The sequence below is a fragment of the Cyclopterus lumpus genome, chromosome 17 (assembly GCF_009769545.1).
Source record: "Cyclopterus lumpus isolate fCycLum1 chromosome 17, fCycLum1.pri, whole genome shotgun sequence".
In the NCBI taxonomy this organism is placed as follows: domain Eukaryota; kingdom Metazoa; phylum Chordata; class Actinopteri; order Perciformes; family Cyclopteridae; genus Cyclopterus; species Cyclopterus lumpus.
In genome coordinates, this window is record NC_046982.1 from 2,212,173 (window position 1) to 2,356,351 (window position 144,179).

General features: G+C 42.8%; 2 protein-coding genes across 3 annotated transcripts in view; one reads left to right on the top strand and one right to left on the bottom strand.

Moving 5' to 3' along the window:
- The first annotated feature begins 16,533 nt into the window (after positions 1–16,533).
- LOC117746271 (sickle tail protein homolog) lies at positions 16,534–112,937 on the top strand. Its single transcript, XM_034555309.1, has 25 exons — positions 16,534–16,795; positions 39,768–40,102; positions 45,868–45,993; positions 57,448–57,646; positions 58,864–59,062; positions 60,364–60,457; positions 72,345–72,630; positions 73,602–73,875; positions 74,879–75,196; positions 77,743–77,847; positions 78,419–78,453; positions 78,540–78,712; positions 80,799–80,974; positions 91,662–91,798; positions 93,774–93,921; positions 94,011–94,311; positions 94,439–94,543; positions 95,496–95,721; positions 98,476–98,577; positions 99,102–99,333; positions 99,441–99,525; positions 102,240–102,431; positions 107,436–109,358; positions 110,112–110,240; positions 112,149–112,937. Exons 1-25 carry the CDS (start codon positions 16,534–16,536, stop codon positions 112,935–112,937), a joined length of 6,951 nt encoding a protein of 2,316 aa, XP_034411200.1.
- A 12,659-nt stretch (positions 112,938–125,596) lies between these two features.
- Positions 125,597–144,179, bottom strand: part of paxip1 (PAX interacting (with transcription-activation domain) protein 1) — a 20,413-nt gene continuing 1,830 nt past the window's right edge. For both annotated transcript variants that reach the window (XM_034555717.1, XM_034555716.1), the window contains exons 4-23: positions 143,934–143,997; positions 143,500–143,610; positions 143,312–143,387; positions 141,511–142,032; positions 134,832–134,944; positions 133,740–134,616; positions 133,069–133,163; positions 132,746–132,841; positions 132,140–132,277; positions 131,471–131,592; positions 130,979–131,163; positions 130,848–130,891; positions 129,568–129,635; positions 129,358–129,460; positions 128,922–129,090; positions 128,465–128,565; positions 128,105–128,239; positions 127,147–127,222; positions 126,743–126,803; positions 125,597–125,897 (exon numbers count right to left, since the gene is read on the bottom strand). In XM_034555717.1, the coding sequence (XP_034411608.1) occupies positions 125,882–125,897; positions 126,743–126,803; positions 127,147–127,222; positions 128,105–128,239; positions 128,465–128,565; positions 128,922–129,090; positions 129,358–129,460; positions 129,568–129,635; positions 130,848–130,891; positions 130,979–131,163; positions 131,471–131,592; positions 132,140–132,277; positions 132,746–132,841; positions 133,069–133,163; positions 133,740–134,616; positions 134,832–134,944; positions 141,511–142,032; positions 143,312–143,387; positions 143,500–143,610; positions 143,934–143,997 (3,172 nt within the window). In that variant the 3' untranslated portion in view covers positions 125,597–125,881. The remainder of the gene's footprint in view (positions 125,898–126,742; positions 126,804–127,146; positions 127,223–128,104; positions 128,240–128,464; positions 128,566–128,921; positions 129,091–129,357; positions 129,461–129,567; positions 129,636–130,847; positions 130,892–130,978; positions 131,164–131,470; positions 131,593–132,139; positions 132,278–132,745; positions 132,842–133,068; positions 133,164–133,739; positions 134,617–134,831; positions 134,945–141,510; positions 142,033–143,311; positions 143,388–143,499; positions 143,611–143,933; positions 143,998–144,179) is intronic.

Consider the following 144,179-nt stretch of genomic DNA (forward strand, 5'->3'; position numbering starts at 1 on the left):
CGTAACCGGACCGTCACGCCCGGAGGAGTCTCAATCTGGTACATGATCAGGTCCCAGGTAGCCAGCGGACTCGGCCGTGTTGTGGCTGAGTGTCGGCTGACTCGGCTGTGTTCCGGCCCAATCTGGGCCGAATCTGGCATTACAGAAACGGGTCTATTCTGGCTGACACATGGCAGCCAGGTTTATCGGCAACCAGCACTAAAACGGCTCTGGCCCGTTGATGGCTGCTGAATCTGGGCTAAATCTGGCATTACAGAAACGGGCCTATTCTGGCTGGGACATGGCAGCCGGGTTTATCGGCAACGAGCACTAAAACTGGCTCTGGCCCGTTGATGGCGGACCAATCTGGCATTATAGAAACGGCTATAGAATCTGGCTGAGAAATGGCAGCCGGTTTTATCGGCAACCAGCATTTGCTACTGAGGGACATCAAGCTGGAGCAGACGGGGGTGGAGCCCCTCACCAACCATCCACAGTATGTGTGGAGACGGGTGTGAGTCAGACCTGTCCTGCAGCACAGGGGCCCCAAAAGGAACTGTTCTGGCACCATTCCTCTTCAACATATAAACCTGGGACTTCATAGGACACAACTCTGCTAACTGCCACATACAAAAGTTCTCTGACGACAGAGCGGACTGTATCTGCTGAGGAGACATGGTCTCCAGGAGTGCTCACTGCACTCCTAAAGACCTTCTTTGACTCAGCCATCTTCTAGGGAGTGGTCTGCTGGAGAAGCAGCATCTCAACAGCTGACAGGAAGAGACTGTGCTGGGGTGTCAACTGGATATGGTGGAGGTGGTAGGAGACAGGAGGGTGATAGCTAAGCTATCATCCCTGAGGGACAACACCTCCCATCCCATGCAGGATACTCTGGCAGCTCTGCACAGCTCCTTCAGGAGAGGTACCGCAAGTCCTTCCTTTCTGCTGCTGTCAGGCTGCACAATCATGCTGAGCTCCCAAAGACCATAAAACACTTCAATCCCTTTAACATTTCAACCTGTGCTATATGGAGCAGATGAAGACAATACACAACACCCAATACTGATATCGAAATAAGGCAGGCTGCAAAAGTGCTTTATAACCAGAAAATAGCAGTTCTCTCGGTGCAGTTGTGGTCTGTCGGATTGCTTAAGGACAAGCTCTGTTTTGCGGAACATAGATGATTTTTGAATTTGTTATATCCTTCAAATAATTTTTGTTATTAAAGTTGATCTTAAACTTTTATTCGAATTCGGCTATTTTGTGATCGGTCTTTCTTCAAAGGGACAAGAATCCCTCGACGGATTTGAGACGCAACAGACATCATCAGCGCAGATCAGCTGTGCAGGATAGTGGAGCATGTCTTCAACTTGAGCTTGAGGCTGCGTAAAGTACCACAATTATGGAAGACATCTTGCGTGGTACCAGACCTCGCGGCCCAAGGACTTCAACAGCTTCAGGCCGGACTTTAACATCCCACCTAATGAAGTCTATGTAGAGGTTGGTCCTTGTACATCTCCGCCCCCTGGTGAGCTCATCTCTGGACCCACTGCGTTGCTCACCTGGAAAAGGCTGGAAGCACTGTGAGAGTCATGTTTGTAGACTTCTCCAGTTCCTTCAACACCATCCATCCTTTGCTACTGAGGAACGTCAAGCTGGAGCAGACAGGGGTGGACCCCCTCACCAACCCTATACAGTATGTGTGGAGACGGGGGTGAGTCAGACCTGGTGGCAGCACAGGGACCCCACAAGGAACCGTTCTGGCACCATTCCGCTTTACCATATAAACCTGGGACTTCAAACACAAAAGTGCTCTGCCTCATTTCCGCCGATGACAACAGGGAATACAGAGAACTGAACCACTTCATAGGATGTGCCAGCGGAACCGCTGCCAGATCAACTCTGGTAAAACCAAAGAGCTGGTGGTGGACTTCCTCCAGGGTAAACGCTCTCCTCCGGAACCAATCCAATGAATGCATTGAGATTGTAAAATATTATAAATACCTGGGTGTTCACAACAATAAACTGGACTGGTCTGACCACACACATGCACTCTATAAAAAGGGACACAGCAGACTCTTTCTGCTGAGGAGACTGAGGTCTTCAGGAGTGCAGGGAGCACTTCTTTGACTCTGTGGTAGCATCAGCCATCTTATATGGAGAGGTCTGCTGGAGCAGCAGCATCTCAACAGCTGACAGGAAGAGACTGAACAAACTGGTAAAGAAGGCCATGTGCTGGGGTGTCGCTGGATACGGTGGGAGACAGGAGGATGATGGCTAAGCTATCATCCCTGATGGACAACCCCTCCCACCCCATGCAGGACACCCTGGCAGCGCAGGGTGTCCTGCACAGTTCCTTCATCACTGTCTGCTTAACCCCCGGTGTGTGAAGGAGAGGAACCACAAGTCCTCCCTTCCTGCTGCTATCAGACTGCACAACCAGCTGAGCTCCCAGTAGACCACAACACACTTCAATCACTTTAAACATTTCAACCTGTGTAATATAAATACACTGTACACTTATGTAGCCTATTTGTTCTGTATATATTCAGTTATTGTAGACATAGTTTTTATTACTGTTTTTAAATTGTTTATTATTTATAATACAACCATTTTTTGACATCCATACTGTGGCTTGTCTTCGTTTTGGGGTAAAATAATGGGAATGTGAGAGCAGACACGTGTTGTGTTGCAACCTCGTGGGGGAACGAACGGCACACACATTCCTTTGATAGTTGTATTACATAATACATATTACATTACATATATGTAATAACATTAAGATATCCCTCAAAGTTGTCTCGCTCATATAAACCTACACAATAAAAAAAAGTATTTTAAACTGGCGGTGTAAAAGTTTTAAATACTAGGGGGCTTGTATAAAAGGACCAGACCTTGTTCGCGCACTTTCTTTTCTTTCTCCACGGACCTCTGTCTTTGTGGTAAGTACCAGCATTACTACATTGTTCAAATATGGTGGGAGATGTATACTTAACACATTTAGAAGCTCAATTTGTCCACCTGACCCGTGTTTATTCAACTGTTGACCACACTTGTAGCAAGTTAGCAAACCTCGGCCTGAGAATATACTATGCATAGTACCCAATGAATGCTAGTTCTAATTATACTAAGGTTCAGATCCTTTCGAGTTGAAACCAGCTAGTAGAGTGAGTTCCACATAAAATAAATTTTATTTAGCGGCTCGATTCATCCAAGAGGACAGGTGTTCTAGCTAGCATGCTGAGTGAGGGGAGGTCAGCACTAGAAGGCCTGTACCAGCACGTTTTCAAGCTAACAACCTCCCCTGACTTTAGTTAGGTTAGCTAGAAAACCTGTCCTGAGGACCCGAATAATGCTGTTATCTGATCAGTCATTTGAGCACAGACACATGCAACAACGTATCTATAACGGTGTTAAAAGCAGGCCCGCAAAGGCGAGCATGGTTGGAGTAACTTTAACGTTAATTTAATGGAAATGTGGCGAAATTGCATTGCAATGTTTTAGCTCCTGAAATCAAAATGTATTTATACGATTTAGCAGACGTTTTTTTCGCCTTGTGTACGGCATAGATTAAAGTAGAGTATTTTGCCGTGAATTTTGTAATTCATTATAAAGTATTTTTTTAATGATAGATTGGGCCCAGATTCAGCCATTAGCCGGACAGAACCCACTGCTGGTTGCCGATAAACCCGGCTGCCATGGCCCAGAATAGACCCGTTACATCTGGGACGGATATGGCAAAAATGAAATGGGCCAAAGCTGGCTCACATCTGGCGCATCTAACCGGAAGATAGCGGAGTCAGTCGACACTCAGCCACAATACTGCGGAGTCCGCTAGCTACCACAAACTAAAGGCTTAATTTGTTTTCTTTACTAATAATAGATAGTAATATATGAGCTCTCTTTTCACTTTATAGTCCTAAAATAATCTATTGAAATATGGAGGCATTATTGATGCATGCATGTTCCACCTTAATGGCTTGTAAATAAAAATTGTATGTATATATAAAAATGCAGTACTTTTATACAAGAGCTCAGAGACTTATTGTGAATTGTATAAATTGTAATATCAATGTCACATGAAAATACAACATTTAGATATTACATTTTTGTCATTTCTGTCTTTCCAGACTACAGTTTTGCTGCCATCAATATGGACCAGTGTGTAAGTAACCCCATTTGTGTTTTGGCTGTTTGTCAATCAATTCTGTTCTTTTTTGTTTCATGTTGTTGACAGCCTTGAACAAGATGTGTCTCGTTTCCTGTTTTGAAAGAAGATGCTTTTATTTTGAAGGCGGTTCGTGGAGTTACACAGGAAGTTGCATTGTGCACGGATTTAAGGTTACGTTTACTGCAAATATGTCCGATTTAAACACAAAACAAAGACTAAATTAAAGGTTTTAGCACTCCCCCGTCAAGGTTAGTTTCTTTGTAATGAATGTAATAACTGTGTATGTTTCAAGGACATTAGCTTAACTGTAAGGACTTGCGTGTATGCTATATTAATGCTAACGAAGGGTAAGCTAATACATAACGTGTTGTGTCTTTGTACACGGCTAGTTAATTTTGGGAACTATTAATAAAAACTAAAATCACAGTCAAATGCAAGACCATCTGTCGGAGGGGTATGCTACACGGTGACTACCTTCAATTCCAGGTCTTCTTTGGTTTGAATTATTTTTGTATTTGCACTTGTTCACAATGACTGAGCGGTGACATTAAGTCCTCTAATCTATGTAGAAAGTCAGGATCCACTATCATTAAATGTCTGGAAACACACGTTTTTTGTTTGTTTTTGTTTTAAAACAAAGGAAACCTGTAGTCACCCATGTTAGATAAACACTAAATTCATATAGAGCTTCTTGTTATTCATTATATTCCTTACACAAGTTCCTTTGTTCAACAGAACCACACAAATATGGTACTCCGACAGTGAAAGCGACATGGAGCAGCCCTGAAAACTCTAAAGGAAAGAAAAGACGCCCAACTGCACTGCCCGCTGCCCCAAACATTATTGCTCCACCTTCCCCTGTCCACACCTTCAAGTCTAGACGATTCAGAACTGCTCCACAGCATTGAGTATTGTAGTAAGTGTCACCAACATACCAGTTTTCAACATGTCGGAGCTCTAAATCGGGTATTTAGATATCAAACTTGTACAAGGTTCTTCATAGTTAACATGTAATTATATTCACATGGCAGACACACACTATGCGCTGAATGTATTACATTATACGTTTCCTTAACTCCTTTTGATCCTTTTATGGTCTATTTTGATGTAAAGCAAACAGTATAGCACTTTCATGGAATTGACTTGACTAGTTTTTTATGAACATGGCCAGTGATCGTTGTATCTTTTCCTTTTAAAGAATCAGTCCGTCGCATCACTGTAACTGCACAGAGCGCTTCATGAAGCCATGGCTCCAGCTGGCATCTGACCGAGAAGAGAACGGCCAATCGACCCCTGAACCACAGTCTTAGTAGGTGTGCTTTCAATACTCAACACATTTTCATTCCAATGTGTCAATCACCAGTCAGTGCTACTTCAAACAATGACTACGTTCCCCTATAGTGTCTGTTTTGGATGTGTTAGGGGCTCATTACATGCATACGTGTCTTATACAGAAAAAGAAATGTCCACCTCGACAGGGAGGTAAGGTTTCGGCAACAAAACCACTTATTTTACTGTTGGTTTAGGAAAAGAGATCTGAGTCTGTGACTTACTACACTAACGACTGACTTGACTAACAACTTGCACGGTGTACCGATACTAAAAAGGTACCGCGGTACCAGTACGTTCAAAACGATACAGTTTTGCATATTTTTAGTATCGATACTTTATTAAAATAGCATGCGATCAGAGCACACTCACTGCTCCGCTCTTTTAATGCTGCCCAGCGCTTTGGCTGCAAGGGGGTGGGACTGCACTGCGCTCACACACTAACAGGCAGCGCTCCGCTGGGGAGACAACATGGCGTCAAGTGCCGGAGCTTTTGAGATTTTTTTGTAAAAAAAAGATGCCAGAAGCGAAATCTGAAAACGCACACTCTCTGCTGGTTAGTCAAGGGCTTCTTTTTTTCAGGAAATCCCACTGACACACAGAGACCCGTCTGCACAACTTGTTTCAAAGCTCAGACCAAGGGACACGTCAAACATGGCAAAGCACCTTTCAGACAGACACCCTGAACTTTTCAAAGAGTTCAAAGAACGACGGGTAATCAAATGTGACTATAAACATGATGCACACCTTAAGCTCACCCACATACAGCCTAACACTGTAGCCTTAGTCTAGTTTAACGACCAGTCTATATGATCATGAGGTCACAATGCACACGTATACTAAATGAAACACAATTGATGCAAAATGAACTCTACAATTGCTCATACTTATGGAAGGAACTATGTAGTCATCTGGTTAGATGAAAGGCCTACATAGCCGTGTATAATCAACGCTATGATGGCACCATGTAGTTTCCATTATTATCTTGCTGGTGGCTAATACTAATGTTAATGCCAAGTGTTGAAAAAGCTGGGCAGGAACAAGCTGGTAAAAAGGGAACCATACAGATGTTTTATTCATTACTATTATAGATAAATATACCAGTATCGTATTTGTGGTATCGTATCGAATTCTGGTATCGTATCCTAAGTATCGGGTATGGTGATATTTATGGCAGGTATCGTATCGAAGTTAGAATTTGGTATCGTGACAACCCTACTAACAACTTAGTTACGCATGTTTACAGCACTGGTGTGGTTTGATCCATTCATCATTCTGGCTTGTGTGGACTATCTCACACTTTACACTACATCAGCAGTATTGTGCGTCACATACAGTGTGTCGCACAGGAGTTGACGGTGTCAGACATTATATACAGACACGATATTCGATACATAAGGAGTGAGAACGGTTTGCAATGCTATCGATAGATTTACCATTTATCTTTTGTTTATTGTGAGATCTCACAACTCTTTCTTGTCTCCGTTTCTACCAGGCTGCAACCTCCGGATTTTAAAAGTGAAGCCATGATGCTGGAGGGACAGGTCGCGACCACGGTGTGGTCTTGTTTGGCAGTTGTTTGAGTTTCAATTTAATTGACCCTTTTAACAGTGTGCTTTAATTCATACAAATTCACTGCAACATTTTGGTCTACATGTCTTATTTGATCTTATTAATATATAATTATATATTATTATTATGTATCATTTATTATCTTATTTGATCTTATTTGGCATTTATTGGACTGTTTTTGTTTGCGAAAACGTCCAAAATGCATAATATTCATTTTAATAACTGTTGCAAATAATTAAAATTACATTTGAATATGAGGTGTACCTTTCTTTATTTGGTTAATGGTTTTCACTTTTCTTGAAATACATTTATCACTATTCACATAATTCTTATTATTACCAAACAATGTGAGCTTCATGATTAATTGAGTCAGTAAAATAAGTATTTTGTGTCATGATGAGGAATATATTCAACCCGATTCTGGAGCGCCATTCATCCAGCCTCAGCCGAGTCACAAACCGACCCGGACCAACGCGTTTCTTCTTGTGTGCCGGGTTCGGGCCAGTGTATTCGGCCCGATTCTGGGGCGTCATTCATGCCGAGTCGCAAACCGGACCCGGGCCAACGCGTTTCTTCCGGCGCGCCAGGTTTGTACCGATGCTGGCCCAGGTTATATTTGATTGCGGCCCAGTGACGGCAATGCCGGACGCCGGAATCGGGCCAGTGTATTCGGCCCGATTCTGGGGCGTCATTCATGCCGAGTCTCAGCCGACTGAGTCGCAAACTGGAACCGGGCCAACACGTTTTATCCAGCGGGCCGGGTTTGTGCCGTTGCTGGCCCAGGTTATATTTGATTGCGGCCCAGTTTCGGCAGTGCCGGACACCGGAATCGGGCCAGTGTACTCGGCCTGATTCTGGGGCGTCATTCATGCCGAGTCTCAGCAGAGTCGCAAACCGGACCCGGGCCGACGCTTTTCTGGGCCAGGTCATTTTGGCTACCTGGGGTGTGTGCATCCTGGCAGGAGAGAGAACACGTCAGCAAACTGCTCCTGTAACTGGGCAATGTCTGTTCTCTGGGTCCCGGAGAGATGGTCTTCACAAAGGAGCGAGGCCGGATTAGTGGATTTTGGGACCTCAGGCCCCAGCTCCTCTCTCTCAGATACTGCGGTCACCAGAGAAACATACTCCGCCTCCCTCCACGCTTTCAGAAGGTTGAGGTGGTAGAGCTGTGTAGCTCTGCCCCTGTCAGAATGCACCACCTCATAGTCAACATCCCCCACTCGCCGTGTGACCACAAAGGGCCCTTGCCACTTGGCGAGGAGTTTAGAGTTGGAAGAAGGAAGCAATACAAGTTCCTTCTCGCCCGGTGCGAATTGTCTCAGCCTTGTGCCTCTTTTGTACAGCCGTTACACGTCCAGGACGTACTGGATCTCGTTTTTGCTGGTGCTCGGCCCCTCCTCCCAGTTTTCCTTAATCAGGTCGAGTACCCCACGCGGAGTCCTGCCGAACAAAAGTTCAAAGGGAAAAAATCCTGTGGAGGACTGGGGGACCTCCCACACTGCAAACAGAGAGTCAAGCAATTTATCCCAATTACGTTCATCTTAATTAATAAATTTACGGATCATGGACTTCAAAGTCTTATTCAGATGCTCCACCAGACCGTCTGTCTGTGGGTGGTACACACTGGTCCAAATAGACTTAATGCCCAGTAACCCGTAAAGTTCTCTCAGTGTTCTTGACATAAACTGGGTGCCCTGGTCAGTCAGAATATCTTTCGGGATTCCGACTCGGGAAATGACCTGAAACAGCGCCTGCGCGACACTTTTTGCAGAAATGTTGCGCAACGGCACTGCCTCCGGATATCGTGTTGCGTAATCCAACAGGGCTAACACAAAGCGATATCCGCGTGCACTCCGGTGAAATGGCCCGATGAGGTCCATGGCGATTCGCTCGAATGGAACCTCCATTAATGGCAGAGGATGCAAAGGCGCCCTCGGAATGGCCGGGTGGTTTACTAATTGACACTCCAGGCAGGAGGCACACCAACGGCGCACATCTGCCCGGATGCCCGGCCAATAAAAACGTGTCGTTATCCGGTCTAGTGTTTTATCGTATCCCATGTGACCAGCCATCGGGTTATAGTGAGCCGCCGGGAAATGATTTTCCCGGCGGCTCTTCGGCACCAGCAACTGGGTGCTTTCCTGCCCTGTCGGAGCGTCACGGCTCACTCTGTACAGTCTGTCCCTAATTTTACACCCAACCTGGAAAACATTACAGCAAATTCCATTTGTTATACTGTACCAGCGACCATATGCAGAATTTCTATCTGAATTTACAGAGTTACTGTCACGCCCAGGCAGAACACAGGACACAGATGCAGGGTTTTCCAGGTATAGTAGTCTTTATTGATAAGACTGACTCTCCAAGGCAGATAAATAAATATAAGCTATCAAACTTATCTAGAACACACTTACTTCCAATAAATAAATAGGAAGAAGCATGGCTATAAAAGATTATCAAAACAAAAGATCACTCCACTCTTGGAGGAAAACAAAAATACTTTTAACGTTATCCAACCAAAAGGGAAGGACTCTTTCATACATTGTCATATTCATGTAATGTGTTTATGTAACTTTGTAAATGCTGTTCATTCTGTACACATGACATCTATTGCATCTGTCCATCCGGGGAGAGGGATCCTCCTCTGTTGCTCTCCTGAAGGTTTCTTCCCTTTTTTCCCTGTGAAAGGTTATTTTTGGGGAGTTTTTCCTGATCCGATGTGAGGTCCTGGGACAGGGATGTCGTATGTGTACAGATTGTAAAGCCCTCTGAGGCAAATTTGTAATTTGTGATACTGGACTATACAAAATAAACTGAATTGAAAAATAAACTGAGGCAACGTCACATAATAATAATAATAATACATTTGTTTTATAAGGCACCTTTCAAGGCACTCAAGGTCGCCGTACAACATATTTAAAAATCGGACACAATTTAAAAAGCAGCACAGTTAAAAGCAGAACAGTCTGCAGCAGAGCAACCCAGAGGGGAACACGTCAGGCATAGGCCTGCCTGAAAAGGTGGGTTTTGAATAAAATGATAGAGTCAATGTTTCTGATGTCAGGGGGGAGGGAGTTCCAGAGGCGAGGGGCAGAGCGGCTGAAGGCTCTTGACCCCATGGTCAAGACGAGCTGGGGGGACAGTCAGGTTGATGGAGGAGGCAGACCTGAGAGACCGGGTGGGGATGTTAATTTGGAGGAGGTGAGACAGATATGGAGGGGCGAGGTTGTGGATGGCCTTGAATGCATGGAGAAGGATCTTAAAGTCAATGCGGTGTTTGATGGGGAGCCAGTGGAGTTGTCGTAGAACAGGGGTGATGTGAGAGATGGAAGGGGTCTTGGTGATGATGCGGGCAGCAGCGTTCTGGACCAGTTGGAGTTTATGGAGGAGTTTGTGGGGGAGACCAAAGAGGAGGGAATTACAATAATCCAAGCGGGAGGTGACAAGAGAGTGGACCAGGATTGCGGCGCTGTTGGGTGTGAGTGAAGGGCGGAGGCGGTTGATATTTCGGAGGTGGAAGTAGGCAGACCGGATGGTGGTGTTGATGTGAGTGTGGAATGACAGTGTGCTGTCGAGGACGACACCCAGACTCTTAGCCTGAGGGGAGGGGGAGACCGAGGAGTTGTCTATTGTGAGGGCGAAACTGGGATGCTTGGTGAGAGTGGACTTGGAGCCGATGAGGACAACCTCGGTTTTATTGCTGTTCAATTTGAGGAAGTTTGAGGTGAACCAGTTTTTTATTTCCTGTAAACAGGCACAGAGGGAGGGGGGCGGGGAAGTGGAAGAGGGTTTGGAAGAAACATAGAGCTGGGTGTCGTCCGCGTAACAGTGGAATTGAATATTATGTTTGCGGAAAATGAGTCCAAGTGGGAGGAGGTAGATAATAAACAGGATAGGACCAAGGACAGATCCCTGGGGAACACCGGAGGAGAGGAGGGAGGGATGTGATGTGAATGATTTTAACTGAATGAACTGAGTACGGCCAGAGAGATATGAGTGAAACCATGAAAGGGGTGTATCTGAAATTCCAATGGAGGCTAGACGGTCGAGGAGGATGGTGTGGGAGATGGTGTCGAAGGCGGCGCTCAGATCGAGGAGGATGAGGATTGATAGTAGTCCAGAGTCAGCTGCCATGAGGAGGTCATTTGAGATCTTGATGAGGGCGGTTTCTGTGCTGTGACGGGGGCGAAAACCGGACTGAAACTGTTCATAGAGATTGTTGTTTGAGAGGTGAGCCTGAATCTGAGATGCCACTGTTTTTTCTAAGATTTTAGAGAGAAATGGTAGGTTGGAAATGGGACGGAGGTTATTGAAAATGTTGGGGTCTAAACCAGGTTTCTTGAGTATTGGAGTAACAGCAGCGGATTTGAGAGGTGATGGGACAGAACCAGAGGTGAGGGAGGAATGGATGATGGCCGTTATCAGGGGTAGCAGAGAGGGGAGGGAGGCTATAACCAGGGAGGATGGGAGGGGGTCGAGTTGGCAGGTGGATGGCTTGGAAGTCTGGATGAGTTTTGATAAAACGATGGCAGAGGGGAGTTGGAAGCAGGAGAGAGGTACAGAGACGGGGGGGGGGAACAAAAGTAGAAGGACAGCTGGACGTATGAGGGGTCAGTTGCTGATGGATGGTAGTTATTTTAGTGTTAAAAAATGACATTAGGGAGTTACAGTTTTCCGTGGAGTAGAAGTGAGGGGGAAGGGAATCTGGGGGGCGGAATGAATTGTTGACCACAGAGAAAAGGGTCCTGGTGTTCCCAGCACCAGCAGTGATTTTGTCAGTAAATAATTGTGATTTGGCTGAGGAGAGGGCATCTTTGTAGAGGAGGATGTGGGCATGGTGCATCTGTTTATGGATCGTGAGTCCGGTTTTGGTGAAAAGCCTCTCCAACTGACGACCCTTGGCTTTCAACTGGCGTAGCTGAGGGGAGAACCAGGGGGCAGAGTGGGGGAATGAGACAGTCCTGGTTTTGAGGGGAGCAAGTGAGTTCAGCAGAGTACGGAGACTATCATTGTAAGGATTAACCAGATGATCCAGGGTGTGTGGGGGGGTGATGATGGGGAAACTGTCAATGCCTGTTGTGAGGTCAGCCAGATTAATGTTTGTGATGTTGCGGAAGGATATGACACGTAACTGTTTGTATTTGGATAATGTTAAACTTAAATTAAATAAAATGAGCATGTGGTCTGAGATAGGGAGATCGACAGCAGAGCAGTTGAGGAGAGTGACACCAGAGCAAATGACCAAGTCCAAAATGTGACCTTTAGAGTGGGTGGGGAAGTGAATATATTGAAGGAGACCAAAACTGTCCAAGCAAAAAGTGAAGTCCTTAGTGAGTGGATGATTAGTGTTGTCCATGTGAATATTCAGATCGCCCAACAGAATGATGTTGGGAGACAGTGAGCAGATGTGTGTGAGAAGTGTGGTGAATTCATTGATGAAGTCCTTGTTTGGTTTGGGTGGGCGGTAAATGTTGAGTAAAACGGTTGGAGTAGGACCATTCAGCTGTAGAGCCACAGATTCGAATGTCTGGGATACTGGCAAAGATAATGACGAGACCTTCCAAGTCTCGCGGTGAAGTATCGCGAGACCTCCTCCTCTTCCGATGAGACGGGGGTGTGCGGTGTAAACAAACCCAGGTGGAACAGACTCGTTCAGATGAGAGAAGTCGTCAGGGGTTTGCCACGTCTCAGTCAGGCAGAGAAAGTCCAACTTGTGGTCGAGGAGGAGGTCTTGTAGTAGCTGTCCCTTGCCTGAGAGGGAACGGATGTTAAATAGTCCAAACTTGACGTCGGAGTGTTGGTTGGTGAAGCTAACGTTAGCCGACCTGGCTAGGCTGGCTAACTTGGTGTGGTCCACCTTCCTGTGGGTTGGTTTTTTCTGACGGCGGGTGGAGGACCAGATGGAGTTGATGGCAGTGGAGTCATCGATGCGGTGGTATCGCCCCGATCCGCGGTGAATGTACCTCCGGCGGTGGCGAGCGATGTCCGGGAAGTTGTATAATACAGGCGGAGGAGCAGAACGGAGGAATCTAAATTGGAGGAGCTCCGCGCTCAGGTAGTGGATCAGGGGTGATACTGGGAGTATTAGGAGGGACAGGACAGTCCACAGGAGCACAACGCTCACAGCAAGCTTGTAGCTCCACATGATCCACGGCCACGGGCAGATGTTCGCCGAGCAGCGTAGCTGTCAGCGTTCGGGTAGGCAGGACAACAAACTCGCTTTAAGCACAGTTCCTATTAAACTAAACAGGATGACAGTAAGTAGGTGGTCTGCTGCAAACTGTGCAGAAAATCGTCGAAAAAACTTTAAAACAATAAAACAACCGGAGAGCAGCGGAGCAGCGGCAGCTAGATGCGCCAGCGTTCACTCACACCAGGAGACAATCAGCAATCAGTCACACCAGGAGATGTAAACAAAAACACTCCTTAAAAACTGGAGGCACTATGAATGATTATCAAAACCAACATCACTCCTTACGGAGGAAACAAAAGAACACGATGACTTGGTATTCAAGGCTTAGTGACTATGGCAGGGCTAGAGTGAACGCACGGACACAAGGGCAGAATCGAACACACTGGCACAGGACAAGGGAAGACGCCGACTATAAGTACCCATGAGGGAAGTGGAGAAACAGGTGGGCACAGTCAGGAATCAGGGAATACAATCAGACAGGTGACACATGAGCAAGGGTAAGTGACCTGAAACGAGAGGAGAGTTACTGTTTCAAAATAAAACAGGAAATGACAAGACTAAAAGAACAAACAAAATAAAACAAACCCAACAACTTCACCGCGGTGCGACAGTTTCTATCAAGTTTGGTCCTTAAAACTGATAAAGTTATTGTAGGAGATTTTAATATTTATGTAGATGTTGAATCATGCTTAGTTTGGAGAGAGTCTTAAAACATATAAGAAGGCCCTCCGTAATGCCAGAGCAGCGTATTACTCATCAGTAAAATTTGTGGGGCGACTATGGGTCAGTGGTTATCATGCCCGTCTTTCAATCAAGAGGTTGGCAGTTCAATCCCCGCCCTAGTCGATGTGTCCTTGAGCAAGACACTTAACCCTGCATTGCTCCCCGTAGCTGTGTATAATGTAAAGTGTCTTTGAGTCTAGAAAAGCACTATATAAATTAAATGGATTATTATTATTATTATTATTAATAGAGAAAAATAGGAACAACCCCAGGTTTCTCTTTAGCTCTGTAGCCAGGCTGACAGATAGTCACAGCTCTGTGGAGCCGTGTATTCCTATAGACCTCAGTAGTAATGTCTTCATGAATTTCTTTAATGAAAAGATTTTAACTATTAGAGGCAAGATTGATGATCTCTTGCCCTCAACCACTGCCGACCTGTCATCAAGAGAGGAGTGGCCTTGGAAACGGCTCTATGCCCTGGTATCTATTTGGATGGCTTTTCTCCCATCAACCTTGACCAATTGTCCTCAACGGTTTCTACTTCTAAACTGTCTACCTGTCTCTTGGACCCCATCCCAACGAGGCTGCTTAAAGACGTGTTGCCTTTAATTGGCACCTCTCTGTTGGATATTATTAATGTCTCTTTGCTAACAGGCAATGTATCACATTCGGTTAGTATGGAAAGAAAGTCTTCAAACAGATAAGAAGGCCCTCTGTAATGGCGGAGCAGCCTAATACTCATCAATAATAGAGAAAAAGAAGAACAACTCCAGGTTTCTATTCAGGTTTCTACTAGATATTATCAATGTGTCTTTACTAACAGGCTATGTACCACATTCCTTCAAAGTAGCTTTAATTAAACCTCTCCTGAAGAAGCCCACTCCTAATCCAGAGGTGTTGGCTAACTACAGACCAATCTCTAACCTTCCCTTCCTCTCTCAGATCCTTGAGAAAGTAGTCGCAAATCAGTTGTGCGACTTTCTACATCATCATAGTTTATTTGAGGAGTTTCAGTCAGGATATAGAAAACACCACAGCACAGAGACAGCACAGGTGAAAATTACAAATGACCTTCTACTCAGATAAAAGGACTCATCTCTGTACTTAATCATGGCGTTCCACAAGGTTCTGTGCTTGGACCACTTTTATTTACCTTATATTTGGTTCCTTTGGGCAACATTATCAGGAAACACTCCATAAACCTTCATTGTTATGCAGATGATACTCAATTATATCTATCGATCAAACCAGAGGAGACCAACCAGCCCGCTAAAATTAAAGACATAAAAACATGGATGACCTGCAACTTCCTGATGTTAAACTCAGACAAAACTGAAGTTATTTTACTCGGCCCTGAACACCTCAGAGATCAATTATCTGGTGATGCGGTTGCTGTAGATAGCATTGCTCTGGCATCCAACACCACTGTAAAGAATCTCGGCGTTATCTTTGACCGAGACTTGTCCTTTAACTCCAACGAGAAGCAAATCTCAAGGTCTGCACTTTTTCATTTACGTAACATTTAAAAAATCAGGCACATCAAAAAGATGCAGAAAAACTGGTTCACGCATTTGTTACTTTGAGACTAGATTACTGCAATTCGTTATTATCAGGCTGCTCTAATAAGTCTCTTAATTCCCTCCAGTTAATCGAGAATGCTGCAGCTCTTGTACTCACAAAAACTAAGAAAAGAGATCACATTACTCCTGTGTGAGCTGCTCTGCACTGGCTACCTGTAAAATCAAGAATCACATTTAAAATCATTCTCCTCAACTACAAAGCCTGTTTTAGGATACACTGAGCACCTATCTCCTACTTCTCTTTTTGCTTATGGATGAATTTACATCTCTCCATTGCACCTTACTAACTCTGCTTCCTCCCCGGACTCATTGTGACTTCACGTCTCATAGGGTCCATTGGACCTGGAGGTGTCTGATGCCTGGTGAGCCGGCCTCCCGCGTTGGCCCTGCTGATGCCCCGCCCCCTCCTCTCTACCTCCTTCTGTTTCATGGACAGGAGTTCCATTCATACATTGTCATATTCATGTAATGTGTTTATGTAACTTTGTAAATGCTGTTCATTCTGTACACATGACATCTATTGCTTCTGTCCATCCGGGGAGAGGGATCCTCCTCTGTTGCTCTCCTCAAGGTTTTGCTCTCCTAAAGTGTTCTTCCCTTTTTTCCCCCTGAAAGTTTTTCCTGATCCAATGTGAGGTCATGGCACAGGGATGTTGTATGTGAACAGATTGTAAAGCCCTCTGAGGCAAATTTGTGATTTGGGGCATTTCAAAATAAACTGAATTGAATTGAATGTTCCAAAAACCAAAAGAAAAAAGACATTTGGGTGACAAAACCTGGCAGACGGATAATACAGCCCTCTTTACATGAGAGGAAGAAAAGAGAGACAGAAGAGAAGCAGAGGGACAGAAAGGAGAGCAGTAGGAGGAGAAAGATCAAGGAGAAGCACACAGCAGAAAAGGAAGAAGAAAAGAGGGACTTGCGAACGAGGGACCCAAACAAACCCTGGAGTATCTAACCTGGCATTGCTCAGCCCAGCAGGGAAGATGTCCAAGTCCTCCTCACGTCTGGGTCGACCTGGATCAGCGGGTTCTAAGAGCCTCAGCTTGAGAAAGGAGCCCCAGGGTAATCGCTCATGCATGCTCCGGATTGGAGAGAGACTGATGAGGGCAGGCAGTGAGGGGAACCTGGTCCAGAGACCTATACCAGCCCAGAGCCAGAGCCAGGCTTCCTCAACTGGATTAGGGCAAGAATCTCCAGCCCTGGAGGACAAACTTGCTGAGCATATAGGAAATAACTCCAGCAAAGGTAAGTTTCCTCTCTCCAGTTCTTTAGATAAACAGGAAATCTCACATAATGCTGTATGTTAGATTATCCTAAGCAGTGCACCATAATGTCACTGAACATCATACAGTAAGGAAGGACTTTTGTGGCTTTTACTGTACTCTATATTCATATGTTCTATCTGATCTGTTGTAAGTGACATAGTGCATGTTTAATATCTGTATTCCTTCTGAACGCTTCAGAGCTTCCTATAGTGTTTGAGTGACTTTTTAGTTCACAAGAAGAAGACCTGTCCCTAAAAGTGTTGGGTCATATAAAGAAAACCAAGTTATTCTATATCTATATCTGTAAGACAATACTGTCAGTAACATACACATTTGTAAAGCTACTATTTAAATGAGCTCACCAGAGATACTATTGGATTGTATTTAGGTGTGGGCTACCTGCCAGTGATAGTGGATTTAAAAGCCAATTGCCACCGATTTATTGCCACTTATAGTTATTTTTGCAAAGTGGGATATATTGTTGCTGTGAGAAATTGTGATATCTGACTTGGAATTCAAACAGAGAGGCTGACGTGAATGGTTAACCCACTGGGTTGCTCATAGCTGCACTGGGGCGTCTGTGGCTCAGAGGTAGAGCGGGTCTACTAATCGGAAGATCAGCCGTTTCTTGCAGATTCTGATGAGCAGGTGGCACCATGACTGTGTGTGAATGGTGAATGTTAATTTGTAGGATAAAGCCCTTAGAGTGATTGGTAGACTAGAAAGTATTTTTCTTCATTTTTCATTTATTCACCATGAACATATATGATATGAACCCTGCGTGATTATATTTACACATTTTTTATTCATGCTTTCTGTCTCATAGTATTTTTATTCAGGCATATTTTTGACATACAAATACTTAAATTAGTCTACCTTAAACTGCAGTTAGAAAAGCAGGGAGGGATGTATTGTGTGACCTCAATGTCTAAAGTGCTGCTGCTGCCAGGCTGGATTAGTTGCTGTCATGCTGGCAGAGTTCATGCATGAACTGTGATCTATCTCCGTGTCAGTGTGTCCGTCCAGCAGTGGAATCTTTCTTGCCATTCAGTGCTACTTTCACTTTCTCTGGTCAATTCAGAACCTTTGATATGTGCGTTTACATGAAGCCCCATCACATTACCGGAATGTATATAGGCTTCATACAATATGACGTACATGTGCTCACATGTAGAGTCTGACTGTGACTGTCGTGTATACTGTATGACAATGGACAAGTAAAATAAATGTCATCTCAGGATAATTTTGTCACAGTGCCTCCATTACAGAGTCTGTATTACACAGAGCACTAGGTTTATGAGGTTAGAAGTTTGAAATACTTCCTGCTCAGTACAGAGTCGTCACAACTCCAAAACTTTGATTGACATGCTACCCTAACTTCTCTAAAGAAGATATTGGAGGAGATAGTGAGGAAGTAGTGTCTTAAAACCACCTCTGACCAAAAGTACATAGTTCACAAAGAGTAGAGCTTCAGGAAGAAGTTACAGGTTACCAAACCGTAAGTTGAACGGGTCAAATGTTTCTTAGTTCCACTATCAATCAAACTGAACATTAAAAGATATAGGATGTTTGTGCGTATATGTGTATGTCTGTTATTAACGTTATGGCTTGCAGGACATCATGCAATACTCTCGGGTGTGTGCTGTGGTCTGTGAATTACTGAATGTTAATGTTAAAGTGCTATGTTGTTTATGTGTAGAGGCTGTGTGCTGATCCATTACCTGCGTTCTCTTGAATGCATAAAGAAGAGATTGAAGGCTTATCTTCACAATTATCTATTAACCCAATTTATGGGATCCTTAAAGTGTAACTCCAACTCCATTTGAAAAATGCTTACAAGTGGGCAAGGATCTGAGAGGGGGGAGGGGAAGTGCTATTCTATCTATTCTATTTTTAGATACATTTCATGACATAGATAAGTCCAAACCGGTCAACTCTATGTCAGCATTGCCATGCAAGGTTCAGGGCGGAGGAGCCGTTTTCTTCCCATGAAATGTTTTAATTTTCAAAAGCCGACATACATACAATGTGCAAAAAAATGTATTGAAAACATGTATTTATGGTGTATAAAAACACATAATCACATAAAGTACTAAATGTACAGAGCTTTGTTAATACAATATCTGGTGGTCTGCACAACGTACCCACATTGTTTCTTCTCATATGCTCTAACAAAAGGAACCCTGTGAGATATACAGTACAGCTCAAGCTTTACCTCGTTGGTGTAAGAAGATAATCCTGCTCTCCTGGATGCAGTCAGCTAATATAGCTTTTTACAGACACGTGCCTCCATGAGTCAGAAGAGCCTACAGCAATGTGTGTGTGTGTGTGTGTTTGCACAAATAGACAATTATTATATTTTTGAAGACATTTCTGTAACACGTTATAATGAGGCTACATGTCTAAGTCATATGTTGATGCATTACAATACATACAAATTACAATGAATTCATGTTTGAAATAATGCAGCACATATCATGAGGGTCAATGCAGAGTGACTATTTTAGATGATGGTGACATGCTGAATTCAGAGTAAGTACATAAACACTACAACTGTGCACCCTTAAATAAGGTCATGGTGTGATATAAATAAACTAATGATTATTTATTTGATTTATTAAATGTTACATTTTGAGCTGTTTCAGTAGAATAGTTCTTTTTCTAACCATTATTTATTCACAAACACAAAGATTTAGGACAACTGCTTAATTTTTTACTGAAGAATTGATTTGTATAGTATTTTTCCTGCATCGGGATAAGTCTTAAATTACCAGTTCATTATATATGTGTAAAATCAAATTGTATTGTGTGTAAAACCAGAGTATGCCAGCTTACCATGGGAGCATGTTGCACACACATCTGTTCCCTCTCTTTATTCATTAACTGAATCAACAGTTATTTAAAAAAACAAAACTTCAACTTAGGTAAGGTAAGTATGTTTATTGTCATTGTAAACACATACAACAAAATTAAGTTGGCGACTCATTACAGCAGTAACAGGTAAAAACATGTATAAAAACATTAAGACACGACATCCTAATTCAAAACAAGTAATTTAAAAATAAATAAGACATAAAACAGGCATCAATGGCTTAAAAGTGAAAAAGTGTTGTGTTATTGGCTATTTTTGTGCCCCCGCAGCACTGTCCGGTGTGAGCTGGGTGGGGTGGTGGGTGATGGAGGAAACCGCTCTAGGAAAAAAGCTGTTCCTCAGCCTGTTAGTCCGGGTTTTAATAGTCCTGAATCTTCTTCCTGATGGCAGTGGAACAAACAGAGTGCCCCAGGTGTGTAATGTATTTGTAGATGTTTCTGGCTTTCTTCTGGAGGCGGCCCGCATACACGGTGTCCAGGTCAGGGAAGGTAACTCCCACAATCCTCTATGCGGTTCTAACCACCCGGGCCAGGTCCCGCCTGTTCTCTGCTGTGCAGCTGGAGTACTACACAGTAAAGCACTGGCAGATGATGCTTTCTATCATATTTCTGTAGAAGTTAACCAGAAGTTCAGGGGGCAGGCCAGCTTGTTTTAGCTTCCTCAGGAAGAAGACCCTCTGCTGGGCTTTCTTCACCAGGTGCGATGTGTTCAGGGCCCAAGTGAGGTCCCAGGAATGTGATGCTGTCCACACTCTCCACCTCCTCCCCACTTATGAGTGGAGAGGGTGTGGTCTTCCTGGATCTCCTGAAGTCCACTATGACTTCCTTGGTCTTGGTGATGTTAAGGACCAGGTTGTTGTCCGAGCACCACTCAGCCAGATGTCGGACCTCCCGTCTGTAGTGTTTCTCATCATTGTTGGAGATGAGTCCCACCACAGTGGTGTCGTAACTTAATTTTCGTCCTGACATAGATACATGTAAATACAGAAAATTTGACCTCTGCATTTAGCCAGGAGGAAGAGCTAGGGACGAAATAATGGGGTACAAGCAACAACTATATATTCAGGCCAATAATGATATTTAAACCTCCCCTGTGTATTTGAATAGATGTCCAAGAGGAGTCATACAAAATAACCTCATACAGGTTAACATCACTACTGCAACAGTGCAATAAAACAGGATAATTAAATGTGGACTCCTAAATATTAGATCTCTGTCGTCTAAAGCTGTATTAGTAAATGATTTAATATCAGACAATCACATTGATTTATTGTGTCTTACTGAAACCTGGCTGAGCCATGAAGAATATGTCAGCCTAAATGAATCAACTCCTCCAAGTCATATTAATACTCACATTCCTCGAGGCACCGGCCGAGGAGGTGGAGTAGCAGCCATCTTTGACTCAAGCCTATTAATGAATCCTAAACCTAAACTAAACTACAACTCATTTGAAAGCCTTGTTCTTAGTCTTTCACATCCAACCTGTAAAACATTACAGCCAATTCTATTTGTTATACTGTACCGGCCACCAGGTCCATATTCTGAATTTATATCTGAATTTTCAGAGTTTTTATCAAGTTTAGTCCTTAAAACTGATAAGGTTATTATTGTAGGAGATTTTAATATTCATGTGGATATTGATAATGATTGCCTTAGTGCTGCAATTATCTCATTGTTGCACTCGATAGGCTTCTGTCAGAGTACAGAAACCCACTCACTGCTTTGGCCACACACTCGACCTTGTTCTTGCATATGGCATTGACATTGAGCATTTGAAGGTCTTCCCACAGAACCCTCTTCTGTCAGACCATTACCTCATAACCTTTGAGTTTATACTCCCGGAGTATACACCGTTAGTCAAAAGTTTCTACACCTGATGTCTAACTGACAGTGCTGTAGCTACATTTAAAGAAGCGATTCCTTCTGCATTTGATTTAATACCACGTCTCAATGTGACGGAGGACTCCTGTGCTAACTTTAGTCCGTCCCAGATTGATCATATTGTCGATAGTGCTACAGGCTCACTGAGAATGACACTAGACTCGATAGCCCCACTGCAGAAAAAGACAGTGAGGCAAAGGAGGTTTGCTCCCTGGTATAACCCTCAGACCCAAAAACTAAAGCAAACTTCAAGAAAGCTTGAAAGTATATGGCGTTCCACCAATCTGGAAGAATCACGCTTAGTTTGGCTAGATAGCCTTAAAACATAAAAAAAGGCTCTCCGTAATGCCAGAGCAGCCTATTAGTCATCAGTAATAGAGAAAAATAAGAACAACCCCAGGGTTCTCTTTAGCACTGTAGCCAGGCTGACAGAGAGTCACAGCTCTGTGGAGCCGTGTATTCCAATAGACCTCAGTAGTAATGTCTTCATGAATTTCTTTAATGAAAATATTTTAACTATTAGAGGCAAGATTGATGATCTCTTGCCCTCAACCACTGCCGACCTGTCATCAAGAGAGGAGTGGCCTTGGAAACGGCTGTATGCCCTGGTGTATATTTGGATGGCTTTTCTCCCATTAACCTAGACCAATTGTCCTCAACGGTTTCTATTTCTAAACCGTCTACCTATCTCTTGGACCCCATCCCAACGAGGCTGCTTAAAGACGTGTTGCCTTTAATTGGCACCTCTCTGTTGGATATTGTTAATGTGTCTTTGCTAACAGGCCATGTACCACATTCCTTCAAAGTAGCTGTAATTAAACCTCTCCTGAAAAAGCCCACTCTTAATCCAGAGGTGTTGGCTAACTACAGACCGACCTCTAACCTTCCCTTCCTCTCTAAGATCCTTGAGAAAGTAGTCGCAAATCAGTTGTGTGACTTTCTACATCAGAATAGTTTATTTGAGGAGTTTCAGTCAGGATTTAGAAAACACCACAGCACAGAGACAGCACTGGTGAAAATTACAAATGACCTCCTAATTGCATCAGATAAAGGACTCATCTCGTATGTGTAAGGTATTATTAGACCTTAGTGCTGCGTTCGACACCATTGATCATGACATCCTATTACGGAGACTGGATAAGTCGATTGGCATTTTAGGTACCACACTAAGTTGGTTTAAATCCTATTTATCAGATCGATCTCAATTTGTATTTGTAAACAATGAATCATCATCCTCCTGTCTCCCATCACCTCCACTGTATCCAGCGACACCCCAGCACACTGCTGGCCTTCTTTACTTTTTGTTCAGTCTCTTCCTGTCAGCTGTTGAGATGCTGCTGCTCCAGCAGACCACTCCATAGAAGATGGCTGATGCTACCACAGAGTCAAAGAAGTGCTCCCTGCACTCCTGAAGACCTCAGTCTCCTCAGCATAAATAGTCTGCTGTGTACCTTTTTATAGAGTGCATGAGTGTGGTCAGACCAGTCCAGTTTATTGTTGTGAACACCCAGGTATTTATAATATTTTACAATCTCAATGCATTCACTGGATTGGTTCCGGAGGAGAGCGTTTACCCTGGAGGAAGTCCACCACCAGCTCTTTGGTTTTACCAGAGTTGATCTGGCAGCGGTTCCGCTGGCACCATCCTATGAAGTGGTTCAGTTCTCTGTATTCCCTGTTGTCATCGGCGGAAATGAGGCAGAGAACTTTTGTGTTTGAAGTCCCAGGTTTATATGGTAAAGAGGAATGGTGCCAGAACGGTTACTTGTGGGGTCCCTGTGCTGCCACCAGGTCTGACTCACCCCCGTCTCCACACATACTGTATACGGTTGGTGAGGGGGTCCACCCCTGTCTGCTCCAGCTTGACGTCCCTCAATAGCAAAGGCTGGATGGTGTTGAAGGAACTGGAGAAGTCTACAAACATGACTCTCACAGTGCTTCCAGCCTTTTCCAGGTGAGCAACACAGTGGGTCCAGAGATGAGCTCACCAGGGGGCGGAGATGTACAAGGACCAACCTCTACACAGACTTCATTAGGTGGGATGTTAAAGTCCGGCCTGAAGCTGTTGAAGTCCTTGGGCTGCGAGGTCTGGTACCACGCAAGATGTCTTCCATAATTGTGGTACTTTACGCAGCCTCAAGCTCAAGTTGAAGACATGCTCCACTATCCTGCACAGCTGATCTGCGCTGATGATGTCTGTTGCGTCTCAAATAAGTCGAGGGATTCTTGTCCCTTTGAAGAAAGACCGATCACAAAATAGCCGAATTCGAATAAAACTTTAATAACAAAAATTATTTGAAGGATATAACAAATTCAAAAATCATCTATGTTCCGTGAAACAGAGCTTGTCCTTAAGCAATCCGACAGACCACAACTGCGCCGAGAGAACTGCTATTTTCTGTAACTCCCCGAGTTATAAAGCACTTTTGCAGCCTGCCTTATTTCGATACATCAGTATTGGGTGTTGTGTATTGTCTTCATCTGCTCCATATCGTTATAGCACAGGTTGAAATGTTAAAGGGATTAAAGTGTTTTATGGTCTTTGGGAGCTCAGCATGATTATGCAGCCTGACAGCAGCAGAAAGGAAGGACTTGCGGTACCTCTCCTGAAGGAGCTGTGCAGAGCTGCCAGAGTATCCTGCATGGGGTGGGAGGTGTTGTCCCTCAGGGATGATAGCTTAGCCATCATCCTCCTGTCTCCTACCACCTCCACCATATCCAGTTGACACCCCAGCACAGTCTCTTCCTGTCAGCTGTTGAGATGCTGCTGCTCCAGCAGACCACTCCCTAGAAGATGGCTGAGTCAAAGAAGGTCTTTAAGAGTGCAGGGAGCACTCCTCGAGACCATGTCTCCTCAGCAGATACAGTCCGCTCTGTCCCTTTTTGTAAAGTGCATGAGTGTGATCGGTCCAGTCCAGTTTATTGGTAAAGTGAACACAGGTGAGACATCTCACAATCTCAATGTCCATTCCCTGGATGTTCACTGGTTCCGGAGGAGAACGTTTACCCCGGCGGAAATCCATCAACTGCTCTTTGGTTTTACCAGAGTTGATCTGGAGGTGGTTCCGCTGGCACCATCCTATGAAGTCCTGGTTCAGTTCTGTGTATTCCCTGTCGTCATCGGCGGAAATGAGGCAGATGATTGCAGAGTCGTCAGAGAACTTTTGTATGAAGAGGAATGGTGCCAGAACAGTTCCTTGTGGGGCTCCGGTGCTGCAGGACACCAGGTCTGACTCACACCCGTCTCCACACATGCTATAGGCTTATAGGCTGCTGGGGGATGTTTTAGGATACACTGAGCACCTATCTCATCTTCTCTCTCTCCTTATGGATGAATTTACATCTCTCCATTGCACCTTATTAACTCTGCTTCCTCCCCGGAGTCGTTGTGACTTCACGTCTCATAGGGTCCATTGGACCTGGAGGTGTCTGATGCCTGGTGAGCCGGCCTCCCGCGTTGGCCCTGCTGATGCCCCGCCCCCCCTCCTCTCTACCTCCTTCTGTTTCATGGATTGGAGTTCCATTCATACATTGTCATATTCATGTAATGTGTTTATGTAACTTTGTAAATGCTGTTCATTCTGTACACATGACATCTATTGCTTCTGTCCATCCGGGGAGAGGGATCCTCCTCTGTTGCTCTCCTGAAGGTTTCTTCCCTTTTTTTTCCCTGTCAAAGGTTATTTTTGGGGAGTTTTTCCTGATTCGATGTGAGGTCCTGGGACAGGGATGTCGTATGTGTACAGATTGTAAAGCCCTCTGAGGCAAATTTGTAATTTGTGATATTGGGCTATACAAAATAAACTGAATTGAATTGAATTGAATACTGTGGACGGTTGGTGAGGGGCTCCACCCCCCCCGTCTGTAATGCCAGATTCGGCCCAGATTGGGCCGCCATCAACGTGCCAGAGCCTGTTTCAGTGCTGGTTGCCGTTAAACCCGGCTGCCATGTGTCAGCCAGAATAGGCCCGTTTCTGTAATATCTACATCTGGGCCAGATATGGCAAAAATGAACTGGGCCAAAGTTGGCTCACATTTGGCCGCGTCTAGCCGGAACACAGCCGAGTCAGCCGACACTCAGCCACAACACGGCCGAGTCCTCTGGCTACCTGGGTACAGTTGGGTCACAAGTGACAAATCAACTACATTCACTATTGTAGGTCCCGGAGCTTTAGCTGGTAGGGATGGAGGAGGCAGATGGTTAGTTCAGAGCAGAAGCCTTCAACAGGGGGCTCGCAACCGGAGGTACTGCAAGGGGCTGTGACATTTTTGGTTAAGACAATTAAAAAAAAAAAATCCAGATCTTTTTCCACAAATTTAAATGTCTTTCAATATACATTAACATGAATCAAACATATTGTAGCGGATGGATAAATCGAGGCAGAAGATGTTATCTTTCAGTTAGAAATGCACACATTCAGCGACACAGGAGCTATCTGGAGCTGGGCACCAGTTTACTTAGTGTGAGACAAGCCTGGACATGTCCCTTTAGGCCTGCTGCACATAAAGAAGAGCACCCCCATAAAAATCTCAATCTGAATAGCTTGTATGCAGGATTATCATGACAGACAATGTTGATATTGGCATTGGTATCAGTTAACAAGGTATATTTATAAATGGCAGTGGCACCCTACTTCCTGCACCTTGCACATATTTAAAATAAAAACATTAATATATATTAAGAAATGTGTATATATGGCACTAGACCCAGTTTAATATAAAACACTTTTTTATATTTATTTTCATAACTTATTTTATTGCAATTAAATCACAGCAAAATGGTGTATTTTGGGTTCATACAGATATAGTAAACCATCCAACAGTGAATACAACTAGCTGTATTCTATGATGTTATGAACCCAGACACAACAGGGTGTAGTTTCCTGGGACTTCCACAACATGTACAAAGCCGAAATAGTCGTTATTTCTACCATGTTTGATGGCAGAAATATATGGCTAAGTTGAGAAATTATGCATATCTCTGCCTAATTCTCCCATATATTTTAGTTGAAATCTGGTGCCTTGTACGGTAAGAATATATAAATATATCAAATGATTTTTTGTTCAATTCAATTGTTTAAGCCCAAAATCACAAATTTTCCTCAGAAGGATTTTACCATCTGTACACTACATCCTCTGTCCCGGGACCCCTTACATCAGGACAAGAAAAAAAGGGAGAAAAAAGGAAGACACTTTTGGGAGAGCAACAGAGGAGGATCCCTCCATCAGGATGGACAGACGTGCCATAGTGTCAGGGTCTTGGGTTTTTATTTAATATGTTTCTTGTTGTATTTAGAAGGTCCCTGCCTCTTTTGTGTCTTGAGTTTGCTTTTGTATGTTTTCCCGCCTTCATGATTGTCTGCCCTGCCCCTGATTGAATCCTCCTGTGTCCACTCACCTGCACATCTCCAGTGTATTTAAACCCTGTGTGTCTCCTGTTTCAGTGTTAGTTTGTCTGCTGAAATGAATTGTATGGTCCCTGTTTTGCCCTTTGTCCTGCCCTGCACTACTTCCCTGGATATATCCCATATGCCCTTTTTTCCTAATTCACTGGATCCTGTTTTGTGTTTTGCCTGTTCTGTTTTTCCTTGGATTATTATAAATGTCCTAAAGGAAGCATATATATGGTGAATAAAATTGGTCCACGCACAGAACCTTGTGGAATTCTGTGACTAACATTGGTGGTCATTGAGGTTTCATACTACAGTTTACATCTCACAAACTGAGATCGCTCTGATAAATTAGACTTAAACCAGCAGTGAGATTCAGCTCACTGCAGTGCAATGGACAATTGTTAAGGTCATTTTTAGTGCTTTTACTTTAGTTTTTCCCCCAAATAATCTTTTTCAGAAACTATAGGCAATGTTAACTGGAAACTTGTTCGCTTGTGTTGCCTATACAAATGGATACCATAGCTATGACATTGCTTAGTAAAAATAGAATTATGTCAAATTAACCCACATTGAAAAAAGTATTTATCCATTCAGGACATTAAACGGGCAATGAGTTCATCTTGCACTATCCCATATTACAATAAAATAATAAGTGTGCAGGTAGTTTATAGCCCAAACATCTTTGGGGTCAAACACTCGCAATACACTGCAGTTCTAGAGTTCCCCTCTAGCACCAACCCCCTCCATTTTAGCTGCCTGAGGATGGAGATCATTGCTATGAGTGTACATCCATTAGAATGACAGCCCAATTCAGTGATGAAGGCCAAAAAGGTTTCTTGCCAAGTCATATACTATCTGTGTTCCAGTCAGCCTGTACTCCTGTCTTCTGGGAAAAAGAGACCTCATTATTTTCATCCAGCGCATGCCACTGTTGGGCAGTGAGGGGGAGGGTGGGAGGACATGAAAGTAATGACAACTTGTCAGTGTTGTAGCAATGACTTATTTGCTGATAGAAGTCGATGTAAAGGTTACTTAAAAGATAGTCACATAACTGAAAATTGTAATAGTTTCCTTCCAACCTTTGACTCCTCGGAGATCAATGTGTTACTTCCTTTTGTAGTTATTTATACATACATTTAAATTCTCTGAAGACAAAATCCAAAACAAGTTTGTGCACCCTATCATCAAACATCCTCAAAAGCAAAAGTTTTTATTCCTGTTCTGAATAACCACACTCGAAAACAGTCTTAGAGAGGAGGGTTTGTTCAAAGGGAGTTGTGGATAGATTGCAGTAACCAGCAAACCCATCAGAATTAAACATGTTGCACAACTCTCCAGTACACTACGCTTTATTCACCAAATGTTTTCGATTATCTTGCCTTCATCAGGGTGGTGCCTGATGCCGTTTCCACAAAACAAGTCATTCTGTCATTTAAGATAAATGACCAAGTATACAAAACTTACTCGAGTAACATTTACGAATAACCTTAACTAATGACAAAGTCCAACTATGTTTGAACGCAACACATCCATCGATGAACTATACTTCCACAAATCCTATTCATGAAGAACAAATATAATCCAATCGAATCTACAGAAATGGCTTCAAATCAAATTCCCCATTTACCCTCTTTGGATTAAAGTGCTCCGTTTAGAAATCCAGAATCCCTCCCTCTTGAGGAGCAATTTCTCCAAATTGTTCCCTTTCTTTGGCAAACTTTGGAATTAAGAACAACATTATTAATTCCCATATCATGGTCAATTTTTCCCAAAAATGTGCTGTGATTTTATGCTGTACACAACATGAGCATGCGAACAGTTAATGTGAAAGTAGTTGGTTTCCTGGCTCCTCAGCCCTCTACTAACACCTCACTGTGGCTGCTCCTGACTATTCCAGTACTCCCTGACATATTTATCAAATGGCCATCTTGTTTTGTAGACTCAGATTTGATTAACAAAATGATAACAATAAGGGTCAATGTCAAGCTCTCTGACAAACACATTGCATTCCCGGTGACTACTTCAATATAGAATTCAACTTCCATTTCACCAGTAAATTGTTTTAAATATGAAGCTGTGCGGTAGGAAATGTTTGGTTTGCTTAGTAGTTACTGAATACAGCATTTTTCTTGCTACAGACTACAGTTTGTAATTCTAAAAATTAATAAATATTGCAATACTTTCATCAGTGTGATTAATCACAATTATGTTCCCTCATTTCGGCAATAGTGACTAAACAGACACTTATTTAAAAAAAGTATTATTAGAGAGATTACTTCATCCTTGTATGGCGTTGAGTTCTAATGGTGTGACTGTGTGAAGATAATTTTGTCCCCACAACATGAGGAACACAAGTTCACAGACACATACAGTATGTGTGTTAGATTTCCCCTGGTTGGTGCTTACAGTTTTTCTGTCCTGTCATACATTCCTGAGCTGGGAGTTGGAGTCCATCAGAATTGGCCTGTCTTGTCCCTGTGGATTACAGCCTCTGCTGATTAGTTACATTCCCTCTCGTATCATCACATTCTGCCCTTTGACAATGAAGTGAAGCTAATCTCTCCGTGCTCGCTACTTCAAACGCTGGAGGGAAGAGGAAGGCAGAAAGGGGAGAGAAAAAGGCAAACAGTTGGATGGCCAATAAATTGTACCATGTGCTTTTACAAACTTGTCATGCAGAACCCAATGGGATTAGGAGGAAAAAGAAAAACTGACCTGCTTTCAGTGGGTCCAACACAACCTTGAATATGATAGTATTGCAAAAAGGCCAAATTCAATAAACGGTCACAGAATGTATTTTAAATTAGCAAAAATAATTTGAAATTGAACATTAACATTGTTCTCTCTGCCGAAAGAGAAAGAAAATAATTATTTACCACGTGTTGGAAAAGGCACAAAAAAATGTGGCATGTGATTGGATTGGATCTGTCCATTAAACCCCTGTTTCGTTCTTTGCTTGACTGATGTTATTGCAGGCTAACCTTCTCATGAGGCACGATTGTTGTATTAAACCAACAGGGGCCTATCCATCCCGACGAGGCTGCTTAAAGACGTTTTGCCTTTAATTGGCACCTCTCTGTTGTATATTGTCAATGTGTATTTGCTAACAGGCCATGTACCACATTCCTTCAAAGTAGCTGTAATTAAACCTCTACTAAAGAAACCCACTTTTAATCCAGAGGTGTTGGCTAACTACAGACTGATCTCTAACCTTCCCTTCCTCTCTAGTTGCAAATCAGCTGTGTGACTTTCTGCATCATAATAGTTTATTTGAGGAGTTTAAGTCAGGATTTAGAAAACACCACAGCACAGAGACAGCACTGGTGAAAATTACAAATTACCTCCTAATTGCATCAGATAAAGGACTCATCTCGTATGTGTAAGGTATTATTAGACCTTAGTGCTGCGTTCGACACCATTGACCTTGACATCCTATTACAGAGACTGGATCTGTTGATTGGTAATGCAGGTACCGCACTAAGTTGGAGACATAAAAACATGGATGACCTGCAACTTCCTGATGTTAAACTCAGACAAAACTGAAGTTATTTTACTCGGCCCTGAACACCTCAGAGATCAATTATCTGTTGATGTGGTTTCTGTAGATGGCATTGCCCTGGCAGCCAACACCAACATAAAGAATCTCAACGTTATCTTTGATTGGGACTTGTCCTTTAATTCCCACGTGAAGCAAATCTCAAGGACTGCATTTTTTCATCTACATAACATTTAAAAAATCAGGCACATCTTTAGCTCTCCAGTTGATCCAGAATGATGCAGCTTGTGGACTCTCAGAACACATTACTCCTGTATTAGCTGTTCTGCACTGGCTCCCTGTAAAATCAAGAATCACATTTAAAATTCTTCTCCTCGCCTACAAAGCCTTGATTGGTGATGGACAATCATATCTTAAGGAACTTGTAGTACCATATTGCCCCACTAGAGAGCTGTGCTCACTAAATGCGGGGCTACTTGTGGTTCCTAGAGTCCTAAAAAGTAGGATGGGAGCCAGAGCCTTCAGTTATCAAGCTCTTTTTAGGAACCAGCTTCCACTTTCAGTATGGGGGGCCAACACAGTCACCACATTTAAGAGTAGACCTAAGACTTTCCTCTTTAATAGCGCTTATAGTTAGTGCTGAATCAGGTTTGCCCTGGTCCATCCCTTAGATATGCTGCTATAGGCTTATACATTTTAGAATACACTGAGCTCCTCTCCCCTCACTCTCCAGGCCTCATTGGTCCGGCCTCTTTTGCAATGCCTCCTGCCTGTTGGGCCGGCCTCCTACCTCCTGCCATAGCCCTGCTGATGCCCCCCCTCTCCTCTCTTCCTTCCTTTTCATGGATTGTGGAGTTTTGGATCGTGGTCCATGCCTACTAATTATCGTTGTGTGTGTACAGATTGTAAAGCCCTCTGAGGTAAATTTGTAATATCTGATTTTAGGCTATACAAAATAAACTGAATTGAATTGAAAACTACCTGTGTCGGCTCAATCACATCTGAAGCTGCCGGGAGCAGGACACTGATTGAGCCAGATTTCTGCTAAAAAACACCCCTATTTCTATTAGCATATGGCACCACTTTACTGTCGTTAAACTACAGACCTAAAAAATAAATGTAGTACTTTAAAAAATATTAACAGATGATTGTTTACCAATATTCATTGCTAAATTATTACATAGTAAATTTCCCATCTGATTTGCTGCTCAACTCAGAAGAAACAGAGGACTGAATACTTTCCTCAGAGGTTTGAAATAGTCAGTGATTCTAAGAAGAACTGCAGGCTACATGTGTGATGTTCAGCAAGCAGAAATGATATTTCTCATGGCTGTCTTGTTTCTGTCCAGCAGTCGCTGCCAGGCTCTGTGTCCTTGTCCACACACACACACACACACACACACACACACACGAGGCAATAACAGCATTTTCACATGGAAACCAGTAGTAGCACACCCCAGCCGTTCTCCTTTCCTCTTTTTTCATGTTTTATTTCAAGCTCTTTTTCATAATCAATCAATGCAAATATCAGTGATATAAAGATGTTGCCATGGTCTTGCTACATATTGGCTCATAAAGCCCATGTGTCTCCCATAAAAAGGGAGACCCACTGTCAAGTTTGTTTTTAACCATGTGCAGTTTCCCCACTTGACAGATTGATCCATCTACCTGCAGATTTTAACTGGAGTCCACTCAAACTACTTTTTCCTTTTATTTTGGTAGGTTCAGCCTATCAAGCAATTTTAGTCATTACGTTCATTCAAGCAAGCTCCATTTCAGCAAGCTCCATTTATTCAAGGTGAAAAACCTTTAAATAGAAATACAGACAAAACCCACATTTCAATATACAAGCAAAAGCACTCCTTTCCATTTAAGAGATCAAGCACCAGTGCCATTCTGTCTAAACATATTCTATATTCACCACATACTGTTAAATCCCAGCTGTGCTCCACCATCATGTGAATAGAAAACACTAGAAACAGTCACCGGACAATCAACGATAGAGAAACCGATACCTGTACAACAATGATATTTATCAACCACCAATGGACTATCGCCACACGTGAATCCAGGCTACGGATCCTCGTGACGTAGCTAACGCTCGCACTAACCAAGCTGGTGGTGGCAGTGATCTTCAACACACAGTACATCAGTTCTTATTAAATTTGCCACTCTTACCGGCTACTTCTCCCATAGAGGCATTCTTTGTCCCTACAGGCTATGGGAGTATCAGTCAGTGATATCCAGCTCTGTTCAGTTTGAGAGTAGATTGACTCCTAATCACGCAGATCACAACCACCTGAGGGAATGTGTTTGTGACTATGGATTGCTTGTTGTTCTTTGCCACAGCTGGAGGATCCACCAAGAGCATTTAAGCTACACACTGACACGTGGGTGAATATGAGGCAACATAGAATGGGCCCAATGACTACAATCCAGTTATATAAGAATAGTATACCATGTAAGTGAGCAATGGACTGTACTTTTATTGGTGGAATGGAATTGTGCAGGAAAAAGGTGAAACAGATAAGGGTTCAGGTCAGTGGCAGCTGGTAGAATATGTTTTTGGTAGGGCCATCCAATCAATTTTAGCAAACATCCCCGTATGATTCAATGCAAAAAATAAATAAAAAATCAAACACGCATTTCTACTTTGTAGTTAAATATTTAACATTTATTCCAACACTGACATAATAAGAACATCTCATTCATATAATTCAGTATATATATATATATATATATATATGTCATATATAATATAATATAATATAAATCACATATATAAAATAGAACATGTTTATATATTAAGATGCCCCTATGAACCTTGTTAAGTGTGCCTGTTTTTATCCACCTCCTCATGGGTTTCTTCACCTCAATCCTGTGTCCGTGGTCTAGCTGGTAGTGACGTTCACTTTGCCCAATATGGCTGCTTGAGGAGCTATCCATGTGTGTCCTGGTGTTCTCATGTTTTCTTAATTCTTCCAACAAGTGCTTCATGTCCCTTACTCCCGTAACTGTCCATGCTGGATCTGTCCCCGTTGATTTTACCGGGCGGGTCTTCTTGGTCGGGTCTGCTCGCGCTCTCGCTGGCCGTCATGTAAAAAAAAAAAGGCGCCTGATGAGATCGCGCCTGACTTTGGCCAAAAGCTTAACCTATTTTAGGACGTGGATTGGCTAAATTGTGTATCACTCATTTATATCTTTAATCAGTAATTGGCTAAACTGCTTCTTAGACCCGTCTCTTTTGGGCCAGAGCGATTCGGCCCCAGCACAGCTGAGACATGCAGACAGGAAGAGAGGAAGTGTAGGAAAAGCATATATTTTGCGCAGATATCGTATTTTAAAAATACTACTGGGTATATTCCATATCTCCAAAACACGAATATTGACAATTTGTATAATTTAAAAATATAATTAATATAATAATTATTTTTTTAAGTGCCACTAAAGTGCTACTATGGCGCTACCTTCCCTATTCAAGGTATAGTCGAAAAAGATGTGTTTGTAGTTTGCAACGGAAGATGTAGAGACTTTCTGCTGTCCTGATGTCAATGGGGAGCTCATTCCACCATTGAGGAGCCAGGACAGCAAACAGTCGTGACTTTATTGAGTGTTTAGCTCGTAGTGACGGAGCTACATGCCGATTGGCAGAAGCCGAGCGTGTCCATGCAGCTCACCATAGAGGACAGAGGGGGGAGGCAGCAGAGGTGTTTGGCAGTAGTGGTTTATAGAGGAGACAGATGAGAGCTATGAACTTGTGGTTGGGGAAGCAGTTTATATTTTTGGATGGTATGGTGGACTGTTCACAGAATGTAATATATGCAGTTATGCACATTCCAGTCCATCGACTGGAATGTGCATAACTGCACACTGGATGCACTGGATGCATACAGTGCTACAGGCAGTAGCGCTGTATGCATCCATGCATTAGCATAAAGTAGGTCCAGAGTTGTATTGTTCCTTGTGGGGCAGTTAACATACTGGTGAAAAGTTGGAGGTGCTCTATCCAGTGTGGTGTGGTTAAAGTCTCCAGTAAATGTAAAAAAATTCACCAGGCTGCTGAATCTGCAGTTTCGACACAGTGGAGTGGATGGAGGAACGTACACAGCGACAACAATGGCGGAGAAGAACTCCCTCGGTAAATAGTACAACCACACAGCTAGAAGTTCATTATTCGGGCTACAGAAACTTTCTTTCACACAAACATGGCCGGGATTGCACCACTTCTTGTTCCCATATATTGCAATCCCAACACCTTTCTTCTTACCGCTCCGTACAACGTCTCTGTCTGTGGCTCACCGTTACAAGGAGGGGAAATGTAACAAAAGTAAGGATCCATTGTCTGAACTTTAACTTTGTTAAAAAGCCATTTTCCATCCAATCACTGAGTGACCATGTCCTCATTACAGACAGCACAGCCCTAAGACAACTTCAAATGTCAGGGTGAGAGAGAGATATTTTTCGGTCTTTCAGTTTAGGTTTTTCCATGTTTTTTAGTTCAAGGAACAATTTATGAAATAGTTTCAGTATTGATGGAGATCGCTGCAGACAATTGTGCGGTGTCAATGTAACGTTACACATACTATGTCAGTGCTTGATTGTGCCACGGACAGGATCAGATTGTTATCACAAGAATCAAACAATATTATAGAAATAACCATACAGAGAAACAAAACCTTTTCTTTTACTTTTCGCTTCATCTGGTCCCTCAATAATGTTGTCAGACACTTATCGTAACAACCTGAGCACTTTTAGTGAACGTACATTGACAGAGTAATTACTTAGAGCGATTACTTTGCAGCCAATTCTGAGGCAGGAGATATCTTGATTTTTCGGTCCTAGTATAGGTCAGGCTCCAGAATACTGGAAAATACATGCCTCATAAATCAACTGGATAGCATAACACAGACTTTCTGTTATAAACTTACAAACCAATCTCTAGCAGTCATATACAGATGTTCTTATTTAGTTGAATGTCATGTTACTGAAACTGTAAAAAAACAAAAAATAGCTCATCTTGTTTTATATGCAGCTATTCTATTCAAAGAATATGCCATCATTTCCGAAAACAAAGTTTGAATTCACGATCACCCAATTTAGATATTGTCACGGATCGAAGACCAGGGACCCAAGCACAATGGACAAAACAGAGTAAGCAAATAATAATCCTTTACTGGAGTAACGGCAAGAACAGAACAGACAGAAACAGGGACACAGACTATGGAACGCTGGAGAACTTGGTCTCAAAACACAAGACCATCTGGCAGAGGACAAGTGCAAGTGAGGGAACCTAAGTAGTGAGTGACTAACGAGGGAATGGGCTGCAGGTGAGATGGGCGTGAGAACCAGGTGAAGGGAATGAAGGATGATCAGCTGTGAATGACCGGGTCTGAAATGACAAGAGAGTTAATAGACAAACAGATCTAATGAAAACAACTATTAACAGAAAGAAGGTGTGGAGCTGAACTGTTACAGATATGCATGAATGCCAGAAGGAAGATCAAATAGTACAAATATCCTTCCTTCTCTCCTATGGATGAGATTGTGAACTTTTGTGACAATCATTAAATAAGTACAAAAATATAAAAAAGCACAGGGATGTCAATTTACGTTTTCTCTGGTATATTTATCACATAGGTCTTTCTGTATAACTATTGAAAACATTTGTCCATTGAACTGATTTACTAGTTTTAGTGGTATTTCTAGTTCATAGCTGCACCCAGCTTCATTCAGCTGTTGCTAAAAAAGGAGATTAGGAAGCTCATCAACTAATCCAAACTAACAATAGTAAACTAAAATAAAACAGCCATGGAGCTAGAGAATAATTATTTTACTTATGCTTATCTTCAAATAAAAGCAGTTGGCATCTAGTCTGAGTTTAAATTCATAACTAAAGAAAGAGACATGGATAGTCACTTTTGTAGGGTTTCTGCACCACTGATGTGTCACCTCTGCTGTGAATGTATTTCATAGATGTGGATGTGTGCGTGTTTGAGCCTCCAGGTAAAACCATGTAAAATGCCATATAGCTCTGTAAACAGCATCAGTCACAGCAGTGACCTGAAGTTAGGGCTCGATCGTTGGCATTTAGACTGAACTCATTAGTTTGTCCATTTTAGGCTCTACAGCACCATCAGCCATTTCTGTTGATTTGTGAGACAGTGGTATGAAGGTTGTCTGTGTAGTTAAAATGGAATACAGTGCTTATAACTAAAAAAAACAATGTGGTGGAAATAAACCATTTTAATTTCCGTTAGAGAAACAAACGTGATGTGAAAACTTTTAAATGTCTTTAAGTATTTATTGAACAGACACTTGGAATACTTCAGCTGAATGGATGGTTCAGAGGTCTAACCACGAGAAAATGTTTAATGGAGTCTTTATTCAATTCAATTCATTTTATTTTGTATAGCCCAAAATCACTGTAACAGAACGCACCACCTCATATTCAACATCCCCCACTCGCCGTGTGACCACAAAGGGCTCTTGCCATTTGGCAAGAAGTTTAGAGCTGGAAGAAGGAAGCAATCCAAGTACCTTCTCTCCCGGTGTGAATTGCCCCAGCCTGGCCCCTCTATTGTACAGCCGTTGTTGAGGCTCCTAGGCCTGGAGCAAATTCTCACGTGACATCATACCCAGTGTGTGGAGCTGTGCCTGCAGGTCCAGGAAGTATTGGAAATCACTTTAACTGGTGCTCGGCCCCGCCTCACAGTTTTCTTTAATGAGGTCGAGCACCCCCCGCGGAGTCCTGTCGAACAACTGTTCAAAGGGAGAAAATCCCGTGGAGGCCTGGGGAACCTCCCACACTGCAAACAACAGAGAATCAAACCATTTATCCAAATTACGTTCATCTTCATTAATATATTTACAGATCATGGACTTTAAAATCTTACTCAGATGCTCAACACACCGTCGGTCTGTGGGTGGTACACACTGGTCCGAATAGATTTAATGCCCAGTAACCCATAACGTTCTCTCAGTGTTCTTGACATGAACTGGGTGCCCTGGCCAGTCAGCCTGATCCTCCTCCCCGTCTGCAGTATCGGACAACCTTGCGTCATACTTATGGGGCATCTTCTGGTTTTGTTTGTTTCTTGTAATGTGTTTCTTGTCTGTTGTTCTCTGTGTACTGTGTCTGTTGTTGTCTGTATGCATTTTTGGTGGCAAATGAGTTTCCCCACTGGGGATTAATAAAGTTTTCTAATCTAATCTAATTTAATCCCCATGCACACACCTAATTTTTACCCACAATGCCTCCACCAATGCTCCGGGCCGAACTAGGCTGTGGTGGATCATAGACTGTGTACAGCCAGAAAAGCCAGCAACCCGGATCACCTGGCCCACTTCCATCAGCGGACACTCCCTCCGGACGTGTCCGGGCTGCCCGCACCTTCAACACTCCTGCCTGGATGTTTGAGGGACCCCCTGTGAGTTGGGAAGGGTGCCGGCGTTTGTTGTGGTCGGAGTATTGCTGTGGTCGGAGTATTGGGGAACAGAGGGAGGGGCGCCAGGAGCTGCGATAGGAACCTCCTCCGTCCACATCGGATCAGGAAAAAATACCAAAAAACCTTTACAGGGAAAAAATGGAAGAAACCTTCAGGAGAGCAACAGAGGAGGATCCCACTCCCCGAATGGACAGAAGCAATAGATGTCATGTGTACAGATGAACAGCGTTACAGAGTTACAACACATTCAATGAATATGACAGAAATGATTCATATACTGTAATCAGAGTAATAGGCATGATGAAAAAAAAAGCTATCAAAAAATGACATCATATATAGTCAAAAAATGATGACAATAAAAGCAGCAATCCGATTGGCAATGCTAATTGCAATGCAACTAATAATAATAATGAAAATAGCAGGAGGTGTCGGGCAGGACCATGGTCCAGATAAAACCACAATCCATGTCAACGTGTGAGGAGAGAAAGAAGAAGAATGAATTCATACAAAAGGAAATAGAGAAGAGTGGGCATCAGAAGGGCATCAGCAGGGTCCTGCCGCGAGGACACTGGCTCCAGACACAGCCACGGTCCATGGAAACCTGAGAGGCGAGAAAGCACAAAGACTCCGGGGAAGAAGTAGAGTTAGTAATGTACATTAATGGGACATGAATTCATTCAGAAGGCAATAGAGAAAAGGAGAGAGCTCAGTGTATCCTAAGATATCCCCCAGCAGCCTAGGCCTATAGCAGCATATCTAGGGGCTGGACCAGGGCAAACCTGATTCAGCCCTAACTATAAGTGCTGTTAAAGAGGAAAGTCTTAAGTCTATTCTTAAATGATGTGACTGTGTCTGCCCCCGGACTGAAAGTGGAAGCTGGTTCCATAAAAGAGGAACTTGATAACTGAAAGCTCTGGCTCCCATTCTACTTTTTAAGAGGAACCAAAAGTAGCCACGCATTTAGTGGGGTAATATGGTACTACAAGCTCCTTAAGATATGATGTTGAATCACCAATTAAGGCCAATTAATGTGAGAAGGATTTTAAATGTGATTCTTGATTTTACAGGGAGCCAGTACAGAGAAGCTGCTACAGAAGTAATATGATCTCTTGTGTTGTAATTCTGACCCCAAATTAAATCTTTTACCATGAAAATAAGTTTTTGATTTATCAAATGGTCTGAAAATAATGGGGGTTGTTGGATACTATACTATTTCGATGATTATAATACATTTGAAAAAATTTGATTGAATTTACATTGAATTATGGGTGATTTATTTAATTTAATAACGCCTATTGTCCTCTGGAGTCTAAAAGACCATGCAGCACGAAGTGGTGCAATGGGGCAAATTGTCACTCCATACTGTTTTCCAAAACATCTTTGATCTTGGATGTTTGATGTGTGGGGTCAAGCATTGGTTATGACAACAACAACAACAATTCCTATTGCTGCAGCAAGAATCGTTGAGCCTGGCTGCTTCGCATAGCCACACCAAACTAGAACATTGTAGTTAAATCAACATAATGCCATTTAATTTCTCAGTTGACTCAAAGGAAATCTTCAAGTTGAGTTAACTTGCATTTTCAAGGCAGCAGGTGAACTTTCATTTGCAAGTTTAACTGACTTAAAATGTTTTACAGTGTTTTACAGTGTTTTACAATGTTTTACAATGTTTTACAATGTTTTACAGTGTACATGTTGTACACATACATGTTGTAGCTATATATTTCATCCTGTTTTTTCTGTCCCCTTTATCCCTGTATTTTCTTCTGTCCTGTCCAACATTTTCTTTTTTTTTATCAATTCCTTTTTCTCTGTCCTCCTTTGTACTCTCCTATCACCATTTTCTCTCTCCATTCCACTCAGATCTAGGAAACAACCCATCCAGAGTTTCGTCTTCATTTTCTTCTACTGCTGTGGACAGCAGCACTGAGCGTCCGCTGCAGAAGAAACCGCACACAGACAGCAGCCTGCTCAGTAACCCAGACTTTGCCTGTGGTTCAGCTCCACGCTCTCCCAGCACCTTACCTCGGAGCTACATCACTGCTGCTCGTGCCAGCATCAGGGACAGCCAGCTCGATAGCCTGAGGATGCAGCACTTTGTGGAGAGGAAGAAGGAGGTGTTCCTGGACCAACTGAGGCAGAAGTATCCTCACAATGCTGCCATTATCTTGGGACAACAGAACTGCATGAGAGAACAGGTGAGATTAATTAAATTAAATTCAGTTAATTTTGTACAGCCCAGAATAACACATTACAAATTAGCCTCAGAGGGCTTTACAATCTGCACACATACGACATCCCTGTCCCAGGACCTCACATCGGATCAGAAAAAATGGAATAAACCTTCAGGGGAGCAACAGAGAAGGATCTCTCCCCCCGGATGGACTGAAGCAACAGATGTCATGTGTACAGATGAACAGCATTACAGAGTTACAACACATTCAATAATTATGACAGAAATTATGAATAATGAGTAGTAGGCATGGACCACGATCTCCTGCTTTCCTTCTTCTGTTCTAGGTCTAGAGGAATACACGGCTCCACAGAGCAGTGACTCTCAATCAGCCTGGCTACAGTGCTAAAGAGAAACCTGGAGTCGTTCTTGTTTTTCTCTATTACTGATGAGTAATAGGCTGCTCTGGCATTACGGAGGGCCTTCTTATATGTTTTAAGACTATCTCGCCAAACTATTCAATTCAATTCAGTTTATTTTGTATAGCCCAATATCACAAATTACGAATTTGCCTCGGAGGGCTTTACAGTCTGTACACATACGACATCCCTGTCCCATATATGTCATGTGTACATAATGAACAGCATTACAGAGTTACATAAACACATTTAAATGAATATGACAATGTATGGAAGCTGGTTCCATAAAAGAGGAGCTTGATAACTGAAGGCTCTGGCTCCCATCCTAATTTTGAAGACTCTAGGAACCACGAGTAGCCCCGCATTTAGTGAGCGCAGCTCTCTAGTGGGGCAATATGGTACTACAAATTCCTTAAGATATGACGGTGCATCACCAATCAAGGCTTTGTAGTTGAGGAGAAGAATTTTAAATGTGATTTTTGATTTTAAAGGGAGCCAGTGCAGAGCAGCTAATACAGAAGTAATGTGATCATTAGGGTCCGAGCGACTGACAAAGTCAGTCCGAGAGGACCCTATTGAAATTGCTTTGTCTACATTGGGAGCATTTCTGGGGCACGTAGATATTTTTAAAACTAACCATATTTGGCACGCTTGTCAGGCTTGGTGAAAATAGCCATCTGATCAAGGAGTCAAATTTTTGCAATTCATAGTTGCTCTCCCCTCCAATTTTAACCAGCGACTCCCCTCCCAGAATGTCCGATTCACTTGAAATTTTTCACACATGTCCATATCCACCTGCTCTACAAAAAAGCCTCTCAGACCCCTAAGGTCCGCCTACTTAGATTTTCCGCCATTTTGAATTTTGTGAAAAAAACACCTAATTGACTTTCTTAACTACATGCTTGGTCCAAATCAACAAAACCTGATATCAATCAAATCATTGAAGCCAGATGACGTAGAATATGTCAGCCGTTTTTGTATATCTCATTGTGGTAAGGATCTATGGTCCAATGAACATCTTAGGGGCGTGTCTTGTTTTTCAATGCTCATAGCTTCAACACTATTGAGACTAATTACTCAAAAACTTTTTTTCCTATGTGCACATGGCATGCCTTAACTTGCAAAAATAATCTTTTTGCAAGTTAAGTTGTGTAAGATTTGAAGACTAGGGGGCGCTACAATAATTCGCTGAAGTTGCCCATTTTTAGCGTTTTTAACTCGTTTTTGGCACTTTTCGCCGTTATACATTTAACGTTATCTCCCACAAAAATGATCAGATCGACTTCAATCTTCTTTCCAGGATGATCAGAAGGCCTTGAGCATGATTATTCTGCAAAAAAACGTTGTTTTCACCCACTCTCACCAAATTCCACTTTCTGTTTTTTGTTATGCGAGACTGTTGCTGTAACTAAACCAATCGTTCCAAAAATAATCATGCATGATGCCAGTCAAGCCCTGAACACATTTCCAAGAGGAAACATTTGAAATTGTCATTGGAACACCTACTAAAAAAATAAAATGACAAGTTTTAGACACTAATATTTTCTAGCTATATGAGTTCCGATCAAATTTTTTTAGCAAACCGGTGGCGCAGTGAGATAAAACACATGACTTGAGTGTGAGAGTTGTTTTTTCAAATCCAGGCCAGGGCAAATTTTTTCATAACTTTTTTTTTTTACCTTTAATTTACACGTGGTCTAGACACGTGATGCATGTATCTGTTCACATTCTCAAAGCGCCCCTACTGGCCAAAACAAATAAACCTAAAAATGCATCAGATTCACATGAAAATTACACAACATGGTCTACACTTCACGTAGAGACACATGATGCATGTATATGTTCACATTCTCAAAGCGCCCCCTACTGGCCAAAACAAATGAGCCTAAAATGCATCAGATTCACATGTAATTTACACAATGTGGTCTACACTTCACATAGAGACGTTGTGCATGTATTTGTTCACATTCTCAAAGTGCCACCTAGTGGCTCAACTGGACTTGCTCTAATCTGCCCCAAACTTGTTGTGCTTGTTACAAGTCACGGCCTGAGGATATCGACAAGCTTAATTTCACTCATATTTGAAGCACCACCCACTGGCTCAACTGGACTTGCTCTAATCTGCCCCAAACTTGTTGTGCTTGTTACAAGTCACGGCCTGAGGATATCGACAAGCTTATTTTCACTCATATTTGAAGCGCCACCTACTGGCTCAATTGGACTTGCTCTAATCTGCCCCAAACTTGTCGTGCTTGTTACAAGTCCCGGCCTGAGGATATTGACAAGACTAATTTCAGTCGTAGTCAGAGCGCCACCTGCTGGCCTAACTAGACTTGCTCGAATCTGCCCCAAACTCGTCGTGCTTGTTACAAGTCACGGCCTGAGGATATCGACAAGTCTAATTTCAGTCGTAGTCAGAGCGCCACCTGCTGGCTCAACTAGACTTGCTCGAATCTGCCCCAAACTCGTCGTGCTTGTTACAAGTCGCGGCCTGAGGATATTGACAAGTCTAATTTCAGTCAGTCAGAGCGCCACCTACTGGCTCAACTGGACTTGCTCGAATCTGCCCAAAACTTGTCGTGCTTGTTACAAGTCGCGGCCTGAGGATATCGGCGAGCTTATTTTCACTCGCAGTCGACGTGACAAACGGTAAAACGTACAACGTTCTCGTCGGCCGAGCGGTTCGGCGTCCCGCCGGCGCCCCCGACTGACGCGGGTGACCGAGGACCCATTCATTGCTGCTCGCAGCTTTAATTTTTCTTAGTTTTTGTGAGTACACGAACTGCAGCATTCTGGATTAACTGGAGGGACTTAAGAGATTTATTAGAGCAGCCTGATAATAATGAATTGCAATAATCTAGTCTAGAAGTAACAAACGGGTGAACCAGCTTTCTGCATCTTTTTGAGACAAGATGTGCCTGATTTTTTAAATGTTACGTAGATGAAAAAATGCAGTTCTTGAGATTTGCTTCACGTGGGAGTTAAAGGACGAGTCCTGATCAAAGATAACGCCAAGATTCTTTACAGTGGTGTTGGATGCCAGGGCAATGCCATCTACAGAAACCACATCACCAGAGAATTGATCTCCGAGGTGGTCAGGGAGGAGTAAATTAACTTCAGTTTTACATCAGGAAGTTGCAGGTCATCCATGTTTTTATGTCTTTAAGACATGCTTGAATTTTAGCGAGCTGGTCGGTCTCCTCTGGTTTGATCGATAGATATAATTGAGTATCATCTGCATAACAATGAAAGTTTATGGAGTGTTTCCTGATAATGTTGCCCAAAGGAAGCATATATAAGGTAAATAAAATTGGTCCAAGCACAGAACCTTGTGGAACTCCATGATTAACGCTGGTGGTCATTGAGGTTTCATCGTTTACAAATACCATGTCATGATGGTGTCGAACAAAGCACTAAGGTCTAGCAAAAAAGTACACAGATGAGTCTTTTATCTGATGCAATTAGGAGGTCATTTGTAATTTTCACCAGTGCTGTTTCTGTGCTGTGGTGTTTTCTAAATCCTGACTGAAACTCCTCAAATAAACTATTATGATGTAGAAAGTCACACAACTGATTTGCGACTACTTTCTCAATGATCTTAGAGAGGAAGGGAAGGTTAGAGATTGGTCTGTAGTTAGCCAACACCTCTGGATTAAGAGTGGGCTTCTTTAGGAGAGGTTTAATTACAGCTACTTTGAAGTAATGTGGTACTTGGCCTGTTAGCAAAGACGCATTAACAATATCCAACAGAGAGGTGCCAATTAAAGGCAAAACGTCTAAGCGTGATTCTTCAAAATTGGTGGAACGCCATATGCTTTCAAGCTTTCATGATGTTTGCTTTAGTTTACGGGGAGCAAACCTCCTTTGCCTCACCATCTTCTTCTTCAGAGGGGCTATCGAGTCTAGTGTCATTCTCAATAGACTGTATTTATTCAATTCAATTCAATTTAGTTTATTTTGTATAGCCCAATATCACAAATTACAAATTTGCGTCAGAGGGCTTTACAATCTGTACACATACAATCTGTACATTTATGTATTTCATACCTGTCTTATTCTATTTGAGCTTGTTTTTTTATATTCTCTTGGTTCTTAACTGACTGACATATTTGCATGTCCATTTACAACGTGTTTCTTTTGCACTTTGTCTTTTGATGTTAAACACTTTGAATTGCCTTCTTGTTGTGCAATATAAATAAACTTGTCTTGCCTTACCTTACCTAAACTTATAAAACACTTCTGAAGGTATAAAATATCAAGCACAACATTTACATATCTCAGGAGGTAGAGCGGTCGTCCACTAATCAGAAGCTGCAATCCGAATGTTAAAGTACCCTTGGGAAAGATATTGCTGTAAGTGTGCGTGCAAATGTTTATCACTCCCAATGAGGAAGTTGCATCAGCCTGGCTTGTGTTGTAAAGCAATTTGAATGGTGGCTAAGACTAGAAAAATGTTATATAAATGCATTATGTTTACTACTTCAATAGGTTCGGTTCTTTAAAAGACACTAAAAATAAATCAAACACAATAATACTCATTCAGTGCCAATGTACATGTCATCACTGCTATGAATGATTACAATTTCCCCTTTCTGGCAATAAATGTGGGGTAAAAAATGTACACAATGATTTGGCACAGTTAGGGGTGCAAGAGGGGCACTCGAATATCAAGCTTGATATTCTGTATACTGATAGAGAGTGGCTCCATTTACTATTTGTTGCTGGAGTGCTGAATAAATGTTGTCGTGGTATATTATGAAGGGAAGGAAGGGCCTCCAAAACATATCAGGGAGCCTCTGTTCTCTTATGTCCCAGTCATGTGCAGATGTGCTCTGATGACTGTAAGGGGATTTCAGTACTCTAAATGGGGCTATTAAACTATTGCCTACCATACATAGAGACAAAACCACACGCTAGATTACCTTAACTACTGTCATGTAACTGTGGTAAGACAGCTTGTATGTAAGGCATAGCTTGCTTAATTCCAATTCCTTGCTTTTTGTGTGTGTGTGTGTGTGTGTGTGTTTATGTGTGTGTGTGTGTGTCTGTGTATGCATGTGTATGTGTGTGTGTGTGTGTATATGTATATGTGTGTATGTGTGTATCTGTAGGTGTCTGTGTGTGTGTATGTGTGTGTGTATATGTAGGTGTGTGTATGTGTGTCTGTAAGTGTGTGTGTAAGTGTAGGTGAATGTGTGTGTGTGTCTGTGTGTGTGTGTGTGTATGTTTACTTGTGTCTGTAGGTGTGTGTGTCTGTGTTGAGGTGCTGCTGTCAACTGCAGTGAGGAAAGGGGGGCGGACCGGAGCTGTCCTTCCTCACTCTAATAAGACTGCTGTCTGAGGGACTGTTCTGCGAGTCCGACTGGTAAAGCCAGCCTTATGTACTGAGGTGGAGCTCTGTTGTGACAGAGAGAGGTGGGGTTTAGTGCACCTGACTCTGAGCAGAAAGTCCGCCAGAGTAGAAGAATCAACAAGACCGGCAGCCTCTGCCTCGAAGGTAAGCCCGATTGAACCTCTTTGAATAGAACTTCTTACTGAAGCAGCTTGACATGAAAGACGTTTTAGAAAGTAACCACACACTAACCGGCAGCGTCCTCCTTGTTCTGCTTCACTGGAGGTGAAAGCCGGACTCTGCACGCCGAGCCGGACTAACGAGCTGCTGTGTACATGCGTCGTGCTGCGGGTTGTTTGCTGTGTGCTCAAAACCTGCAATCTTCTTTTGCTATGATTAGTGATAATGGTCCACAGCTTCCAAAGTGAATGAAGCAGCACCTAACTCAACGCAGCTCCGTTCGGAGTTCTTCCAACACAGCAAACACGAGTGTCTGAATCAAATGCCGACTTGTGGAATTGCTTTCTATCCGTTTCCCGGCAGTCTTTTTATCACCGGAGTTAGCACCATTGTTGCGTGGTGATGAACTGTAAACCAAGCAGAGATCCAAGCAAAAGAACACAGTAACACAAATCGCTTTACGTTCCGCAAATTCTGCTTACCTTTTGAAGATTGGATAAAGAAAATGCATTTGTATTAAATGTTATGCTGTTATTTGCATGTATTTATCCCCATTAGTAATATAAAAGTGAGATGTATAGTCCTGGAAAATGAGGAAAACTCAAATGGCACAGATGGTGCCCAATGGGCCCAAATGCCCATTTTGGAGACCTCGCTGGAGACTGTTTTTACTAACACGGCTCTAATTGTGTTCTGCTTCACTTTTTCAAAGTAGAACTTTGCAGAGACACTGTTCATATATTGTGCTAGGATTTTGAAGAAGTTTAAACCTCTGAGCTGCATCATTCAAAAGAGATAATCATAATAATGAGTGCTTTTTACAAGGTGAACCTGTAACTTTTTTAATTTGTGCTGTCTGCCATCTTCATTTAATCTTAACCAGTAACATATAGGCTGATATTTACACATCTGAAGTATTCTCACAAGTGTTTCCTTTTATTATAACACCAACATTATTGAAATAGCCCTTGTGGTAGAGGGGATACACCCTTTTTTAGTTTGAGTATGTTATTTTGTGCAGAGGCCAAACAAATATGTTGGTGTTTAAAAGGTTAACTACTTTTGAAATTTTTGAGAATACATTATGATGAGTCATAATAATTACAGTGTGGCCAAGTCATGACTATCTGTAATAGCAGTCTGACTAACATAATAGTTCTTCAGATACAGCCTGTTTTTATCTTATGTTCATGCTTGGTTGTATTTATGTGGCTCATATGATATAATATGATTTGAAATCAATATAGAAACAATTATCATATCATTATCGAAACATTGACAAAGTGTGTTCAAATATTTACTGAAATATTGACAATTGCATGAAACCCTCTTCATTCATGATCATCAAATTGATTGAAATAGTTATATTGTGTTGCATTTTCAAACAATGCTGATGAAGTTCGATTCCCAGGTCAGAGAGAAACCAGTGAGCAGTCTGTCGATCTGTGTTTGTATGGCTTACTATTTGGTGCACTAAACCAAATAAGAGTTAGTGGTAAGATACAGGTGTCCTACCTTTTTATAGAAAATTTCTGGAAACAGCTGATGTCATCATCATGATGTCAAGCAGCTTTGCTTTCATGCTGAGGCTCCAGAGCTAACATCTTAGCTCACCAAATATTAGCCTACACATAAAATAGCTAAATCAGAACATTATGGTCATTTGTTAAATCTGACCTGTCAAAAGTAAGCATTAGTAGCTTCCTTTAGAACACTAGTTGTTGGTTTGGCTTTGAGGTTTGTTGGAATGGAAAATAAGTTATTATCCTTGATGGTCATCTTAACATGTACTTATACTGCTGAAGTGTAGTGACAAGACACATTCTTCTACCTCTGGTCTGTGACTCTAGTGGCACATGACGGCACTAAAAACCATCATCAGTCCTTCTGTTAAATTCAGCATGGGGACAAAGTAATCTGGCTCGTCAACAACCCTAAGGTCTGTAATTAGTGGCCCTCATACCTACCTTTAAGGTAGGGAACACGTTGTGTGTGTGAGTTCCATGTCTTTAGGTTTGAGAGCCTCAGGCAGTCCACATTTATTTCCCTTGATGCTGTCATCATGTAGCTTGTTACTTGTAATGTGATGGAGCCAGACTGATTCATTTTAAACACAGAGTAGCTGCTTGAGTGATGACCTGCTTGCTGTGTGACCTTTCATGACATCCACCTCCACTATAGAAGCTCCTCCCTCATCACAGAGCTTCATGACAGCATTAATCCTATGAAGTCATTTGCAGGATGTGTGTGTAGCACATATGTGTACATTGTAAAACAGATAAGTAAGGCCTGAAGGAGCTTCTAACCCTAAGAGCCCTTCATTAGCTGTGTCATTCACACTCATCCTATGCAGCTTTCAAATCCTCACTGTTTATTCTCTAAAGGTAAGGTTATATGAGGTACTTATCCGACTGGTGAGCTCTGAGTCTTGACTGTTCTCTGGAGTCCTGGTTGTAATGGTGATCTCTGACTGTTATTACTTCTCTGGAGTCCTGGTTGTAATGCTGAGGTCTGAGACTTGATACTTCTCTGAATTCCCGGTTGTACTGCTGAGCTCTAAATACAACCAGGACTCCAGATCAATCTCTGGAGTCCTGGTTGTAATGGTGATCTCTGACTGTTATTACTTCACTGGAGTTCTGGATGTAATGGTGAGCTCTAATTATTGATTCTTCTCTTGAGTTCTGGTTGTACTGGTGATCTCTGAGTCTTGATACTTCTCTGGAGTCCTGGTTGTAATAGTGAGCTCTGACTCTTGATACTTCTCTGGAATCCTGATTATACTGGTGAGCTCTGAGTCTTTTCTAATTCATCCAGGTAGATCGCTCAACATGTTCTGACACGTCTGTTTGTTGACTAAAGGATGGCTGGCCTTTGTGTTGACTTTGTGAAAATTGATCTTATTGCTCTAAATCCTTAATAGTTGGCACTGTACATAGTTCTGACAGTTAAGGTGCTGCCTTTACTACTGTGGCTGAAAGAGCAAGGTATATTCCTGCAAATAGACTTTAAAATATATGTAAAAAGCATAATTAGAAGAATTGACCCATTGCCTTACAAAATAAAGAAGATTCAGATTATATTGTACATTAGAGATGTCCAGAGCCAATCCTAAAGATCTACATCATAATATTTTGCTGTGTGAAGTTTATTCCAATGAAGCTGCTTGGAACATACATGACAATTTGTACGTGTGACATGTGCATGCTGATCCCACAGGAAGTTACAAAAAACTTCACTCTCATAGACAACTTTTCATCTTTCTTTTGAAATCAGAATATGAGTTTTTTAATTATAGCTAACAGACCACCTGCTGCACCAATACAGTGGCTGCAGAGTGTGGATCATTGCAATGACATAACGCATGATAAGCATTCATATTTTACAATTGTGTATGCAATTTATATTACCATAACGAGGAGGTCGCCTCCCTGCCAGGGAGTAAGGCTCAACTTCCACCTCCGGAAGAACTTCTCACACATCCCGAGTGATGAGAGAGTTCTGACCCTCACCTATGGTCACAAACTCTGGGTCGTGAATAAAAGAACGAGTCTCGGATACAAGCGGCCACAATTTGTTTCCTCCGTAGGGTTTCGTAGTTGAGGCGCTACTCCTTCGTGTCGAAAGGAGTCAGCTGAGGTGGTTCCGGTATCTAATCAGGATGCCTCCTGGCCGCCTCCCACTGGAGGTTTTTCCGGGCACAACCCACCGGTGGGAGACCCCAGGGAAGACCCAGAACACACTGGAGGGATTATTTCTTCCAGCTGGCCTTAGAATGGAAAATGTTGTGGGTGAGGGGGAAGCCTGGGTCGGCCTGCTGGGCCTCCTGCCACAGCGACCCGACGCCAGATAAGCGGCTGATAATGGATGGATGGGTGGAACAGTCAAGCAACATTACAGTGGTGTAATGTTGCTTGGGATCTTGGCCAAATAAACGTGATGGAGACATCTATATGTTATATACAAGATAGCATGTGTATTACACAACATAGCGTTACAAATTATGACTTGATAAATTACCAAACACCAGCTAAGACATTCTTATCCAATGTACTTCATTTACCGTTGCCCCATTTTAGCGAGTTGAGCGTGAACTCACCATGTCAGACAACACAACCTTCAGTAGCTGTTTACCTATGTGCTGCCGGGAGACTCACTGTGAGCGGCACAATGCCAATTAACTACTACATACTAACTGTCTGATTCAGTTCCTTGTTACAAAATTAACTTATTTTGACAGATAATAATCTTGTCTTCTCTGTCTTATTCAATCACCGTCACCTTGTGTCTGTGCTGCAGTGTCGACGTAAAACTATCATGTGTGCGGCAGGCGACCCACAAGTGCATCTCTAGGATCTACCGGTCAGCACAGTATAGTCAAAGTTTCTACTTGCTATACTGTGGCTCAGTGGTAAGTAAGGTCGTCCTTGGGCAAGACACTTAACCCCCAAATTGCTCCCGTAGCTGTGCCTACATTGTGTGAAGGTATATAAATGTTAGTTACTGCTGATGTGCAGGTGGAACCTTAGCTCCTCCCATCAGTGTATAAATGCCTGTTTGGTATTGAGATGTGTGTGTATATACATCTCATGATGTCATGTAGTGTTAAAGCACTTTGAGTTAAAGCAGTAAACTCTTTTTCTCAGTTGAAGATTCCACAGCTAGCTGCAGCGACATGTTTCTCAGCACAGAAAGAATAGATATTTGTGTTTGACCAAAGAGCTACCTGGCTCATCTCTCATCACCAGAGATTGCATAACAGATCTTAGATTCAATTCAATTCAGTTTATTTTGTATAGCCCAAAATCACAAATTACAAATTTTCTTCAGAGGGCTTTACAATCTGTACACATACGACATCCCTGACCCAGGACCTCACATCGGATCAGGAAAAATTCCCAAAAAAAGGGAAAAAAAACTTTCACAGGGAAACATTTAAGAAAACTTCAGGAGAGCAACAGAGGAGGATCCCTCTCCCCGGATAGACAGAATCAATATATCTGAATGAACAGAATGAACAGTGTTACAGAGTTACAACACATTCAATGAATATGACAGAAATTATGAATACTGAGTAGTAGGCATGGACCACGATCCAGATTTCCACAATCCATGTAAACAGAAGGAGGTAGAGAGGAGGGGCATCAGCAGGGCCATGGCAGGAGGCGGGCCACGGAGGCAGGAGGCCGGCCCATTAGGCAGGAGGCATCGCGAAAGAGGCGGGGCCACTGAGGCATGATTGATTCTTCTGAAGCAAGCAACAAATGAAGCACTTGGTCTTTTCACAATTTTAACAGGAAACATGCCATAAACTTTCATTGTTATGCAGATGACACTTAATTATATCTATTGATCAAACCAGAAGAGATGAACCAGCTAGCTAAAATGAAAGCATGTCTTAAAGACAAACAGGGATAACCTGCAACTTCCTGATGTTAAACTCAGACAAAACTAAAGTTAGAGATTAATTATCTGGTAATGTGGTTTCTGTAGATGGCATTGCCCTGGCATTCAACACCACCGTAAAGAATCTCGGAGTTATCTTTGATCGGGACTTGTCCTTTAACTCCCACATGAAGCAAATCAAGGACTGCATTTTTTCATCTACGTAATATTTAAAAAATCAGGCACATCTTGTCTCAAAAAGATGTAGAAAAACTGGTTCACGCGTTTGTTACGTCTAGACTAGATTACTGCAATTCCTTATTATCAGGCTGCTCTAATAAGTCTCTTAAATCCCTCCAGTTAATCCAGAATGCTGCAGCTCGTGTACTCACAACAACTATGAACAGAGATTGCATTATACTGAGCTCCTATATCCTCTTCTCTCTCTCTCTATGGAGGAATTTACATCTCTCCATTGCTCATAACTATACTTCCTCCCCGGAGTCTTTGTGACTTCACTTCAAGAGTAGAGTAGCCAACCTGGAGTCAGGAGTTGCTACGATCAGTCCTGTCACCGGTGGCAGTCCACATGTAGATCAAGATTGAGGGAGTTCCTGGATAGCTGACTACCCTTGCTACAAAAATGTAGATTCTAGTCACTGAATATACCGTGCTGGTGTATTGATATTGCACCTTTTGAAAGAAGAACCAGAAATCTCTGAATAGCATATAAGCAGTAATGGACGGATGGAAAAGAATATTATGTAATGCCGTTAAGGATGATTGATTCTTCTTGGCAAGCAACAAATGAAGCACTTGGTCTTTACACAAGTGCAAAAAACACCACTCCATTATGTGTTTAGTGTGGTATAAAAGATGACTGGAGACAGTGAAACAATGCAGGATTAACAATGACGCCGAGTGCAATGTACAGTAACTACTGTTAGCAAACGGATGTTAGATTCGATGAGATAGATTTGTCCCAGAGGGATATTGTCTTCTAAGCCAGTATATCAAAACATGCAGATATACACACAATAATCCATAACAACATATATATTGTGTTGCTATATTCACATAGCAACACACAGATATACAGACCTGATATAAACAGCACACATGGTCTTCATCTATGCCAGGGGTGTCAAACTCAAACACACAGTGGGCCGAAATAAAGAAATTGATACGATAAGTCGTATCAATTTGCTTATGTTGCTTATGGCTCTATCTGCAGTTTTTCCAGAGTAATTTCAAGTGAAAACATTTTCTACAGACAAACAACAGCCAAAAATAATTTACTTAAAAGAAAAATCAAATGTCCTGTAGTAGCAAGAGAAAAAAAATGCAAAAATGAAATTACATTAAAAACTGAAAATGCGTCAAAGCGCCGTTTGCTGCTCTATGATGCTCACTGGTCTGAGCCAGACACTTGGTGTCTCATCTTCGATACAAGTTCATCAATGTCTGGGGTCAGGCTCTGAGCTGAGAAAATCTTCAGGATTGAGTGAAGGTGCTCATCAGTAAGATGAGTCCTGTGTGAAGTTTTGTTTATCTTCATCAAAGAGAACAGTCGTTCACACAAGTATGTGCTGCCAAACATAGAGAGCGTTTGAGCAGCCTGGGAGCGCAGCTGGGGCATTGTGTCGGGGATGAAAAGTGGAAACTCTGCAGCGCCCACAGACTCATATTTTGCCTTCAGTGTGTCACTACATTGGAGCTCAATCAGCTCCATTTGGACGTTTGTTGGTGCATTTTCCACGTCAGCTGCAAATGGATTACTGAGCAGTTCAAACCTGCTTTTTTGGGCTTCTAAATCGGCAAATCGCCGTGTGAAGTCAGTAAGCATGCCAAGTTTTTCAGCAAATGGTGTAGTTGGGAAGGCAGCGACCTGCTCTTTCATTGTTTGGCAGTGCGGAAAATGGCTCAAGTTTTCCTGCAGCATCTGCGTCTCCCACAGGCGCAGCTTGGTTTTAAAAGCCCTCACTGTAGCGTACATGTCAGTGATGACACGGCTCCGCCCCTGAAGCTGCAGGTTAAGCGCATTCAGGTGGCTTGTGATGTCACACAGAAACGCCACTTCACACAGAAACATTTTATTTGGGAGCTCTGTTGTGCGCTTTGCTTTCCATGAACTCACAGATCTCCTCACGCATCTGGAAAAATCTTTCCAGCACCTTTCCCTGGCTTAGCCATCACACCTCTGTGTGGTAGGGCAAGTCCCGCGATTGACGTGCCGACACACGGACAGTGCATTGTGGGATTTGTAGTATTATGGTGGTGCGTGCGATATACCGGCGGGCCAGCTCTAATAGATTTTATCATGCGGGCCAAAGATAATTCATTCACTGGGCGGTTGTGGCCCGCGGGCCTTGAGTTTGACTCATGTGATCTATGCTATCTATATATTCCAGCAGGTAGGGTAACTGAGCAGTGAAAAGCAGTGGTGCTGTTCCTATGTGAAGTACATAAAATACACAAATAACATTTCACAAACAGGTGTTTCATAATGTACTTTTTTACAGAACGGCACATTTAGCAAATTGCATGTGTCATGGTTTCTCTCTTTAAAACGGAAGTATTTCCAAACATTTGAATCGTAGGAATTAGTGTAGCTCTTTTGTGTTCTGGGCCGAGAAAAATAACTTTAGTTTTGTCTGAGTTTAACAACAGGAAGTTGCAGATCATCCAAGTTTGTATGTCTTTAAGACATACTTGAAGTTTAGCGAGCTGCTTGGTTTCTTCTGGCTTGATAGATATTAGTATAATCTGCATAACAATGAAAGTTTATGGAGTGTTTCCTCATAATATTGCCCAAAGGAAGAATATACTGTATAAGGTAAATAAAATTGGTCCAAGCACAGAACCTTGTGTAACTCCGTGATTAATGTCGGTGTTCATCGAGGCTTCAGCGTTTAGAAATACAAATTGAGATCAATCTGATGAATAGGATTTAAACCAGTTTAGTGCAGTACCTTTAATGCCAATTGACTGATGTAGTCTCTGTAATAGGATGTCATGGTCAATGGTATCGCAATAAGGTCTAACAAAACAAGTACAGAGATGAGTCTTTTATCTGATGCAATTAGAAGGTAATTAGTGATTTTCACCAGTGCTGTCTCTGTGCTGTGGTCCTGACGGAAACTCCTCAAATAAACTATTCTGATGTAGAAAGTCACACAACTGATTTGCGACTACTTTCTCAACGATCTTAGAGAGGAAGGGAAGGTTAGAGATCGGTCTGTAGTTAGCCAACACCTCTGGATCAAAAGTGGGCTTCTTCAGGAGAGGTTTAATTACAGTTTTTTTAAGGAATGTGGTACATGGCCTGTTAGCAAAGACACATTGATAATATCCAACAGAGAGGTGCCAATTAAAGGCGAAATGTCTTTAAGCAGCCTGGTCCAAGAGACAGGTAGAAAGTTTAGAAGTAGAAATCGTTGAAGACAATTGGTCAAAGCCATCCAAATATACATCATAGTATACAGCATGGTAATTTTGCCTGGAATATTTAGAATCTTTTCATTGAAGAAGTTCATGAAGTCATTACTACTGAGGTCTATAGGAATACACGGCTCCAAAGAGCTGTGAATCTGTCAGCCTGGCTACAGTGCTAAAGAAAAACCTGGGGTTGTTCTTATTTTTCTCTATTACTGATGTGTAATCGGCTGCTCTGGCATTACGGAGGGCCTTCTTATATGTTTGAAAACTATATCGCCAAACTAAGTGTGATTCTTCCAAATTGGTGGAACGCCATATGCTTTCAAGCTTTCGTGAAGTTTGCTTTAGTTTGCGGGTCTGAGGGTTATACCAGGGAGCAAACCTCCTTTACCGCACCGTCTTCTTCTATTGAGTCTAGTGTCATTCTCAGTGAGCCTGTAGCACTGTCGACAAGATAATCAATCTGGGACGGACTAAAGTTAGCACAGAAGTCCTCCGTCACATTGAGACGTGGTATTGAATCAAATGCAGAAGGAATCGCTTCTTTAAATGTAGCTACAGCACTGTCAGTTAGACATCTGGTGTAGAAACTTTTGACTAACGGTGTACACTCCGGGAGTATAAACTCAAAAGTTATGAGTATTAAGATAATCAATCTGGGACGGACTAAAGTTAGCACAGAAGTCCTCCGTCACATTGAGACGTGGTATTGAATCAAATGCAGAAGGAATCACTTCTTTAAATTTAGCTACAGCACTGTCAGTTAGACATCTGGTGTAGAAACTTTTGACTAACGGTGTACACTCCGGGAGTATAAACTCAAAAGTTATGAGGTAATGGTCTGACAGAAGAGGGTTCTGTGGGAAGACCTCCAAATGCTCAATGTCAATACCACATGCAAGAACAAGGTTGAGGGTGTGGCCAAAGCAGTGAGTGGGTTTCTGTACTCACTGACCGAAGCCAATCGAGTCCAACAATGAGTCCAACAATGCAGGGAAAGGGAAGGACTAAACTTGATAGAAATTCTGAATATGGACCTGGTGGCCGGTACAGTATAAAAAATAAAATTGTCTGTAATGTTTTCCAGGTTGGATGTGAAAGACTAAGAACAAGGCTTTCAAATGAGTTGTAGTCCAATTTAGGTTTAGGATTTATCAATAGGCTTAAGTCAAAGATGGCTGCTACTCCACCTCTTAAGCCGGTGCCTAGAGGAATGTGAGTATTAATATGACTTGGAGGAATTGATTCATTTAGGCTGACATATTCTTCATCACTCAGCCAGGTTTCCGTAAGACAAAATAAATCAACGTGATTGTCTAATATTAAATCATTTACAAATACAGCTTCACATGACAGATATCTAACATTTAGGAGTCCTCATTTAATTCTCCTGTTTTGTTGCACTGCTGAAATAGTGGTGTTAACCTTTATGAGGTTATTTTGTATGACTCCTCTTCTGGTTACTTTTGATTACAAGTCCAGTCTATTTTTACCATTCACCACATAGAAACAAACCTTTTTACCAATCATAAATCTCTTAAGATGTTAATGAAACACTCTGCTTCAATCCACAATTGTTGGTGTTTAGCCTTTCATAAACAACATTTCCACTGCAGAAAATGTGTCACTTCTTGCCAAATGCACTCGCTCCATGCACTTTAGGTTGTTTAAATAGAACACTTAGAGTCGAGCGGTTGAGACTCTGACTTTTGAAATTTAGAAGGAACATGTCCTACCTTTGGTATAATATTGTTGCAAAAATGTACTCTTACTTTATTGTTCATAAACAGATAACCGCTGTGGCTGATCTGCTTTCTTTCATGAGACAAATTTATAACCCTCATTTTAACACATCAATTTGCTTTCTGCAATGTCAAAATATAAGCCTTGTTTTGAAACCAAGCAAGTACAGCACCAGCTCCTTCCAGCTGACAGGGCAGCTGCTTAGCCAAAGTGCCATTATTTAGACCCAACATCCCAGTTAACTGCTACTGAAGTGGATCTGCAAAGAGGATGTGAGTATGCTCTTTCACAGACATAAGTTCAGGATGGCTCCAGTCCCAGACGTTGTGTCCCCCTCCTGCCTCAAAGTCTGTCACTGGAGCTGTGCAAAGTCCCCTCCTTCTTCAGGCACTCCATGATCATCCCGGTCCCAAAGAAATCCTCCATCACAGGATCAAATGACGACAGGCCCGTCACCCTGAGTAGTTGTAGTGTATTTATCAGTAGTTTTGACTAACTGAATTGCAAGTGTAAGCCACTGTAGTGTAGTGAACTACCCTGAGGTGAAGAGAAGAAAATGAACCTGTGTCAGAGTATGTCACCATAGAGACATACAGACAATGTGGACAAGCACTGTGGATAGAGTGCTGGTCGTGACTAATACATAGAAATAAAAATGAAATCCATGAAGCTTTCCTGTGATGCCTAACAGCAGTGGAATAAGCTTCTGTGAAAATGGTTGTCTCCTTGTAACAATAACATTTTGACCTTTAAAAAAAATCATCATTCAAGCTCACTGTTCTGTCCATGCCATTATTCTCCCTGCAGGACTAGAAACCAATATAATCCTAGTGTTATTCAGTCTGCTCTTTTCTTCTTTTTCATTTCATCCAGGTGAGGAGTCCCAGCTCCACTGAAAGCCCCTTCTGTGCAGGTGTGTTGGACTTGGTGGAGCAGCAGGACCCTCTGGCTTCAGAGACCATGTCTGATGGAGAGATACTGCCCTCCACAGTACCCTTTACAAGGGGCAGTAGAGCAAGATCAAGTCTACCTGTGGGCTGGTCAAGTGGCCAGACCAGAGCGAGGCCACCTGGTAGGTACACACCCACACACAGGCAACGCCCCCTGGGACCTGTAGTTCCGCTCACGTCGTCTCTCCCGTATCCGATTATCCAGCCCGATCGTGAGTTTTATCAGCTCCTCTAACGAACCAGGCTTATTGGAGCTTGCCAGTTCGTCCTTCACAGCTTCAGATAGTCCGTGAAGAAACACGCCCCCTCAGTAAAGAAATGCTGTAGAGTTCAGTAAAGAAACGTAGTAGAATTCTGTTAAGAAATGCAGTAGAATTCTGTAAAGAAACGCAGTACAATACATGCAGTAGAGTTCAGTAATTGCAAGTGATGGCTTTGGTTTAATTGCTACACACACAGCTTTCATATTCAGATACATGAGTGGAAAAAAAAAAACTGTCCCGTCAAAGTTTAGTTTTGAAAAGCATCCACATATTTACATGGTTATTTAATCTGTTGTAGGCAGTGATAGCCCACTGTGATCAAACCTGTGGTTGCTGTCAGAATCTTAAAGAACGGATGAAAAGTTGACAAACCGTCAATAAATAACATCTTTGTAAAACTTAGAATGCAATGGCCCTGCTGATGGCCCTCCTCTCTACCGCCTTCTGTTTCATGGATTTTGGAAATCTGGATCGTGGTCCACGCCTACTACTCATTATTCATAGTTTATGTCATATTCATTGAATGTGTTGTAACTCTGTAACGCTGTTCATTCTGTACACATGACATCTATTTCTTCTGTCCATCCGGGGAGAGGGATCCTCCTCTTTTGCTCCCCTGATGGTTTCTTACCTTTTTTCCCTGTGAAAGTTTTTGTTTTTGTTTTTCCTGATTCGATGTGAGATCCTGGGACAGGGATGTCGTATGTGTACAGATTGTAAAGCCCTCTGAGGCAAATTTGTAATTTCTGATTTTTTTAATTGAATTGGATGTACTCTATGAGTATATAAAAATGGAACATTATTCAATGTTCCATTTTTATATACTCATAGAGTTATTGGCTCAACTCTGTGATAACATTTAAGGCTTTAGGTAAATGTTCTCTATGTCCTTCTTTTCAACTCAATCAAAGTCACTAGCTGCATTATGGTGCATTCAGTTGCTCCATAACAGAGGATATGATGCCACAGATAGAACTCAGATGTGTCAGTACAATCACACTGCACAGTCCTGGGAGAGACTAAAGCCCTGTGTGTGTGTGTGTGGGTGTGTGTGTGTGTGTGTGTGTGTTTTTCAGGTGTGTTGTACCTGCAGTATGGGGAGGAGACAAAACAGGTCAGAATGCCGACTGAGATCAGGAGTCAGGACGCTCTGGAGGCTCTGTTGGTCACCGCCTTCCCTCACCAGCTCACCATGAAGATGCTGCAGTCTCCCAACATGGCCATCTACATCAAAGATAACAACTGCAACGCCTACTACGACCTGGAGGACATCAGGTGAGGCTATGAAGCAGTAACTGACAGTTAAACTGACATACTGAAGTACACCAACATGGGAATCTCCTACATTACTGTAAAACAGAACAGGGTGAACCTAAAAGTATGTCTGAACAGTGCCCATCAAAATTTCTTCCCACAAATAGATGAGATTGAAAAGTAAAAGAAACAAAGATCCTCTGAGCAACAGTTGAATGAGAAGAGAAGAAATCAGCAGTCATTAGTCAAAGAAACTGGAAGCTTCGATTTGAACTGGAAAAGCTTCCTGTTTTAGTGTCAAGAGTTTCACAATAAAAGCAGCCTAGTACACGCTGGAATGAACTCTTCTTCATTAGAAATAGAAGGTGAGTCTAGGGTTAGCACTGTTGAAATATCAGCTGAACAAATCTCAGGTTAAACCTCTTCAGTCAGACCTTTGAACAGCAGTGCACACAAACATTTCATTTCCTAAAGCTAAAAGCTCACTTCTTTCTGTAGTCCTGGGTGCGGGCTACTAGTGATGGGCAGGTTACTGAGATTAAAGCAGTAGTAAACCAAAACCTTACACTTTGTGGATTTGTTCTGCAGCTAGGCATTGAAGAATTTCACCTCGCTGTACTGTGTATTATTGTTACAATACACTTGATTTGATGACAAAGTGCATCACAAGTAGCCCATCATTCACCCATTCAGACACACACTTACACACCGATGGCAGCCACTCATGGCCTAAACATTGGGAGCAATTTGGTCTCTTGTGTGTCCACGTTGTCCTTGTCTGTCTCTCTCTCTCTCTCTCTCTCTCTCTCTCTCTCTCTCTCTCTCTCTCTCTCTCTCTCTCTCTCTCTCTCTCTCTCTCTCTCTCTCTCTCTCTGTGTTTCTATCTCCGAGCTATGTGAGCATTGTCTCTTGTTGGTGGAGGAGTGTGTCCTCTGTCTAGGTCTCCATGGTGGAGGTGCTGTGGCTCGACATCTTTTTGGATCCATTCTCTTCATATACGTTTACAAACTAACTAGATTTACTAAACTGTAATTGGACTATGTTGTCAGATCTGTACTAACAACATCTACTGCATGTCTGTCCTCTTCTGTTGTTACTCCTGACAGAGTGACCAATCTGCCTCTTCATAGAGATCACATCTGATCCCTTCCACCACTCGCTGATTTTAACATGCTCAAACTGGAACTGAATCTAAATCTTAATAATCTTTTAGCACACATGTGCATGGTGATTCTACATACAGCACCATTTTCCAGCCATTTATTCTCTTTGTGGGATGTCACACATTAAACTGACACTGTGTGTGTTCTGTTTGCTTCTAGAAACATCACATCCCACTCCTATGTGAAGGTTTATCATAGAGACCCAGGACTTGAGTTCAACCGCCATGCCAGGCCGGCCAACACAAAGGGCAGGGTGAGTCAGCCAAACTCTCTTGTCTGCAGCCGTCACATTGTGCTTTCTATCCTGCAGTGTTGATACGGTGACCACATGTTCTCAACTTTGTATTTTAAATTACAGATAAGACTTTGATGAGACTTTGAGAAATGTTGTGAGATGTCTAAGCATCATATTAGTTTCTCATTAATTTATCATAGTTTTATTGTTATCTAAATAACTAACAAGTCAGAAGTAGCCCAAAAAAGGAGAAAAGGCAGGGACCTGCATCTCACCTAGTCCCCTAACCTAACAAGGTTCCTGGAGCTCCCTGTGCTACATCACCAGTGTTCTGATTGAATGAGGTCTGAATGATGCTGGTGTGAACTCAGCCGCAGAAGCCCACTGCTAGCTGGGTGAAACCATCTCTTGGGACCTTCAGCCCCCTCCTTGAAAAGGGTTGATGCTGGAACATCAATGACTTCCTTCTTTGCCAATTGTTCTCAGAGGTCCAGGTCTTCTTCACAGAGTATTCAAGCTCAGTATGAGCAGAGCTGATGCGGACATGTTCAAAAGCTGATAGACTATCATCTACAAACATACATGTGTCTTTGATTTGGTGACTGAAGCATAGAGGTCTCATGAGTACATGTGTAAACCTGCCTCCTGAAGTGTCTCTCAGGTTTGTCTGATGAAGAATGAACATCTTTAGACTGGTCTTTTGCTCGTCCCTTGGACCTCCTGGGATAGATCAGTGCTCCTCAAGGGATTTAGTCCCATAGCTCTATAGCTCTGTTGTCCTCTTTGCTCAGGTCTGCAAAGTGCAGATACTCACAGATAAAATGGACAATATATGCACTACTTTAGGGAATGCTTTTCTCTCACTTATTATTATGATATAGAAAAAGGCTAGTGCACGTTGAATTCACTTCTATTCTTTGTCAGATTGTCTTTCTGAGTCTTGTTCTTGTCCTTTCTTTCACTCTTTAAGGTGTGAAATATTCCATGAACGGAGGAATATGTCTGCCATTTATATTCCTGGTTTAAAACCAGTAGCTCAGGTTCTAGTGATCTGCTGCTTCATTTCCCAGCTCCTTCTCTCAACATCTCAAAGTTTGCATTTCTTTAAGAGAACACAACTATAACAATACGCAGATGCTGCAAATAAGTTCTGTGTGTAGAACATGACAGGAAATAGAAGAAGACAATGCATGAATAAGTATCCAGTTAATGTTAAATAGACCACTAATGGATCAACATGCATTAGATGGTGTTCCATTCCATCACAGAGTACTGTAAATGGACCTGTACTTGTATAGCTAATTTTCTAGCACTTTAACTCTACATTACATCATTCACCCATTCACACCCTGATGGGAGAGGTGGGGGCATCAGCAGGGCCATGGCAGGAGGCCGGCCCACAAGGCAGAAGGCATCAGACACAGCCAGGTCCAATGGAACCTATGAGACGTGAAGCCACAAAGACTCCGGGGAGGAAGCAGAGTTAGTAAGGTGCAATGGAGAGATGTAAATTCATTCATAAGGAGAGAGAGAAGAGGAGATAGGAGCTCAGTGTATCCTAAAACGTCCCCCAGCAGCCTATAAGCCTATAGCAGGCTGGGGGACTATCTAGGGGCTGGACCAGGGCAAACCTGATTCAGCCCTAACTATAAGCACTATTAAAGAGGAAAGTCTTAAGTCTACTCTGAAATGAGGTGATTGTGTCTGCCTCCCGGACTGAAAGTGGAAGGTGGTTCCATAAAAGAGGAGCTTGATAACTGAAGGCTCTGACTCCCATCCTACTTTTTAGGACTCTAGGAACCAGAAGTAGTCCCGCATTTGGTGAGCGTAGCTCTCTAGTGGGGCAATATGGTACTACAAGGGTACTACAAGCTCCTTAAGATATGATGGTGCATCACCAATCATGGCTTTGTAGGTGAGGAGAATAATTTTAAATGTGATTCTTGATTCTACAGGGAGCCAGTGAAGAGCAGCTAATACAGGAGTAATGTGATTTCTTTTCTTAGTTTTTGTGAGTACACGAGCTGCAGCATTCTGGATTAACTGGAGGGACTAAAGAGACTTATTAGAGAAGCCTGATATAAGGAATTGCAGTAATCTAGTCTCGAAGTAACAACGTTTTTCTGCACCTTTTTGAGATGTGCCAGATTTTTTGAAATGTTACATAGATGAAAAAATGCAGTCCGTGAGATTTGCTTCACGTGGGAGTTAAAGGACACGTATTACACCCAGACCTTCTGGGTAGCTCTGTGTTCACTGTCTGCTCCGTTGTGTTGTCTGTCACTCACCTTGTCTCTTGTTCCAGGCGCCTCCCTCCTCGTGTGCCGCCCTCCTGTGTGATTGCAAGTCTCGCCCTCATTGTTTCCACCTGTGTCTCGTTCCCCTGTGTATTTAGTCTGTGTCAACTCCCTGTCCTGTGTCGGTTTGTCTTTTGATGTCGTTGAGTGGTGTCACAAGTAAAGCTTGCCCTTTTGAAACTACCTTGTGTCTGCTTATTGGGTCCTGCCTCCGTGGTACCAGTTCCTGATAGTACAAACCGACCAAGATGGACTCAGCAGGCCAGGATTCTGTCCGTCAGGCTCTTGCCTCTCAAGGCGCTCTCGTGGGCCATCATGACCAACTGCTCAAGGATATGATGGAGGCCCTCAGGTCCCTCTCTACCAACGTGGACCAGCTCGGACAGCAGCTCCATCAGGTTTCCTTACACCCGGAAGTCCCAGAGGTCCCGGCTCCTTCTCTGCTTCCTGCCCAGGCCGACGCTGGCTCCCGGGAGCCACACGTCCCTTCCCCGGAGCGTTACGCTGGAGATCTGGGAACGTGCAGGTCGTTTCTTATGCAGTGCTCCTTAGTTTTTCGACCAGCAACCCTCTAGGTATGTGACTGATAGAGCTAAGATTGCCTTTGTTATGGGCTCACTCACTGGGAGAGAATTAGCATGGGCCAGAGGGGCCACCGTATTGCCGTTTGTCCAGTAAAGGGATTTTTCTCAAGGCACTGATTTGGGAGTTGGAGCAATACTTTCCCAAAGGTCCGCGGGGGATAACAAGCTGCACCCCTGTGCTTTTCTTACCCGGAGACTTTTCTCTGCGGAGAGTAATTATGACATTGGAGACTGGGACCTTCTCGCCGTCAAGATAGCCCAGGTCCGCGGGGGATAACAAGCTGCACCCCTGTGCTTTCCTTACCCGGAGACTTTTCTCTGCGGAGAGTAATTATGACATTGGAGACTGGGACCTTCTTGCCGTCAAGATAGCCCTGGAGGAGTGGTGGCACTGGATGGAGGGGGCGGAGCACCCATTCCTGGTCTGGACGGATCATAAAAATCTTGAGTATCTGCGGACAGCCAAAAGACTGAACCCTCGTCAAGCCAGGTGGGCGCTATTCTTTAATAGGTTTAACTTTTCTTTTTCTTATCGCCCAGGCTCTAAGAATGTGAAACCCGACTCTCGGCTATTTGACCCTGTTGCCTCCCCCAACCCTTCCTCATGCATTCTGCCCCCTTCCTGCCTGGTTGGGGCCGTATTGTGGGACATTGAGGAGAGGGTGAGACAAGCTGCCGCAAGTGTTTCTGCCCCTGATGGTTGCCCCCCCAGTAGGATGTTTGTTCCCTCTCCGATCTCAGGTCATCCAGTGGGGCCACTCTTGAGTTTCCTGCCACCCCGGCGTTCGGAGGACGATGTTCGTCATTAAGCAGCGGTTCTGGTGGCCCGCAATGGAGAGGGAGGTTGGGGAGTATGTATCAGTCTGCCAGGTGTAAGGTTCCCCGACTTTCTCCACCTGGCCTCCTAAGGCCGCTACCAGTTCCACATCGCCCCTGGTCGGACATTTCTCTAGACTTTGTCACTGGGTTTCCCCTGTCCGAGGGTAACACCACCATTCTCACAGTGGTGGACCGATTCTCAAAGACGGCGAAAGCTGTCCTTTTTCATGTTTTCCGTCTCCATGGGTTCCCTGCAGATGTGGTGTCGGACCGGGGTCCCCAGTTCATTTCCAAGTTCTGGAAGGAGTTCTGCAGTCTCCTAGGGGCCACGGTCAGTCTGTCTTCTGGTTACCATCCACAGTCCAATGGTCAGACAGAGCGACTAAACCAGGAGCTGGAGATGGGCCTTCGCTGTCTGGTGTCCCAGAACCCCACTTCCTGGTGCAGACACTTCATTTGGGTTGAGTATGCGCACAACACTCTTCCCTCCTCTACTGGCCTCTCCCCTTTCTAGTGCACCTATGGCTACCAGCCACCCCTGTTTCCTGCTCTGGAGAAGGAGTCTAGAGTACCCTCTGCTCTGGCCATGGTCCGCCGTTGCCGCCGCACCTGGGACCGAGCACGCCAGACCCTACTCAAGAACTCTGCCCGTTACAGGAATATGGCAGATCAACGGCGGTCCCAGGCCCCTGACTATCGGGTCGGCGAGAAGGTGTGGCTATCTACATGGGACCTTCCCCTTCATGTGGAGTCCCGTAAGCTGGTTTGTGGGACCCTTCCCAATTTCAAGAGTGATTAACCCTGTGGCCATGAGACTCAAACTCCCTAGACCCATGAGGGTCCACCCCACTTCAAAGGAGAGCCCTTTGGTTCCGGCCACCAGACCGCCACCACCACCCCAACTCATTGATGGCGGTCCGACCTATGCTGTCAAGCGTCTCTTGGTGGTTCGGCACCGCGGTCGGCAGTACCTCCTGTGTGATTGCAAGTCCTGCCCTCATTGTTTCCACCTGTGTCTCATTCCCCTGTGTATTTAGTCTGTGTCAACTCCCTGTCCTGTGTCGGTTTGTCTTTTGATGTCGTTGAGTGTCGTCACAAGTAAAGCTTGCCCTTTTGAAACTGCCTCGCCTTGTGTCTGCTAATTGGGTCCTGCCTCCGTGGTACCAGTTCCTGATAACACGTCCCGATCCAAGATACCGCCGAGATTCTTTACAGTGGTGTTGGATGCCAGGGCAATGCCATCCACAGAAACCACATCACCAGATAATTGATCTGAGTTGTTCAGTGCCCAGTAAAATAACTTCAGTTTTGTCTGAGTTTAACATCAGGAAGTTGCAGGTCATCCATGTGTTTGTCTTGAAGACATGCTTGAAGTTTAGCGAGCTGGTTGGTCTCTTCTGGTTTGATTGATAGATATAATTGAGTATCATCTGCATAACAATGAAAGTTTATGGAGTGTTTCCTCATAATGTTGCATATATATATATATATATATATATATATATATATATATATATATATATATATATATATGGTAAATCAAATTGTCAAAGCACAGAACCTTGTGGAACTCTTTGATTAACGTTGGTGGTCATCGAGCCTTCATCGTTTACAAAGACAAATTGACATTGATCTGATGAAAAGGATTTAAACTAACTTATTGAGGTACCTGAAATGCCAATTGACTGATCCAGTGTCTGTACTAGGATGTCATTATTAATGGTGTCAAATGCAGCACTAAGGTCTAACAAAACAAGTGCAGAGATGAGTCCTTTATTTGATGCAATTAGGAGGTCGGGTAGAGAGACAAAATGAGCTCCAGCTAAGGATTCTCCTTGCCGACCAGTCGATGTGTGGGTTGTGCAACTTCAACCAGGGATGGCCCAGGACTAGCGGGGAGTTAGGGGAAGAAATTATGTTGAGCCGAATAATCTCACTATGGTTACCAGACAGGACAAGGGGACAAACGGCTTGCCATCTAAGGCAGTAGCTGTGAGGGTGGACTGTAATCGTTCTAAGGGAAAACCAGTCTGGAGGGCCACATCTCTGTCTAAGAAACTATCCTCAGCTCCAGAGTCGACCAGGGCAAGGAGGGGAAAAGAGAGTTGTTAATTACAAACAGTGGTTTTGATCAGCAACCTACGTGGGAATGACTGGCTCAGGGAACAGGGTTGGCTCGCCCACTGATATTGGTGAGCTCTGTCTTTTGGGCAGACTGGACAGAGAGCAAAAAAGTGACCGTGCTGGCCACAGTAAAGGCACTCATCCTGCGCAGCCGTTCATCAGGAGAAAGATGAGCTCGGCCCAACTGCATGGACTCTTTCCTGGGAGGAGCAGAGGTGGTCCGGGTGGTCGAAAACCCCCTTAATCCTGCAAATGAAGTCTTCATAGGAAAGGGTAGTTACTGCCAGATTAGAATTTACAGAGTCTGCCCAGGCTAGAGCCCTTCCGCTCATCAGGCCCAAAATATAACGTACCTTGGAAACGTTGGAGGGGAAGGTCAACGGCTGCTGGCTAAAAACCAGAGAACACTGGAGAAGGAAACCTCGGCACCTACCCAGGTCTCCGGAGAAGGGTTCAGGGTCCGGAACATAGGACTCTCTAAACGGAGTGAACACTTCTGGGAGCAGAGCTGGAGATGGCTGGAGTCCGGGCTGTACAGGATTGGATGATGGAGGCCACTGAGCGGTTAACAGAGACACTTGATTTGTTAATTCCAAGATTCGGTCTGTCATTGCCCCGGTCTTTATCGAATAGGTTCTGTAGTAACTGTTGATGTTATCCAAGTAGAGCTCCTTGGCTGAAAAGCGCCCTTGGGATGGTGGACTCCTGCGCTGGTTCCTTTGGCAAGGAGACGGAGCAGGAGTAATACACAATTATATTTATTTAAGGAGTTGAGATGGAAGAGGTGTGGGATCCGTGATGGCGTCCTCTGCGGGCTGATGGCTGGTTGGGTGGCTAGGTCATTCTCCAGGAGTGTGCCGGGGAAGCAGAGAGGCTGTGGCTGGGAAAGCACAAGTTTACCGACAATAATATACAAAAAATCCAAGAGGCCCTAGTAGTCATTCCGAGAGTGTGAACTGACGATCAGGGGAGGAGTTGAGGGAGAACTGAGGTATATATGCAGGGGGGCTTGATGAGGGAACAGGTTCCATGAGTTGATTGGCAGCAGAAGGGGGAAAAGAAGGCCACGGCCAGGCAGACACCCACATGACAAACCGGGGATCATGACACAGACAACTTGTGACTACTTTGTCAAAGATCTTAGAGAGGAAGGGAAGGTTAGAGATCGCTCTGTAGTTAGCCAACACCTCTTGATCAAGAGTGGGCTTCTTCAGGAGAGTTTTAATTACAGCTACTTTGAATGAATGTGATACATGGCCTGTTAGCAAAGACACATTGATAATATCCAACAGCGAGGTGCCAATTAAAGGCAAACTGTCTTTAAGCAGCCTCGTTGGGATGGGGTCCAAGAGATAGGTAGACGGTTTAGAAGTAGAAACCGTTGAAGACAATTGGTCAAGGTTGATTGGAGAAAAGCCATCCAAATATACACCAGGGTATATGGCCGTTTCCATGGCCAGATCGGCACTGGTTGAGGGCAAAAGATCATCAATCTTGCCTCTAATAGTTAGAATCTTTTCATTGAAGAAGTTCATGAAGTCATTATTACTGAGGTCTATAGGAATACACGGCTCCACAGAGCTGTGACTCTCTGTCAGCCTGGCTACATTGCTAAAGAGAACCCTGGGGTTGTTCTTATTTTTCTGTATTACTGATGGGTAATAGGGTGCTCTGGAATTACGGAGGGCCTTCTTATATGTTTTAAGAGTATCTCGCGAAACTAAGCGTGATTCTTCCAGATTGGTGGAATGCCATAGGCTTTCAAGCTTTCGTGATGTATGCTTTAGTTTGCGGGTCTGAGGGTTCTACCAGGGAGCAAACCTCCTTTGCCTCACCATCTTCTTCTTCAGAGGGGCTATTGAGTCTAGTGTCCTTCTCAGTGAGTCTGTAGCACTATCAACAAGAAGATCAATCTGGGACGGACTAAAGTTAGCACAGGAGTCCTCCGTCTCATGTTATGATTTTATTTTCTCAAATATAGAACAGGAAACTGTATATTGTACATGCATTAAACATAAAACACTTCCTCTCAGGGTCTGTATGCTCCGTTTGTTCCAACCACTCACACTTTGAGTCCACTTTGTGTCAGTGATCTCAGTTTCCTACACATTGCTTTCACAGGAACTCTGGGTGGGTAGTTTTTCCTTATCTGATGTCAGGGCCCAAGGACAGAAGATGTCGTATGATGTAGATTTTAAAGCCCTCTGAGGCAATTTTTTAATTTTAATATTGAGCTATTGAAATTAAATTAATTGCAGTAAAATACAATACTCTCACCCCAGATACTCTCAACTTAACTCACAAAGTGCCTCACAAAGGAAGACAACAAATTATGTATTATAAAAAATAATCATTTGCATAACAAAACGTTCAGCTTGTTCAGGTGTGAGATGTCTTTTCTTTACAGTGAGTTCAGCATGAACCTGAGGCATGGCCACCGACAAACTAGTGCACAATCAGTCCCATAGGAAGGACTGCACAGCAAGGGCGTAGGTTTGGTCTCAGCATTGGTAGGGACACTGCCAGCTTCCCCTCGACCCCCACGCCCTCCCCCATATTAAAAAAAAACGGAGTTGATATTATGTTGAACAGGCAAACTTTCTTTAAATATATTAACATTTGTGTAACTTGGAACTGATTTAAACATAATTACAGTAATAAAACCGTAGTTTAAATACAAAACATTATTCTGCACCAAATAAATAATAATAATAAATGAATAAGAAAAGTTCTGCTAAAATGCCAATATAGTGTAACAGTATATTCTATATCCAAAATATATATATAAACAACTTTTACCAGTTGTGTAGTGAAAAAAATACAAAAGAAATTAGAACATTTAAAATAAATCTATCATACTTTTAATTAGACAGTGCCTTGCCTCCTGCTGTGTTTTAGCCATTGCACGTAGTAGTTGGGTGTGAACTGGCATTTTCTCCAATGCATTTGTTGTTACAGCATGATGGTGTGCTTTACTTGCTTGATTAAAGCTTTCAATGGCATTTTTTCAATTACTAAAACCATTTAAGCAGAAGGCTGGGTCATTCTTTTTTTCCAAAGTGGTCTTTTTGATGGTGTATGGTTTGACACACTCAAAACAAAGTACCTTTTTCAATGTAGGGCTATAATGCAGCCACATATACTGACTATATCACTTTGCCTGAAACCGTAACCTCTTGTGCTGAAGTTGCTGCTCTGATGAGTTTAAGATCAGGATGTGTGGTTCACTCCTCACGTCCAGGACTCTGCTACACTAACTTCATGACGGTCACTGTCACTCAAACTAACTGTTCCTTAAAGAGCAAAGAGAACTTACCCTAGTCTGCACATGCATGTTTTAACATTATAATAATTCACTTAAAACAGGGAGACAATGTTTACCCTGTCAGCCATGATAATACACCTCAACACAGAATCAATGTAAGACCTCACATGAAGCACTGATGGTCCAGCTGCTGCTTTCTCAACCTGATTTATGAGTTTCCTGAATGCATTCATAATGTCTTAATTAATAAATGTAGACCTTATGAGTAGTGTATGTATTTATTTTGAAAGCAATTTAGAATATTTAAGTAATAGGTTCAGGTTTTATGGAACAGCCTTGTTTTTTTATTCAACATCACATAATTCACAATCCAAAAGTGCTGACATGAGGTCAGATTCCCCAAACATCCTTCAATTTTCTTGCTAATGCATGGTCAAATGGTAATTCTTACAAAATGCCATGAGTAAGACCTCACCTGGAGCCCTGATGGTCCAGCTGCTGCTTCCTCAACCTGCGCTACATCTGCACCTGCAGCTTTGCACTGTGTGGGGGAGTTAGCCTGCTACTAGCTAACTAACAACGACCCTCTGGGTGGTGAACACACTTTGGATATCTCTTTTTTTTTTGGTGGCATTTTCCTATCTACAAAGCACAACAGGGTCAACGTGTCAATGCTGAGACCAAACAAAATACTAATATGAGGCTTTATCATTTCCTGTCGTATTTAGTAGCTTACCGTGACTCCGGCCAGCTCTCACGATTCACGGTGTTTCTGACTCTGACACTTCAGCCAATTAAATGACAGCATATTGTCTTGCAGGCTCGAAGGCGCATTGGAAAACGTGAAAATATATTTTTCACTCTTCTGGGCAACGAACATAGTATAGATAATAATACGAATGAGTTTGCAAATATATTGTGCACACTTATTTTTTCAAATTAACCTCATATTGGTGGGGATAATTGTGTCTTTCCCAAAACTTTGGTCGTGACTAGTCCCTATGGACCATATGCAAACCTACGCCCTTTCTGCACAGCATGTTTCAACATTTGCTTCCCCACTTGCCATTTTTTTGTTACTGTCTATGCTCACCAGTCATGTCAATTCATTGTTATTCATAAAGCCCCAAATCACCAATCTGCCTCAAAGGGCTTCACACCGTGATTCAGATAAGGATCAAATCGATCATCTAAACGTCTTGTACATCATTCCAAAAGTTCAGCCTGACATCTTGGGCAATCTTTCGACTTTGCAATTTCCACTAGATATCCAAATAAGAGTTGTTAAAGTTTCAGTAACAGCAGAACATGAGTATGATGAGGATACGTGTGCTGCTGGCTTCTGGTGAAATGGTTGACAGAGCTCCATGATGGCAAAACCTGACATGTAAAACCGGCCTAGTGGGACCACACCAACCCTTGTGAATGAAATGCAACAAGTTCATGCCTGTTTACTGGTTCTGACAAAGGGAAGGAAAGAGGTAGAGTAATAATGGGCTTGTTGATAGAAAGTGGGTGTAGAACAACATGAAATGATCACATATTACCTTCTGCTGTACATTAAAGATATGCATAATGTGTACTAACATGTGTCCTTTAGCCGAGAAGTGATTAAGTTTAAAAAAACAAGCAGTTGTGAGGTTTACACAGCAGCAGCAGTATAGACTGGCTGTTCCTGGATCAGTCTGGCAGTCAGAGTCTGACAGCTTTTTTGTCAGTGCTGTGGTGAGCGGAAGTCAGTCTGATCTCACAAGTTGATTCACTGACTTCATGAGAGCATTTTGATACTTGGAGCTTTTACCACAGTGCATGCACAACTTTCACACACACACACACACACACACACACACACACACACACACAAACACACACACACACACACACACACACACACACCTGCATGCCTACACAGGGCTTCTCTTTAAAAGCAGTTTTTCCGGCACTGGGTTTGTTTTAGTTTCTGGGAGCTGTCTGTTGACATGCCTGTAGGTTCCTCATCTCATGCAGGAGGTAGGAGAACAAGTCTTCTGTTCTTTTGGGAGGCAGAACATGAACAATAAGTGCATGGAATGTGTTTTGCTCATTTTGAAACAAACACTCCTTTCCCTGCTGCAGTTATAAACAAGCTACAAACAGGAAGTTTGTAGACTATAAAACCCAACCAAAGGTAAACATTGTAAAGCTGAGGGAAGCTCATTGCAATGACTGACACATGACACTTAGTCATTTGATCCACAGTTCATATGGAACATTGATTAGTGCATTAGTTCAAATGGAATGTTATGTAGATAAACACGATAAACACAGGCTGTCCTCCTGAGAAGGACAGTATCAGTTTCCATGACAACTTGATTTTACGTCATAAATCAGTGATATGTAGCAGTTTGATAAGAAAAAATAATATCTCACATTGAAGGCTACAAAACTATATTAAGAACAGAACCAAAATGAACTAAATTAAACAAAACATTACAGCAGTAGTGTGTAGCCTGGGTAACCTGTTATGAACATTACATTATTTGTTATGTATTCATGTATCCATCATTCCCTTTTTTCGTTATATGTATGCAGTAAAGCTACAGTTTCTTCAGCTGTTATTTAGGTCAACAGATTAAACTCTGAATGCCTTTTCAAAACATATCTTTGCCCTTTCTGTATTACAGTTTTTCATTGTAAAGATATACAGTACATTATTTCAAAACATGTAAATAAAGTCTGAACAAAGTTTGTCTGCGGACACACTTCGTTAAGAAGAAATGTAAGTGTATGTATTCACATGTCTGAATAAGGATATTGACACAGGTTGTTTCTTGTAGATCTCCAAAGAGGTGTTGTACAGCAGTCCCAGTCCGATCCACAGTGCGGCGTCTGGCCGCAGCACCCTGCACAACCTGCAGGGCTCCATGTCCCCACCCATGGTCCGCTCCATGCCCTCGTCCCCCTCCAGGATGGCGTACGGTGGAAGGAGCACAGGGGAGAGGACAGGCATGGTGGACCAAGGCAGCGTCACGTTACCACGGGAGCGGCTGTCAGGTGTGGGGCGATCCAGCTCTCTCTGCACTAGCAGCAGTGCTATACTGGAGAGGAGAGACGTGAAGCCTGGTGAGATACCTGCAGGGGGAGCCTGTTGGGGGCCTTATGACAAGCTTACAAAACACAGTGGATGCCCATGCTCACCTGATGGGGATCTACTTTGGCAGTTGAAATAAACAACACTTAATAAACATGAACACATGTTAAAAACTTTCACATGCACAACCAGATACTAATACGGGAGGCTTTTTTTTATACAGATTGTAAAAGGCGTCTTGTCTACTGTGCTTTCTATTGTGTATGTATTGTAATAGCAACTGTAATAGTTCAAACACATTCAGTGGAAGTAGCAGTGGAGCAGTTTGGTGTTCAGAAGCTGTGCTGTTCCAGAAAGCACCTTTAACAAACATTTTCATTCTAACCCTGAACTCTGAGTTGATTAACCTGGATGAGGTTCCAGTTCCAGTTCAATCAACTCTAGTTTGTGTTACCTCTGAGACAATAATTAAAGAATGCATTTTATTTATAACACATTTTGATGCAGTGTATACCGTTTTGTCCAGATAATTCTTGACTTAGCTAAGGTGTTTCCATAGTACTCAGTTACTCTAAATATGAGGATACTCTCATTCTCAACCAGATACAATTGCATTGTACCTTCCTGTGATATGTCAAACTTTTGAGTCTAAGGATCACACATTTGAGAGTATCAGTGATGTGTCTGCGCTTTTTTGTGTTCCTGGACACAAAGGTGTGGAAGATGGACCTTTGCTGATTACAATGCCATTTATCTTTAAAAACAGAGCAGCAGCATCTAATTTAGCGTAGTCCACTTGTCCATCATTTACCAGACTTGGTTTCCTTCATGGGTGATACAGTTCTGGAATCTGACTCTAGATAATACATTAAATACATTACATGTTAACATTATATATTTTACATTTGGAACGATGACATTATATTCTGATACAGTGAAAGTCTGAATGTGTGTGTGTGTGTGTGTGTGTGTGTGTGTGTGTGTTTGTGTATGTGTGTGACAGATGAGGACGCTGGCAGCAGTAAGACCATGGCCCTGGTGGTGCGTGGAGAAGGAGGACCACATTACCCAGACTCCTACTGCTCCTCCCTGCAGGACAGAGGAGGAGGTCACCTGAGCATGGCCTCCTCCCGGTGTAGCGCTCCTCCCTCTCTCACTGCAGATATGGTGGATGCTGGGGTCACAGGGATCCCAGGGGGGCTTCAGCAGTACCGGGCCTCCATTAAACCCCTAATGGGTTACGGAGAGAGCCTGGAGCAGACCCATTTCCTCCACAGGTACGCATACTGATTTAAACCCAATGCAGACACATACACAGTGTCTGTCTTTGGCTATGGAAACGTAGCCCAGTGACTGCTTCTGTCACTTCTGCTTTGTGTGCAGCAGGAGGTGACATCAGAGATCAGGAGGTGAGAGGTTGGCAGAGGTCATAAACCGGCTTCAGCCTGCTTCCATAGCAACTGCAGCATACAGTAACTACCTGTCTATACTAGGGCTGCAGATCCACAAGGGTTTGCCTCATATTGCCTTTCTTTTTTCAGAGCTGGAAAATATGGATGAAACCAGTATCATGTTATCAATAGGAAGATATTTTCTGCATTGCACTGTTATTTCAAACAAAACTCAGTATTGCCAGTTTTGGTTAATATGGCGACATCTGTTTCCGTGGAAACAGCAAGTAGAGTTGAATAAAAACAGTGCTGCTCTTTTTCTCCCCTGCTCCCTGACAGATTTACAGATTAGTGCTGTCAGCTCAGACCTCAGTGACAAATACGTTGTGTTTACTGTGACTGCTTCACAATAAAAGCCTGTTGAAGTGATTAAATGTGTAGTATCAGTAACACAACCCAGCTCTGATATGACTTTGGGAGAATGAACCGTGAACAGTGAAAATTAAAGTGAATTACACGCTGCATGATTTTCTCTCTTTGCAGGAGCTGTCTGATTCCTATAACTTTGGAACTTTTCTTTCATTTGACCTTTTTTGTGCTCCATTGCTTAGCAAACAAAATCTAAATCAGGGCTTATAAGCAATCAGGTGAACCGCTGCTGAGCTGAGCTAGTTTACTTCTAGTCTTGGTAAATACTATGCTAAATTAAAATATTGCGTTAACACATTATTTCACCCTAGATGGTTGATAAATATAGCTAAACATCCATTTTGTTGTAATCTGAGAGGAAGAACTCATCAGTAATTGGTTGGAGTACAATAACATCTGCTTTACAAGTGGGGACCTACCGTAATCTGACCATGTAACCAACTGATTTTCCACCATCCAGGCAGAAGAGCAGGAAGTATGGCGACAGCCAGCTTCCTCAACTGGGAACCAAAACGCCGCCCCCTTCCCCTCACAGAGTCAATGATGTCAGGATGATTGAGGGACAGATCGTCGGAGGGGTGGGCCTGGTGACTCCAGAGAGGATGTCAACTATTCGCCGGTCCCTGCGGCGGGACAGTCACGAAGCCACAGTGGAGATCGTAAACAGAAGCAGAGGAAGTGGCTCGTCATCGTCTACCTCGTCTGTCTTTGTGGACAGCCCTCTAGGACAACCTGAGAGACTGTTTCATGGTCATGTGAATTCCAGCAACGCCCAGAGGTGAGCTCAGAGCAGACTAATTAATTTATTTAATGTGAGCGCTAATGTCAGTGCTAAAGTACCAGATCTGTAAATAACTTAAGAGAAATACCATGCATTGATGAGATCCGTATTAGCATTGTATCCAGTGGAATGAAAGAGCTGAATATGGAACACATCATATGATTTAGATAATACAATCAATCAATCAAACTTTATTTCAGACTCAGGGTGACTCACACATGTGAAGTAGAATGTGTATAATCTTCTCTAAACAGTGACAGCTTCGCTCCATCTCTACACATACTAAACCCGCGTAAGAGAATGTTTACTTGTGCACACATCCTACGACATTGCCTATAAATATCATCATCTGTCATCTTTTCTGTAATAAATTGTCCAAGATATTTTACCTTATCACAGACACGAAGGTTGTGTTCAGACAATTTGTGTCAGGACATTTTAGACTGTTATCCTCCTTGGTTCTACAGATCAAGATAACAGTCTTACTGGCATTGTATTTTATATAATGTTCCACACCATAGACGGTACATATAGTAAGGAGCTGCTGAAGACCAGCACTACATGGACTAAGAATCACAAGATCATCACATGATCTGGTTAACTAAAGTATTACCAATCATGCACCCAGTATTACAGGCTTTCAATTGCTTGGACAGATTATCACTGTAAGATTAAAAAGAACTGGAGACAAAATCCCCGCTTGTTGGACACCATTGGTAACCCCAAATGGGGCTTAGAGACTTTGGCCCCATTTTACTTGCATTGTCTGGTGGGCATACCAGTAAACCTGAACTTGCACAAAGTATTTGGGGACACCTCTTTGAATTTACCAAACAACTTAATATGATTAACACGATCAACATTTTTATTATTTTAATGTTTTTATTCAAGATATAGTTTGCGGCATAAGACAGAGAGACTTTCTGCTGTACTGATGTCATTGGGGAGCTTGTTCCACCATTGAGGACTCAGGACAGCAAACAGTCGTGACTCTGTTGAGTGTTTAGCTCGCAGTGACGGAGCCGATTGGCAGATGCCCAGCGGAGTGAACGGGCTGGGGTGTAAGGTTGGACCATGTCCTGGAGGTAGACTGGACCCAATCTGTTTGCAGCAAGGATGCGGGCAACCACTGGTGAATTTAGGTTAAAGACCAGTCATGCTGCTGCATTCTGGATGAGCTGCAGAGGTCGGATGGCACTAGTAGACCTGCCAGGAGGAAGTGACAGTAGTCTATGCGTGAGATGATCAGAGCCTCGACCAGAACCTAGACCAGAGGATGGACCAGAACCTGTGCCGCCTTCTGAGTGAGAAGGGGATGTATTCTCATGATGTTGTGCAGCAAGTACGTGTTGTTGCAGTAATGTTGGCAGTCAGGGAGAGTTGACTGTCGAGTGTCACACCGAGGTTCCTGGAAGTCGGGGTCGGGGATAACACAGAGTTGTTGAAGGTAATAGTCAGGTCGTGGGTGGGAGAGCCTTTTCCTGGAAGGAAAAGTAGTTCAGTCTTGTCAGGGTTGATTTCAAGGTGGTGTTCAGACATCCACTGAGAGATGTCAGTCAGACAGGGAGAGATTTGTGCTGCTACCTGTGTTTCAGATTGGGGAAACGAGAGGATCAATTGGGTGTCATCAGCATAGCTATGGTAGGAAAAGCCATCCAAGCGAATGACAGAGCCGAGAGAGTTGGTGTACAGAGAGAAGAGGAGGGGACCCAGAACGGAGCCTTGAGGGACCCCAGTAGTAAGAGGAGAGGGTTCAGACACAGATCCTCTCCAACTTACCTGGTAAGTGCGGTCCTTGAGCTAGCATGAGAAAAGAAAAAGATCCGAACCTGAGATACCCAGGTCCTGAAGTGAGGAAATAAGGATCTGGTGGTTCACTGGTGGTCAAATGCAGCAGAAAATTCTGGAAGGATAAGGACACCTGGTTTTTATCCTGGACATCCGCCGTATGTGCCGGGGATTCCAGTATCTCATCGACTGGGAGCGGTGCGGCCCAGAGAAACGCTCCTGGATTCCACGCAGCTCCTTCTCAGAGGCTTCACTTGTCCAGGACTTCCACCGGGAGCATCCAGACAAGCCTGGTGGGGCGCCTGGAGGCGCCTGCGTCTCTTGTGTCCCCTGTGTGTGTGTGTGTGTGTGTGTGTGTGTGTGTGTGTGTGTGTGTGTGTGTGTGTGTGTGTGTGTGTGTGTGTGTGTGTGCGCCATGGCCGTGGCTTCCGGCACCTGGCCTAATCTCCACACCTCATCTCCAGCACTTGTCTTCAACCCCGGCTTCCCTCTCTCCAGTTGCCAGATTATTTCACCGTTTCCAGTGGATTACCGTGCCTGCACCCCTGCTCAGCCGCCGCAGCTCACGCCACCTCACCGTTCTACCTGCACTCACCTCCTGTCCTACTTTCTCATCAGTGTTCCGTTAATAAACCCATTACCTTCACCCAATCTTGTAGTCCCCGTGTCTGTGCTTGGGTCCAGACGAAACTGAACCCTCACACTACCTCATGTGTTAATGAGATAGATACAGTACATGTGTTTCTATTTTGCAGTGCGAGGATGAAAGCCATGGAGGAGCAGATAGCCAGTCTAGCGGGTCTGGTACACAGTGCTCTGTCTATGGGACCAGATGTTCAAGGAGTCAAGGACACTGTCAGGTCTGTTCAATCTGCTTTAATCCTTTTAATCTAACTGCAGAACATCCAATAATTTCTTTAAAAGCCACTATGTGTGTCTGAAAATGTTAGCTAGAGTAGTTTATAAGACCCAGGAACCAGGAAATTATTATTAATAATGACAATAGACCTCACCGCAAGAGGGGCCACGATTTGGTTCCCAGTCTGGGCAGTTATGTGTTTAGTTTGCATGATGTCAGCGTGTATTCCCTCCGGGTTCTCCGGCTTCCTTCAACCGTCCAAAGACATGCAGCTCATGTTAACTGGAGGCTCTAAATTGGCCGAATGTGTGAATGTTAGCGTGAACGATTTTCAGTCTATATGTGCCCTGACATAGTCTAGCAACCTATGGCGTGTATCCAGGGTGTACTCTGCCAGCGCCCAGCGACCCTATATAGGATAAGCGGTTCAGATAAGGGAATGGATAATAGAGTAGACCTCCACTGGACAATTTTAGATATTTCAGGTACCAACATGACATGAGGTCTGTGTAAAAACTGGCTAGATCGAGGATGGTTATGTTTATTATGTAACTTTGTGTGTGTCTTTTCAGTGACAATATTGAATGCAAACTCCTCAACAAAGCTGGTGAGATGACTATAACTATAACATTACTTGCCACCGACTACATACTTATGCTCTGATTATGATGATGACCTTTCTTTGACCTTCAGGAGTGTCATCTGAGCCTCAGGTCCCAGCTGTTGTGATTGACAGCTTCAGCCCCGCCCGTCTGGCGCTCCCGGCCCCGCCCCAACCCTACAACGGGCTGCAGCAGAGCTTGGTGTTAGCAAAGAGTAATGTGTGTGACCTGCGGCTGCAACTCAACCACCTCAGACATTTACAGGTACTGATCTTTGTACTTACTGATAGAATCAAGGCCACATCAATCATCATCATCATCATCGTCACCATCATAATAATAGCTGAAATGGATGCAAAATTACCAGACTGTGGAAAGGAAAGTACAGCTCCAAGTGGGCGTGGCTTTTTGAATACAGCACAATACAAAACTGTAGAGAGATGATGAGCTGTAGCTGTTAAACTAAACCTGAGATTCATTCAACTTTATTTCGTACAGCCCCAAATCACAAATGTACCTTTACAATCTGTACACAATCAACATCCTCATATCGGAACAGGTGTTAGAGTGGGAGATGAGGGTGAAATGTGAACACACCTCTCACTCACTTGTTTCTCTGCTATGTGCAGGTTTATATTAAGTGCGGGTTTAGCTCGACCTTAAGTTCAAGATGAGTCATCAAAAAAACTGTTATGTAAAGAGGAATTTGGTAAAAACTAAAACAAACAAACAATTGTTCATGTAACAAGAGATGCATGAACAATCCAAACGGACGCAGGTTTAAAACCTTTATGTGTATTTCTTTCTCTCACACAAAGTAAACTACACGTACAGTAACATAGTATTTACAGTAGCTTGTCAACATAGTGTTTTTCTCTTTTATGGTATCAGTATAATATTAGTTATATATTTAAAACAATGCTCATTCTGTCAAAACACTACATACAATTCACATGACCACAAAGTCAAGTAGCAGAACACCTCCAATTTGTTGCGAAATGAAACACTTTGTTCAAAACTAAACATTCATTTATAAAGGCACATGGTTCATACGATCAGAATTTCTTTGGACCAGTTATACATTGACGATCAATCTAAAGCACTTTGAACATTTCCATTTTTCTGATCATATGGTCTGCTTGGATTTTTCATATTATTTTATATTAGATTGCAGGAATGTATTGACCAAACATAACACACAAGAATGTGTGGTATTCAGTTTATTTTGTATAGCCCAATATCACAAATTACAAATTTGCCTCAGAGGGCTTTACAATCTGTACACATACGACATCCCTGTCCCAGGACCTCATATCGGATCAGGAGAATCTGGTATGTGAAAACATATTATTTCTTTCAATGTTATTCTTTTTTTACTTAATTTAGAATCAGGATTCTTGGACAAGACACATGTTCCTGCATTGTATGAATGTTAGTTAGTCCTGATGGGCAGGACGCACCTTGCATGGTAGCCCCTCCCATCAGTGTATTCAATTAAATTATGTTCATTTTGTATAGCCCAAAATCAAAAATTACAAATTTGCCTCAAAGGGCTTTACAATCTGTACACATACGACATCCCTGTCCCAGGACCTCACATCGGGTCAGGAAAAACTCCTAAATAAACAGAAAAAAAACTTTCCCCGGAAAAAAGAGCAACAGATAGATAGATAAATATATACTTTATTCATCCCCAGGGGGAAATTTGTTAAACAGAGGAGGATCCCTTTCCCCGAGTGGACAGAAGCAATAGATGTCATGTCTACAGATGAACAGTATTACAGAGTTACAACACATTCAGTGAATATGACAGAAATTATGAATAATTTGTAGTAAGCATGGAACACGATCCAGATTTCAATCCATGAAACAGAAGGAGGAAGAGAGGAGGGGTGAGGCATCAGCAGGGCCATGGAGGCAGGAGACTGACCCACCAGGCAGGCGGCATCGCGAAAGACACCAGACCAATAAGTCCAGGCCCTTTAGGCAGGAGGCACAAAGAAGTAGGTAGGGCCATTGGGAAGTAGGCCAGGTCCAGGCCAGGGGCTGGATGCAGGAAGCAGGGGCACGGAGGCAGAATATGAATGAGTATTAATGTCAGTCAGTCTTGATGGGCAGGTGGCACCGTCCATGGTAACTCCTCCCATCAGTGTATGAATGGATGAATGATGACATCTAGTGTTAAAGAGTTTTGAGTGGTCGGAAGACTAGAAAAGTCTCTAGTCTCCCAGACAAAAGAAACTTTGGCTCCCTTTTACTTGCATAGTATGTGTGCCTGAGGGAAGACACTGCCTTCCCATAGCTCACCACTAGCTAAGTAAAAACTCCTGAGTTGTTCTCTGTGTCCTAGCTCTCAAACCAGGAGAGCGTGACTTCAATGCTGCGGATGGCAGGTCAGGAGCTGGTGGTGCTGATGTACGATCGTCTGGCTCAGTCTGAGGAGGCAGTGTACAGACGGAGAGCTGGGATGGAGGAGGAGAGGATCCACTACCTAGCTACAGAGGAGAGAATACTCACACAGCTCCGGTGAGCCTTTTAATTTACTCCTGAGTATAGCTTTGACTGTGTAACCCTTGAAAGAAGATGTAGTACAGTCATTCTCTGAAATAATTGATGTATTAATATGTTCATCACTCTAATGTTGCAGCTAGTAAAGGTGGAGCTCATTTTAATTACTATATATTGGCTACTGCTGGGTAGTTTAATCTATGGTAATACAGCATTTATTAGTTTATTATTTTTTATTTTATTAATTAACTAGAGCTAAATAAAGTAACTAGAGCTGTCAGGTTTGTGTAATGGAGTACAATATTCTCCTCTGAGATGTAGTGAAGAGGAAGGTTGCATAACATAGAAATACTCAAGTACTAAAATGTTATTCTACTTAAGTACAGTACTTAGTCAATGTACTTAGTTACAATACACCATTGCTAGCTTTAGTGTTTTTTTCCCAAAAGTGACATTGAAAAGCATCACAAAAGAGCTTGTTTACTCAAAACCAGAGTCCCACCTCCCCCGCCCCCAAACACACACAACAAATCCCTATCCAACCACTGCCTACCTCACTGTTCAGAATGTGCACTTTGTATGAGAGGCAATGATATCTGAAGTGGTGATTTAGCCTTTTCACCATTTAGACACTCGCTCTGACATCATGTCCCTTATGATGTCACTGCAGCTGAACATTATTGGTGACATGTGAGACACAGCACGGCAACATCTTTAGGCAGAGAGAGAATGTGAAGAAACATATTGTTAAAAATAGAGCCGGGGGATGGGAAGTGATTTGATTGGGTATGACATGGGTTTCCAGAGACATCACAACTCATTCTCTTGTAGCTACACACTGACTGCATAGCACAGATGCAAACTTGGTGCAAACAGAAGGCTGGCATTTATCAGACATCATGAGTAGGAGTTTCCAAGCATATCAGGAAAAAACTTAAACTAATTTGCAAGAATGTAAAGTCATATGTTTATGATAATAATTTATTTAGTATAGCCCAAAATCACAAATTACAATATGACAGATATGACATCCCTGTCCTGGGACTTGGGAAAAACTCCCCAAAGAAAACCCTCGAGGAGAAAAAGAGAAGAAAACTCATGGAGCGCAACAGAGGAGGATCCCTCTATCAGGATGGACAGAAGTACCTTAGATGTTATGTGACCAGAATGAACAACGTAACAGAGTTACAACACATGCAATGCATATGACAGAAATTATTCATATAATGAAAGTAGCAGGCATGATGAAAAAGATACAACTACCAAAAATAACAGCAACAGTGGACATAATGATAATAAAAGCAGCAATGGTATTGGCAATGTTAATTGCAATGTTACTAATAACATTAATAATAATGATAATAGCAGTAGGTGTTGGGCAGGACCACAGTCCAGATAACACCGCAATCCATGTAGAAGAGATAAAGCACAAAAACTTAAATTATTAATAATAATAATGATAATAATAATACATTTATATAGCGCTTTTCATAATACTCAAAGACAATTTACAAACGTTTTAAAAACATCAGAAAAGAGCTATACAATAAAAACATAGAGCACACAATCACACATTAAAAGCAGTTCTGAAGAGGTGGGTTTTGATTTGAGATTTGAATATGGAAAGGTCACTGCAGTCTCGGATGAGTTTGGGTAGAGAGTTCCAGAGCGAGGGGTCAGCTATATAGAAGGGCCTGTCGCCCTATGTCCGGTGCTTGGTCCTATGTGGAATGGATAGGAGATTGGCATTAGAGGATCGAAAAGAAGTGTGGTGGTGGAGCAGGTCAGTGAGGTAGGCCCGAGACGGGCCATTTTTTTTAGGTGAAATAAGGCAGTTCTGGTTATTTGTTTGACATGATGTTCAAAGTTGCAACATTGCATGTGTTGTAACTCTGTTACGGATGTGTTGTGGAGTTATCAATGGTGATGCAGAAGTTGTGACTCGTTTTAGTGAGGGATTTAGGACCGATGATGATCATGTCCGATTTATCACAGTTGAGTTTCAGGAAGTTTGCATCCATAAATGTCAGTGAGGCCAGAGTGGAGTGAGGAGCAGTAGTAATGTACTTTGTGGACATGTAGAGCTGGACATCATTGACGTAGCAGTGGAAGAGGAGACCTTGTTGACATTGAGATGGAAATGGCGGGGGAGGTGTTCAGTTTGCCGTAAATGGTGTCAATTTTTCTTTTTTTAATGAAATGAAAGGTTTTGCATTTGTCAACTTTAGAGGATTTGGAGGTGTTGTCCCTGGGTTTGAGAAGCTTGTTTATTGCAGAGAAGAGAGCCTTTGGGTTGGAGGAGCCAGAGTGTATGAGGTGTGAGTAGTAGGTGGACCAGGCTGAGATGAGAGCCTCTTTCTATTGTTGAAGGTAGTCAGAGTGGGCTTGGAAATGGACAGTTAAACCGTTTTTCTTGCATAGTCTTTCAAGCTGGCGCTTGCGGGATTTAATGTGGTGAAGTTCAGGAGTATACCAGGGAGCCGAGTGTGTGAATGAGACAGTTTTGGGAGAAAGAAAGAAAGAAAGAAATGTTTTATTGATCCCCGTGGGGAAATTCTTCTCTGGATGGGTCTAAACCCATCCTTAGTTATTAAGGAGCAGTGGGCTGCAGTGAAGTGCCCGGGGAGCAACTGGGGGTTCAGTGTCTTGCTCAAGGACACTTCGGCATGCAACTATGGGGAGAGCGGGGATCAAACTGGGTACCTTGTAGTTAGAGGACGACCACTCTCCCCATGAGCGACAAACCAACCCTCAAATGGGAGCCGGCTGATCAAGACAGGAGGAGAGTGTGTTATTGTAGTAATTTACAAGATCGGAGGGATTATCAGACAGTGGGGAAGGGGAGGCAGACATACAGGTACTGGCAAGAGAGGCTGAAAGAGTTAGTGGGAGAGATAGTTTTAAGATTTCTGAAGGATATATTGCACTTGGCTTTTGGGATGGGAATAGGGATGTCAATGGTCATGGTGATGGCCAGGTGGTCAGAGATATTAATGGTGTATGAATTCATACAGAAGGAGATAGAGAAGAGGAGAGAGGAGCTCAATGCGTCCTAAGATGTCCACTAGCAGTCTAGGCCTATAGCAGCATATCTAGCGGCTGGACCAGGGCAAATCTGAGCCAGCTCTAACTATAAACCTGAGCCAGTCCTTACTATAAGTGCTTTCAAAGAGGAAAGTCTTAAGTCTACCCTTAATTGTGGTGAGTGTGTCTGCCCCCCGGGCTGAAAGTGGAAGCTGGTTGCATAGAAGAGGAGCTTAATAACTGAAGGCTCTGGCTACCATCCTACTTTTTAGGACTCTAGGAACTACAAGCAGCCCCGCATTTAGTGAGCGCAGCTCTCTAGTGGGGTAATATGGTACTATAAACTCTCTAGTGGGGTAATATGGTACTATGAGCTCTCTTGTTGGGTAGTATGATACTATAAACTTGTAATATGGTACTATGACATAAGCTCTTTAGTGGGGTTATCAGAGCAGCCGGATGATAAGGAATTGCTGTAATCTAGTCTAAAAGTAACAAATGCATGAACACATTGTTCTGCTTCACTTTTGAGACAGGATGTGCCTGATTTTTTAAATGTTACGTAGGTGAAAATAGGCAGTCCTTGAGATTTGTTTTACGTGGGAGTTAAAGGACAAGCCCTGATCAAAGATAACCCCTAGATTCTTTACGTTGGTGCTGGATGCCAGGACAATGCCATCTACTGAAACTATATCATTAGGTAATTGATTTCTGATGTGTTCAATTCAATTCAATTCAGTTTATTTTGTATAGCCCAATATCACAAATTACAAATTTGCCTCAGAGGGCTTTACAATCTGTACACATACGACATCCCTGTCCCAGGACCTCACATCGAATCAGGAAAAACTCCCCAAAAATAACCTTTCACAGGGAAAAAAGGGAAGAAACCTTCAGGAGAGCAACAGAGGAGGATCCCTCTCCCCGGATGGACAGAAGCAATAGATGTCATGTGTACAGAATGAACAGCATTTACAAAGTTACATAAACACATTACATGAATATGACAATGTATGAATGGAACTCCAATCCATGAAACAGAAGGAGGTAGAGAGGAGGGGGCGGGGCATCAGCAGGGCCAAGGTGGGAGGCCGGCTCACCAGGCATCAGACATCTCCAGGTCCAATGGACCCTATGAGACGTGAAGTCACAACGACTCCGGGGAGGAAGCAGAGTTAATAAGGTGCAATGGAGAGATGTAAATGTATCCATAAGGAGAGAGAGAAGAGGAGAGAGGTGCTCAGTGTATCCTAAAACATCCCCCAGCAGCCTATAAGCCTATAGCAGCATATCAAGGGGCTCGACCAGGGCAAACCTGATTCAGCCCTAACTATAAGCACTATCAAACAGGAAAGTCTTAAGTCTATTCTTGAATGAGGTGACTGTGTCTGCCTCCCGGACTGAAAGTGGAAGCTGGTTCCATAAAAGAGGAGCTTGATAACTGAAGGCTCTTGCTCCCATCCTACTTTTTAGGACTCTAGGAACCACAAGTAGCCCCGCATTTAGTGAGCGCAGCTCTCTAGTGGGGCAATATGGTACTACAAGCTCCTTAAGATATGATGGTGCATCACCAATCAAGGCTTTGTAGGTGAGGAGAAGAATTTTAAATGTGATTCTTGATTTTACAGGGAGCCAGTGCAGCGCAGCTAATACAGGAGTAATGTGATCTCTTTTCTTAGTTTTTGTAAGTACACGAGCTGCAGCATTCTGGATCAACTGGAGGGATTTAAGAGACTTATTAGGGCAGCCTGATAATAAGGAGTTGCAGTAATCTAGTCTGGAAGTAACAAACGCGTGAACCAGCTTTTCTGCATCTTTTTGAGACAAGATGTGCCTGATTTTTGAAATGTTACGTAGATGAAAAAATGCAATCCTTGAGATTTGCTTAACGTGGGAGTTAAAGGACAAGTCTCGGTCAAAGATAACGCCTAGATTCTTTACAGTGGTGTTGGATGCGAGGGAAATGCCATCTACAGAAACCACATCACCAGATAATTGATCTCTGAGGTGTTCAGGGCTGAGTAAAATAACTTCAGTTTTGTCTGAGTTTAACATCAGGAAGTTGCAGGTCATCCATGTTTTTATGTCTTCAAGACATTCTTGAATTTTAGCGAGCTGGTTGGTCTCCTCTGGTTTGATCGATAGATATAATTGAGTATCGTCTGCATAGCAATGAAAGTTTATGCAGTGTTTCCTGATAATATTGCCCAAAGGAAGCATATATAAGGTAAATAAAATTGGTCCAAGCACAGAACCTTGTGGAACTCCTTGATTAACGTTGGTGGTCATTGAGGCTTCATCGTTTACAAATACAAATTGAGATCGATCTGATAAATAGGATTTAAACCAACTTAGTGCGGTACCTGAAATGCCAATCGACTGATCCAGTCTCTGTAATAGGATGTCATGATCAATGGTGTCGAACGCAGCACTAAGGTCTAATAATACCAGTACGGAGATGAGTCCTTTATCTGATGCAATTAGGAGGTCATTTGTAATTTTCACCAGTGCTGTCTCTGTGCTGTGGTGTTTTCTAAATCCTGACTGAAACTCCTCAAATAAACTATTCTGATGTAGGAAGTCGCACAACTGATTTGCGACTACTTTCTCAAGGATCTTAGAGAGGAAGGGAAGGTTAGAGATTGGTCTGTAGTTAGCCAACACCTCTGGATTAAGAGTGGGCTTTTTCAGGAGAGGTTTAATTACAGCTACTTTGAAGGAATGTGGTACATGCCCTGTTAGCAAAGACACATTAAGAATATCCAGCAGAGAGGTGCCAATTAAAGGCAACACGTCTTTAAGCAGCCTCGTTGGGATGGGGTCTAAGAGACAGGTAGACGGTTTAGAAGTAGAAACCATTGAGGACAATTGGTCTAGGTTAATGGGAGAAAAGCTATCCAAATATACACCAGGGCATACAGCCGTTTCCAAGGCCACTCCTCTTGATGACAGATCGGTAGTAGTTAAGGGCAAGAGAGCATCAATCTTGCCTCTAATAGTTAAAATCTTTTCATTGAAGAAGTTCATGAAGTCATTACTACTGAGGTCTATAGGAATACACGGCTCCACAGAGCTGTGACTCTCTGTCAGCCTGGCTACAGTGCTAAAGAGAACCCTGGGGTTGTTCTTATTTTTCTCTATTATTGATGAGTAATAGGCTGCTCTGGCATTACGGAGAGCCTTTTTATATGTTTTAAGACTATCTCGCCAAACTAAGCGTGATTCTTCCAGATTGGTGGAACGCCATATGCTTTCAAGCTTTCGTGAAGTTTGCTTTAGGTTGCGGGTCTGAGGGTTATACCAGGGAGCAAACCTCCTTTGCCTCACTGTCTTTTTCTTCAGTGGGGCTATCAAGTCTAGTGTCATTCTCAGTGAGCCTGTAGCACTATCGACAATATGATCAATCTGGGACGGACTAAAGTTAGCACAGGAGTCCTCCGTCACATTGAGACGTGGTATTGAATCAAATGCAGAAGGAATCGCTTCTATAAATTTAGCTACAGCACTGTCAGTTAGACATCTGGTGTAGAAACTTTTGACTAACGGTGTATACTCGGGGAGTATAAACTCAAAAGTTATGAGGTAATGGTCTGACAGAAGAGGGTTCTGTGGGAAGACCTCCAAATGCTCAATGTCAATGCCATATGTAAGAACAAGGTCGAGGGTGTGGCCGAATATAATGATTTCAGTTATGTCTGAGTTTAACATCAGGAAGTTGCAGGTCATCCAGGTTTTTATGTCTCTAAGAAGTTTAGCGAGCTGGTTAATTTCATCTGGCTTGCTTGATAGATATAATTGAGTATCATCTGCATAACAATGAAAGTTCATGGAGTGTTCTCTAATAATATTGCCTAAAGGAAGCATATAAAAGGTGACTAAAATTGGTCCAAACACAGAACCTTGTGGAACTCCATGACTTCATCGAGGCTTCATTGTTTACAAATAAAAATTGAGATAGGATTTAGTGCGGTACCTGAAATGCCAATCGACTGATCCAGTCTCTGTAATAGGATGTCATGATCAATGGTGTCGAACGCAGCACTAAGGTCAAACAAAATAAGTACAGAGATGAGTTCTTTATCTGATGCAATTAGGAGGTCATTTGTAATTTTCACCAGTGCTGTGGTCTTTTCTAAATCCTGACTGAAACTCCTCAAATAAACTTATGATGTAGAAAGTCACACAACTGATTTGCGACTACTTTCTCAAGGATCTTAGAGAGGAAGGGAAGGTTAGAGATTGGTCTGTAGTTAGCCAACACCTCTGGATTAAGAGTGGGCTTCTTCAGGAGAGGTTTAATTACAGCTACTTTGAAGGAATGTGGTACATGGCCTGTTAGCAAAGACACATTGATAATATCTAGTAGAAAGGTGCTAACTAAAGGTAATTCTTTGAAAGACTATTAGTAAAGACAGATTGATTAAAGGTAAAACTTTTTTTTAAAAGCAGCCTTGGGTTCTCAGGTAGAAGGTTTAGAAGTAGAAAGCGTTGAAGATTGATCAAGGTTGATGGGAGAAAAGCCATCTCAATATATATAATAATACATCGAATTTATATAGCTCTTTTCAAAACACACAAAGACGCTTTACATAAGGCATAGACATACAAAACAAAACTAAATAGAAAGACAAAGAGCAAACAAACAAACAAATAGAACATTTCAGGTAAAAAAAAATTTAAAATAAACTTGAGAAGTTCTGAGGAATGAGTCATATAGTCCAGGGTAGAGTGCAGGGGTTAGCAGGTGAAGGCGAGTTTGAAGAGGTGGGTTTTGAGGGCTTGTTTGAATGATGAAAGGGTGGGAGCATGATGGATGTGAATGGGGAGGGCGTTCCAGAGGGGGGTGCAGCAGCTGAGAAGGCCCTGTCACCCCAGGTCCGGCGCTTGGTCCTGATGTTATATCAGAGTCTGCAGATGTTTCCAAGGCTATTCTATTTGAGGACAGATCGGCACTGGTTGAGGGCAAGAGATCATCAATCTTGCCTCTAATAGTTTGAATCTTTTCATTGAAGAAGTTCATGAAGTCATTACTACTGAGGTCTATTGGAATACACGGCTCCACAGAGCTGTGACTCTCTGTCAGCCTGGCTACAGTGCTAAATAGAAACCTGGGGTTGTTCTTATTTTTCTCTATTACCGATGAGTAATAGGCTGCTCTGGCATTACGGAGGGTCCTCTTATATGATTTAAGACTATCTCGCCAAACTAAGCGAGATTATTCTAAATTGGTGGAACGCCAAATGCTTTCAAGCTTTCACGATATTTGCTTTAATTTGCGGGTCTGATAGTTATACCAGGGTGCGAACTTCCACAGTTTAATTATCTTCTTTTTTAGAGGGGCTAAGGAGTCAAGTGTCATTCTTAGTGAGCCTGCAGCACTATCGACAAATTGATAAATCTGGGATGGACTAAAGTTAGCACAGGAGTCCTCCGTCACGTTAAGACGTGGTATTGATTTAAATGCCGAAGGCAAGGCAAGTTTATTTATAGAGCACAATTTGTACACAAGGCAATTCAAAGTGCTTTACAGCTACATAAAATTATAAAAAGACAAATAAAATCATTCCATAAAAATAATCATTAATTAATAATATTAAAAGCGAAGAGTGCAGATAAAATACTTTCAGTTGTCAAATAGAACTGTTTTCAGCCTGGATTTAAACATTGTCAGAGTTGAGGCCTGTCTCACATCTTCTGGAAGACTGTCTTCTTTAGCAGCCTCACCGTGTTTAGTCCTGACTCTGGACCAGCAGGAGACCACTCCCTGAGCTTCTCAGAGCCCGAGATGGTTCATATGGCTCTAACAGGTCACACATATACTTTGGTGCTAGACCATAAAGAGATTTGTACACAAGCAGAGTGTTTTAAAGTCTATTCTCTGAGCAACATGAAGCCAGTGCAAAGACCTGAGCACTGGACTAATATGGTCGTATTTCCTGGTTCTAGTCAGGACTCAAGCAGCAGCGTTCTGGATGTACACTGTACAATGTAATAAGTTGACTTTACTTGAAAAAAGTCAGGAAACCGATTGCCTCAACATAGTAAAGTAGCTCAATAATTTTAAGTTCTTAAAACTGAAAAAAACTGAGTTTAGGCAACTCATGTAATTGCAGTAAACATTAGTATAGTTAACTCAAAGTTATTAATTAGGTTAACTATAAAATGTAAATTCAGACAACTTAAAGATGTGAGTGAAGTTAACTTAAAATCTTTAATTATGTTGACAATAAATAGTCAATTCAGATAACTTAAAGATCCAAGTTATATTAAAGTAAGCAGTACTAATAAGAAAGAGTTATCTTTACTAGTCCAAGTGTCCACATTACTAGGAAATAATCAGGAAACCGATTGCCTTAAAATTCTCAAGTAAGCTGAACTACAACTACTATAAGCTGTTGAAACAAAGATAGAGAACAGTTATAATGGAAGACAACGTTTATTTATAAGAAAAACAAATGTATTTTTGAGTTTTTGTCCTCACACATTTTCTTAAACTCAAACAACGTGCTTAAAATGCTTGACGTGTTGCCAGATTAAGTTTTGATAAACACTATGATAAACACAGTTTTGGCATTTGCAAAATTCCACTACAGAAAACCCGGCATGTCACATACCATGCACATCGTGAAGACAGTCCCTTACTGCATCAGTAGATGTTTGAGTGCCTCAGAGGGCTTTACAATCTGTACACTACGACATCCCTGACCTTTGACCTCACATCAGGAAAAACTTCCAAGAAATAGAAAAAAACCTTTCACAGGGAAAAAAGGGAAGAAACCTTCAGGAGAGCAACAGAGGAGGATCCCTCTCCCCGGATGGACAGAAGCAATAAATGTCATGTGTTCAGATGAGCAGCATTACAGAGTTACATAAATGCATTACATGAATATGTATGAACGGACCTACACAATCCATATTGTAATAAGTCCGATGAGTAGGCACATGGCATGTGGAAGATGTCATGGTCACCCATCACTACTGTTCCGTCCAAAACGATGGCAGTAGCTGTAGACTCCAGGTGCAGCGAGTGAGGAGAGGCCAGTGTCTTCAGCATTCACTGTCAGGATCCCCATGGAGGTGTTGGACGTGTCCAGAAGTTCACCGGAGTCCTAACAACAATATCAGCATAAAAAACACAATTACATATCAAATGTTACTTTGCATTTCTATGGTAGAACACACAATGGTTATATTTGTGCCTACATAATTTCATTATGTATCTACAAAGCGAAACATGTAGCGACTTGTTAACATTACTTTGCTTTATGTCACCTTAAAAACATATTCTCATAGTTTAAATGATGATAACTCTAATGTGACATCTTCAATGGATGCAACATTTTCCATTCCTTAAGGAATCTTAAGGAATGAAAAGCTAGCACTCATTTGGGGTAATATCAGTATACTCATGTGTAACCAGTCTGAAAGGTATCTGCACACTGTTTCAACCACAAGCAAGCCTTGTGTTTTTTAGAAATAATGAAAACCAGGTTAAAATGTTATGAACAAAAACAAGACAGATCTGATTATATTATATCATCACATTATATAAATATCTTCATTTGAGGACCACCAGCAGAACTATGCAAGTCTCTGCTGCCATCTCATGTCTACTGTAGGTTATTACATTGATTATTTTTCTACCTGACTGTCAATGACACATGTCTTTTTCACCTCACAGTGAATTGGAGGACTATGTGGACTGTTTGCAGCGTAGCTCCGCCTCCAGTCCTGACCAGCTGTCAATCACTCTGAGAGACGTGGAGGAGGGAGCGGTCAACCTGCGGAGGGCTGGAGAAGCTTTGGCCATCCTTAAAGGTTGGTTGTTTATCATACAGTGTGTCTCTGTTGGCTGATTAAGAGATATACACGGATGTAAATGGTATCCTCATATCTGTTAGAGGACATTTTGTTGGCTGTACTTCATACAGTATTTGGCAAGAGTTAAATATACCAACTCATGAAATAGTCAACTTCACATTTGGGTAACACTTTATAATAACTACATGCAAAAAAATTATTCATACATTGCTGTTAAATTCATTACATGTGTTGTAACTCTGTAACACACACTGTTCATTCTGTACACATGACATCTATTGCTTTTGTCCATCCGGGGTGAGGGATCGTCCTCTGGTACTCTCCTGAAGGTTTCTTCCCTTTTTTCCCCATGAAAGTTTTTTTTCTATTTTTTTGGGAGTTTTTTCTGATCCGATGTGAGGTCAAAGGTCAGGGATGTAGTATGTGTACAGATTATAAAGCCCTCTGAGGCTAATTTGTACTTTGTGATTTTGGGCTATACAAATACATTGGGCTAATTGAAACTAAAATTGAATAAACGTGTTTTAATATTGCAATTCATGATTAATTCAGGTAGTTAGTAAAGTATTTTGTGTGACTTTATCTAAAGTGAGGACTATCTATGCCTCACAAAGCATTTCAAAATGACATTGAAAGGCCAGCAGTGCCTCAAAGCTCACAAAAGTCTCAGTTATCTTCTCAACAGAAAAAGAAAATAGACACAACACAAAGTGATAAAGAACAAATAAATATTTATTGCAGGGTGCAAACAATGTACGTATAATTGTCTCTGTTCATTGTTTGCAAAAAAAGAATGCTTTCGAAGGTGGTGATTTTAGGACAACATCCAAAGGTTAATTTATTTGATCGTCCAAATAAATCAAATTCCGCTTTCATCATCAACTTGGGACAATGGCAAATCCTGCTACATACGTCAGTTATCAACGTGCAACATTAAAAAGGCGTGTCAGCCAAGACAGCCCAACAATATCCAGAGCCTTCAGAATCTCAGGGCGGATCTCATCCAACCCCGGCACATTGCCACCAAGGAGCTTTTTGACTACCTTAGCGGCCTCCGCCAGGGATATAGGTGCAACCACCCATAGGTCTTCAGGCGCTGCCCCCTCTCCAGGGGACATGTTGGCAGAGTTTAGGAGTTCCGTAAAGGCCACCATCGGGTGCTCGGGTTGCCGCCACGTCAGGCACCGATGACCTTCGGACCACAGCTTCAGCGTCCGCGTCCACAATAGAGGCTTTGAACACTCGGATTCCATGTCCCCATCCTCCGTCCGGACGTGTGAGAAGTTCTTCCGGAGGTGGGAGTTGAAGACCTCCCGGACAGCTCCGGCTCTTTGCCTGCTAGCGAGGTGACGTTCCACGTCCCTAGAGCTAGTCTATGCTGCCGGCAATTGGCTTGCCCAGGCCCCATACCCGGCCCGCCGCCCCGTCTACATAGCACTCGATGTTTGTCCACAGGGTGGCTGCTCCATGTTATTTCTTCGGGCTGAGCCCTCCTGGGTCTAGCTCTAGGAGGGTGCCCTGGTATGCGTCGTGAGAGGTAGCTACATACCGTAGGCCGTGGGTTTGTAATATATATTATTCAATTTAAAAATGGGGAAACCATCATTTATAAAGTATGAAAACACAATCATGAAACGCATAATAGTCAAGCCTTTCAAGAATAAAACATTTATAACTGTTTATAAATTGCATACTAATGAGTGTTAATGTTGAAACAATGTTTTATTAATGATGAATTAAGTGTAGTTAACGTAAAACGTAAATGCTATTTAGCGTTTCATTATCATAAAGTGTTTAGCGGTCTCATCACATTTATGAACAACAGAACATGACCTAGACATCATTTGTATCAATTTCCATCCTAAAGAGCTGATGCTGTTCAGGATTTATTGTCAAATAGTTATGTCTGGTGATATGATATGTAGTCAGGAGTCTCTTCCGTTTGATTGTCTTCCGTTTGATTGTCTTCTAGGTGAGTTTCCAGAGCTGCAGGTGAAGATGCGCTCAGTGCTGAGGCTGGAGGTGGAAGCAGTACGTTTCCTAAAGGAGGAGCCTCACAAGATGGACTCAATGCTAAAGAGGGTCAAAGCACTAACTGAAGTCCTCAGTTGTCTACGCAGGTGTTCAATAACTTCACTCAGATATGTTACAGTTATGTTTTAGCAGGAAAATAATCTTGATACGTCTTTGTCCTCCCTGTTATCAACAGGTGCGTTTCAGAGTCAACCAACCCAGCCAGATCAGCCCAGGTGGAGCCTCTAAAGGTCCTGGAAACAGATCAGGGTCCCCTGAAGACCCAGAGCTCACCCAAACCCCAACCTCGGTCCTCGGTCAGACCTCCTCTCACACCCTCTCTCTCCGGAAGTCAGGCTGAGGTCAGCCTGGCGGGCTCAGTGTCTTCCATCATGGCTGGCAGAATGAAAACAGCCGCCACAGTGATCGAGCACCCCTACCATCCCAGACCCCAACTGACAGCCACCCACGGACGAGACTCACCCACTGTGGCCAAGGTACTGCACTGACGATTAGTCTATTTGCTGAATGATTACAAACGGTGAGACTGTGTATATAAACAGGTGTTTTTGTGAGGAAGCCATCTGTAGTGTAAAAAGTAAAACATGATGTTTTATTGTGAAGGTGAGTCCTCGCAGCAGAGAGGGCAGCCCTGCTTTGCAGAGGAGACAGAGCCCTCTGACATCACCAACACAGGAAGGCCACGCTGACCACACCCCCATTAAACAGGTCAGTGTCACTTTAGCACTTCAAGGCTGAGACATTACTTCAACTTTACTTCAACTTTCAGTCACTTCTAATTATGATACCTTGTTGATATATGTTGCAGGAATCAGACTTAGCTCAATAATAAGGCCCAGTGTTTTCAGTTTTTAGTTATTTTACTTTTAGTTTTCAGTTATCTTAAGCACAAGACAAGTTTTAGTGTAAATACTGTAGGTTTAAATGTTAGTCAACCCATGTATATGTAACAAGTCACCCAATTATTAGCTACATTTTTGTTTTATACATTTTTATATGATTCAAAATATTCATTTTAATAATCCCTACACAAACAGCTTTGCTACATCCAAGGTGTCATTGTAGAACTAATAAAAGTGGACTTCTCTGAGAGAAAGTTGAAAGGTGAACCATTTCCAACATCATAACCCCATATTGTGTAAATATCAATGAGTTTTCTTTAGCTATGTGTTGAGGAACATTGGGGTTACTGCTGAAAGTGAACTCATTGTCGAACCATTGTGGACCACTTAATGAATGTGTTGTTGAGTCTCCATTAATATTTGGTCATATTTGACAATAAGTGACTCCTAATGATAATGACTGCATAGTTCCATAAATGAATGGACGACTATTGAGAAAAAGAGTTATTTCAAGAATTTGCATTGTCCTACGTTTTGGGACATAAAGCCATTATTTAAACAGGAAGTATTTCAGTATGAAGCAGGCCCAAAGTGTATATATCATGATTGTTATGCTGGAGGAACAGCATCAAACTTGTATAACCAAACTGAGCCCTATTTCCCAACGAGACACTGTTAGATGTTTTTCTCACCTGCGAATCATCAAAGGAATGACACTGATCTTAAGGTGACATTTTCCCTGCAACATCAGACCCATTCATAGTTTGAAACCAACCACAGCTATCATCAACCTGTGTGATTGTGTGTGTCCTCTTCAGACTACAGAGAGACAAACTCCAGAGGGCAGTATGAACCAGACCAGCACCAGCCAGGCCAACCAGCCAGTCAGCTTTGTATCCAGTCAGCTTCCATCCCACAACACCAACACAGAGTTTGACCAGGTCCCCCAGGAATCCCAGGCCAGCCTGATGAAGACCATCACTCGTCCGAACGTGTCAGATACCAGAGAGGGTTGCTCTGATTCTGCCTCAAGACAAATGCAAGGTTGACCAGTAGAATCTCATTCACTGAAAACACTTTGGGCCTTATGGGAGAACATTTTCTTATTTTTATCTAAAATGTTATCTTTGAGGTTTGCTTGAACAATTGCTCATAGTTTGATTCAGGACAATTACAAACCTGTACAAGTTTTAACGCAGGTCTGGACCACTCGTGAAATTATTTTGTACTTTTGTTCTAAAGTTCTGAATAGAACCAAGCTCCTGGAGAAGGGTTAGACTTTGTCCTTTTCTGAGTTAGGGGGCCTTTCGGGCCTGGTTGACCCAAGGGTCTCTTGAAGCAGCTGATAGGTACCGGCAGGCCAGAAGGGCTGAAGCTGCGGTGGTCGTGGATGCTAAAACTCGGGCATGGGAGGAGTTCGGCAGGCCATGAGAAGGACTTTCGGTTGGCCTCAAGGAAGTTCTGGAAAACCATCAGGTGGCTTAGGAAGGGAAAGCAGGGCCTACCCCATGCTGTTCTTAGCGGGATGGCCTGCTGACCCGGACGGGGAACATTATTGGGCGGTGGAAAGAGCACTTTAAGGAACTCCTAAACCCAGCCAACATGTCCCCTGGAGAGGGGGCAGAGCCTGATATCAGCACTCATATCCCTGGCGGAGGCCACTAAGGTAGTTAAAAAGTTCCCTGGTGACTGGGGGTGGATGAGATCCGCTCTGAAAGGCTGAAGGCACTGGCCATTGTTGGGCTGCCTTGGCTGACACGCCCTTTCAATGTCGCATGGGGGTCGGGAACAGTGCCTATGGACTGGCAGACTGGGATGGTGGTTCCCATTTTCAAAAAAGGGGGACCAGAGAGTGTGCTCGAACTATCGGGATATCACACTACTCAGCCTCCCGGGGAAAGCTTATGCCAGGGTGCTGGAAAGGAGGCTCCGACCATTTATCGAACCTCAGATTCAAGAGGAGCAGTGCGGATTTCGTCCCAGTTGTGGAACAGTGGACTAGCTCTTTACCCTCGCAAAACTACTGGGGTCCTGGGAGTTTGCCAACCAGTCTACATGTGCTTTGTGGACTTGGAGAAGACTTTCGACCCGATCCCTCTGGGTTTTTTGTGGGGGGTGCTGCGGGAGTATGGGGTGCTGGACCCGTTGCAACGGGCCATCTGGTCTCTGTACGCCTGCAGCAAGAGCTGTGTTTGTATTCTTGGTAATAAGTCGGACACATTCCCTGTGGGTGTTGGCCTCCGCCAGGGCTGCCCTTTATCGCCGGTCCTGTTTGTGATTTTCATGGACAGGATATCTAGACGCAGTCGGGGGGTGGAGAACGTCAGGTTCAGGGGTCTCGGGATCGCTTCTCTGCTGTTTGCAGATGATGTGGTCCTGTTGGCCTCCTCGGACTGTGACCTCCAGCATGCAGCCAAGTGTGAAGCAGCAGGAATGAGAGTTAGCACCTCCAAATCTGAGGCCATGGTACTCTGCCGGAAACCGGTGGATTGCTCGGTGGGAACAGAATAACTACCCCAAGTGAAGGAGTTCAATGATCTTGTGTTCTTGTTCATGAGTAAGATGGAGCGGGAGATTGACAGACGGATCGGTGCGGCTGCAGCAGTAAAACAGGTGCTGCACCGGACCGTCTTGTTGAAGACGGTCTATGTATCCGATTCTCTCCTATGGTCACAAACTCTGGGTCGTGACCGAAAGAACGAGGTCTCGTATACAAGTGGCCAAAATGACTTAGAGATAGGGTAAGGAGATGAGTTTCCTCCATAGGGTGGCCAGGCTCAGCTTTAGAGTTTCGAAAGGAGTCAGCTGAGGTGTTAGGGCATCTAATCAGGATGCCTTCTGGACATCTCCCACATCTCCGGGCACGTCCAGCTGGTAGGAGACCACAGGGAAGACCTAGAATACGCTGGAGGGATTATATCTCCCAGCTGGCCTAGGAACGCCTCGGGATCCCCCAGAATGAGCTGGAAAATGTTGCAGGTCAGAGGGAAGCCTAGGTTGGTCTGCTGGGCCTGCTTCCACCGTGACCCAACCCTGGATAAGCGGCTGATAATGGATGGATGGACAACAAGTCTGGACCACTTGTGAAATTATTTTGTACTTTTGTACTAAAGTTCGGAATAGAAGAAAATCGCTGAAGCCACAAATTCTCTAAAATCACTTGTCCCGATTGTACCAGTGGTTCTTGCATGAGACTCAATGTTCCTAAATCAACCGAATGACCTCAAAGTAGCTTACCTGTTTGCGCCATGCCATTATTTCATTAAAGCTCCAGTGCATTACAGTACATAAGGAAGCCACTTGCAGTAGAGTCCTGTCAAAACCATGTATCTCTTAACTTGTCATTAAGAAAGGTGTTAAGAAAGGTGCTGAATTCAAAGTACAGAGCATTTCTGTGATTTAGGGACTGCCTCCAGCCAGCCGCACCGTTAGTGTGGTTAGTACCGAGGTTCGGGATAACAGCACATAGATGAGACTTCTTTCTCTGCTCAGGTAGACATTAGTCGAATATATCTTTACATATATTATAATAGTTGTTTGCTCTGCTATGTAACAATCATTTTCAAACGTAATGGTTCAGCTTAGTTTGGTCATCAAGTGTCTGTTTATTGTATCTGGGAAAAAACATGTGATCATTCTGGCCATTATTAAGTTATGAGTCATTAGGAGTCATTACACAATGTAAATAATGCAGTTGTCATGTTTCATCTTTAATGATTGGTATTGTAGTATCAAGTAGTACAGTTGTTTTGATACAAACTAAACACAAAGATCTATTTGTCTGTGTTTGTGCTGCAGCGTCAGTAGAGCAACAGGCCCGTCTGTCTGATTCCCAGGAAGACACAACTCCCCAGCTGAGTGATGAGGTAGACTCTACCCAGTTAGAACCCTCAGATACAGGTATGATACCAGCTTCAACAAAGAAAATAAAACTCAACCATATGCACTTCAATCAGGGAGAGACCAGTTAGATAAAGAAAGGATACATGTTTATTGTTAACAGATAATATGAAATGATGAAGTCTCAGAGTCTTTGGCGCTTGGACTCTACGGGGAGATTTGCAATTAAGGGGCCGACGCCCCGATCAGCAACGAGATAGATCCCCCCGTGGAGTCCAGACCTGGTGGTGATGAGCTAATAGAATGATGAGTTGGTAAAGCTGATGGATCCGTGAAGACTGGGCGGACATGGGGAGGTGGAGGGGTGCGTGACAGCAGCATGAATGAACTGAAGGTAGAGAGACAGTCATATTTAAATGAGACAGCAGCAAGATAATTGGCTAACCATGTCGTCGTTACCATGTGCTTATTGGATAGAGGGTATCAGCTGATCTGTGCAGCTGGTGTCATGATTGACGCTGCAGAACGATGATAGCAAGTAAACAATGAGTGAGCATGTGCTGTTTGGATGTGTTTTGCTCCAGCAGCAGCCTCCCAGCTTCCTGCAGCTCCTGTGAAGCCTCTTCCCTCAGCTTCTCCATTAGCTGCTCCTCTCTCAGCTTCTCCTCTCTCAGCTGCTCCTCCCTCAGCTTCTCCCAGCACAGAGCACATTAGCCGGCCACGGGTGGAGAAACCCCGCCGTACCAGTGTGGATAAGGAGATGAATCAGAGTCCAGACAGGGCCGGCAAGTCTCCTCCTCCTCCTCCACCACGAAGGTCAGTTTGGCAATGAGGATTACTTGCAGACCGGGCTTTCTAAAGGCTGAAAACTAGAAAACTAGTCACCTTTTATCTGTTATTATTCTTTTGTATTGTCTTTCCAGGTTCCATGCTGTCAGTTCAGGTCTAACCACAGGAAGGCCAAGAGAGATGATTTTCACCACCAGGAAAGAGCTGCATGGATCCCAGGTGTGTGTGTGTGTGTGTGTGTGTGTGTGTGTGTGTGTGTGTGTGTGTGTGTGTGTGTGTGTGTGTGTGTGTGTGTGTGTGTGTGTGTGTGTGTGTGTGTGTGTGTGTGTGTGTGTGTGTGTGTGTGTGTGTGTGTCATGTCGACTATATAGTGTAATATTCTCTCAGAGTTCTTGGCACTCCACATATAAATATATATACTGTATGTATGCAGAACAGGATTAGTAGATCTGGGACCATGTACATTCTGATAACTCGGGTATAATAAATAATAATCATAATAATAAAATATTTTAACGTCAATATTCCGCAGGGACAAATTTTAAACAATAGATGTCTGTCACTGTCTTTCACTTAAGGAGGTAACACAATGGTGATTGAGCCTTAGGGCGTGTGATCAGTACTCAATGCCTTTTATGGTATCAATTGAAAGCCAGTACCAAGGAGTAAAGGAACGTATTTAAACTATAGTCAAACGATACTTACAATCCATCCTTTTTGTGCCCAGATCTAGAAAAAAGCTATTTCATTCAGTCAATCCCTGCACGCTTTTAATGGGAAGTGTGATTGGCCTACTATCCCAACAGCTACACACCAAACATGCACACCACTCTATCAACAGTGATACCCTGTATGAGCGATTAGATAGACATTGGGACACACACATCCTTAATTTACATCATAGCTATTACATAAAGTACTCTATTGGTATGTTATTGCTTTAAGGGTAGTTAACCCTCCTGTTATGTTGCGGGTCAAATTGACCCGTTTCAAAGTTTGAAAATCTATAAAAAATATTACTGTGGTAAGTACTTTTTATGTATAAAACGTCTTCTGCTTACCTTATTTAGTGTAATCAATGTAAAAAAAAATATATATATATATATATATATATATATATATATATATATATATATATATATATATATATATATATATATATATCATGTATTTGCAATCCCCCCCTGCTGGTTTGTATTACAGAGATGATGTTCGGGTCAATTTGACCCGGCAGTGAAAGTGGAGGCTATAAGTGGTCAGTAGTGTCAAGTTTAGACCATTTCTTTCTTTGAAAATGTGAGACAGTCTTTCTTACTCCCTCCCACCATGTTTCACCACATTTCTCTCACACATATACAGTATATATATATATATATATATATATATATATATATATATATATATATATATATATAAAGTTGTACACATTTCAAACAAAAAAATCTGGTGTTTGTTATGGGAACTTTTACTTTTCAAATGACTCATTTGGCTAGATTTTGAGTGAGCGGGTCAATATGACCCTGAACAGCAGAGGTGTCTCATCTCTATTTATCTACATTCAAAAATTCAAAATGCAAATAAAATTTAGGAAAAAATACATGTTATGGTAGACTAATGCAATTTATATCTAGATTTCTTTCCAATGTACCTAAAAAATAGTTTGAACATGTATTTTTCATGAAAACGAGTGAGTTATCCGAATTGAACTCTGATCTATGGAGAGGTGAATAACTCCATTCCACTAAAAACTGATTGAATTGTTAGTAATGGTTTTGGTGATGAGGTACAAACTATATTTATTAGGATTTTTTGGTTTCTGATGACTTTTTGATGATTCAACATGCACCGGTCAAATTGACCCTGGAACATCGTTGCTGTATCTAAGAAATAAACTTAACAGTAGGGTTAAACAATACCCAGCACTATCTAGCCCAGGAGTCGGCAACCCACGGCTCCAGAGCCGCATGTGGCTCTTCAGCCCCTCAGTCTCCCTGAGGCTGTCAAAAAAACGTGGACAATCTTTTAAAGGAAACACCTCTTATCTTGGAGTTTGAGGGGATACTCTGTCACTGAAAATAAAAAATGTTTTAATATTTCTTTTACTGAAATGTGTGTCACATCCTATTAAGTCGGTGTGAAACGTTTCCGTGCATGTGGCTCATCGTGATTTGAAGAGCCCTGCCCTCAGTAAACTGTCAATGGATACATTTAAAAAAAGAAAAGTCACAGAGAAAAATAGAGTTTGATATCTGTATGCTTGATATGTGGCTAGAAATTAGCAAAGAACAACATATTTAATGTTCAAAGATTCTTCCAGAACAAGCACACAGTATTTTCTGAGAAGTATCAAGCTGCAGATGAGTGAAGAAGAGTGATTTCTCACTGTTGCAGCAAACTGAGCAAATAAATATACTTTCATCAAGTCTCCAAACTCAACTACTGCTGCTGGTTCTGTGGCAGCTTGTGAGATATTAAGGAGTCCGTAAATAAAAACGTGTCCGTCCTGTTTCATGATGCCTCTGTCCTCAGTGCTCTAGTCTAAAAACTCCAGCGTATCATATTTCTAACCTGAGCAGCAGTTTGTCCTTACTGTCTGTCAAAGTAATGGCGGCAGCCACAGTAAAAACCACAGGACGTTTGATCTGGATCATCTCGAGCCCGTCACAGATGTTTTTCTTTGTGTCTCTCTCGATGGAGTGTTTAAGATGATTATTTGATGCACTTTGCTGATGCTAAACTGATGAGTAACAGTTTGAATTAATACACACATTCAATATATTCAATATATATATATATATAAATGACATATACCATCACAGTCCCAGTATACTTCCAAAATATTTAATTACTATGCATGTTGTTGTAGCTACAACTCACAAGATAATGAAACTAAAGGCTGTGCTCTGTGTTTCTACTTAATGAATCTGTTCAAGGATGAGGGTGAAGAAGAGAAACCGCTGGTTCCTCAGCCCAAACCCCCAAGACAGCAACCAGAGGTCAAACCCAAACCCCAGATGTGCTCACCTGCACCTCTGGCTGGTTCCACCTCTAGCCATTCTACAGCCTCAACACACAGGGAGGATGTGAAAGAAGAGGAGGAGGAAAAGTTCATGAAAGAGCTGCAGGTATGTGAACTAAATAGCTGTTTCTTAAAACTTAAGCAGATCAAATACTCAACCAGGGAAAGTACCAGGAGACCAGATCTGTCTATGAGCTTAACTCAGAGAGCCAACCATTTTAATAACAATTGGAGCATTGGAGAATACTGATGTGTTATTAGTACTAATAGATATTCTACATCTATATCTCTCTCTCTCTCTCTCTCTCTCTCTATATATATATATATATATATATATATATATATACACAGATATATATAAACATATATCCACCAGATTTCAGCTAGTCTACACATTACAGCATGAATTAAAAGGTATTTAGCATATATTGCATCCCTCTGCCCCTTTCATCCAAGCGTTTCAGAAATGAAACACCTGGATGAGCTGCAGAGGGAGTTACATTAGTCTAGGCGTGAGATGGCCAGAGCCAACTTCTGCGTAAGAAGAGGACGGATTCTCCTGATGTTGTGCAGCATGTACCTACAGGAACATGTTGTCGCAGTAATGTTGGCAGTCAGGGAGAGTTCACTGTCGAGTGTCACACAAGTTTCCTGGCAGTCGGGGTCGGGGCTAACACAGAGTTGTTGAAAGTGGTAGTCAGGTCGTGGGTGGGAGAGCCTTTCCTTGGAAGGAAAAGTAGTTCAGTTTTGTCAGGGTTGATTTTCAGGTGGTGTTCAGACATCCACTGAGAAATGTCGGTCAGACAGGCAGAGATTTGTGGTGCTACCTGTGTATCGGATTGGGGAAATGAGGGGATCAGTTGGGTGTCATCAGCATAGCTATGGTAGGAAAAGCCATGCGAGCGAATGACAGAGCCGAGAGAATTAGTGTACAGAGAGAAGAGGAGGGGACCCAGGACGGAGCCTTGAGGAACCCCAGTAGTGAGAGGGCAAGGGTCAGACACAGATCCTCTCCAAGTTACCCGGTTAGGTGCGGTTGTTGAGGTAGGATGAGAAAAGGGAGAGCACAGTGGCTGAGATACTCAGAGACAGTAATCACGTAACAAAAAGTGTCCTTTAATAAATAGGTTAGGGTAAAGGGGGATGGGGTCAAACTCTCGCTCAGGGTCTTTGGCCTCCGGTCTACACCCGGTGTGAGATGGTTCCTTCGTCCTGTGGGCAGAGCAGAGGAGAGAGGTGATTCTGCTGGATCACCTCCTGTCCGATGCAGCTCCTCTCCAGAGGTTCAGGAGATTCTGGGCTGCAGCAGCACATTTACAGAATATGACAGATATTATGAATAATTAGCAGGCATGGACCATAATCCAGATTTCCACAATCCATGAAACAGAAGGAGAAAGAGAGGAGGGGGGGCATCAGCAGGACCATGGCAGAAGGCTGGGCCACAAATGCAGGAGGACAGCCCACCAGGCATGAGGCATCGCGAAAGAGGCCAGACCAATGAGGTTGACCTTTGAGGCAGGAGGCACCGAGAAGGAGGCAGGGCCATTGGGAAGGAGGCCAGGTCTAGGCCAGAGGCTGGATGCAGGAAGCAGGGGCAAGGACCCAGGACCAGCTTCAGACACAGCCAGGTCCAATGGACCCTATGAGATGTGAAGTCACAAAGAGTCCGCGGAGGAAGTAGAGTTAGTAATGTGCAATGAAAAGATGTAAATTCATCCATAAGAGAGAGAAGAGGAGATAGGAGCTCAGTGTATCCTAAAACAGCAGCCTATAAGCCTATAGCAATGCTGCTATAGGCTTATAGGGCTGGACCAGGGCCAACCTGATTCAGCCCTAACTATAAGCGCTATTAAAGAGCAAAGTCTTAAGTCTACTCTTAAATGTGGTGACTGCGTCTGCCTTCCGGAATGAAAGTGGAAGCTGGTTCCATAAAAGAGGAGCTTGATAACTGAAGGCTCTGGCTCCCATCCTACTTTTTAGGACTCTAGGAAACACAAGTAGCACTTCCCACTAATATAATGAGAGCTTCTCCAATAGATTTGCCTTGACACACTAACACATTAACAGAACAATACAAAGCAAACTATTCTGATTAACTTCCTATTCCTAATTGTGCTGACATAACATCAAGAATTCATGAAAGTGAACTGGTGCTTCCTTTCTGTAACCTCTGCCTCTCTTTTTGAAAAATATAGCTTCCATCACTGTCCTAAACATCTTTCCCCCTGCTTCTCTTGTATTGTCGCTGCTGGATCTCTGGTGACATGAATGTTCATACACTATAACTGCCTTTTATGAATTAATAAACGTCTGCTTTCCACCCTGCTTTGTCTTCTCAAGTCTTTCATTTTCTTTTAACACACACACACACACACACGCACACACACACAGTTAGCGAACACCTCTGGATCAAGAGTAGATTTCTTCAGGAGAGGTTTAATTACAGTTACTTTGAAGGAATGTGGTACATGGCCTGTTAGCAAAGACACATTAACAATATCCAAAAGAGAGGTGCCAATTAAAGGCAAAATGTCTTTAAGCAGCCTCGTCAGGATGGGGTCCAAGAGACAGGCAGACGGTTTAGAAGTAGAAACCATTGAAGACAATTGGTCATGGTTGATTGGAGAAAAGCCATATATAGACCAGGGTATATGGCCGTTTACATGGCCAGATCGGCACTGGTTGAGGGCAAAAGATCATCAATCTTGCCTCTAATAGTTAGAATCTTTTCATTGAAGAAGTTCATGAAGTCATTACTACTGAGGTCTATAGGAATACACAGCTCCACTGAGCCGTGACTCTCTGTCATCCTGGCTACAGTGCTAAAGAGAACCCTGGGGTTGTTCTTATTTTTCTCTATTACTGATGAGTAATAGGCTGCTCTGACATTACGGAGAGCCTTTTTATATGTTTTAAGACTATCTCGCCAAACTAAGCGTGATTCTTCCAGATTGGTGGAACGCCATATGCTTTCAAGCTTTCGTGAAGTTTGCTTTAGTTTGCGGGTCTGAGGGTTATACCAGGGAGCAAACCTCCTTTGCCTCACTGTCTTCTTCTTCAGAGGGGGTATCGAGTCTAGTGTCATTCTCACTGAGCCTGTAGCACTATCGACAAGATCACATTGAGATGTGGTATTGAATCAAATGCAGAAGGAATCGCTTCTTTAAATTTAGCTACAGCACTGTCAGTTAGACATCTGGTGTAGACACTTTTGACTAACAGTGTACACTCTGGTAGTATAAACTCAAAAGTTATGAGGTAATGGTCTGACATAAGAGGGTTCTGTGGGAAGACCTCCAAATGCTCAATGGCAATGCCACATGCAAGAACAAGGTTGAGGGTGTGGCCAAAGCAGTGAATGGGTTTCTGTACTCTCTGACAGAAGCCTATCGAGTCCAACAATGAGATAAATGCAGCACTAAGGCAATCATTATCAACATCCACATGAATATTAAAATCTCCTACAATAATAACCTTATCAGTTTTAAGGACTAAACTTGATAGAAACTCATATAGAAATTCTGAATATGGACCTGGTGGCCGGTACAATATAACAAATAGAATTGGCTGTAATGTTTTCCAGGTTGGATGTGAAAGACTAAAAACAAGGCTTTAAATGAGTTGTAGTTTAATTTAGGTTTAGGATTTATTAATAGGCTTGAGTTAAAGATGGCTGCTATTCCACCTCCTCGGCCGGTGCCTCGAGGAATGTGAGCATTAATATGACTTGGAGGAGTTGATTCATTTAGGCCAGGGTTGTCCAAGGTATGGACAAAAATGGGCCACGATCTCATTTGATTCCATTAAGCCGACTGCCAGCAGGCACATTTAAAGAAATATAATCGGATTGATTGTGGTGATGAGGCACTTAAAATTAGCCGATACATTTTCCCAACACTTATGGTGCGTTCACACCAAAAGCGTTGCGAGTAATTCAATTCAATTCAATTCAGTTTATTTTGTATAGCCCAATATCACAAATTACAAATTTGCCTCAGAGGGCTTTACAATCTAGTAGAGTAGATTCCATGCAAAGTCAATGCACAGACGCGAATGGATGCGATTGTCATCCAGTTATCCAGACGTCATATACAGTATATATGATATTAATGTTATGAACCCAAACACAAGGGCGTTTGATGTTCGAACATTTGTGGGATTTCCACAACAAGTATAAAGCTGAAATAGTGTTTATTTCTTCGATGGTGGATGGCGTGAATTATAACTGTTTCCACGGAGTAAAGCCACAGAGATAAGCCACGCCCCCTCTCCAGCGCGAATGAAGCAAATTAATTAACCACAAATAGTCAAGTGAGTAAACTCACGTGAGTAAAGCGTTGCGAATATTCATGTGAATGCAGCATTACGCATTTAACTTGTCTACGATATGTTGCCATGCTTCTTGTCTAGCCCTCGCAGCAGTGGCAGTGTTAGATTTTGCCATGATTATGATCTGGAATTCCTAATATGCATTCATGATCATCTCCTGCTCGTCAGCGAGTGAGTTTATTTGCCTTTGTGCTGTTTGTTTGTGCCCTTTTGAAGTTGTACTAGTACTGAAGTTTGGTTTGGATTAACAAGATTGTTTGAGCGCGGATCAGCCTTTGAGAAACCGAGATAGCCTGACTTCAATCATCGGGTTAATTTAAGCTGGCTAATAGGAGATTTGATCGACTTAGTTGAACCACGTACGAGGAACAGGGCCATGCAGTGTTAACCCCTCAGACTGATCAATAACTCACACTGGACTTCTTGGATTTCATTGTCTCATTGGAACCTGAAACAAAACAATCCCTGCTTTGTTTTGATACAGGGCTGTTTTCCATCTGAACATAACTTATCAGGGACAAGGCAGCAATATGTGGGTATTCGTCTTTCCTGCAGATACAGAATTTTAGCCTCTTGGGGATTGTTCGAGTCATCGTTTATATAAAACTGATGCAAGTCTTTATTTTGATTTGTACATTTAATAGTTTGTACATTTTTTACTATCTGGTAGGTAATGTACATGTATTTTTAATACTGGGATATAAAAGACTAAATATAAGATTTTGTATTCTTCATTTTCAAAGTATGAATTGTTTGATCTTGCCTTTTCTAATTATAGGTGACTACAGAACTGTCAAATAAGAATAATTTGCCAGGTGGAAATAACCAATGTAAAGGAGAAGTAAGAACATCTCCAACATCACAGGTGGCCAATCGGAAGATTTCTAGATTTGCAACATCAGACCACCAGTCAACTCCTCAGACTGGAATTACATATGGCTGCCCTAATAAAGTCAGAACAGCAGCCGGACTGGAAGACCACATTGATGTAAATCAACATGTAAATCAACATAAGGACACAGAGGAGACTGTGGGTAAACAGGTGCCTTCCTTCAATTCTGCAACGAAGAAGATGGAGGTACTTAGAGTTCCAAATGTTCAAAAAGAAAATTATCTTTCTGTGAAAAGGCCTGATCAGATTAACAAGGATGTTGTTGGACATGTGTGCTGCCCAACCTCAGCAGAAAAGAAGGTCAAGTTTACAACCATTGTTACTCTACAAAAAGAAAATATTCAAGCTACCGACATCGCAGATCTTGACCAGACAAATGAAAATGTTGTTCATGATTTACCATCTCAGAAGAAGTCACATTTGATGGTAGTAGACAAAGAAAACAGCCCAAAGGACAGAGTGATAGAGTTACAGCAGGATAGGTCCCTGAGCTCAGGTCAGGAGTGTGTAGCTTCTTCTCCCGTCCTAAAACCTTCACCCAGGTTGACTTACAGCCACAGCAGCAAGCAGAACCAGCAAGCAACAGCGCAGGTATCCAGGGACCCATCACAATACACAGAAGAAGGAAGTCGCCTGAGCCCCTATATTTGGGACAGTAAAGGACCTCCTCCTCCACCACCTACAATGGGTAAAATCAAACTTAGAATCTCCAAGACCAGGAGTCCCAGTGTCAGGACAGAGTCCAGAGATGAAGACCTCGCTGAAAAGAGGGACTCACAGACTGTAGCTGGGGACGACAGCATTGGTGAACCCACTTATGAGGCAAATGACAACCAAGCTTTCCAGGACAGTAATGACTCTGATAAGACACCTTTTATTGTTATCTTGAATATACCTATGGACATTCAGTCAGCCGACAAGCGTCTCTCTACCATCTTAGAATGTGAGGAAGATCTTGATGGAATCCTCTCTCCAGAAAATATCGTTGATGAAGAGGAGACAAAGCAGGATGAAGAGAAACAGAACGTGAGAACAACTAGCATTACTGAAATAAATACAGACTTTAACATTAAAGATACCAGAGGAAAAGGTCATAATTTTCTACATATGCACAATCAAATCCCTTCAGCAGATAGTGTCTCGATTCCCAAAAACCGAGACCAGGGTCAACAAGACTCGCTTAGACAGCCAGAGACCAAAAGGAAATTCAAATTCAAATTCCCCAAAAACAAACTGGCTGCAATTAGCCAGGCCATTCGTACAGGGATGCCCAAAAAAGGAAAGAAGACTCTCAAGGTTGTTGTTTATGAGGAAGAGGAGGAAAAAGCATCGGACAGCAAGCCAGTGAAGGAGACCAAGAAGCCAACAAAAGAATCCAAGAGGTTTGAGACCAACAGTACCACACAATTCAACTTGGGTGAAGACAATGACTGTGACAGAGACATCAAGGTCTCCCCTTCCATTAATACTAGACAGTCAAAGTCAGATAGCCGGGTAGAGGAGCTCTGCAGGAACACATTAGACTCTATTGACAATCTAGAAGAGTCCATTAAACAGTTGGAAATCAGTGTGGACAGCTTGTCTGGCACTTCTTCTCCCTCCAGCATTGTGTCCTCACCTCCTAAGTCCCCTGATTCCTTTGACTCCAGGGACAGGACTCAGCTTAAAGGCAAAGTCAAACGAGAGAGGGAGAGAAGCCCATCCAAGAGGCCAGCGTCTCAGACCCTCAAGGGCCCAAATCCACCTCAGAGTAAGAGAGCCAAGCCCCAACCTCTACACAACTCAGGGAAAACCTCCACCAAGAAACAGGTCTGATGTTCCTCTGGCTGCAGAGTGCTATTGCTTCAGTGATGCTGGGCTGGTGGTGGGCTCTCTACTCTGACTATACGCATATGTATTCTTTAATCTTTCTTTTATAGCCAGGGGGTCATTTTGTGGTCATTGGTTTCCCCGTGAAGGTTATTGCATTTTCTGAGAAAGAACGGTTTCCATTTCTTAGTTATCTCTGGCAGCTCTGGCTGAACAAGAAACAGGTTTTTGCATTGTTTTATCTGCTCAAATTTGGCAGCTGGACTGTCTGTATTTACTTATTTAATGGACAACCTGCACTTACCAGGAACAATAGATCTGTTAGTTAGTATCCAGCACATCCCTTCCTTCCATTAATTGCTGCCTCGTGATAAAGGGGAATTGTTTAGCTAAGAGTTAGCAATATTTAGCAATATTTGCTAAACACACATTTCCCGTTGACTTGCATCAAATCATGTCTTTGATTCTGTTGTCTATATCTCAAAAATATGTTTTTCCATTTCAACCAAGATTGACTGATTTACCCCTTTGTCATACCCAGTATAGATGACTCAAATGTACATTTCCCTTCCATGTGCTACTGGAGTTGAATAACTTGGAATACAATGATGTCACAATTGATCTTAATTTGCTGCTTGAATCTGATGCTTTTGCAGCTGCTATCTTGCAAATGCAGTGTATCTACATGTTGATCAATGACAGTTCCAGCCAGTCTGTACTAACTAACCTTTTGTCCATGAATCTTCTTGCTAGACCTCCAGCAGCAGCTCCAGCTCTTCTGCCCAGCAATCCCACACCAAATCTCGCCACTCTTCTTCCTCTAGCTCACCAGAGAAGACACCTAGGGGCCAGCAGCAGGCCACCCAAAAGCAGCGCAGCCAGGTAAATGACCTCTGACAGACCTGAGCGTAGCAGCTCTGAGAAAGCATAGACTGAAGGGGAACCATGCAAACCTTTTCCCTTTTGTTGTCAAGTATCAGTACATAGCTGTACATTAAAAAGCTAATCATATTGACTTATCTTTGTCCCTGAGACATGCAAGTAGAAGCTACTGTTGGGGTTAAGTAATGTGGAGAAAATCTGAGAACATTCCCATCTTATTTACTTAAGCAAAGAGAATCAGTCTTCTGAAATTACATCTAAACTAGACATTTTAATTTAACAACCTATAAATAAATAGCTTAGATGATGGTGAACTGGGTACCATCAATTAAAGAGTTGTTAGTCAATAGCTTGAAAAAAAGAGTGAATTGTATTTTAGTGATTTTAGTGTTAGCTGTGAGTTTTAAATATGTTGTTTCTGTGGTGGTGCATATCTGTCTTATTTTGTGGGTCTTCCTCAAGTTATATCTGTCTGATTATAGCTGCGTTCACATCCTTCTTCAACTCTTACACTTCTTTCAACATGCACTCCCTGATTTTGTTATAATACCCATTAATGGCCTCATATCCAAAACTACCTGTTAATGTTGAGAGTGGATCTTGACCTGCATGTAACCTGCATGCTCACTGTGGACATCCATTTTTCATCTGGCAGTGAGTTGTGGAAATATTATTTGGGTGTCAAAAACTCTTAAAACCTTGTTTTCATCAAACAAGGACACACAGAAGCTATGATGTACAAATATTAGGGTTTCAGTTTAAACATGCATCATGAATAAACCCTCACATTTCTGTAAATAAAAAGTATGTCTTCATTAAGTACTGCAGGTATGTTGTGGCACCATTGTTTGGTGAAATTCACTTGACCACAATGTCAAAAAATTACATATTTTTAGTGATTACAAAACAATTCCAACTTCTTTCTGTACTGAGTCAAAACAGTCTGACAGTTTGTTCGTATATTACCTTTACTTTTTCTACACAGATACAGATACACAGCAACTCCGTTTGCACACATGCTTTTTATGTACAAAAGATAAGTGAGGCCGGGATCTATTCCCAACAGGATGAAAGGAGGAAATGCTTTTATTTTTTAATCTTAATCAAGGAATATTCAGGTGTTTAATGACCCAACACAATCTGATACTGATATCAGTCCCATCAAAACCCATAATGCAGCATTTGTAGAGAGGAGCATCCACCCATCATACTTCAAGCCCCTTTTAAATGAGTCACTCTAGGGCACTAAAGGAGGGTCTTTATTCTTCTGGTCACTTCCATTGATTCACTTTATTCAGTCAATGTTGAAAAGTCAATTGTAAACATTTTCAAAATCTATTGACGTAATCAAAGGTCACCAGTAAATCCTAATGTACTAAACCTGACCTCTCTTGCATGACTTCAGCCAGAGCTGTCATCTGAAGTGGTGGTCACACTGGACATCAGTAGAGGGAGCAGTACTAGAGTTTGCTCTGGTTCAAGGTGGATTAGGGTTAAGAAACAAGGGTTTCAGTTTACAGTTAGGAGGCAGATATTTTAGCTGGCGACAGTTTTAGGCATATGCTGGCAGTTGTGCTCTGTCCAGTTGCAATTTGCTATGAAAAATAAGTCATTTCCAGTAAGTGCACAACAGCTGTTGACTACACTACCATTGAGTACACAGTGTACTACATGAAAAGTGTACTAAGTGAAGTATTTGAATTGAGATGTATGTAATATGTAAAGACGTTTTCACAGAGCCACTTTGTGATTAAAGCGGCCACACTGTATCAGTTCTAGCCTAGCAAGGTATTGGCTGGATAAAGCCATAGCAATATCAGGTATGAGTGCTCAGAGTGTTCTTCTCCTCTCATGTGGGCTGTGTGTTGTTGGCTTTGACCGGCCGTGTTCCGTGCTGTCTTTTTACAGGCTGACAGCAGAAGCAGTAGAGCAGCCGGGGATAGTAACCATTCTGTCGTTGCTTTGCGTGCCTCTAAGACCCCAGCCTTGTGCCATAGCTCTTGGAAACACCCGTCTGCCTCTCTGTCTACTCCTCACTGCTCAGACACCACCGATAGCTTCCAAAACCTCTCCTCCTACTCCTCTGCTTCTTCACCTTCAGCTTCTTCCACCTCCTCAAAGTGTCCTTCCAGCCCGCCTTCTCTTTCCTCGACCCAGCTTTCCAGGCAACAGGCTCTTATATGTCCTCTCTCCTTTTCTAGCTTGGTGAAAAACTCTTCTCCCTCACACTCCCCACCTCGCTCTCCCTCTCCTTCGTTGGCTTCATTTTCTTTCTCCACTCCCCCTCATAAGTCTTTTATCCCGTCTCTGAATCTGAGTCGTTTCCACCCCTCGTCTAGCCACGTCTTGTCGTCATCCCACGCTAACGCCGGGCCGCGCAGCAGCAGCAAACGCCAGCACCGCCTCGTCGTCACCTCCACCTCCACTTCCATCCCCAAACACAGCTACTACTCCTCATCCTCCTACTCTTCATCCTCGACCTCCTCCTCCTCCTCCTCCCTGTCCCCCACCTCCTCTTCCTCCTCCCCTCCTTCCCCTTCCTCCTCCCTCCTCCCCACCATGGTGAGTCATTGGGCGAGAAGTGTCCGAATGTCAGCATCCAAACCCAGCTCTCCAGGCCGTGGCAAGAAATGCACCGGAAGCCAAGCTGGCCGAGTCCCCTGCACGACGGCGACAGCCTCAAAGGACGCAGCATGATGTTCTCACCTGTGATTCAGTCTTTACAATATGTGAGTGCAGAAGTAAATGAGTGGGACATACCCAACTGATGACTCAAACCTGATGTTCCTCCAGCAATATTGTGTGACGTTTACCTGATGATATATTTGGATAAAGATGGCTTGCAAAACCTTCGAAAAATACAAGTCCGACCTGATCTCCTTTTTCAGTCCAAACCAAACTAGAACTACATGGTGTGCACCTTGACATTTACCCCGAGAGCCTTCCCAATACATGGCTGATATTAATGGCTGGTTTTAGCTTATCCCAGATATATCTCTATCGCTGTATGAACTGCAGCACAGGTACACTAAAGATATATTGAGGTCATTTAAAACCACTGCTTGAACTGGTGAACCACGTAGTTTGTCCACTGTTTGTTGTTTTCTTTAGTTCATTTATACTGCACATATCTTGATCACAGTCTTTAATGACCAAATATTCTCGATACGATATTCAGAGCAATTTATTTAGTAGTAAATAACTATTAACTATGTAAAGATATCTCTCCCTCTGTGTGTGTTGGTATCAGAGCTTCTCTTCACTTTGTTCAGAGCCAAACTGATCGTATGTGCTGTTACTGCATGTTAGTGCACGTGAGCGTGCCGCTCAGCACTGCTCTGGTACTGCGGTTACACCAACTCGTGGTTCCTCAGCAGGTAAACATTGTGAGCTCTTCTGATGAGCTGCTAGCCACAGGCTCAGCTGTTGCCATGTGGAAAGCCTTGTGGAGGCAATCAAAATGTGTATTTATTTTGAAAAATTCAAATTTCAATGGATCAATATTGACTGAAGTAATAAACTTTTGTCTCAGCAGATCTAATACTATTGGTCACGAAATGTGGTACTTGACTCATTTTGTGTGGCTAAAAGGGCTGTCAGTCATTTGGATGGATTTAGGCGGCTCCCATAGGCTCGTACGATTAAAAGGAGGGCCTTAGATGAAAATCGCCCTGTCAACGGCGGACATCGGAGTGGGAAGAAAAATATTAATCTACCAATATTTGATGATGATTTGAGGGCACATAGCATTATTTTGGTTTATTTAGTGTATATTACTGCTGTATGTTGATGTATTGAACACCATTAGTGATATAAAAGTGAATTAAATAGTGTGTTATATGAGAAAATGGCAATATCACCCAAAAATCATAGCTGCTCCATTTGGAGATTTGCCTAAACTTCTGAACTAAACAAATAAGAAAAACATTTGTACTTCACTTAATCAAAGTCAAACTTAGCACAGAGACATATTACATACTGTGCTATGATATAGTAGAGTTTAAAGCTTTCAAATACGTAATTTAAAAAGGATATTAATCCTGGAATTTCTTTTTCTTTTAATAGTTTTTCTTCTTTTTTGTTGTGTTCTATCACAATAAAATGCAGCTGTATTTTAACTAATCTCACAAGTATTTTCTGTATATTATACCGTTGAAATTATTCATAGCCCTTGTGTTGAGGAGATAATCTGGTTTGAGTATGCATATGCAAACCATTCGCAATCTTTGAGAAAACACGACTGGGGGAAGAGAGCTCTGCCGGAAATGTCAAGTCATAAAATTGCATCTACCAATAAGAATGAAGATGATCAGGTGCAACAACGCAAACATGAGAATAAAGCATGTGGCAATCATACAAAGTCTGTACAAACACTCTGTAAGAGCCATTTTGTTTGTTTTGGTTTTGTTGGACCTCCCACCACTAGGAGGCGTAGGGCCGCTGTCAATTAAGACAGAGGCCAATATTAATCAGGAGGAGCACTAAGGCCAGGTTTTGCTAGACTGGCAGGAGCACACAGTTTTTGACCTTGTGAGAATAGACAATGTGGGACAAACGAACGGTTAGATTTTTTTCATTTTTTGGGAACAGACAAATATGTTTGGAAGAGGGAATGTATTTTTTGGGTTTGTGTTGAAAAACGTACAATATTAGAAATAAATAGCCTTTCACATTAAAAACTGGACATTGCATCTATTTATTGCACACGTCAAAACTAAACCTTCAAGCAACCATAGTGACCTTTTTTTTGATAGGCAATGGGGGTCACTATACACGCAGTTCTGACATGACTCAGATGTTGCAATAAGAATCATCTGTATCGATGTTTATATAATAAAATGTCGTCAAGCTCTCATATTGTCACCGTTCAGCATTAAACATCCAGTATTGGTTGGGCTCTAGTCACCGATGGTTAAGTATTAGTAGTAAGACATCTGCTGGTGAGCTACAACTGAGAAGGTTAGTTCATCAGGAGAGAAATCTAGTCAAACAAAGAAATATGATTATTTTCAATATTATATACCCGCTTGGTTTGCTTCTACCACAAGCTTTCCACCATTTCCACAACCCGTCCCCAAAGTGGGTTTGAACCTTGTTATTTATAGTTTCTAAGCTGTCATCTGGTGCCCCTTTCTTCACTGTAGCTCCTCTACAGTGTAATGTCACAGGTTAATATATAATAATACAATCTGAATATGAGTTTCTTTATGTTTTATCTACCAGTGAACAGTAATTTTTCCTCCAAAATGCAGTGGTAATACTGATGTTTATTATTATTATTATGATTATTGTTTTGTGAGATAGGGTATGTGAGGTTTCATTCAACATTGTAGAATAGATTTGTATTTAAAAAATCAAAGTTGTGATTATCAATATGCAGAATTTACCGAAAGATAGTCCTACACAGTATAAACTGTTTTATCTGTAAAGGTCAAATCTATCCGTGTATAATTTTTATGTAGATGAAGTATAATACAGAAATAAAATACAGGCTTATATGACATATGTATCGTAGGTCTTTAAACATAGCTGTTGTTTATTGTACTTTTAAAGCTTCTTTACACTGCCGAGTTAGTTCATTATCACAGACACCTTAAGACGATCGGCGAGGCTCAATCCGTCAGATGAGAAGATAATGATCAGGTCAGAGGTATGTTCAGAGCATCTTCAACCCCCTTAGACTCTACTCCAATCACAGAAAGAATACCCATTCCAACAGCACCAAACATTCAATTGCAGATAAATGCTCCGCAGAGCCGTCAGTTAACTTCAATCAGTACCATGTGAACATTTCATTATTAACCTATTTCAAGTATATTATGTGGAGGCCTAATGAGGAAAAGACTATTGGCTTTTGCTGTATGCAAAGCACAAAACGCTTTTCTCACAGGAGTCAAAGTCAAACGTAGAACTTTGTTCCCATAGTCCAGACAGAAATGACCTTTCCTCCAAGAATTTCTCACCACCAATTCATATTTTTTATAATGAAAATAGAACTGGTACAGACACGCCAACTTAAACAGAACACTATCAGTACCTGAAACGTATGGCTTCCACAATCTTTCTCCAATGTTTTCTTTTTGTGCCAATAAGTGTTGGAAGTTATGATGAGCTCACTGGCGAGTCAACACATCCTGGATCTACCTGCATATCAGCCCAGTGGCCGGAATAAATGTTGGCTGTACACTTCTGCAAACTACGGACACACTGAGCAAGTGACGTAGTTATTGAGAATTCCGTAGTATTCTATTTTCATTATAAAAAATATGAATTGGTGGTGAGAAATTCTTGGAGGAAAGGTCATTTCTGTCTGGACTATGGGAACAAAGTTCTACGTTTGACTTTGACTCCTGTGAGAAAAGCGTTTTGTGCTTTGCATACAGCAAAAGCCAATAGTCTTTTCCTCATTAGGCCTCCACATAATATACTTGAAATAGGTTAATAATGAAATGTTCACATGGTACTGATTGAAGTTAACTGACGGCTCTGCAGAGCATTTATCTGCAATTGAATGTTTGGTGCTGTTGGAATGGGTATTCTTTCTGTGACGAGTATAGCAGCACTAAAAGACTCTCCAATGCCCCGTGTGAAACCAAAAGAAAATATTGACTTTATGCCTGTTACATATCGATGTTAGAGTAGTTATTGTTGTTATGTTATTTATTTTTTTAAACATACCATGATCTTTTTCTAACCTTAACCAAGTTGCTTTGCTGCCTAAATCTAACTAATCGTGTCACTACATTAATAAAGGGGCATTGTGTGTTTCTTCTGCAAGCGTGATACACTGATATGAAACCTATTTGGGCTTCAGAAATGTCCACATGCAACATATCCTTGTTTTCAGAACATATTTTCTGGCCACTGGGTTGTACATAAACATTGAGATTAATTGATAGATTCATCTTCTCATCTGATCTTATATTTCCTAAACTGTCAGCCCGCTCTTTTCCAGATAGTTCTTTTCTGTAAGGCAGCAACATGTGTGTTTGGTTTGACATTGTGATTTATTACACACTGTATGAACCTTTTACTGTGTTTGTGTATAGAGTGTTTATTATTCAAACCTAAAGGCATAGTTTAGTACAGTGGTTCTCAAACTGTGGGGCGCGGCCCTCTAGTGTTACTGTAGTGTTACTACAGGTGGGGCGCAGGAGGAAATGCAGAAAAACCTTTATTGAGAACTTCACATATTACACAAGTTCAAAGTACACGTCTATAAAACTAAGTCATTAATAAATACAAGTTGAAATGCCTGTACCTTCGTGTACATGTTTACGTTACACCGTTAACAGGTTACGCTTGCGCATGCGCAACGGACAAAATTCTTGGCGACTCGCTGATTCTTGGCGTTTTGCCAAAAGCCAATCTCCCTGAGATCGGCTTTTCTGTTGTTGCCCTTCAAAACAAAAGCTCAACATTGAGCATGAATTGAGAGTGGCTATATTAAGCCTGCAACCCTGTTCAAAAAAGATTTGTAGTGGAAAGCAGGCTCATTGCAGCCACTAATACTAATACAACTTGACGCATATCTCCACTAATTTTGTTTTGCCCAGGTTGCACGTTGTTTTGAAAATGTATTCAGTGTAAAACTCTTTATTGCCAAATATTTGAACTTGTTTTGTTTAGTTTTTCACATGTTGCACTTATTGCTATTATCTTGATAGCAAAACAGGTCACAATAAGCTATTTCTTTGCCAGTGTGCTTTTTTGCACATATATATCTTTATTTGCATTGTTCTTACAAAGTGATTGCAATTTTCTTTATTCTATTATTTGAAAAAACACAGATATGGAGGAGTCACAAAAAGCTATTTCAATAAAAAGTCAGCATTTCTTCCTCCAAAGTGGGGCGCGACAGAAAAAGTTTGAGAACCACTGGTTTAGTACAAGCCTTTACTTGTATTCTTTTGTTGTTGTTGTTGTCTTCCCTGAACCGGTACCTGTGCATGCCTTTAACACTTTGTCAGTTTGAAACATGTTGAATTTACACAGATTGTAAATAACTGTTTTGTAAGCGGTTGGTTGAGCTTCTTATCAGGTTGGAGAACCAATAAAGGGCTTCCAGTGTTGAGGCATCAGCTGCTCCTGCTGTCCTGCGTCATTTCAAAGTGCAGGGCAGAGTTGTGCCACTAGAGGCCAGTAGAGATACACCTCACACCTCCACAAATAGTCCACACCACTTCAAAAGATCACACTCAAAACAATATGTAGGCTTGTTGTAATAGTAACAAAAACATCTGTCAAGAGAATTTTTAAAAAACAGTAAAAGAATGTCTGCTTAGTAAAGTTTTAAACTATTGAAAATATAAAGTAAGTAATGAAATTATGTCGAGAAAAATATGTGTGATTTTTGTGATGCTGATTGCTGAAAACAGTATGAATAGAAAAAGGTGACTGGACAAGAATTTTAGGATAAATACAAATGGCAGGCAGCAAACCTGAGCAAGTCTTCAAAGGAGGTTTCTAGATATTAACAGGATTAATCGCTCTAACATGATATGGCACACTGTTCCTTGGAGTTTAAGGGGTTGAAAAAGCCTTGTCCTCTCAATCAGGGTTCAGTTTGAGGATCGCAGAAACGGACTACAGTTTCTTTCAATCGTTGACAGAATAAAATGCCACATAAAGCACAATTATTGAAACTGACTGACACTCAGAGCAAAACCTCAGATCAAGTTGAAACACATTTGCACTTGCAACACACCACTCAAGGTTCTTTACATCAGACACAAAATCAAAGCACTGCCATTCAAAATATCACATCCATGTACCACCTGTTCAAAAGGAATGTACTTGTATTTCTCTTTTCTAGTCTTCTGACCACTCAAAACACTAACATCATTCACACATTCATACACTGATGGGAGGAGCTACCATGCAAGGTGCCACCTGTCCATCAGAACTAACATTCATACACTGATGGGAGGAGCTACCATGCAAGGTGCCACCTGTCCATCAGAACTAACATTCATACACTGATGGGAGGAGCTACCATGCAAGGTGCCACCTGTCCATCAGGACTAACATTCATACACTGATGGGAGGAGCTACCATGCAAGGTGCCACCTGTCCATCAGAACTAACATTCATACACTGATGGGAGGAGCTACCATGCAAGGTGCCACCTGTCCATCAGGACTAACATTCATACACTGATGGGAGGAGCTACCATGCAAGGTGCCACCTACACATCAGGACTAACATTCATACACTGATGGGAGGAGCTACCATGCAAGGTGCCACCTACACATCAGGACTAACTAACATACGAATAGAAAAGGTGACAACATTCATACTAGACTAGCGGAGCCGGGGATCGAACCAACGATGCTCTGAATGAATGATGACCCTGCTCACCACTGAAACAGTCACCCAAACACCTTATTGCTCAATTTTTTACTCATCAATAAAGGTGTATGCACTATAGAAAGACCACTAGTAAGAAGCTGTTTACAACAACAATAGAAATCGACAAAGCAGCAAAAGGCCTGTTTAAAAAAAACGTTTATTAGAAATTGAAATGAACTGTAATTGATGGTTTATATTTTGTCACCACAACTGTTTTTGCTCGCTTCATTTAGTAAATCTTATTTAGAATATATTGTCTTTAGTTATCAGTGCAAACTGAAACCTTTGGAAATGTATGGATGAATTGACTGATTATATAATGTTTTCATCAGCCCAACACTCTGCTGTGTTTTGTCAATATATTCATGTAAGTCACAATATTGCTGAGAAAATCCATCACAGATAATATTAGACAAATAGAAATGTTAAAGGCGTTTTAGATTGAGCATGTGAGTGTGTAACTGGTTTAAACTGAAGCAGAGCAAACTGTTTTGAAAAGAGATCTGAGGTGTTCTGCTACTTGTGTGTGAATTTGACAAAATAAGCTGTTTTCAAAAGTTTAAAAAACAACATAATAATTAACAAAAAACATTAGTAAAACAAAAAAAAAGTTGACATTGAAAGTAAAACAACTAACAAGTTTTTTTTCACTGAACATAATCAAGGGTTTTGTAGAATTTCTAATGCGTGAGATCAAATATCCTTATCAATAGGGATATTTGATCTCACGACTAAGAATACAATTAAAATACAATACAATAGAAATAGTCAACAGCATGAACACTGCAGGACCAAGAATAAGCACTGGAGTGGACAAAAGATTCATATGGTGTATATGGTTGAAACCATTAAAGAAATAAAATGACATGCTTGGATTAATTTAGTGATTCTCTTGGCAAGGAGGCTTCTGTCTGTAAGATCTTTCTCTCTATTGTATCAAGATGATCTGTCCACCCCATTACATATTCCATATGTCTCTTTACTACACTGGTGTGTAGTGGTATCTTACAGTATATATAGTGTTCTTTTGTGTTATGTTTTATATAATGATGTGTTGTCTTATGTGTAGCTTTGTGATATGTTATATAGAGTTGTTTTGTGTTATCTTATATAAATAGTATTGTGATGTTATAGTATTGCGTTATATTATTTATAATCATAGTGTGTTCTATTACACGTTATGTTGTCATCGCAGTCTCTCAGTATTTTGATGACGGCAGGTCTCGTCTCTCTTCACTACCTCCCCTGTACCGCCGTGCCCTTGAGCAGGGCACTAACCCTTCAGCTGGTCCAGTTGTATGAACAGAACCTGGATACATGAAGGGGAAACATCTTCTCCTGCGCTCCGCTTTGTCTGCAACAATACATTTAGTCTCCAAACCCCCTTTTACCAAAAGTGTAATGACATAGCCCCGCCTTGTAATTGACTAAATTAGTTCCATCATATGCTAATTAGCTCATATGTAAATTGCAGGGCCAGATGAATCCCAGTGCCCGTCTCTGTGTAATTAGTCTGTAGTTCCTCTGCATCCTGTGGAACAGGCCAAAAGTGTGTCTGATGCAACAGAGGGAGGTACTGGGGACTAATTAGAAATATCTCACATTAAGCATTTCTACATTAATTACAACATTTTCTATGTCCCAATACTTTTTTCCTTCCTTCTCCCCACAACTGGGCTGAGTCAGAGGAGGACATCACAAACCAACAAGGAGCCTCACTGCTGCTTAATCAAAGATGTGGCTCCTTATTTGCATTTCTAATTGGAATTAATTAGGATTACACAAATAGTGTGTGTGTGTGTGTGTGTTCTCACTTATGTGGATTTCTTCATTCAGCTGCTGATGTCATCATCAAGAGTGCACGGGCAGCAGGACATCTGGAAAGAATCCGCTGCTTTCAACAACAAGGAGTTAAACTGTTGTGAATAACAAGCTCCCTCAGCGTGCTTGAGTTTAAACAAGATTCAATTCAATTCAGTTTATTATGTATAGCCCCAAATCACAAATTCACCTCAAAGGGCTTTACAATCGGTACACATATGACATCCCTGACCTTTGACCTCACATTGGTTCAGGAAATACTCCCAAATAATAGAAAAAAAAATTTCACGGGGAAAAAAGTGACGAAACCTTCAGGAGAGCAACAGAGATGGACAGATCCAATATATGTCATGTGTACAGATGAACAGCATTACAGAGTTATAACACATTTTGAATATGACAATGGCAGCGTTTATAGAAAGGTTGATCAGCTGCCACCAAGCCTTCACTAATGGACAATAAATAATTAACTTAGGCTTTACTAATGGTTGCTTAATAAATCACTTACTAGCGCGGTGAGTTATTCATTAAAGCAGCTTCCAGATTGTGAAAAATAGTTGTATTTACAACTACTGACATGTAGAGGTGGGTGATACAAAGGAAACGCCAACGCCAGAGATTGTGTGGAACTCCAATGAGAAACATCTCTTTGGAAGAGTGCAGGCTGCACGGTGGTGTAGTGGCTAGCACTGTCGCCTCACAGCAAGAGGGCCGCGGGTTCAATTCCCGGTCGGAGCGGTCCTTCTGTGTGGAGTTTGCATGTTCTCCCCGTGGGTTCTCTCCGGGCTCTCCGGCTTCCTCCCACAGTCCAAAGACATGCTGCAGGTTAATTGATCTCTAAATTGCCCATAGGAGTGAATGGTTGTATGTCCCTACATGTGCCCTCGATGGACTGGCGGCCTGTCCAGGGTGTCCCCTGCCTTCGCCCTATGTCAGCTGGGATAGGCTCCAGCGCCCCCGCGACCCTAATGAGGATAAGCGGTATTGAAAATGGATGGATGGATGGATGGAAGAGTGCAGTTGATCCCTCCAGTTGGGTTCTGACGATAGAGTGAAGACCATAAGAATAATTAATCATGTTTGGCCTTCAATGAGGCCTGTAACCTGTATGGAAGACTCTTAAGACTGACATGATTGGCTTTCATTAGTCGCTGTGTACATGTGATGAACAGGTTTCCTGCTGTATTCATCACACTGTATCATCAGCTCAGTTTCAGCCTCTAGGCGACTGGTTCTCCACTGGTCTGGGCTGTTTGGATTATATCGTGCTGCACGAGTCTTTGAAAAGCTGCCAACTAAGCTTGACTAGATTTAGATAACGTTTTTAGAAAATAGATAGTCCTCAGTTCTGTCCACTTAGCACAAGACATCCTGTAGAACCAGACCAGGCTGCTTTATCAAAAAAGGTACTTTTTGTACATAGCAAACATATTTTACTATTCATGTTTGGTGCCGAGATCATAACCCTGAAAGTGGCACAGTGACGTCATCAGGGTGATCTTCAATGCCTAACAGAAAGCCTTCATTACAAACAAAGTGACTGGATATGTTGAGCTCCAGTAACATCAAACTAGAGGTCACAGACAATGGAGGCCTTTAGGTTTAGACATGGTTATTCAAATATAAATATACGACTGGGTGACGCTTGTTTTGTCACCCTAACCCAAATGTTCAGATGCTCATGTTGCAGTGAATCCACAGCTCACATTCGATATGTAGCACATGACCTTGGCTCAGGCTGTCTGATTCAGTCTGCTGTAGTTTTGAGGGCAGCACCGCAGGCGACACTGCACCCCCCCCGTCCCCCCTCCTGCACCCCACCCCCCACATGACCCCAGGCTATCCGTCTGACAGCCAGCAATTAGAACTTCACCAGTAACTACCCGAGACCCTCATTACCAGTTAATTAAATCAAATCTATTAGGAATTATGGGCTTAAACCTGGGAGGAATACTTTCAAGAAGGCTTTCCAACCTTTCAAAACATCTCTTGAACATTTTAAGTACTTAGGTGTCTGTATAACCAACAAATATTCAGACTTATATACATTTAATTTCTCCCCTCTTCTGGCGAGGCTGACTCAGGATCTTCAGCGGTGGTCTCTTTTGCCTCTCTCTCTTGCACGGTGTTAAAATGAATGTGCTCCCGAAATTTCTATATCTCCTCCAACATATACGCATTTTCCTTACTAAACGTTTCTTTCGCTCACTTGACCACAGAATCTCCCAATTCTTATGGAACAAGAAGCCCCCTAGAATTAAAAAAGGAACTTTACAAAAACCTAAAAGGAGCTGGGTGGTCTAGCCCTCCCCAACTTCTTACTCTATTACTGGGCAACAAACATTAGAGCCGTGTTACACTGCTGTTGCACTAATGACCAACCCCCACACTGGCTACAGGTTGAGGCAGCCTCATGTGGGTCATCATCTCCCTCCTGTGCTTCCCCACAACTATTCCATCATATGTGCTGTTGTTGTGAAAAACTCTTAAAATCTGGACACAATTGAAATCACAATTTACATTGCAATCTGTACCTGGTCTGGCTCCTGTTTACTCTAACCCCCTGTTCACTCCATCCATTATGGATAATGCTTTCTTAACCTGGAGAGACAAAAGAATTTTATCCTTTAACCATCTTTACATTGATGGTAAATGTGCTTCTTTTGGTCAGTTAGCACAGACTTATAACTTGCCTTCAACCCACTTTTTCAGGTATTTGCAGATTTTGTACGTAACCGCTTTCCCAATTTTCCCACCATACCATCTCCCACACTTATAGACACCATCCTCAAAATTAACCCCTACCGGAAAGGTACCATATCAAGGATTTACTGCACTCTTCTTGAGCACCAATCTTCAACCTCTGATGCCTTGCGTACTGCATGGTCAGCTGATCTTAATATAGAGATAGACCCTGGGGTGTGGGAGAACGCTTTGAAATGGGTCCACTCATCCTCTGTCTGCGCCCGGCATGGAATCTTACAATGTAAAGTTCATTGGTCCAAGAGTAAACTGGCTCGTATATTCCCAGGTGCAGACTCACGCTGTGACCGGTGCCATTTAGGACCGGCCAGTCTTGGCCACATGTTCTGGGATTGTCCTGTACTTGCGCCGTTCTGGAAGGGTGTCTTTGACACTCTCTCAGCCGTCACTTCTACCAATATCTGCCCCTCACCATTAGTTGCCCTGTTTGGTGTCCTACCTTCTGGGAACTCACTACCATCTTACTTCCGTGAACTTGTGGCCTTTTTGTCACTTTTAGCGAGGCGTGTTATCTTGCTACATTGGAAGAACTCCCACCCCCCCTCCCACTCTCAATGGCTTAGAGATGCCCTTGTTTTATGACACTAGAAAAAATTAAGTACTCTTTACGAGGCACCTCTGCTAAGTTCTGTAAGGTCTGGGAACCCTTCTTAGAGCACGTCAGGTCTACCCAACTAGATATCGCCACCATTGATTGATTTGCCCCAACACACCAGTGCCCGGTTTAAACTAGCCTTATTGGTAGCACATATTAGCAGCATGCAGCACTACTATTTTTTATTTATTTATTTTATGTATGTGTATGTGTATATATATATTTAATTTTTTTAATTTTAATTTTTTGTTTCCTTATTTATAGTCTTTACATTGCTCAATTAATGCAAGTGGATATGCGTGTGGGCGAGTGAGTGGATGTATGTTTCTACTATATCTGCCACTGCAAGCATTTAATAGCCTTTTGTCAATGTTGGGTTTTGGTTGCTTTTATAATTTTCTTGTCTATCTTGTATATCAAATTGCCTTGTTGAATATTTGTTTTGGGCTGGGGAGGCGAGTGGAGGGGGGATATAATGTGTATCCTCACCATTTGTCTGATATGTTATCCTTTCACTCCTTATTTGTGAGGTCTATTGTACATTAAGTCTTGTTTTGTAATTTCTACAAATAAAATCATATATAAAAAAAGAAAGCATTCCAAACCTCATAAGTAGGAACAAGCAGAGACAGCTTTTGTTCTGGAGTGAGCTTGAATCTGGGAGTTGATTGTTTGACCTCGGAACAAAGCTTAGTCATCGATGCCAAAACGTCGGTTCACGGTCCGTGTACGTGAAGCTTCCTTCACAGGCTGAAGACACCAACTAGAACTAAAAAGACAACCTTTGGAGACATTATTTTGAGCTCACAAACAAAGCCAAAGACCGTTTTCACAAACATAATGTACAGTTTTTATTCCAAAAAGCAGTGTGTACGAGCTGAAGCTTTTAAACATTATATTTCAACAGCAAAAAGCTTAAAATCCTCCATAATTTAAACATTCATTTCAGAAAAATAACATCCATTTATTTATTCTCAAACAGGTAACAAAAAGCTACAAAATGACTGGAGATCTATGCACAGAAATAAAAACATACAAAAAGTCAGTATGGCTGGACTGTACACAGGTGGCTTCCTGACGGGGTCCTCTTCGAGTCCTCATTGCTTCACCATCAAGTGAATTTATACGTGGGACTGTCAAGGAATTATTATATTACGATATAGTCCACAGCACCTATTAGTGCTAGCACAGTAATAATACAAGTAGTGAAGGGCCACACGCTTCAGTCTACCCTAATTGATTTAAATATTAGCACCTGTCTGTACAACACAATCAAATCATCACCTTTCTCAAACTCACATGGAGCATTCATAAAGGGAGGAGCTATTGCACAGATGTTGGATTGGACTCTTTTCAGATGCTTCCCACCACACAGTTATGCATGTTTGTTTCAGTGAATAGGGTATTGTTGCTGCTGATGTCTACATCATCATTCAAATATTAACAAGACTCAGAATAACTTGAGATTTAAAGTAGATTTTAGTCCCATAGTGAATAAAAAAAGCTCAAATGGACAACAGTAATGGAAAGTGAAGGTGTGATTAGTAAATACACAGTTATCAGGAGATTGTTGAATGTGTAGAAACAAGTTGTTTCAATATGATGCAACATGAAATCTGACATTCAAGTAAATATGTATCGCTGCTAATGAGTCCAACAGTGTGATATTAAGAAGACCATTGTGCTGGTGTCTTGAGTGGGAATACTAAGAAGCTTGATTACAGCTCTCCAATCTGCAACTCGTCTTCATACAAATCAATTTGTCATAGTTGACCTCTTGTATGTGTGTCAGATAATATCTTTGCATGTTGTATCCATATGATTATTTAATGTGCACAAAATAAACCTACATCTCCGTACTACAGTCGGTAGGGGAAGTACGATGGCTCCACTAACTGTAATCTGCCATCAGAGCAGTTACTGCTCTACAAAGAAGCGGTTCGTCCTGACCTGTCATTGCTAAAAAGGATATGAGTCATAGTCCAGTTTCTGGGTGAGAATTCCTGTCAGGATGAACTCAGCGTTGTGGACGTCTGGACCACAGAGACAGAATCAGAAACACATCAGTACATATTCGAGTAGAACATCAGGTTTACAGACAGAGTTCTCTACACTGCTCTTTGTAAAAAGGTTCCCCGATGTGTACAAACACATGTTCATGTATTTACCAGTGAAATTATGCACTGTACAGAAGAACTTATGACACTAACAGTAGAAGATTTGGATCAGCCCTGATACTGATAGGATTTGTTTGGAACATATCTCATAATAAATACATTTTACAATTGCTTTCTAAAAGAGGATAATACTCAGAACTTAGGACAGGAGCGAGACTGTATGCGTGTGTGTGTGTGTGTGTGTGTGTGTCTGTCTTACCAATGTTTTTCAAGAAGTATTCTCTACAGAGGTGGAGGTCATTGTCACAGGAAATTAAGATGATCTCTGGAAGATTCTGCAAATAAATTAGCAAAATTAAAGTCAGGCACAAAAATACCTCTGATTATCTGACAAATCTGCTATTTCTTACATTTCTTTTTAGTACTAATGCTTACTAATACAGAGTTTATTTATTTTCACGTCGAGTTTCAAAATAAAACTATCATCTTAAAAAGGTGCATAGATAGTTACAAGCGTAAATATTGAGCCCTGCTATGTATTGTGTTGCAGAGGTATCTACTGAATTGAGCACGGTAACCAGCTTGTAACAGCACCACGAGAAGCAATAGAGAGTCACCGTCATGAGGACGAAGCAGGAGGCTAACGTACTTCTCCTGGAGGCTAACGTACTTCTCCAGGAGGAGGAGAGCGGCTCCAGGAGGCTAACGTACTTCTCCAGGAGGCCAACATACTTCTCCAGGAGACTAACGTACTTCTCCAGGAGGCCAACATACTTCTCCAGGAGACTAACGTACTTCTCCAGGAGGCCAACATACTTCTCCAGGAGACTAACGTACTTCTCCAGGAGGCCAACATACTTCTCCAGGAGACTAACGTACTTCTCCAGGAGGCCAACGTACTTCTCCAGGAGACTAACGTACTTCTCCAGGAGGCCAACATACTTCTCCAGGAGACTAACGTACTTCTCCAGGAGACTAACGTACTTCTCCAGGAGGAGGGCGGCTCCCTACGGTAATGACTCTACGGAGTCATTCAGTAGGTAGAGGTGAAATGCTGAATAAAACATTTCCACTTAAATAACATCACTTTCTATCTATCGGCTATGAGGACTTCATAATTTGGTATTTTAGGGACCATTAAAACCTTTTAAATGTAATTTGACTAGCAGGACAGACTGTTGAGGGGTACATTCAAGTACTGCAGGTATTTGAAGGACCTTGTTCTGTTTATGCTCCATGATCTTTCTATAGGAGGGCTGTTTGGCCAGCAGTTTCCCTCCAGCACTCTCCAGGATGGGCTTCATGGTGCTGAGGCTGGGGCAGATTCCCGGGGTTAGATAGAAGTACTTCCCCTACATCATCCATCACATGAAAAAAGACAGACCGGCAGTGAAGGACAGGGACAAAATACATCCATCAGATCACACATTTTAACCACTGTGTAAGGTATTTCAACCAGTGAGAATAATCAGAATCAAAAACTACATTTTGCCTGAATCATTCTGTTCATCAGGTAAAAGCTCCAGTGCAACTGGTTTCAGAGTGAACTTGTGTGATTGTGAAGACTGTGGTCTAACCTTGAAGAGCGGTGCACTGTGGGCTCTCTTCAGTGACTCCTCCAAACTGAAGCCAAACAACACTTCTGCCTCTGCATCCCTCAGAGTGGAGCTCTGCTCATCTGCCCCACACACACACACACACACACACACACACACACACACACACACACACACACACACACACACACACACACACACACACACACACACACACACACACACACACACACACACACACACACACACACACACACACACACACACACACACACACACACACACACACACACACACACACACACACACACACACACACACACACACACACACACACACACACACACACACACACACACACACACACACACACACACACACACACACACATTAGGCAAGGCCACTGCTGTGTGGAACCCATTTGTATTCTTTACAATAGGAAACAGGGAGAGAGAGACACACACACACAAACACACACCCACAAACTTCTGGCTCCTCCAGCTCTCCTCCAGCCACTCTGGGCTGACGATGTGTTTGACCACAGACATGGCTGTGAGGAACTTGATGGTGCGAGTCACCTTACTAGCCACCAGGTGAGTGACCTTCTGAGTGTTGTCTGCTACTTCTCCACCTAAAGCGTGTAACCTCTGAAGAAGAGGACGAGATAAGGACAGAAACCATCAAACACAGAGCATGGCGCAGCAGGAGACATATGTTAAGAAACAGATTATGTTCCGTTTAGAAACAGAGAGCTAGTGACCTCAGGAAGGTACTTGAGTGAGTGTAAGATTAGAATCCGTCCCTGTCCTGTTAACATTGCTTTGAGAAGTCTGATGCTGATCTGGATGAAAGTAACAAGACGACATAAAAAAAAATAAAACATGGTGTTTGAGTGCATGATGAGTTGACCGTACCTTTGTGTACTGCTGTACTTGTGTGGGCTCAAATCCTGTGAACATGACTCGGGGAGTGGACTCTGGAGGAAGCTTCTTATTGGGGGACTGGATCTCCTCCAGTCTGCACACACACACACACACAAAATTGTATTTATATCCACAAATTAATCATCATAATCATCGTTGTCATTTCATAGTGACAAACGTACCCAGATCTGCTGTACTGACCTGGCCTTTTTGTTTGCAGGCTGGTTGGTGGCGTCCATTATCTTCTGCTTCTGGAGCAGCTGGAGACTCTAAACGCCACACAATCATAACAGATGAGCCAACACAGCACAAACACAAGTGCAGCATCTGTCATTCCCTGTTTGGTATCTTCTATCTGTACTGAACTAGTGCTGTAACGGACCGCTGTAGATCTGTGACCCGTACTGACCTCATGGTTCAGCACGCTTGTGAACCTCAGATTAATGACACAGATTAACGTTAACCATCACAGTGTGAATAAAGTTTGATCCTCCAATAGCCAGTAAAACATGTGATCAGGACGTCATGATGTTTCTCCAGTCTCTGATCATGTGACTTTGTAAAAAAACAATCAGTGTTTAAACCAACAGGAGGAGAGCTAGTAACGTTAGCAGGATGCGTTCAGGCTCTGCTCAGGGAAAATGAGTATTGGTTTAACACTACATAAAATGTAGTGTTGGTGATAAACTAGAATAAATCTAGATGTTTTCACATGAATATAAAATAGATATTAGAGTGGAATTATGAGCCATAAAAAAGAAAAGAAAAATGTATACTTTTATTGATCCCCGTGGGTAAATTATTCTCTGCATTTGACCCATCCTTAGTTATTAAGGAGCAGTGGGCTGCAGTGAAGCACCCGGGGAGCAACTGGGGATCAGTGTCTTGCTCAAGGACACTTCAACATGAACTATGGGGAGAGCGGGGATCGAACCGGGTACCTTGTGTACGGGACGACCACTCTCCCCATGAGCCCAAACACTAGCTGTAAGCAGATTATAATACATCAGTAACACTACAACTGACAAGATTTGATTTAATCCATAAAAATAAAATCTTTGTAGAAACATGATCAGGGATCTAAAAGTTATATTTGCTCCCTTTTTTCTTTTGTGCTGATCTGATCTTTGAGTTTTAGGATCCGTTGCACCACTAAACAGAACCATTCTCAAGTAGAAGCTACATGTGAAACACTAAAAAGCATTCCACCAAATCTGAATAATTTTCATAAACGGATGCTGTCAGGAATGCGGTGCTAGACCGCCCTCAGTGAAACAGAGGAGAGGAACCAGTGTGACAGTAAATGAAAGCAAAATGCAGTAAAAAATTAGGGAAAATATAATCGTAATAAATCAATCAGGGGCCAGGATGGCCATTAGCAAAAGTAGAGGAAACACTATCTTTACAAAGATTCAGCAACAATTTCAGCAGAATTAGCTGACTGACATTCATCTCTTAAAACAGTGATTGGACAAACTCACCGCCAAAGCTTCAGAAGAGACTTTGATTGGTGTTCTCCAAGCAACTACAGAGAAATATACAAGTCAAGTCTTCAGCTATTAGTTCAACATAAAATAACTGTTTCGATTGGGGCATAGGAAACTGTACATACCTAGCAGGTTCTGCACCAGCTGTGGGTTAGGCACCAGAGGTTCAGGGTGTGTGTAGATGGAGTATCTGCTGTGCTGAATCTGTCTCAGTGCTTCGAAGTTCCCCAGCAGTACATCACACAGCCACTGGGCATTAACACATGGGATCTTCCACTCCTTGGCTTTCTCATATTTAAGCCCACTGGGTCTGAAGAGATCAGCAAGAGGACCATATCACCACTGTACTTGGTCCTGCACAGGCCAACATGGCTGGGTGGCATAAAACACTCAGAGCTGATGGTACAAATACTAATATTTGACACACTACACATTGATTTCATTTAGTTCTTTCTCACATATCAATGTGAGGCCTCACTTTAAATAGACTTCCTGTTCTGCAGCACTCATGTTAGTCAGTAGTAGAGTATCCCAGAGAACGGATTTGAATCACAGCAGTAAGACCCAGGTGTGTATCTTCTGCCACAAATATGATCAGCCATCCCCCCAAATCTTACTCTTTACAGATGAGGACAGTGTTGCTGCGACACAGATATCCAGTGTATCTGGCACCAGCCAGGTAGGCCATCAACTTCAGGTCATCCCTGTCAGCATCCACAAAACCCGTCACTGATATGATCTATGAGAGACAGAGAAAAGACTTGAGTTCATAGATGGCAGGCACACGTCACAAACCCATTAGGACACAGAATACTGGGGCTTCTCTGAGGCTGTGCCTCGTCTCTGATCCTGTTGGACAGAACCTCAAAAGGGTGAGACTGTAGTGTCTCCAGTCTGGAGACCTCTGCTCTTTGCTATTGATGTAGTTGTGCTGGCTCCATCAGACTGGGACCTCTAACATACACTGAGGTGGGGCACTATCAATGGCTAAAAACAGGGAGGATTTTAAGTATCCTAGATTCTTTCTCAGGAAGAAATCGTATTATTCAGATATCGTAGTCAAATTTAAATGGTTAAGGTTTCTGGTTAGTATCCTCCTTGTGAAGGTATTCCTTGAAATTCAAAGACAGAGGAGACGTATTCATTATTTTACCAGGTTAAATGAGAAGGGAAGTGGGAGATCTCCTTATCTTAGCTAGTATGGAATGAAAAGTAGACTTTCACAGTCAGTGCCTTCATCAAGTTTGACCGAGTGAACCAAAGATCTTTGTGAGAGCTGGACCTACATGCTGAGAGCAGGGTTTGGCTCCAGGAGGGAAGGCGAAGGGTAGATGTAATGTCCGGTGCGGAGGAACCATCCTCTTCCTCTTCAGTATAGTATTGAGCCAGTGGGCTGTTACACAGCGCTTCCCCTCTCTAAGTGCCTGGCAGAGAAAACACCACAAACAACAAGGACAAAGATGGCATGTTTTTGGCAAAATTATATAAACGTCCAGCTCAGAGACAAGGGAATCATCCATTCCCTTAAGATAGAGATTCAATTTTCAGATAGGAAGAATGACATCTTGGGTCATTAGTTTTGCACCGTACACATATTTTTCATGCTGTGAATAAATGCCAGCCTTTGCTCATAATTTTGCACATTCCACCATCTTCTATATGTAAACACTGTACAGCTCTTTTCCTTTCAAACTTATATTTAGATTATTATTATTATGTTATATAAAATTTGAATTGTAAATTTCATTTTTAAATTCACGATTCTTCCCTTTCCAGTGACTTGGTGATGAACTTGATTCTAATTCTGATTTCTGAGAGTTTGCAGTGTTAAAATGTTTCATAGTGGGGACTACCTGGAGAGTAGTGTCTGTTCTGATAGCACACATTCTTACCTGTACATACATGTTGCTGACTTGACTCTCACACAGCAGGTGTGTGCAGCGGCCGGTCAGGGTGGGGTCAACAGCACCTCCACACGCCTGGATGACCTGAGGGAGGCGTTTAGAAACACAACCTAATTGACTACATCTTCTTAGTACTATTTGTGTGTCTTTTTCAAACGCATGTTGAATAGCTAGGTCCCAATGACAGTCATGAAACATCACATATTTTCATCATTAATATAACCACTCATAACATAAGCTACTGGTTCAAACACTTCTACATGGAGATGAACATAATCTTGCTTCTTTGTGTGACGGCGTGACTGTCTCACCCTCTTCCATGTGGCCAGGAGTTGTTTGTCAGCCATCTGTTCTGGGTAGTCAGCAATAGCAAACACACAGCCGAGCAGGAAGCCGTCCTGTGGAACTGACAGAAGGTACACAGGTGAATCTGCAGGTTCAAGAAAACCCTGACAACAGTTTTTAATGGACTTGCACTTTTTTTAATTTACACACACACAGTTTTTATATATATATAAAAACTCCAAGTGCAAGTCCAGTGCAAGTGTATATATATATATATATATATATATATATATATATATATATACATATATATATACATATATATATATATATATACATATATATATACACACACACATACATATACATACATACATACATACATACACATATATATATATATATACACACACACACACACATACATACATACATATATTACACATATATATACAGATTTATATACTGTAAGAGTGAATGTTATATTGTTCTGATAAGTGTGCAATACACTAGTTTTTAATTTAATTTAATCGCTGTTAATCACAAAAAATCATGTGATTAAATCGATTAAATTTGTTCATCTTTGCCCAGCACTAATAAATATATATACACACATCATCCAGAACAATGTGTTCATCAAAAATATATAAAACAGTCTGGTCTGGATTATAATCACCCTGCCCTATGGTCTACTCACTTTCTTGTCCTGTCTCGTGTCCAAACAGCTGTGAGATGTGAGGAGGCTGCTGGAGCTGAGGCTGCAGTGTCGTCTGCTGCTGCTGCTGCTGCTGGGCCTGCTGGTTCTGATGCTGCAGAACCTGCTGCTGCTGACTCTGCAGGTGCTGCTGCTGCTGCATCTGCTGCATGTGTTGCTGCTGCTGCAGGAAATGCTGTTGCTGCTGCTGCTGCTGTTGTTGTTGGAGATGTTGTTGGTGCAACTGTTGTTGATTCTGCTGTTGCTGCTGTTGCTGTAACATCTGCATGCGTTGCTGTTGTTGGAACTGCTGGAGCTGTTGTTGCAGTGCCTGCTGCTGCTGCAGCTGCTGTAAACCAGGTCGCAAAAGCTGCTGGGGCCGTAGCTGCTGCTGGGAGAAGGCATGTTGTTGTTGTTGTTGTTGCTGCTGCTGCTGTTGTTGTTGTTGCTGTTGCTGCTGTTGTTGTGAAAACATCTGCTGTTGGTGCATTTGCTGCTGTTGTTGCAGAAACTGTTGTTGCTGTTGAGGCAATTGTGCAAACCCTTGTGGTGCAACCTGTGACTGTTGTTGTTGTTGGTGATGTAGCTGCAACATCTGATGCTGCTGCTGCTGCTGCTGCTGCTGCTGCAGGTGCATCAAGGGATGCTGTGGTTGCTGTGGTAACTGTTGTGGTTGCTGGGGAGCCTGGTGTTGCAGGGGAGCCTGGTGTGACTGTTGCTGTTGCAATAACGGTTGCTGCTGCTCTGCTGTGATTGGCTGGCCGGCCACTTTGGACTGATTGAACAGAAGAGGGTTGGTACTGTTAGGGGTCGGAGCATGGCTCTGACTGGTCTGCTGCTCCAATGGCTTTGTCTGATTTGCTGTCAGATTCTGGATGATCTGCAACAAAGGAGGATAAAGAAGGTTAAACAAGTGAACATGTAGAGCAGGCACTTATATACATGATATCCGTGTTTCAACTCAGTGTCATCACAAGTCCATATTCAGTAATACTTGAATAATATTGGTCATGAAATGTGGCCCTGCTCTTCCTAGAAGTTGCCTCAGTGACAGCAGGTAGGGAGATTTGTGGGGAGAACCATTGGGGTTCTTACATGTGCTACGTTGGCAGGTCGATTTGCTGGCGGCATGTCAGAGTTGTTGGTGATGTTGCGGAGGGTTCTAGCAGCCTGGCTCCACCCAGGGATGCCCTCTGGAACTGATGCACCTACAAAATCAGAAAACGGGAAAATCTTTATTACCAGATACTGATGTTCGACACATGTAACAAGTGATCCACATAACATTCTGGAAGGTGTACAAGTATCTAGGAATCAACCTTGTCACCAGACTGTAGATGCAACACTGAGGCCGTTAATATAAAAAGGCCAAAACACGCTCGACTTCCTGAGGAAAATCAGGTCCTTTAGTTTCTGCAACAAGATTACTTTTTGCTAGTAGAATCTTTTTTTTGCAGCAATGTGCTGGAGGACCAAAACAGACTGAACAAACTGATCAGAAGGACCAGTTCTGTTATGGTGGAGAAGAGGATGCTGCACAAACATGGAAAACACATCACATCCTCCTCACTACCTCCTAGTCAAGAGACTTATCCAGCTCTGCCTTGACAAGGACCACTACAGGAGGATTGCACTTTTTATTTATTTTTGTCTGATGGAGCAATCTGCTTTACTTGAAAGTGATTGCAATTTTCTTTATTCTATTATTTGAAAAAGCACAGATGGAGGAATCACAAAAAGTTGTTATTTCAATAAAAATTCAGCATGGATCATTTTGTTACAATTTGGTTGGGGCACGAACATTTTTCTTCCTCGGAAGTGGAGCGCGACAGAAAAAGTAAATAAAAGTGCAATCACGTCGTTAGAACAATGCAAATAAAGTTGTGCAAAAAAGAACTTATATTTGGCAAATAGCTTATTGTGGCTTCAATTTACATGTTTTGCACTGAATATATTTTCAAGATAATAACAATAAATGCAACATGTGAAAAAATAAACAAAACAAGTTCAAATATTTGGTTTTAGTTTTACCCTAAATATCTTTACAAAACAATAACGTGCAACCGGTGCAAAACAAAATTAGTGCAGATATGTGTGAGCCATCAAGTTGTATCAGTATTAGTTCAAATTCACTCAGATTCTCAAAGGAATCAATATTCCCTTGATTGAGTAGCCTGTCCCACATCTCCAGCTTCCGAGTGAAACCGCTGATCTTGTCAGCTGAGGAAGGTGCTGGTCTCTGCCTTGAAGATGAAGATTTAATTCATTCAGCTTTCCAAATATGTCACTGAGATAGGCCAATTTCATCAGAAATTATTCATCAGCAAATTAATAATTATAATTGAATTAATAAACACTTTTCCTCGTGAGAGCCACCGAGCTTCGCTGTGAAACAGCTGAAGGCTCCGCTCCGTCTCCACAGAGTGCGGAAAACAGTCGTGCTTTCAGGGGTCTTGTTTTTATGAAAATGACCACGCTGATAGCATCGGTCAAAACCTTGTGTAGTTCACGGCACATCTGTCTGTGTGCCATTGTGGCCATTGCACAGTGTGGCCATTGCACATTTGGAGAGACCCTTTTGCACCGTCTGTGCAGAAACCCACACAACTCTCCCATTTCATCCGTTCTATCAGGTAACTGCTCGGAAGCCTAACGGGCTCTTCATTGTGCTAAGCTACTAAACCAGGTGGGTAATCGGGAGAGTTCCCAGTGGGCCGCTTGAGAATTTTATTTGTTGACATTTGTCACATTAGTTCATCTTCTCTTAAAGTGGGCTACACACGTTCCGCATTCTGACACTGTAGCCTCTGCATGGATTGTACCATGAGAAAAAGTTCTATCATCCCAAATAGTTGGTTCGGTCCGTAGTCCGTCTTTTCCAAAAAGTTTTCTCAGATAGGCTACCGATAGCTGGGCCGGCCCGACCGCAGCGATACGCGTCAGGGAAGATGGACGGGAGGAAGAGGGCAGGAGGGGCTGAAAAAGCCAGGTTAAAAAAAAGAAAGGCATTGGAGGAGGATGCTGCCAAATGTGCCAAGCTTACTGATTTATTTTCAAGAGGACAAACACAAGTGGCAACTGGTAAAGAGAGACAAAGGCCTAATGATTAGCAACGTAACTATTCGGCTAACGTTGTAGCCTTGATTAATAGCGTTGTAGCGTTGTCAACCTATTCCCAAGCAAAATATTAAATTGAATTAAAATATTAGCCTTTTTATATCACCCAAAATATGGCGATCCATAGACTTTGCAAATATTATGCAAATATTGATATATACTATTGATATTGAAGTATGCAGTAATATGACTTAATTTTTCTTTGCAGCTTCGGAGCAGCAGTTAAGACAGTCTGTACACTGTACTGTGAGTTGAACTGTAAACATTAGTTAGTTCAATATACCTTTGTTGAAGAGTGGGATATGTCTCAAATGTTTTATTTATTTCTGCTTTTGTTAATTAATCAACCTATCCTTGTGGAATAGTGGAATATTTGTTGTTAACTTCTCATCTTAAATGGATTATTATTGTTGTATTTAACCTTTACATTATTTGTTGGACCATCCATCCATCCATTATCACCCGCTTATCCGGGTCGCGGTGGCAGCAGGTTCAGCAGGCCGACCCAAGCCGACCTCTCACCCGCAACACTTTCCAGCTCATTCTGGGGGATCCTGAGGCGTTCCAAGGCCAGCCGGGAGATATAATCCCTCCAGCGTGTCCTCGGTCTTCCCCGGGGCCTCCTACCAGTTGGACGTGCCCGGAAAACCTCTAATGGGAGGCGTCCAGAAGGCATCCTGACTAGATGCCCGAACCACCTCAGCTGACTCCTTTCGACACGAAGGAGCAGCGACTCGACTCCAAGCTCCCCCCTGATGTCCGAGCTCCTTACCCTATCTCTAAGGCTGAGCCCGGCCACCCTACGGAGGAAGCTCATTTCGGCCGCTTGTATCCGAGATCTCGTTCTTTCTGTCACAAGGTGCTAACTCTCATCCCTGCCGCTTCGCACTCGGCTGCAAAACGCCCCAGTGAATGCTGGAGGTCACGGTCCGAGGAGGCAAACAGGACCACATCATCCGCAAACAGCAGAGAGGCGATCCCGAGACTTCCGAACCGGATCCTCGCTGCGCCTAGATATCCTGTCCATGAAGGTCACGAACAGGACCGGTGATAAAGGGCAGCCCTGGCGGAGGCCAACACCCACCGGGAACGTGTCTGACTTACTACCGAGGAGACGAACACAGCTCCTACTACAGGCGTACAGAGACCGGATGGCCCGTGCCAACGGGTCCGGCACCCCATACTCCCGCAGCACCCCCCACAAAAACCCCAGAGGGACCCGGTCGAAAGCCTTCTCCAGGTCTACAAAGCACATGTAAACTGGTTGGGCAAACTCCCAGGACCCCTCCAGTAATCTTGCGAGGGTAAAGAGCTGGTCCACTGTTCCACGACCGGGACGGAATCCGCACTGTTGGTCTTGAATCTGAGGTTCGACAAGCGGTCAGAGCCTCCTCTCCAGCACCCTGGCATAAGCTTTTCCCGGGAGGCTGAGCAGTGTGATACCACGATAGTTCAAGCACACTCTCCGGTCCCCCTTCTTGATGATGGGAACCACCACCCCGGTCTGCCAGTCCATGGGCACTGTTCCCGACCCCCATGCGACACTGAAAAGGCGTGTCAACCAAGACAGCCCAACAATGTCCTGCGCTTTCAGCATCTCAGGGCGGATCTCATCCACCCCTGGCGCCTTGCCACCAAGGAGCTTTTTGACTACCTTAGCGACCTCTGCCAGGGATATGGGTGAATCCACCCCAAAGTCTTCTGGCGCTGCCCCCCCTCCGGGGGACATGTTGGCCGGGTTTAGGAGTTCCTCAAAGTGCTCTTTCCACCGCCCGACGATGTTTCCAGTCCGGGTCAGCAGTTCCCCCTCCCTGCTGAGAACAGCCTGGGGTAGACCCTGCTTTCCCTTCCTGAGCCATCGGATGGTTTGCCAGAACTTCCTTGAGGCCAACCGAAAGTCCTTCTCCATGGCCTCCCCGAACTCCTCCCATGCCCGAGTTTTAGCCTCCGCGACCATCGCCGCTGCAGCCCTTCTGGCCCGCCGGTACCCGTCAGCTGCTTCAGGAGACCCCCTGGGCCAGCCAGGCCCGAAAGGCCTCCTTCAGTTTGACGGCTTCCCTCACCCCCGGTGTCCACCACCGGGTTCTCGGGTTGCCGCCACGACAGGCACTGATGACCTTCCGGCCACAGCCCCGAGCAGCCGCGTCCACAATAGAGGCTTTGAACAAGGTCCACTCGGATTCCATGTCCCCAGCCTCCCTCGGGATTTGTGAGAAATTCTTCCGGAGGTGGGAGTTGAAGACCTCCCGGACAGGATCCTCTGCCAGACGTTCCCAGTTCACCCTCACTACACGTTTGGGCTTGCCAGGTCTCTCTAGCCGAGTCCCCCGCCATCTGATCCAACTCACCACCAGGTGGTGATCAGTTGACAGCTCTGCGCCTCTCTTCACCCGAGTGTCCAAGACATACGGCCGCAGATCAGATGATACGATTACAAAGTCGATCATTGATCTCCGGCCTAAGGTGTTCTGGTACCAGGTACACTTATGAGCCACCTTATGTTCGAACATGGTGTTTGTTATGGACAAACTGTGGCTAGCACAGAAGTCCAACAACAAAACACCATTCGGGTTCAGATCGGGCAAGCCGTTCCTCCCAATCACGCCCCGCCAGGTTTCTCTGTCATTGCCCACGTGAGCGTTGAAGTCTCCCAGGAGAACTATGGAGTCGGCAGGCAGCGCCTTTTCCAGGACCCCTCCCACCGACTCCAAGAAGGCCGGATACTCCGAAATGCTGTTCGGTGCATAAGCACAAACAACAGTCAGAGCCTTACTCCCCGCAACCCGTAGGCGCAGGGAGGCGACCCTCTCGTTCCCCGGGGAAAACTCCAACACAGCGGCGCTCAGCCGGGGGCTTGTGAGTATCCCCACTCCCGCCCGGCGCCTCTCACCCTGGGCAACTCCAGAAAAGGACAAAGTCCAACCCTTCTCCAGGAGCTTAGTTCCAGAGCCCATGCTGTGCGTGGAGGTGAGCCCAACTATATCTAGCTGGTACCGCTCCACCTCCTGCACCAGCTCCGGCTCTTTCCCCGCTAGTGAGGTGAGGTTTCACGTCCCTAGAGCTAGTCTATGCCGCCAGCGATCGGCCCGCCCAGGTCTCCCGCCTGGCCCGCCGCCCGGTCTACATAGCACCCGACCCCGATAATTCTCCCTGCGGGTGGTGGGTCCACAGGGTGACTGCTGCTCCATGATGTTTTTTCGGGCTGAGCCCGACCGGGCATCATGGGCGAAAGCCCGGCCACCAGACGCTCGCCGACGAGCTCCCCTCCTGGGTCTGGCTCCAGGAGGGTGCCCCGGTTTCCCTTGTCCGGGCAAGGTAGCTTCAGTCCGTGGGCTGCTTGTTGGACCATGGTATTAATAAAAAAAAAAAATACAGGATAGTAAGAGCTGAACTGCTTCATTTATCCAATTTCCACTACCATGGAAAAAGTGGGCTGGTCTTAAACCTGAAATTCCCGGGCTGAAAAGTGACCCCACTCCGGCCCTGTACTAAACTACACGTGAGTCGACTCACATAGGATCTTGGAAGTCGTGATCACGCATGCGCAAGCGTAATCTGTTAACGCCGTAACCGCCCCGCGCGCCCCACCTGTAATACCTCAGTATTACCCACAGTTTGAGAACCACTGCATTAATCTGAGGTTCACATGCGTGCTGAACCGTGAGAGGGGGGGGTCCGTTACAGCAGCGGTCCCCAACCTTTTTTGAGCCACGGACCGGTTTCGTGTCAGACAATATTTTCACAGACCGACCTTCACAGTGTGGGCGAAAAATAAGCCGCAATAAAATTATGCGACCAGCATAAAGTGCATAACAATACAACTCACCATTACGCCAAATTAGTGGGAGCCCTGAACTTGTTTATCTGCAACGAGCCAGTGCCACCTCGGGGTGATGGGAGACAACGACACCCGAAGTGTGTCCAGTCTGCTCCGTAACTTAGTTCTCGTCGCTGTCATTGCAGAAAACCCCGCTTCACAAAGAAGCTCTCCAAAGACGTTTGGTTTTTTTAACTCATTTTCTCTAGCTTGTGGGTTTGCTATAGCTCGCTAACTTTTCTCAAGAGGTTACGTATAAGCAAATGTGACATATTTCATGACCTCGTGAGAGGCTCAGATGCACAGACGGATGTATCCGGTCCTCTTTTTGGACTCTTTCTGTATACATCTTTCTCTTTCTTTCTTTCTGTATTCCCGGTACCAACCGAACCGGGTGTTGGAGACCGCTGCGTTACAGCACAAGAAGCAACACAATATTAGAGTAGTCCCTCCCGGAGACCCATGTACATTGTATGACTTGAGGATGGCTCAAACACAAGACAAACTTGAGACACGTCTACCAAGGGCCCGCAAAGAGTTTTGGAGACCAAAGGCAGACTGTAGGGACAATTTGGGGCTACATTTTGACCCAACTGCTACAAAAAGAAGAAAAAAAAGAAGCTTGTTTTTAGTGGTTCAGATTAATGACATTTCCACTGCAGCGCAACGACTCAACAGATATTCATCACACAATCAGACATACGTCAAACCTGAGAGCAAAGTCTACCTCATACTGAGACCCTGAACCTGCCAGATGGCTGTTCCCACACTAATGCAGGCCTCATGGTGATATAGATCTGTATTTAGGTACCCGTTTCTGAAAGTTTCTGACATACTGACCTTGCTGTGTTGGGTGACTGATGGCAGCAGCAGCAGAGCGAGCCTCTGCAGGCATGGCTCCTCCACTGCCAGGAACAGGAGGGACAGTGGCACACAGGTTAATCAGCCCACTGCCTGTGGATGACACTGGGTCTTTGCTGCCGGGTGGCCCACCTCGCCGTCTGGCAGTGCCGGACGGAATAGGGGGGGTCGGCGTGACGACTTCAGCCGGCGTCCAGTTAAGGTTGGTACCCTCCTTCTCTGTGGAGGAGTCGTCGTCAGAATCGTCGAACATGCGCTCGCTGCGGCGCTCAGGTTTGCGGGGAGAGGAAGGGGAGACAGAGTTCAGTTTTTTGGGTCCTGGTCTTCTGCGGGGGCTGGACTCCTCACCAGACGAGCCGCCACTAGACAGTCGGGATCGCCGGGGGCTGTAGCTTCCAACTGAGTGGGAGTGCTGGTCATATGACTCTGCTTCGCTTTCTTCCTCAGGCTCCACATACGTGAGTCTGGGGTGATAGAGCACCTCATCTCTCCTGCTTTTGTCTGCAAAAAATGGAAATATGGAATAAGTCACAGTTGGTTATATCTGATCACAGTGATGATTGATAGATAGCTAGCCATCAACCTTTTAATGAAGAAAATGACGAAAGGCAAACGGTCAAATATGTGGCTGTATTTCGCTAAATGCAACAAAATCATTGCGTGTAAAGAGGGGAACACGTAAAATGCAATGAAACATCTGGCAACATGGGGGAGTATGGGGTGTCGGACCGGTTGCACAGAGTGTTACTGCAGCACGGGAGATGGTGAGAGGCCTCCAAAGCGACAACCCACAAAACTATAATAAATTCAGATGAAGTTCTATGAGAAGTTGATAAGAGAAATCAGGAAGACACCACAGTGACCGTAAAAAGTGCTGTGTTGAAGTGGTGTTTGTGAAGAGAAGGTCACTCTCACCATCAGAAGGCTGTCCGTTTCACTCTGAAATAAGACTTTTTTTTTTTGTCAATTGTGCTTTTCCCAAATTACAAAAGATGCATGGACAGACTGGTAAATCTGATTTGATCCATATATTTGGAGAGTAATTAGCGCTGTTGTTGTTGTTTAGTTCTGCTGATATGACTTTCTTTAATCTTTTCAACTCCATCCTTCTATTTAGCTCTACGGCTGAGTATTGCCATACTTTTCTAGCATTGGTGTACTGTGCCACTCTATCCTGTCAACCGGAAAGCTAGTGTGTCCCTACCCAGAGCAATGAGAGTGAACACAACGCAACTCAGTGACAGTGAATGTTCCAGTATTAACATTGAACACCTCGAGCATACAGATGACATTATATTGTGATGTTTTAACTAGAAGATAAAACAGCTCACGGATTATTTCAAAAAAGTTAACGATAATATTTCTGATTGAATGTATGATGTAAGTTGATTAAGAGCTATAAGCCGATTAATCGATAAATATATCTGTAACTATTTGAATAATGGATTCATAATAATTTCTCACGCAACAGTGTCAAATATTCTCTGGTTTCAGTTCTTATTCAGAAGATTCTGTTTTGTTTTTTTACATGTATGGAGAAACTGATCATATTTGAGGTTTTGACTTTTAGTGGAATAAAACAAGTTATCTGAACACATGGCCTGGGACAAAGGGATATTATAATCAGGCATGTTTCACTCTTCTTGGATTGATAACCAAACAATCCATAAATTAATGTAGAAAATAATTATTTATATTATATTAGCCCAACTATAGAAACAATAATCCCAAAGTAAAATGATTATTATACCATCATTAGATAAAGCAGCACTAACATTACCTTTAACAGAATCTGTTATCCAGTCTGGGGTGACCGTCTTGATGCCCGGGTGTTTTAGGGCACACTCAAACTTGGCCTGGAAGGGGAAAAAAGTAGAATTACAAGTGCACATAATGATGAACATGAGCAATAACATACACAGTGGAACTTAGATAATAGTAAAGATCACACACAGCGCATGCACTTACCCCCTTTGGTTCCTTCACAACTAAGTGGGTGACCTTTTTGTTGAGGTTAAGTTGACATTCTCCTCCATAAAATGTTATGTAAGCCCACAAAGTGTTGAGATCATCTGGAAGCTGTGTACAAACAATAATAGCTTAAGATGCAGGACTAATTTGTGTCTTTCATAAGTGACAATGCCAGCCCAAGGACACACTTCCTAGAGTAAAGAAACATGAACATTCTCGGTTTAGAAAAAAAATTCATCTAATCCCCCCTGTCTGCATATCTCTCAAAATAACAAACACACACACACACACACACACACACACACACACACACACACACACACACACACACACACACACACACACACACACACACACACACACACACACACACACACACACACACACACACACACACACACACACACACACACACACACACACACACACACCTTGGGAAGACAAGCTGTCACACCAAAGAATATCTGTCCTGATTCTGGGGAGAATCCTGTAACTCTGGAGTTCATGGTTATGGAAAACACAGGGAAATTACACTGGGACATTTTGATTAATTCCACAAATTCTATAATCTTTTTGGGCCAAGGAATCCCTAAGAAAATAAATGTTTTATTTCTGGAATACTAAACATTATTATTGAGCTGTGATCACCACTGTTATTGTTTTTCCAAAGCATCTTT

What these genes read in the sequence shown, in the direction of transcription:
- LOC117746271 (XM_034555309.1), top strand. Translation starts at nt 16,534, where the DNA reads ATGTCCAAGTCCTCCTCACGTCTGGGTCGACCTGGATCAGCGGGTTCT. An exon ending in AATTCCAGCAACGCCCAGAG is followed by an intron (nt 75,197 to 77,742) that starts GTGAGCTCAGAG and finishes TCTATTTTGCAG; the next exon opens with TGCGAGGATGAAAGCCATGG. An exon ending in GTTAGAACCCTCAGATACAG is followed by an intron (nt 98,578 to 99,101) that starts GTATGATACCAG and finishes GTTTTGCTCCAG; the next exon opens with CAGCAGCCTCCCAGCTTCCT.